The sequence below is a fragment of the Parasteatoda tepidariorum genome, chromosome 1, assembly GCF_982258835.1.
Source record: "Parasteatoda tepidariorum strain Cologne lab strain chromosome 1, Ptep-v5.0, whole genome shotgun sequence".
In the NCBI taxonomy this organism is placed as follows: domain Eukaryota; kingdom Metazoa; phylum Arthropoda; class Arachnida; order Araneae; family Theridiidae; genus Parasteatoda; species Parasteatoda tepidariorum.
The window spans coordinates 67,331,582-67,434,572 of NC_141755.1; the positions used below are offsets into that span (position 1 = coordinate 67,331,582).

The 102,991-nt window shown below is 28.3% G+C and overlaps 1 protein-coding gene across 1 annotated transcript; it reads right to left on the reverse strand.

Annotated features, from left to right (window-relative positions):
- Positions 1 to 2,857: 2,857 nt before the first annotated feature.
- On the reverse strand, positions 2,858 to 79,566 carry LOC107443191 (FRAS1-related extracellular matrix protein 2). Its single transcript, XM_087165637.1, has 25 exons — positions 78,848 to 79,566; positions 67,761 to 72,076; positions 59,111 to 59,200; positions 44,873 to 45,019; positions 40,086 to 40,316; positions 37,034 to 37,159; positions 36,600 to 36,848; positions 35,418 to 35,567; positions 31,754 to 31,963; positions 29,408 to 29,605; positions 27,975 to 28,139; positions 26,932 to 27,114; positions 26,709 to 26,839; positions 25,038 to 25,190; positions 21,556 to 21,763; positions 20,491 to 20,655; positions 19,594 to 19,879; positions 16,812 to 16,920; positions 15,751 to 15,943; positions 14,446 to 14,550; positions 12,596 to 12,723; positions 9,758 to 10,019; positions 9,466 to 9,653; positions 6,841 to 6,993; positions 2,858 to 4,337 (listed from the first exon to the last, which is right to left on the reverse strand). Exons 1-25 carry the CDS (start codon positions 79,477 to 79,479, stop codon positions 3,855 to 3,857), a joined length of 9,261 nt encoding a protein of 3,086 aa, XP_087021763.1. The 5' UTR covers positions 79,480 to 79,566; the 3' UTR covers positions 2,858 to 3,854.
- Between the last annotated feature and the right edge of the window lie 23,425 nt (positions 79,567 to 102,991).

Below are 102,991 nucleotides of genomic sequence, written 5' to 3' on the forward strand. Positions count from 1 at the left end.
AGAAATTTAACAAAAAATCTATATATATTATTTTGTCTGCAACACGAGGTGTCCAGTTCACATACAGATCTAATTTCAAGATAGGCACTGCGAATTATTTATTATATTTTGCTACGAGAGATTCGTTTGAAACAGATGTTGATGTTAAAATAAGACATCATATTTTCCGAAAATAACCAAATGTGTTATACATCTAGAAATTAGAAAAGTTCCTTTAAAAAAAGCTGTTGTTAATTGCTCGACACTTTACTCCATGTATGACGATAACATAAGGGTAGAAATATTTTGCGAAGTCGGAATTTATTTTAAACTAGATTCATTTTAAAACATGGACATTATAATTTCCAAACATTTTAAACTTAAGTCGAAACTTAAGTAAGTAAATAAATAAGACATAAAAAAAACTTATTCAGTCCAAAACATGCAAATTTCAAAGTATGTATAGCAACAAAATGAGGAGAACAATTTGTGAAATGTTAGCAATTTTTTATTCTCAAAGAGCGATTTATTTTAAACTGGTTTCATGATAAAATATGGGTGTTACATTTTTAGAAAATAAACATGTCTAAAAATATTTATAAAAAATTTGGGGTGAGGGCATCTTCGATCAAACCGCAACTCATATTGTCTAGCACATGATTAAAACTATCATTAAGAGAGAAAATTATGTTTGGGTTTTTTTCAAAATTTTTTGCACTGTGGCATTAATTTGAAATTAAAATATAGACGCTTTATTTTCTATATTGTTTTGGACATCATATTGTCCAAAACAAGCAAAGTCCTATACAAAAGCTGTGGTTTCTCAAGGGATAAGAGCGTTCGCCATCCAATAGGGTGAACCGGGATCGAAACCCAGAGATGGCAGGTGGATACGGATTCTGCACCTGTCTCGCCCCACCCATAGTGCTGACCTAAAATATCCTGAATGGTAGGCTGATCATGGGTCAGAGCCCCCTTTGCCGTCAGGCTAACTGTGGGAGGGTTTCGTAGTTTTCCTTTGCCTGATATACAAATACTAATTAGTTCCATCAAAAAGTTCTCCACGAACGTCAATTTGTCGCCAAATACCGATTCCAAAATACCCATTAATATCTGGAAACATTAGGACAACAGCCAATAGTTCATAGTTATTAAAAAATAGTGCGTTGCTCAAAAGTACAACGCGTTTTTATTGTTGAAAATTATTTTGAGAAAGTTGTATCATATCCTGGCTGTGCAATTTCAGTTTTTGGTTCAGCATTCTGTTTTGGTGAACAGAATCTATTTTGATGATCAGAATTAAATTTAACCTTGTTGAAATTATTATTATTTTTTTTTTAATAGTTAAGATTTTATGTGGCAGCAAAGCTTCTCCTCTCATGACTCGATATACTTCATATATAGAAATACATTGCATACTTTATGAATCAATAAAAAATTCACTCTTTTTGGTCATAAACTTGAGTTACCTTTCCAAATTACATCTTGTGTTAATTTTTACATACTCTGTATTTAACCGAATGTTAAAAACAACAAAACAACGTGTTTTAATTGCTGAAAAGTATTTTGGGAAAGTTGTACCCGGCCGTTTAATTTCTGTTTTTTTGTTTTGGTGAACATAATCTGTTTTGGTGATCAGAATTATCCTTAACCTTGTTGGGACTCTTTTCTTTTTTTGATATTTAAGATTTTATGTGGCAGCAAAACTTCCCTTTTAATAACTTGATATACTGTTTCATACATAGAAGTATATAGTATACTTTATGAATCAATAAACAATTCACGCTTTTAGGTTATAAACTTGAGTTATCTTTCAAAATTACTTCCTGTGTTAATTTTTAGACTCTCTATATTTAATCGAATGTTAAAAATATTTTTTTTATTTATTAAATATAGATGTTATTTGCATTAAGTTACATATATTGCTTCATGATGAAAGTTAAGTAATTTATGATTCCTGAACTTCTCAAGTCCGTAATATAGACAGAGACAGAAATTACGTTATAAACCGACCAAACTTTTGACTGCTTACTGAATTATAAGGAAGTCTTTTTCACATTATTGATAATATGAGGATTGAAATACCAAATTCTTAAATGAAAAAAAGTTATATTTAATTTGCCCACATATTAAATTTTACTGGTTTAAATAATCATCAGTATGAAAGGAAATTGGTGATATATTTCTGCAAATTTGTGCAAAAACAACAAGCGTCAGCATTTCAAAACGTTAGAAAATAGGTTTTTAAAAATTCTTTGAAAATGCTTCAACTATTGCAACGTTTTCGACCATTTCTTAGAATTCATGTAGTTGCTCTATGTGCTGATTGAAATTTTAAGCATTTTTAACTAATTTTGTAGCTTATCGCAGAACACTGACTTTACACGAGGAAAAACAATTCCGGTAAAATTACCACACTTGTATGGTAATGACAGGAAAAAAATAATTCTTATAATAAAACCAAAATATACGGTATTTAAACCAATCATTTGGTATTTTTTCTGTTTGTATAGTAACGGTTTTAAGAAATTTCGATTTTTAAAATTATATTTCTTATTAGAGCACATTTTGAAGAAATACTGGAAAGTGAATTCAGCCGAATAAATGTTTTTTATGCTATGCTCCAAGGTATCATGATGACACATTTACTGATGAACAAATGGTAATAAAACCATACTTTCCTATCAATTTTACCAAATGTCATTACCAAAGCGCTTCGATAAAAATTACAGTGCTTTTGGTGTTCTCATAGAGCCAGAAATACTGTAAATTTTACCATATTCCAGTAATGTTTAAGACACTTTTTTTTCTCTGTGTATGTACAATCTTATTTCTCAAATTAAGTTGATTTCTGTCCATATAAGTGAAGAAATAATTAAAACAAAATAAACACAGTTTTAATTTTATCATAAAAATAATAAAACATAAACACACAACAATATGAATCTTGACCACTTATAACACTAAAAAGGCAGCACCAACTTAAACAGAGTGTCTTGAATAAAAATGAATAAATATACGAAATTAAATTTCACACATCATAATTCAAAAATCATAAAATGATACGAATATGAATTATATATACATGAAGTTCAAGCTTTCTTCAATCAATTTTACTTTTGCTGTTTTGTTATTATTCTCAACTTTATGAAACACATTATTTCCTTGAATTTACATATTCAGCAAACTAATAGAGCTCAGTAATATGAACCAATTTTTTTTGCTCATTTCAAGGCACCTATTTTTATGTTTTCAAAAAATTAAATTCATGCGATTAAGATATATCTTAAACTCTACCAATTAATAGCAAATTTATTTTAGTGTTAAATTTTAGTGTTTATCTAATAGATTACAACACATATCCATCTAATAAATTTTTAAAAAAACAGTAAAAAGTCTTATGAAAGCTATAAATGGAGTGATTTTAACAGTTGTTCTATTGCATATTATTTTAAAACACAATATTCATATTAAAATCTGAAACACATAATTAGTAAATTTCTACAGTTTGCTAAAAATTCTTAAAAACATAATATTGAGCAAAATCAATAAACAAAACTACGGTTTATAATTCGACAAACTAAAACGTTTCAAAACCCAACAAAGCTCTTAAACCATAGAAATTAAAAAAAAGTATCACTCCCATAATAACCAGAAAGGGTGCTTAAGATTTTTACTCAGAACATAAAATTTAACAATAAATGGAACATTGAATTTAACATTCATAGCTTGATTTATTTACTTTAAAGAAAATATATAATTTTTTGTGTACCACATTTATTCGGACACATGAACAAAATACCTATTTTTCCTAATATCTCACAATCGTCATTAAATTGACATTAATCCTGTCGAATACTAAAAAGCTCAATTCGTTACACTTCCGTATGTTCGTCGGAGAGATTATAATTTTTAGCACAAATAGTTCTATTTTTTCCAGATGCTGAATGACGTACAATAGTTGGTGTATGACATGGCGAAGACATTTCGTCTTGTTGTTCTCTCTTAGACAAAATTAGGACAGTCACCGCAATGACAAACAACGATCCTACAACAGCAATAGATACGACAAGGAATGGCGCATTCTTATTTGTTTCTAGAACATCTGGTCGTCGTTCCAGTACTGCAGATTTTTTAATTACTTTTGTCTTTATTCCATAGTCTAAGACAAGTCTGTTCATGTTTGTTCCTTTGCCATTGACACCGATATCCAGATCTTTTGATATTACTGATGAACGCTTGCTTCTTGTTGACAATTCCTGATCAGATACACTGCGTTTCCCGATTCCCCTGGCAGCATTTTCCTTAGACCGCACAGTGTATATGCAGTGGACGAACCATTGTCTACCGTAAGATACCTAAAATCAAATTGAAATATTATTTGATATCTACACTGTAATAAATTCCGAAACAAAATTAATAATTCATTCATTTTAGATTAATCCGGATCATATAAATCAATTCCGGATCAAATTCCGGGAAAAAGTACCGGGACTTGGGGTGCCGTTAATTTTAATCGTAAAATCCATTTTTCACTGAAAACTGTTCCAGAACAAAAAATTTGACTTACCGGAAATTTGATTTTTTACTGTGATAACTTCCTTGAAATCACTGAATCATTCTTATCAAAAAATATTACTGGAAAAATTACAGTATGGTATTTTAAGATAAAAATGGATTTTAAGTGCCGGTACTTCTTACCGTTATTTTGATTCAGAATTTTCTGAAGTGTACACTGGATTAATAAACTAAAATATGTTTCTTATAATATGAAAGTGAACACTGAGGAAAAAAAGTATGGTCGAATCTGCCGGAATATGGTAATATGCATCGTGTTTTCTGCTGTATAGAAACATCAAAAAGCTCAACAATTTTTACCGAAACGCTTTGGTAAAACTAATAATAACATACAGTTTTGTAATATGTGATAAAATTTTGTAAATGTGGTAAAATGGCATAAAAACCATTTATATGGTTGAATTTACTTTTCTGCTCCGTAATAAGAACTATAATTTTGAAAACCAGAATTTCAAATACATCATTTCAGCATGAACGGAAAAAATACTAAATGAATGGTTTAAATAGCGTGCATTTTGCTTTATTAACCAGAAATATGCTTTTTATTTATTTATTTATTTTACCAGAAATGTTATTACTATACAAGCATCATCACTGCCATGCACCAAATGTCATTACTATTTACCAGAATTTTTTTCTGCCATTTAAGATTCCTCTAAAAAAATTAGAGGAAATATGCATTTATATTTTGCATGGCTTACAAACTATAGCTCTGCGGTAATTGGTCAAAAATATTAATAAGTTCATTCACAGTGGAGAGAAATAGCTTGCTCAAGATGCGAATTTTATACAAGAAATATAAGATTAAAATTCTGTTCGACTTACAAATTGTGAATTAATTGACTTAATACATAAGTAAAGAACACTAAATTAATACGAAATTATTCTAATTTTTTTATAAAAATAAATATAAATATGCTTTCATGTCATTTAAACTTTGGAAACTATCGTTTTGAAATAATTGACCAAAAATGTTGATTATTTATTCTCCAGTAATAAGGAATGATTCGTACTTATTGCTCTAGATTCGCATTTTAAATAAAAAACATAAGATGTTTTAATGTTTTTCTCAACTTACATATTATAGCATTACAATAAATGATCAAAACTATCAACAAATTATTAGAAAATAATAATTCATTTTTTGCTTTTGATTCAGATTTTCTATAATAAATTTATTAAATTATGCTTTCAAGTTTTTCTTAATTTACATACTACTTTTGCGATATAAATGACCAAAAATGCTATTAAATTTTTACACAAGAATATATGGAACAATTTTATCTATATGCAGTTTCCCTATAGCAAATATAACATGCTTTAAAGTTTTATTAACCTTACATAGTTATGAAATAATTAACCAAAGGTATGGGTAAAGTACTTTTTTTCTGTAGATTCATGTTTTAATGAGGATTATATTAAAATTCCCTTTTAAGCTTTACATAACTAGATAACTCTCACTGCGGAATAATTAACTAATAAATATGGCTTAATTAGCACATAGTAATATAGACTAATTTGTTATGGAAACAGAACTTACAAAAATTTAACAAAAATATTTAAATATACTCCGCTTAACATTACTCCGCTTTTCATAAATTATATTTTTCTGCGGTTTTCAAGGGTTCTGAAGACATTTATAAAATATTAGTAATTCAGTTGAAGAGAACACTCTCGGTTAGAAATTACGCTAGTTTGAAAATTTGATTTTAAACGAATCCGCCGATTAACGAATCCGCCTTTTTTTTAAATATATAATGATTAAATTACAGATTAATTTTATTATATGATGGATAAAAGTTACAAGTTCTGTAAATAAAAAAACAAATGCCATAAGAAACTAGTGTTCAACTAAATGATTTGACCAATGATGCATATACGACCACTTTATTTCTGAAACAAAATATTATTCTTTATTCACGAAACTTTTTCTGTGTCTTAATGAAATTCACGCATATTTAAATAAAAATAATACCACATTTCTTAAAATTTCTATACTTGGGTCTTAGATGGGTAAAAAAGTATACTTAAAGGTCATTTAATTATAATTAGAACTTACTAGTTAATTTGATAATATTTTGCTCAGAATTTGAGTTTTTTTGAAGAATTATTATCTTCTCAAAAATAAAATAAGGTATAACAAAGTACCTTCTGTGTAAAAAACAATATTTCAGCAACATTGTGTAAAAGCTTAAAAACTAACTTCAAGTTTCTCAAAGAAAAGAAGAAATGCAGAGTTTTCTTTCATTTTAAAGAAAGCCTTATGCATTCAATTCCCTTTACCTGGAACAAGGGAGCAGAATCAAAACGAAATCCATCAGAATTTGGTTGCTTTAGTAGGCTTTCTACTTCTTTTTCGGTATCATCTCTGGCAAGTAGAGCATTAAATGGAATATTGCGGAACTCTGTGGCCACTGATCTTGGAGCTCCTTTGTCCTATTACAGAAAAAAGAATAATAAGTTTCTTGCTTGCATGTTTTGCAAAGAAAGCTCTATCAAAATCATGATTTAAAAGACAAGTTATGTTGTTGTTTCTAAGCCACTTGTCAAATACCAGCAAGCCTGCTAGGTGAAACCAAGCGAATGTAAGACAGTAGATGCATTTCCTGTTTTTCAGTGACGCTATCTATGGCCAAGAATACGTTTTAAGCCCCACACCCGTTTTAAAAGGCGGACATATTCATTCCTGCGCAGATTGTAATTTTGACCTGAACCAGAGAATGATAAATCTGCAGTACCCCTATAGGTACTGATTTGTTATGGGAACTTGAATGCCTGACAGATACAACGGGCACCAGTCACCATTTACTACAAGGGAAGTCTTCGACAGACGAGAATCGAACTAACGACCTCTTGGTTACTGGCCCAGTGCCCAACAAACAAGGCTATTCCGGTCCAAAAAAAATAAGTAATAAATATCTTAAACTATATCTAAGAGATTAAACATGGTGTTTACTAATGAAAAAAATCCCAAACGAAAATCGCCCTTGGTGGTTCTGTTAAACATCACCTCTTTTCCAAAATTAACTCCTGTTCCACAATTTTGGATGAATTTTAGAATTTGTATCTTAAAAATTAGTTAGGTTAAATATTCTCAAAAATCGATGTATTTGGAACAAAGTTCACGAAAACTTCTGTGACCGGAAACTTTGCAAGACCTAACAGTAACTCAAACTAAAAGTAATTGTCAGTTATCAATTTTTAAATAAATTAATTATTTTTTTTACACTTTGGAAGAAAAATACCCGTACAGATTATCGCACAAATATTAAAAGATTCCTATAATGTTTGAAATATTTCATATATTTTAATCCGGTTTAGTTTAAGCAGCCGTTAAGTAAACTTAACATCTTTGTTAAGTTACTTAAATATCTTAGTGGGAAATCTTAATATCTTAAATATCTTAAGGACCGGGTTTATATCGCCGGTGTTGACTTGAAGCTTACCCGATATCCAATAGATAAGTACCAGCTAGTCTTGGAAGTAAAGACGGCCGGTGTGGGATGCTGACCATATTATCATTGGTTTCTAAATTTTAGAGCTTGAACCTTCATGACCCTACTGGTCCGGTATCGCGAAGATTCTTTATTTTTTTAGCTCAAGTAGGCATTGCTTAAGCAACTCTAAGCTTTTTAAAATTAATTTATCTTTATAAATTTAGAAGAGTAAACTATTACAATCAACGCTGAGTCGTCGATTTACTGATAAACAATAATATCGGTACTTTAAACCATGATACGGTGCATATTTGCTGCAACCCTCATTAGATGTTAAATTGTACCACGTTTCCATTCAAGTTCAACAATAATAACGTACAATCATGCTTAAAAAGTACTATAATATAGTTCCTCTTAGCGCTATGTTAACGTTGCAGCAGCGATATTATGGTGCAGCACACTTCAAACTTTTTAACAAAGTCAAAGAATAATTCTACTTTTATATAATATACATAACAAATAAAATGTAATGAGATTAAACTTCTCAAATTGTAGTATTATTACTCAGCATTGTATTGCACTTACATTTGGAAAAATAAAACGCTTTAATGTGTAACTTTTGATCTCGTAATTTTGGGTTTGACATATAAAGATGTAATCTGAATAGTTCGACGGAATAACCTCAAATATACTAATTAATTTCAACTGTTATCTTTGCCATGAATAAATTTTGTAACTGATGCAAAAATTTTTTTTTTTCCAATTAGTTCAAATAGTTCTTTAGCTATAGCGAAATACGCAACATTAAATGAATCAAGTTTTTGACTGATCTCATAACTAAGCTATAGGAACCATAGCTGCCAGTTTGTATCAACCCCACATATTATGTAAGTTAGCAATTGGTAAAAAAAAACGGCATCTTTATTCAAAGAGAGTGTGTGTTTGTGGTTGATTTCGTAACTTAAAGTAGATCCTGCTCTTATCTATTAGAGTATTTAAGATTAAAGCCATTAAGATTTTACGTTAGTACGTGATTATCCGTTCATTAAATAAAAAGTCATTAAGTTGTTCTGTTTTACCTTTTGTACAACACACAGAGCTACATATCGCTCATAGGCTGTAATAGCGGCTCAACTCAAAAAATCTAGTTTTGAGATAAGTGGGTTAAAAGTTTTCATTGCTAAGCAAATGCATAAGAAATGCTTTCGTTTCCTTAAACGAAAATTACCTTCTACTTGAATTATGAGCTATGCAAGTATTACTGCTGAAAGAATGCCTATTTTCATGTTTACACCTGTTCTTAGTCCAGAACGCGTGTTTTTTGAGTTGTGCCACTATTGTAGCCTATGAGCATCATATCAAATATCAAAACATTTTTTATCTTTTAAAATTCATCAGATCTAACATCTCTTAGTGTTTTGTTTCCTATTCTACTAATAATATTAATTTTTACGAAATTTTTAATACGTACTATGATTTTAAAAGCATAAAGTAGGTTTTCAGAATCTGTAACGCAGCCATATTCATTGTTTTCAGGATCATACTTCGGTATATAACCATCCACGCCAGTACAGATGAAACATTTTTCTACGTTTACAAAAAACGAGCTTCCTAGGTCTTGGGAAGGATCCATCATAACGCGTCCATAAACGGTATCTCCTGAAAAAAGAATAGTAATACACACACAACATAGATAAGATGTAATTGTGACATTGATAATAAGATGATGATAATTGTTTCACATAAAAGCGCAATGAAGATACCTGGTACAAAAGATGCATCGCTGTCCTCTCCAAATCCCATGCTTCCATTGGAAAGCCACAGATCTCGTTTTCGCATGAGGTGAAGATGGGTGTTGAGGCTATATTCTGTCGGAACTGGATCACTAACTTGTTGAAATCTTACGTGCAGATCAAAGTCAACAGGATCTCTTGGATTGCATTGAGGTGGGTAACTGTATTGCATTTCTTCTGTGACAGTACACGGTATAAGCTTCACGTTATATAACCCGGAATAATCTTTAACCTGAATGGATAAGCAGGAAAAAATGTATTGATTTCGTGAACATTACCTTAAAATAGAGGATATCGAGGTGTTTTTTGATTTTATTATTTTGTTTGCAAGCGTTACAGTCTAGTATCTGACCCAAACTATTCAGATTGTTAATATCTCCATATATTGTTAATATATCCATCTATCTCATATTGTTAATATCATGTATAATTTTTTCAAGAAAGTGCGTATTCATTTGTGTAAGTTATAGTTATAAATGTAAAGTGCGCCCAAAAAAGCAGACCACTCTGAATAAATTTTGATCTAATGATTGGATCTTCAAGTTCCAAGGTTCAATCTTAATGGCTCCAAGGGATGACCTCAACTATGCTAATTAATAAGTGCAGAAGATACTTTAAGTTGCAAAATCAGACACAAAAACTTACTTTCTCTGAATAAACATGAAATTCTTTCGACGGATTTGGATTTCTGACCCCCAAAATTATTTTACAAGCAACCTGTAAAATACAGTCCCAATAGTTTGGTTAAGAAGTTTGGACGCCTTAAGAACAATTTTACTTTTTGTGTATTTTACCATATTTCAAAAACTTTTCAAATGAATTGAAAAATGCACACAATTATAAAGTTCGTTAATCCAAAGATAATTCTATGCAAAAAACACAACTTTTTTACTTTATTTAATAATAATCGAAAAACCATTTAAATAAATGCAATTTTAAATGGCAAAATGCAAAATTTAGGCAAAATTGGCGGAATAGTTTCTGAGAAATCGAGTATTAAAGATGCGACTTTTTTAAAATTCCATTTCTTAGTAACTATTGCTCAGATTTCGTTTAAATTTTGAATTTTGTTACTTGAAATTGCATTAATTAAAATGATCTAAAATTTATACAGACATGATGTAAAATGATGTAAAAATTTGTACAATTCAATTTTTTTTACCATTATTCAGTAAGAGTAATAAAAATTAATAAATATTTATTAAAAGTTATATTTTGCTTGGAATTATCCTCAGATAAATGAATTTTTTAATTTTGTGAAATATTTCTGAATTCATTTTAATAAATGGATATAGTGAAGCAAGCAAGATATATGAGAAAATAAGCAAAAAGTAGAATTATTACTGAGGGATTCAAACTTTGGATCGTTCTATTGGCCAAACTGTTAGGACCATATTTCTCAGATTGCGGCTATCACCTTTATTTTGGGGATCGGAAATCCGAATCCGTCGAAACAAAGGTACGTTCGTTTAGAAAAACTGTGGTTTTGTGTCTGATTTCAAAATTTAAAATATAACCTACCCTAATTAATTAGCATATTTGAAGTCACCCCCTTGAACTATTGAAATTGAGTCCTATAACGTAAAGATTAGATCATTAAATGAAATCTTATTTAGGATAGTTCAGTTATTTTTTGCGGGCTGTACATACTTCAAGATAATTTTTGGTGAAGAAATTTGATAGCATTTTAGGCAAAATTTCTCAGGCAATCAAACTGGTTTTGATGATGTTATATTAATTCCGATTTTTTCTCAAGTCATTCTTAAAATTTCGAAAGCGTTATTTTTTTTCTCACTTAAATATTAATTTGCTACTTCCAGTGTGTACAATTTTTACAATTTCATTTCTAAAAAAAAACGATTCTAAAAACATTATGGGCTGCTACTATAGAATACGATTTAAATAAAAATCCGAGAGCATAAATAAAGACCAAACAAATTTTTAAAGATACGCATGTTAGCACAAACAGTACTTCATCAGAGGGCACACTGCCATGCTAACTTGGATTGCCGCCTTTCTGTAGTCAGAGGTTGAACCAAAAAATGACTGTAGCCCGAGACCCCATAATGGAAAGCAAAATAAGAATATAATACTATATTTATTTTGAGGTATTGTATTATATACTTATTTTGTTTCCCATAATGGGTCTCGGGGCACAGTTAGTTTTTGGTTAAACCACTGACTACAGATAGGTTTCAGCACGTTGGAATGACAGTGTGACCTTGATGAAGTACTGTTAATGTTAACATTATCTTTAAAATTTGTTTTTCATTTTATTTAAATTCTCACATTTTTATTTAAATTGTTCATTTGAAGCAATTTTAGTTTTAGCTGGTTTTAGCGTTTTTCCATTTTGACTTATTTTACTTAAATTCTGGTCTTCATTTTTGTTTAATTCAATTTTCATGCATATACTATATTACTGAATACGATTAATACAGAAAAAAGAGGATGACCTAAAATTACTTGGTGTAAAACGATTGCAGACGAATTGATAACAATTGGAAGGACATGAAGAGAGGCAAAATATCTGGTCACAATTACAGTGAGATGGAAAGCTGTGATAGAAGCTTTATACTCCAATTCGGCATGAAAAGGAATACGCGTATGTATGTATTACAGAATACACTATGTTAACAAAAATTAAATTTGCTAAACTTCCTATTTTGTAAGTGCAGATTATGATGTACATATAACCATTGATATAGCAATGATATTACATTATGTATTTCGTAAAAGAATTTTTCGCTACCATATTCGTGGCTTGTATAATATTCAGTTTGACAATTACTATAAATAGGTTCATACCGCATAATCAGAGACAAACTGCCATTCCTGCTGTGGTTGTGAAAATGTTGGCTCAGTTCGAAGAAGTTGGAGAGTAAAAGATAAATCTGGATGAGCAGGTGACATAATCATAGACTGGAATCCTGAATCTAAAAACATTTAAAAACAATAGACAATTAACTTATCATACGAACAATAAATAATAATTCATGAACAATTATCGGAATTTCTATTGGCGTTGAAATAGCGAACACAATTTCTGACACAATTCATTTAGAAAACAATATCAGCTTGTATTCATATCAGACATAGAGCTGCTGTTAAAATCAGAGCATCCTATTGAGCGAAGAAATGGTGATAAAATTTGCTAGTAGCGCTTAAGAAACAAATGCAAGTTGTGTTGTTAAACATAGTCTCTATAAAATATTTAACTTTCCTTTGTCGGAAGATGGTCAGTTAACCAATAAATTTTATTCATCGATAATAAATAATATAGCGATAGCAGTTCTTTACTTTACACTGTTAAAAAAAATTATGATTAATATTTATTTATTATAGGAAATGGATTTTGGCTACTTTTCTTTAAGCGTTTTCGACAAGAACCAAAAGGTGAACAGGAGGCACACATTTCTTTTTCTTCTGGGAAGGGATGAGAAAAAGAAAAGTTCTTAGATTAGATTGGCAAATATTTTTGTACTGAACAATTTTTTTTTCTTCCCTTGAATTTAAGAAATATTTCTTTCTCTCTTTGGTTTGAACAAATATTCATTATATTCATTACTTTCTATTTCACGTTTTATATTTTATGCTTTACTAATAGTTTTCACTTTAAATTTTACTTTTTACTTTATACTTTGCGATTTACTTTGCTTTACGCTTTATTTTCTATACTCCTACTTGCTTTGCTTTAAGCTAAAGTATACACTCTTTTTACTTTACACTTAGCTTAATATTTTACGTTTTACTTTTTGCTATACTTACTTGATTTCTTCCCCTGAATTTAACAAATAGCTCTTTCTCTCTTTGGTTTGAACAAATATTCATTATATTCATTACTTTCTATTTCACGTTTTATATTTTATGATTTACTAATAGTTTTCACTTTAAATTTTACTTTTTACTTTGTGATTTACTTTGCTTTACGCTTTATTTTCTATACGCCTACTTGCTTTGCTTTAAGCTAAAGTATACACTCTTTTTACTTTACAATTAGCTTAATATTTTACGTTTTACTTTTTGCTATACTTACTTGATTTCTTCCCTTGAATTTAACAAATAGCTCTTTCTCTCTTTGGTTTGAACAAATATTTATTATATTCATTACTTTCTATTTCACGTTTTATATTTTATGCTTTACTAATAGTTTTCACTTTAAATTTTACTTTTTACTTTATACTTTGCGATTTACTTTGCTTTACGCTTTATTTTCTATACGCTTATTTGCTTTGCTTTAAGCTACAGTATACACTCTTTTTACTTTACACTTAGTTTAATATTTTACGGTTGAAAAGTAAAGTTTCCATGTATAACAAATTTGATATTTCACTATTTTACATATTTGTGTAATTTATATTCAACCTTTCCATAAATTTTTGAATCTTAAATATATTTTAATATTATTTAATTTAAATTTCGTATTTTTCAAAGTTAAACGCTTTTTTTTTGCCTCATTAAATAGCAGATGAATATGTATTTCGTTTGTAATTGACAGAGTGTAACAAGTGATAAAAAAAAAAACTCCTGGAAGCAATTTGTAGATTGCATATGGAAAAAAATTATTTGAATTCCATAATTATTCACATTGTGTGTATAAATAAGATTGTTTTGTTATTTATTAGGGTCAATAACAATTTAATGAACCAGTAACTTACCAGGATGATTTAGCACGAATTGTCCCCTAAATCTTGGCTCCGTGCGGAAATTTACCAACAATTTCCCATCGTGGCCTATAGTCATTCTTGTTGGATAAAGATAACCTAGAAAGATTGCAAAGATTTCAGAGTTCTCAATTATTTATTTGTTCTATTATTTTAATACTAAAATGCAATTATTCTTTCAGATTATCTAGATAAAGTGCAGATTTAATTAGGTGATCCATTTAAAGTAGCAAAAATTGCTTTATTTCTAAAATTTTGGAGGTAATCTGTGAATTACTTAGATCCTAGATAATCTGCACATTACATAGGCACTTTCTAAAGCAAAAGCATTGTCTCTAACCACTTAAATTAACATAATGCTATTTATTTATATTTCGATGTCTAAAGAATCAAGTTAATACAATCAATCAACATAATAGTTGTTTGAATCAATCATCAATAAAATAAAAAAGCTATAATAGAAAGAATCAAATGGTATAAAGGATTATTACAATTAAAGGAATTAAGAAAATACCTAAATTATTTTTCAATATTCAAAAAATCAAGCACACTCTAACAATCAACAAACTAAGTTATAGAATGAAAGAAACTAATTTTGGAACTTTAACAATATGAAAACCATTAGTGTGCACATAAGATAAAAAGGGGAAAACTCTTGGTTCTACTCTTTAATCTTTACTTTGATTCTACTCTTAATATGCTAATTATCTACGTAATTAGTACATTTACGACTTTCGAGTTATTGTGGTAACACATATATCGTTTAGAACACAATCCAGTTTTGCCAATTTTATTTTATTTCCAACCAGCAATAAAAAAATACATCAATAAAAAATTTAAAATAAATTGTGTTAGGCTTTGAAAAAATTGAAAGTACTTTTGTCTGAAAAAAATAATCATTTTATCAAATTAAACTGCTATATACTAATTTAGGATTTATTGTGTTTTTAATTTAAAATATTTAAAAAATTTTTTTAACTATTTATGAAATGTATCTGACATTTGCTTACAATAATGAAAAACGTTGAATAAATTTAAAATATTTCCAAATAAAGTTAAAATTTAAGAAATAGAACAAACTATGGAAATAGAATAATGGTATGAAATTTTACAGAACAATTTAAATAAATATTCAGAAAGAACTTCATTGATAAAAGATATTTTTCACGAATCATCAATGACATAATCTCCAGTAACAATTCACATCTCTTTATTACCAAAAATAAATAAAATTATGCAAATTATGGAAATATGCACATAATAATAAGTAAATTGCTAATCCAGATAAAATTGTAATACCTTGTAAAACAGATTCTTCGGGGGCTCCAATTCCTTGCTGCCACAGAATAGCAGTATCATAAACAAATGTCAGCCTGAGTTGTGAGCTCAAGTCATTATGTTGCCACCCACCCATGGCAACCGGAGAATGGAATATGTAAGATACATAAAGAGGAACACGTATGGACACGTATGATTGTACCAGGTTCATTACCTAAAGATGAGAGGAAATATAAATCTTAAATTCAATAGATAAAATTGCAAATATAGCTCCAAAATTGAATGCTTAATTGCAAATTTTAATCACACTATTGAAAGATATAAGTACAATTCATAAGTTTTAATAATTTTGATATAATATATTGGTACTTAATGAAATCGAAACATTCCACGCACCCAAATACGACACATCGTAGATTTTAGCATGTAATGTCAGAAGTTTTCCAAACATTTTATAGAACAATAATTTGTGCTTAAATACAATTAAGAATACAAGAAATATTAAAGTAATATTAAGAGCAAGATGCGTATATTAGTAATAAAGACGAAGTAAAGAAGATGAAAAGATAGTTAGAACTGTTGTTTCAATTACCACAAATATACTAATATCAGTATATTCGTAGTTAGAACTTAATCCTATACTCCTATACTGACATTAATTGAAATAATTATGTTATTATCTCCTATTTCTCAAATTATAATATGTTGTGAGATAATTTAAAAATTAAAAAAATAAATTTCTGAAAAACTGCAAAGAATTATATAATGCATTATTTAAAATTCGCAACTAAAATGCTCCCAATTTTAATGCTTTATTTTAAAATAAAATATATATCTGCTGTATGGATACATTTTGCATTGAAAATTTAAGTTCGCCGTAATTTCAATTATCTCGAATAAACTAATATTCGTGTATTTGGCAAGAGAACTCCAACTTTTAATGTCATTATTCGAGAATAATTATATAGTAAGATGACCTGAAAATTAAAAAACTTAAATATTTTAGAAACTTTTTAAGTAATATTAAACAAGACATTAATTATTAAAGAGTGGTATATAATTTTCAAAATGTAGAAATTTACCTGACCATCGGTTGTAATGGTTCCTCCGCATTCACTAACAAGTTCTGATACATCATAATAAGATGTAAATTCCCACATACAAGCATCAAGATCTAAATTTCTATAAAATCTAAAAATAATTATAAATTAGTAATTTCAAATCACCTACTTAATAAGTAATGCAATGCAATCGATACTAATTGTAAATATGATGGTTCCAAGTTCTAAAAGTGTCTTTTTCGGTAAGATCGATTTTTGAAAATAGTAATAATGCACTATCATAGTTCGTCATTTTTAATGGCCATTTATTAGGAAATTTTCATATCCTTTAACAATCAAACTTCGTGTTAACCCATTCTTTGCCAAAATTTCGTAAACGAACCATTTCAATAAATATTTTTTATTAACACTGATCACTAACACTGATCTATTTTTTATTAACACTGACTGTATATTTTTCAGTAATTTTATTTTTCTTCTATTTTTAGATGTTCGGAAGACATCTGTAAAATATTAAAAATTCAATTGTACAATACTTTATGTTGAAAAATTTTCAAAATAAGCCAGTTTTTTTTTTTTAAAAGTTGAAACGGTTATTTCCAAAATCGATTTCTTAAAAATATATAAATTAAAGAAATATATAAATTAAAAAAATATCTAAAGTGTTCCACTTAGGATTAATCATATGTTTCTATGATGGATTCCGCAGATACGATAAAACAAATGTCATAAAAAAAGCTTTCAACTGAATAATTTCTTCATTGATTTGGCCAATGGTATGGTATAAGCACCACTCTATTTCTTAATTAAGCCGGTCAGGTGGCCGAGGGGTTAACGTTCCTGACTGCGAAGCCAATGGCTGCGGGTTCGAATCCCGCTCTTGGCATGGATGTTTCTCTCTCTGAGTTGTCTTCTGATGTATGAATGTGGCCCACCCTATAAACGGGTATTTGTGGCAGTGTGGCGTGGGTGATGTTTCTCGCCTCCGTGGCTTTGGTTCACAGGTGCCTACTGCGTAATGATAAATGAGCAACACTTCCGGCATCTTCTAAGGCGAAGAACGAAAGTTCAGTGCCTGCCGTTATTAAAACAAAATATTTCTTCAATAAAATATTATTTTTTATGCACGAGCCTTTTTTTGGGTCTAAATGAATGTGCTTTAAGCATATTTCAATAAAAATAATGCCACATTTTATAAAATTTCTATGTCATGTCTAATAGGAATTAGTTTAGAGTTAAATCATTATCACTATGGAGAGAGCCTGTTTGCATCGATGTGCACGCCAGATGGATGCCAAGCTCCAGTGCGAACGCATATTAATATCCCCAACTCTGAAACGACGTTGCACAGCCTCCTTTTTGCTTGCTTTCACATTAATAATAACAACAGTTATAAACAGCAATAATCAATTAACAAGAAATAAAAATTAATAACAATAATATCTAAAAATCTTTACAAATATATGTCTGTTCGCGTTTAAAGAAATTGATGAATAAATAACGGCAGGCACTGAACTTTCGTTCTTCGCCTTAGAAGATGTCGGAAGTGTTGCTCATTTATCGTTACCCAGTGGGCACCTGTGAACCAAAGTCACGGAGGTGAGCAACATTACCCACGCCACACTGCCACAAATACCCGTTCATAGGGTGGGCCACATTCATACATTCACAGATCAGAAGACAACAGAGAGAGAGAGAGAAACATCCATGCCCAGAGTGGGATTCGAACCCGCAGCCATTGGCTTCGCAGTCAGGCACGCTAACCACTCATCTACCTGGTTGGCTTGATGAAAGAATAATAAATATTGTTACTTGCAGGCGAGTTACTTCTACAGCGAAACAAAAGTAAAAATTATCTTTCGCGCATTTGATTTGTTAAGAACACGTCAGCATAAGACGTGCCAACTTTAGTGTTCCAATCAATTTCAATGCTCCTGCAACGTCATATAGTTGTTTCTTTTTTAAAAACGAATGTTCTCCTTATTTATCGAAATATGTCACAAATTCTAGAATCCAGTAAGGTTACGAAACTAAATTTTTTTTTTAATAATTCTATAATATACATCGTAAAAGAAACGAATTAAATTTCTGTAAGATGGGTTTAAATTTTAAAAGCTTTCATATTGCTTTGGAGGCATATTTATGTAATTTGATAACGAAATAAAACAGAACTATATGCAGTTGGGGAGGATTACTTAAATCCTATACCGCAACGGTCTTTTCTTAACTTGCAACGGAGTATAGATCTTTTACCTTCCTTCTAAAAAGAAAAAAAATTTCAAAAGCAACGCTGAAAAGGGTTTCTATGCTAGATAAATGTAAAGGGTTTCTATGCTATTTACTCTCAAAATAGTGCTGTAATTTTATTGTTCATTACTATGCTCATTAATATTTAATAAATAACTTTATGTACTAATTAATGTGCTAATATGCAATAATGCGTAATGTACTATATATAATGTACTAATATGTACTTATGTACTAATATGTACTTATGTACTAATATGTACTTATGTACTAATAAATAACTTATAACTGTGATGCCATTATAGTGCAAACTATGATGTCTTTCTAGAACTTGATATTAAAAGTCACTGTATACATTTCTTTACCTTTGTTTCCGTAAAGAAAATATTAGTTATGTCTCATTTAATATTTCAGCTTTTGTTTCAGGTAACTTTAATAGTTTTTCAGAAATGTAAAACAAGTATTACATTTATCCTTTACATAAGCAAAATAATTTCTCCTGCATGACATGAGCTACGCAATCTTTACATGTAAATTATATTTAATAAGTAATTACCTGAGCGTGGGTTCGCTTCTCAAAGCTGCACTATGTTGATAAGGTTCTGCCTCTCCTATTATGTTCGGATTCTTCGTCTCGTTTGTAATAAAACCATACTTGGTCGGAACTTCATAATAATCTAAGAGATTCGAGCACTTATGAGTGCCTTTTCTTAATCCATCTGGACTTAGTGTCAGTTCGAAATTCGTGAGCTTTCTAGTGGATATAACGGGCAGCATACCATCGGAATGAGGAATGGTTATTGTGAGTTTGATAAGATTTGGATGAGTTGGATCGGATTTACCTGAAATTTAATAAATGAAAGTAATATGGAATCAGCAAGGAAAATTAATCAGCATTGAAGATTTCCTTCATGTCTTTCAAAAGACTTTCATTTTAGTTTTTTTTAATGTCTCACATAATTTCAACATTAGTTATTAAGATCGTCAACAGATGGCGCCATTTATTTAATTAAGAAAATTTTTTTTTTAACTGCAAGTCCCTACAATTGCAACAAAAATATTTACACGGGCTATGTTATATTTGTCCTTAGACTATGAAACTTAGTTGCTGCAAATGGCGTTATTCTTTTTCTGTTAATTTCGCCATTTGTTGACGAACATTCTAACTTAATTTGTATTAAAAGTAAATTGCCAACTGAACAAAATTTAACACATCAAATGTTTATTTCCTTCCGTTATTATTTATTAATTTTGGGGACACCCTGCACATGATAATGATTTGCCAGAAAAATGTTAAGTGATTTTATAACAAAAAATTTATTTTAATGAACTGCTTAACATGAATTTCAGTAAAGTTAAAAATTCACAAGACAAAGTTTCTATAATATGGTGTTTGTTGTCTTCAAAACCATATCTAAATGCAAATCGCATTTATGTAGTATGGATATTTTACCTGTGTATCTCAAATTAGCTGTGAAAGGCTCAGCACCAAGTGATCCTTCCAACCTAGGAGCACAAAGCCCTCTTTCTTTAGAAATGACGACAGGAACACTGATTAGTTCTAATCCAGGATCTCCATCTTTACTAACTGCCCTTGCGCTGCACTGGACGCGGCTTCCTAACAAAAAATGAGGAAATGATGAAGAAATTTTGATTTTCATGACGAAATTTCAAATTACGAATTGATGTATTAAGTTTTATTAACTGCACATAAGCTTCAAGCACATAGAGCTCTCAAAATAAGCTAAAAATATAAAAAAAAGGGAATTAAAAAAACGAGAAAAAAATTTAAATGAAAGAAAAATTCAATGTATTAAAAATTTTGAAAATATTTAAAACTTTGGAAGATAAGTTTAAAAAATTAGTTAAAAATTAGAAAAATTAACAACGAAAATATGCAATCTCGCCATCAACTCACATAATTATCTCCGCAAGAATGTATAACCAAAGCAAAATGCATATCAAAGCAAAAATGTACGTCAATGCAATAGTATGAGTAGCGCCAAGAAAATGAGATGGATTAGTTAACATAATGTAATCAAATAAAATTATCCAAAAAATTCAAGAAAAATTTACAATAAAACACAAACGTTGGTAAAATTTACTCGATTTGTAAAATTAATTTAAAACTAGCTCTTTTTTTACAAATAAAGATTTTAAACCTCCTTGATTCGTTAAAAAATAAATTAAAAACCTGTTCGATTGTCAAAGTTATAAAATAAAAAACAATTCAATTCGTAAAATAAGCACTTTCCGCATATTAGAAACCAGTATGTTTTGCAAAATATTAAAGTCAAAACTTGATAGATTCGCAAGAAAAAGGTAGCAAGAATGCAGAACGAAGTACTGCAAATTTTGCTAGTTAATACCGTAGTGATAAAGGTAATTTAACACACGAAAAAGACTATCCTTGTTTCATTTTTAAGTTTAACTCATTTTCAAATTTTTCCAACTGTAGATCGAGATGATTTTGAAGCTAAAAATTTAAATAACTATTTTTATCATGATTCGCACTTACCAGAGGAGAAATAAATACTGTCTAGTGTGATGTTGTGAGTTCCTGAAAAAAACGTTATGGATTCTACATCTCTAAGGTCATTGGTAACTCCATCTTCCCCGCTGGGTGCAGAGACTCTCCAACGGTACTGTGTTAAAACATCATCTATTCCTTCTCTGGAGCATATGTTACCAGTTTTGGAAAAATCAGGATGTTTTGGATTACAAGGCTAAAAGAAAAATCTCATTTGAAGACAATATTGGGGTTAAAAATATTTATCGATACTTTACCTGAATCATCATGGTATGTGACATTTATCATAGTTTAAATTTTATTCTTTACACCGCATTTACACGAGACCTGACATCTGGCGCATAATGTCACAAGACTCAAGCGGAACAAAAACCTGATTTTTTCTTCCTATTTAAGCCTTTTAGCCTACCCTCTGATCTTCCTAGCCTGCTTTCAGACTAGTATTATCATCTGAAGACAGTTCCGAGAGACAGGCTGATTTTCTGGCGTGTTTGTGAGGATAGGCTCTTAACGTCACGTAGTTTTCGCTTATCCTTGCAAAATAGGAATCTTAACTTTAGGAATGGTGTAAATTTGGCAAGCCTTTTTGTAGGCCTGTGACGTCAGAAAACTGATTCCGGACGTCTGCGATCCGTCCTCCATGTGAATTGGGTGTAAGTTTCTGTGGTTCGGAGCAAGAACTCCGAGATTCATAGTAGATAGTAAACTTCATTGTAGACATTCTGGACAATGCTCTGTCTAAAATCTGTGGCAATATTTCGGAAGAGATTGTAGAATAACTGCTCCATTCACACATCGAGGCTTGGCAGCCGTGGATTGTCTAAACTGGATCTTCAGAACGTGGTGTTCAAAAACTGGAGTGGTCTTCTAGTTGATCCAATATAAATATCACAGAACACCATTGAAGAGGATCATATCGCAGTTTGGGTGGCCAATCAAATCAAACATCCTCATTGTCAGGACTTACTTCACCTGTGATGCTTGCCATCTTATGGTAATGCCATCCTATGGCTAATTCCCATGGCCATCCATCAAACATCTATCAAACATTAGTGAAAAATCTCTTCAGACATGTGCAGGCTGTCGTTGATGCAAAAGAGGATCAACATCGTATTAAATGTGTGCTTCAGGACTATGTCTGTGTCGCTGGATATCCGGTTACTTTTGTAAAGATAGTGTACAAATTGCGTTTATTAGATTTTATGAAGAAAAAAAATGGCTCCAGGAAAATTATTTACCATTTCTATATTCCTTTTATCTTTATATTATAACCGCTGATTTGTCCTCAAATCATGGTTTAAAAGTCCGGTTACCTTAATGTAAGCGGCAGATTGTTCAAGTAAGCGGATAAACTCTATGGAGGAGAGTCAGTGATTTCCTAAATCGTCCGTTTTACTGCATTTTTGGAATTAAATTTTCGCATTAAAAAGTTATTTAAATTTTGAGAGACGTCGTAATCAGTGAGTATGGAAGATGATAAAAAAGATTAATTACGATTCCAGTAGTCTTGGTACAGTTATATGTGCAGTGACTGTCCAAACTGGACTATTTTTTTAAAAGTTTTTACATCATTTTGTCTAGTTAGATGTAGTAAATTTCTAATGTGACCGATGAGCCGTTTTTCCTAAAATCTACTAACACTAGAGCCGAATTCACAATTTCTGTTTCATATGGTCTGAGGTGTAGTAGTTCAATGTGAGAACTCATATTTCATAATAGTGCTAATTTCCAACCGTTTCCTTTTCAATTAAATTAATCTTCAAAGAAAACAAATTTTAGTATTTTAAAAGCTAATAAAGATTTCTTTACGCAGGCGAGATATAATACTTTTTAATATAAGAAGAAAAATGCTACATTAAAATAATAAGCAAATGTTAAATAACAGCCTGTTAGTGATGGCTAATTAATACGAATTCCACAACCGGCTTGCACCAACCACAATGCTGACGCAAAATAACCTAATTCGTAGACGGATCATGGGTTAGAGTCCCCTTGCCGTCAGGCTAACCGTGGGTGATTTTCGTGGTTTCCCTCTCCATGAAACGCAAATGCAGGTTAGTTTAATTAAAAGTCTTCCACGAAGGCAAATTTCTTCCAATACTTGATCCGGGAGTTCCTTTGTCTTCTGAATTAGGTTCAAAATTGCAAGGTTACTGAGTGGAACATAAGCAGTCGTAAACCCAAAAATTGGGTAGGCTGTTTATCGACGGTTATTAAATAAAACAAAATATTCAATTTACAAATTTTATTCTTGATGACCTAATAAAAAAATAGAAATTATGTATTCAAAACAAATTGGAAAAGAAAAAAGCGTTTCACTTCATCAAATTTTTATACTTTCTCAGATTTTAATTTGATTAATATAAGTTATTATTTAACACTAAACAAAGTAATAATTAGAAAACAGTCAGTATTGCCTAAAAAAAAGAAAATTTTAACTATAGTTTGAAACAATATTTCATATTTCATGAGCTTTGACATTGTATTTAAAATATTATCATTTATATATATATAAAAAAAACGTCTTAGAAAATATCATTAAAAGGCTTAGATTTAATTCAAACAAAGAAGTGCGTCCTTATTATTTCGATACACTAAGGTATTACTTGATACAGAATTTTACGCAGTTCTGGACATAACGTTTAATTATACAAAGTAACAATAGGTATTAAATTTGAATTACAATTATTAAGTCTGCATTTTCGTCAAACTGCGGAGTTAACTCCTATATGAACTCCAATAAATAAATGAAATTTCTCATTTTAAAGTAATTTTCGCTATTTGGATTTTACTTCTAATACACGAGAAATATTCACCTGTTGTTCATTTCAGTCACGAGGGCAAAGTTTTCGTCATTGAATGCATTGTGAATATTATATGAAACTATTGATGATAATAAATTATTTATGAGCTTTTTACGATTATTAGATAGATTTTCAACATACTATAATCACTCGTCGTTAATGTTTCAAATAATAGTAATAATGTCTATTATTGTGATGGCTTATAGACTTTAATCCTTTTCTACCGTATTACGTTATACATATAGTAGTCTTATCGGGAGGAACTAATATTTTGTTGGACGAACTTAATAGTATGCAGGAAAGTGAAGAAATTAATTATATATAAAATAATTCTTTTTTTCGTTAGAAGGAAATGCTCTATTAAACTTTTTAACACAATTTGTAAAATATAATGGCTAAACGTAAATGAAAGAATATTGCTCAGTACTATAGAATGATTTATTTTCTTTTTTTGCTGTTGTGGTTTTGAAAGCAGGCATGCAACTGAAAGAAAAAAAAACAGAACTTTGGTTAGTTGCGAAAAGTCGTTCGATCGCAAAAAGGGTTAATACTTTTTCAACGATTTTGGTAATAGAGGATTTTAAAAAAAATGTCAGTCAAGAGGGACTTACCGTTATGCAAATGCATAACGGTAAGTCCCTCTTGCATAAAGGTATGCATACTTACCGTTATGCAAATTACAGGATAGCCAGATATAGGCTCTTTATTAGCTTTCTCAGCATCGTCGTACTCACGAAGGGACACAATCATAGGCCTTTTCGGAAAGGTGACATCAGCAACGATATCCATTTCTTGAATGTATACAATGGCTTTTGGATCCTTTTTAACAGAAACGAAATCACAGAAAAAAATTTTATTTTACAAACATAGTCTTAAAAAATATAAGTTTTTACCCAAAATCCTACTCGGAGAAAGAAATTCTGGCAAAATTAACAAATGGTATGGCAATGATATTTTTGGGAGAAGAAAAAAACCATAATTCTGATAAAACCAAAATGTATGGTATTTAAACCATTCATTTAGTGATTATCCCGTTCATATGGTAATGGATTACCAAAAATTCTGGTTTTCAAAATTATAGTTCTTAATAACAAACATTTAGTAAAAAATACAAAACTGAGAAGTAAATTTTACCAAATAAAAGAAAATTATTCCATATGATCAAAGGTATTATTATAGAGTTCCTAAATGATTAATTTTACAATTAATCATTTAGGAATTTTAATTTTTCCATACTTTATGATTAATTTTACAAAAATCCTTAACAAAGTGGTTGGTCAAAATATGGTAAATTTTACCAAATTCTGATTCTAATTTTTTCTGATTGTATTTTCTTAAGATCTATTCCACAAATTATTTATCTCTTAAAACCTATCTTAATGAACCATATTTAATTAAAATAAACAAATAAATACAGTTGATATTGAAAAATCAATTCCGAAAAATACATCCTTTCAAGTTAATTTCTTTTAAAACCATTGACTTTTTCTTATTTAAACATATACATTTTTGACAAAATGAGCTACTTTAAATACATTGCTGCTTTAAGAATGTCTCGATTTCAATGATTCATAGAAATTGAATTATTTGAATGCTTCTTTAAACTTATCTCTTGTGCAAGTGAAAAATTGATAAAACCTGGTCAACAATAAGAGTAACCTGAGACAAAAGTGGAAAGGACATGTGCTGTAACGTTAGTATCACAGCGACTATAGCAGATCTAACATTCGGGATTATAAGGGGATGTGGAAAGAGAGTATGACAAATTTGTCACAAGTTGTCCTTAATTAAAATAGAGGTGCTGTTTAAGACCCTATGCAAAAAAAATCCTGCTAAAACAAACTCAATGAAAATTTCTGTAAATGCTACTTAGACCATAGAAATTTTATTTTTAAAGCAGAAATAATAATTATATTATTTGTAAAATTTCAGTGAAGAAAAGTGCTTCTTATAAGTGGTCATATCGTATTATTTTTTAGATGAAAAAACATACAGTCTGTCTATATAGTAAACTAACGAATCACTACTGGAACTGAAAGCCTCAAAACCTGTTTGATTGTCAGAGAAGATAAAGAGGGATTGAAGGGAGATTCTTCGAAACACTTCCAATTTCCAGCAAGTTATTAAGTTCGTTTTAAAATTTCCATTCCCTTCCTTTCTCATTAGCCATTCGACAGATTTCGAAAGCGTTTTTGTTTCTTCCATGCTTTAAAATTGGTTTGCAATATCTTATGCACAATCTTTTTCATTCCCTTTTTGACAAAGATCCATATATTAAGGATAGTGATTACGGAGCACCTTAGAGTGGATTTTTTTAAACATTTAGTGTGAATTTACTTTTATGTCAGCAACCATATTCTTATCCGGCTTAAGGTGAAGAGTAAAAGCTTCTCTGTGCTCTTTTTCTTCATCGTACAAAATTTCAATTTCAACCATCAGTTGAGATACATTAGGCTTGAACTTCAATTCTGAAAATAAGTAATAAGCAGATAATTGCATGCATCATTTATATAGTTTACAGTTAAATATTAGAATATGAGAACATATTTAAATTCGATACCTTTTGAATAAGGAACATAATCAATTCCAGATTTAGCAGATCCATCTTTAGTATGTGCTCTGATTCGAGAAAGTTTTGATTGATCACCCGTTCTTATTACAGGAATTTGCAATATTGAAGTTTCTTTAGGATCTTGCGGTTCTTTGATTGTGTATCGATTTCTTTCCAGTTGTATAATTGATTCTATAAAAGTACGAGAATCAGAAAGTGTTTAAACTAACAAAATTTCGTATATAGGATATTAGAACGTTAATTTTTACAGTGAACAAGGAAACACTTTAGCACAAAAGGCACAAGAGTCTCATAATTAGTAAAAAAATTATTTTAATCTTTCGTAAAATTATTAGTAATTGTATAATATTACTATATTAACACTGCAAAAAAATTTTTTCCCGGTTGCACGCAACAGACCTTCGATACTTTCGTGTCACTGATTTCAAATCTACTATAGGTTTGTTATTTATTGTTTATTTTTTGTCAATTGTGCAAGCTTAAAAACGTTATAAATAACAGGGAATCCCATAAATGTAGTGACAAACTTCTTGGGAGTTAGACATCATGTAGATTAAATTTGCATAGGAACCCATACCCAGAAAAGTCATCATAAGCTGTTAGGGGTGCTAGCCTAGTATGAACTATTTCTTCGAGTGTTCCTGAACAGTTCAAGAACACTAGCTGCGTATGACGACATTTTCGGGATTTGGGTTCCCATTCAATTTTATTCCTAATGACGTGACCCAACTCCCTTAGATGTTTATTGAAACAACTGGGGAATAAAAAATGTATTCCCCAGTGTAATGTTAGTGAAGCTAAACACTTTTAAGATTTCCAAAAATGTTTCTTGTTAAATTTATTAATATTAAGTTGAATTCATAAAAAAGTTTACAAAAATTGCTCTTTAAACCATTTAAATTTCTTAATGGATTTTTATATCTGGAAAGTAATTTTATGACTTATTAAAATGTGAAAGCATAATAACAACAATAATAATTATCATAGTTTGATTTAGATCTAATTGCTTAATAAAATTTCCGAATACTTACTGTCACTCACGTCTTTAATAGTAACAAATGTAACATTTCTGTGTCCCACAATTGCTCCCTGAGCAGATTTGCTAACAGGTGAACCTAATACTAATCTAAAATTTTCATCTCCTTCAAAAACAGTATCATCTATAAGGTCAACTGAACAAACTTTTTCAATTTCACCTATAACAAATTGTTATAATGAACTTGAATGCAATATTTATATTTAATGAAAGAAATGAAGCATATTTTTATACTTTTACCAAAATATTTAAAAGAGTTAAATAAACGATAATTTAAATTTTTTACAAGTTAAAATAATTATACTTATTGACATATGTATGATAAATCAAGTAGAAATTTCAACTGACTTGTCTGTCGATAAACAAAATTAATTAATAATTTGACTAAGAAATAACCATTTGTAGTTTTTTTCAATATTGATTTTCGACGCTCAATTACCGTGTGCTAAGACATAAGGACATTTCTGGAGAAAAAACCACAATTTTAGTAAATAAAACCAAAATATACTATTTTTAAATCATTCATTTGATAATTTTTCAGATCTTATTGTAACGGTTTACCGGAAATTCTAATTTTCAGAATTAAAACTCTTTTTACCACACATTTAGTAAAAAATGCAAAATTGAAAAGTAAATTTGGTTTTTATGCCATGTTTAAAGTATAATAATAAAATTATTGAATTTTACCACATTTACCGAATTTTATCACATGATACATAAAAATATTTTAGAGTTAATTTTATCAAAATCATTACTAAAGCTCTTCAGTAAAAATTTACGAGCTTCTTGTTGTTCCCGTAAGGTCAGAAACATGGTAAATTTTATTATATTCTTGTAGTTTAGACAATAATTTTTTCTCAGCGAATAGATAGGGCGAGTTTGTCAATTGTAGAAACAAAAAATTGGTGGACTTATTAAGGCAGTTTTTTGAAGGCTTTATCATCACATGAAATAACACTCTTTTGTAAATAATGGGCAATTTTCGTAACTGGTATGAATTTTTAACAGTTATTCATGACTGTTAACTCAATCTAAATCTATCATTAGCCAGCCCTCCCCAGGCAAGTTCTAATACCGTAATCCGTATTCTGTAAAACCGTCTGGTTTTACAGTAATAATTACCGTAAAATCAATCATTATTCAAATAAATAGTATCGTAAAAATTACGGTATAATATATTACAATAAAAATGGATTTAACTGTAAAATGGGTTTTGTGATGAAGTACCAACACCCAAAGAACTGGTACTTTATTCAGTAATTTGATAAGCATTTTTTTTTAACTTTTAAACTCATGATATACATTCTAAACAAAGATATTAAGTAGCGAAATTAATTTAACCTACATGAAAAACAACTTACGTTAATAGGATTTGAGAAAATTATTATTAGTATAAATTAAGTAAATTTAAAATTACCAATTACTAACCAGGTTGAAAAACAATTAGACTGTCATCTGTATTTGGTCTTTCATGGTAATCAATGGCTGCTTTGGCAGTCATTTGGCGAGTGTAACAACGTACAGCAGCAGGATGCTTCAAGTCACCCGTTCTGATGACCATAGTGTTTAATCGGCTATCATTTTCAAATACAACATACTCAGAATCCTTAAACTGAAATTTTGGCACTGAAATAAAAACATATATATATTTATCTTACTATAATAATCATATTTATTTATTAAATTTTTCAGGAAAACGAATTTTAATAAAGATATGCACACTGTAAAAATAATCCGGATCAAATTTCAGTATAAAGAACCGGCACTTTGGATGCATCATTAGCAAAATCCATTCTACCATAAAATCCATTTTTACCGTAAATATTATATCGTAATTTTTGCAGTAATATTTATTTATTGAGAATGATCCAGTGATTTTACGGTAATTATTACTGTAAAAATAACATATAAAATTTTTCGTTTCGTAGCATGTTTCAATAAAAATGGATTTCTCTTTAAAAAGTATCGGACCCCTATGTGCCGGTACTTTTTCTCTAATTTGATTCGGCTTTTTTACAGTGTATGAGGAATTATAGGGATTTCCACCCTCGGGGGTCACTTCGCTCACTAATCTCCATGACTGATTCAAAATTCTTTTTTCTTTTTTTTTTTTAAATCCAAAATTATCAGAAAATATCCAAAATCCTGCTTTTAAAATGCTTATATAATTTTTATTTTTCATAAAGACTCGTTAAATATTTTTCCAGAAAGATTATTTATCAATAGTGGAAAAGGTTAACTTCTGATATTGCCGTAGAATTTTCAATTCGTATTCTGTATTCATTGTTTTAATTGAATACGTTGAGTATAAATAATTTCGTGTAAAATTAATCAAAAAACAAAAAATTATTTATTAAAATATGAATGGGACTTATTCGATGTTTAATGACCATAAAACGTTAAATTATCTCATCATGATAAATTGTTAAATATTTATAATTATTAAATAGCTAATTGTTTTTATTCATCTATTAAACATTGAATGATGTATTTTGCTCTTTTGTTGACAGATAGCATGGAAATGGAATCATCAAAGAGTAATACATTTTAATATATGTAACTGTTTCCGAAACAGAACTTAATGAAAATAATTTCTTGAAATGTCCAAAAATGCATAGTTGTTTAATCTCCATTGTTCTCACTAAATAAGCAAATTTACAAAACTGGAGACTGTCAAATCTTTTTGGTTTTCAATAAAAATAATTCAAACTCACGACTTTTCGGTTTCCTTAAATCGTTTTTTTATTATTTTTATTTCAATATAAACTGCCCTTTGCAAGTCAAAAATTACTGTTAATTGCAAATATTTTGTTGGGACCACGTTGATAAATTTTTGACCATATATACATTAATGCAAGATAAAAAGAAAAACAATTACATGAATTATAAAAATTGTAATATCATTCCATTATATCTTTATTTAATTGATAATCTAATGCTAATAAATCCTTTGAGCATATTTTTGCCATATAAGAGATAATATATTTAGAAGCTGATTTAGAAAAATATATATACATTATAAAGTCAAAGCCATTTATTTATGTCTCTATTCATGGTAAATATTTAAAAAGAATGTGTAATATAAGTGATGTCTGAAATCAAGTAAATAAAAACAAATTTTATTAAAAATTTCCTGCTTGCTATGGATTCATTTACGATTCCATTTGCTACGGATAACGCATACATTTTATTAAAAAAAAGTGTTAGAGACCATTACTATTTTAAATTAAGCGCTTACACCTTTAAGACATCGTATATGATAAATGGCGAATTTTTGAGAAGTTGATAAACAAATAGTAAAGGTTCATGTAGTAGATAACAAATGAAAAGTTGTCTTTTCGTAGCCTAATTATATTTTTCTTTTAGTTGGTAAAATAGCTGAAAAATTCAAATGAGTACATTTTACAGTTTACAATGTACAGCTTCTTACAATTGTGCGCAAATTTGATCCCCAAACCTTAGAATATATATAAATTTTCTTTAAAAAAATTGAAGAATGCGTTAAACACCTTATGCATAGTTAAATATCTCCTAAGTAACATCTGCGTGTATGCATTCAAACATCTTCGAATCTTCTTTGCAACTTATTGTTAAAAAAAAGTTAAAATTTTTTCAATAACACCCATTTTTAAATAAAGCTATGATAAAAAAAAGGTAGAGGACATTAAAATTTGCTTTTCGTTTGTGATGGAAAACCTATTCAGTCATCGATTAATTATAAATAAGCAATAAATAAATTAAATTAAGTAATTATAAATGCACAAAAGTATTTACAGTCTGAAGAAGAGTCGTTAATAAAAACAGTAGCTTTATCAGGAGCTCCTAATACAGCATTCATAGGCATTCGCAAAATCAATTCAAATGATTCTGGACCTTCCAAATGTGGTTGCCCCAAATCATCAAGAATGGTCACGCGAAAGGTCTGCATTGTTGTACCAGGGGCGAATTCGATCGTTTTTCCAATACCAATGTAGTCTTGCCCAGCTGAAAAATTATTAAAAATATATTATACATAGCATATCAACTATTAATATATGCTTTTTCGTAATGACCACCCTAAATTTAAAATCTTTCTCACAAATAAAATAAATTAAAAGCATGCACGTTAGGTGTCGTATGTTCATGTTTAAAGTGAAGAAGAACAAACATGCAATCGAAATCTATCGATTCACAACACTACACAACAAGGCGAAACTAAAAACCTCAAACCTGTTTGATTGACAGATGAAACAGAGAATGGGGAATATTAAAACACACTTCCAAGTTTTATTAGTCAATTAAATAGTTTTTATTTTCACTATCTTTCTTCTCAATTGCTACTCAAAAGATTTCCATAGAATTTTTATTTCTTCCTTGATTTAATATTAATTTGCGACCGTTTTACGCATATTGTTCATATTTTCACTATACTGAAGTGGGAGACAGGATTGAAAACATTAAACCTTTTTGATTGTCTAGTGAAACAGAGAAGACTTGAATGGGGATTGGTAGAAACGGCTTCAAGCTAATTTGCTTTTTTATGGTGTCAAACTGGTTTTGATATTTTCACTTAACTTGATAGCGCTTTGTTTCTTTCTTGTTTAAGAGACCTCTCTCCACCCCACCAAATGAAAAAGAGCAGGTGGAGATAGGGAGAATTTAAACATTTTTTAACAATCATCATTTAAAAAAAAAATTAATGCCGGATATTTACTGCTGGTCAACACGGCAGTATCCCTATAAACCTAGTAAAATACAAAGCCTCATTCAATCAGAATTTATAAACAAGAATGAGTGGTATTTAAGACTCTGTATAGACTTTTATTTTCTGACAAAATTATACCAAAAGAAAATTATATCCAGCTGTCACTCTTTTTTTTCTAAAGAAGTTCAGTATGATATAATTGATTTTTTTTAAATAATTGATAAACATCTTTGTATTTCTATAATTTAGATTATTATAGTTTTATAACATCATCTAAATTGCCTGTTATTAGTTCAAATAATAATAAAATTAAAATTTTAAACTCTAAAATCAGAAAAGGTCTTGTAATATATATTACCTATCTAAAAAGCTTAACCTCATAATTTTTTGCTTAACATTTTTGAGAAAAAGGTACACTCGAATAACTGTCTTTCATCAAAAGTATATCAATAATTAAAAAAAACGCTAGATAAAACTAAAAAGTAAAAACACGAAGGACACGAATTGTTACTTTTTAATCATTTTTTGCACAGTTCCTAATGTACATACTTTGTTTACATTACTTTTTTTCACATCACCTACATCATATTTCATGAAAGTAGTTGATCCAGCTCCCTTAAATAGGATCAAAAAATGGCATGTCTTTAGATCATCCTCAGAGCCCACTAAACAGCTCTAACGCGACGTAAGCTAAGTACTACTACTGCATAACATTTTAATAATAAATTCTAATTTGTTAAGTATCGTTTTATGTAAGGGTAATCTAAAGTTTTTATTTTAAGTTTAAGTTTTAACCCTATCCACCTTCTGCTGTTACTGGATCAGATGGTCGATACTGAACTGTCACTGTAGAAGACATGCTAAATTACTGTACACCAAAACAAGGATTTCTAAAGATATTTTAAGGAATAAGCAATCAAAAACGCGTTTTGACCTTCTGCTGTTACTATATCAGATGGTCGAGTCTAAACTGTCACTCTAGAAGACATACTAAAATAAACAACTGTACGCCAAAAGAAGTTATAAGAATATTAAGGAATGAGTAATCAAAGACGTGTTTTAACCTTCTGCTGTTACTAGATCAGATGGTCGAGTCTAAACTGTCACTGTAGATGACATACTAAAATAAACAACTGTACGCCAAAAGAAGTTATAAGAATATTAAGGAACGAGTAATCAAAAACGTGTTTTAACCTTCTGCTGTTACTAGATCAGATGGTCGAGTCTAAACTGTCACTGTAGATGACATACTAAAATAAACTACTGTACGCCAAAAGAAGTTATAAGAATATTAAGGAATGAGTAATCAAAAACGTGTTTTAACCTTCTGCTGTTACTAGATCAGATGGTCGAGTCTAAACTGTCACTGTAGATGACATACTAAAATAAACAACTGTACGCCAAAAGAAGTTATAAGAATATTAAGGAATGAGTAATCAAAAACGTGATTTAACCTTCTGCTGTTACTAGATCAGATGGTCGAGTCTAAACTGTCACTGTAGATGACATACTAAAATAAACTACTGTACGCCAAAAGAAGTTATAAGAATATTAAGGAATGAGTAATCAAAAACGTGTTTTAACCTTCTGCTGTTACTAGATCAGATGGTCGAGTCTAAGCTGTCACTGTAGATGACATACTAAAATAAACAACTGTACGCCAAAAGAAGTTATAAGAATATTAAGGAATGAGTAATCAAAAACGTGTTTTAACCTTCTGCTGTTACTAGATCAGATGGTCGAGTCTAAACTGTCACTGTAGATGACATACTAAAATAAACTACTGTACGCCAAAAGAAGTTATAAGAATATTAAGGAATGAGTAATCAAAAACGTGTTTTAACCTTCTGCTGTTACTAGATCAGATGGTCGAGTCTAAACTGTCACTGTAGATGACATACTAAAATAAACAACTGTACGCCAAAAGAAGTTATAAGAATATTAAGGAATGAGTAATCAAAAACGTGATTTAACCTTCTGCTGTTACTAGATCAGATGGTCGAGTCTAAACTGTCACTGTAGATGACATACTAAAATAAACTACTGTACGCCAAAAGAAGTTATAAGAATATTAAGGAATGAGTAATCAAAAACGTGTTTTAACCTTCTGCTGTTACTAGATCAGATGGTCGAGTCTAAGCTGTCACTGTAGATGACATACTAAAATAAACAACTGTACGCCAAAAGAAGTTATAAGAATATTAAGGAATGAGTAATCAAAAACGTGTTTTAACCTTCTGCTGTTACTAGATCAGATGGTCGAGTCTAAACTGTCACTGTAGATGACATACTAAAATAAACAACTGTACTCCAAAAGAAGTTATAAGAATATTAAGGAATGAGTAATCAAAAACGTGTTTTAACCTTCTGCTGTTACTCGATCAAATGGTCGAGTCTAAACTGTCACTGTAGATGACATACTAAAATAAACAACTGTACGCCAAAAGAAGTTATAAGAATATGAAGGAATGAGTAATCAAAGACGTGTTTTAACCTTCTGCTGTTACTATATCAGATGGTCGAGTCTAAACTGTCACTGTAGATGACATACTAAAATAAACAACTGTACGCCAAAAGAAGTTATAAGAATATTAAGGAACGAGTAATCAAAAACGTGTTTTAACCTTCTGCTGTTACTAGATCAGATGGTCGAGTCTAAACTGTCACTGTAGATGACATACTAAAATAAACTACTGTACGCCAAAAGAAGTTATAAGAATATTAAGGAATGAGTAATCAAAAACGTGTTTTAACCTTCTGCTGTTACTGGATCAGATGGGCGAGACTGAACTGTCACTGTAGAAGACATACTGAGATCAGGACCAGTGCGCGAAACAATGATTTCTATATAGCCATCACTTTCATCCACAAATAATTCACTTTCAGCTAAATATATTGAAGGCACTGTAGAAAAAAAGAGAATATTAACCTCACTTACTTTTATCGCATTATACATAATAGTAAATACAGAAACAAAGTTAATTCTCGGATCAAATACCAAAAGAATCAGGTATAGGAGCTGTCGGAATGTTGCCATACATGTGAAAGTTTAAAAAAAATTACAATAAAACGTTATGTTATTCCGACGTAATTGATCACTGAAATCGTTTATCACTTTAACAGACAATTTTCGTCTGAAAAAGACCTGTGATATGATATCCAAGAGATACCTTTAGAAAATATTTATAATTATGATAAACGTTATATGTTTACCCTTTCCCTTACCTTATGCATATGTTACAAATTCTCGATATTTTTTTTAATTACGTATGAATGTAAATTCAGTAACAGCTTTTTTCTCTGATCAAATAAAAAGAAATTTCAGTTATAGTTGCTATCAAAATGTTACAATGCAGATAAAATTCCTTAAGAAATTTTGCTAAGTGTTACGCTCTCCGATATGAGCTATCTCAGAAAAATGTGTACATCCGGTAGTCTGGTCTGTTGATGAAATCAGTATCGACTTCTGTGTAGGTCGTAAAACCTTTCATATTATGGTTTAATTCTTGCTACGTGTTACAGTTAACTACTTTAACGCATTTCAAACTCACATGCGTTTGACGTGAATGTAATGGTCATTTGAAATATGCTATGATTAATTAAAGTTTTCTGTCTCAAATTCACGTGTTTTGTTTTTTATAAGACCACTTTCTCACATTTGTTTTTTCACAAGTTTCATCTCAATTGGCAACCACAATGAACTTAATATTGGTCAAAACAGGGTAAATGTAATTACATCTATCTCGAATATTAGTTAAATTTGTTTAATTCGTTTAAAAATTATTTTCAAACTAAAATTATGCTCCTTATCAAAATATTTAATAATATGATAGAATAGAAGTTTATTGTTGTAGTTTAATGCATTTTCGTACTAGAAAAATCAACTAGTTGATATGAAATATACACGCATTTAAATATTCAATGCAAAATTCTTACCGTCTCTTGGATCAGGCAGGATTTTAATCGTAGTATGGTTATTCTTCCCCAGTTTACCACCCATTAGAGAGCTGAGCTTTACGGTAAACTGTTCTTCTTCTTCATATAATGAGTCATCAATAATGGTCAGTTTACAAAATTGAATTTCTTCTCCAATTCGGAACTGAATGATATTTTTATGATCTTCTGGTCTGTTGATGAAATCAGTATAAGAAAGAATTGGTTTGGCAGAAGTACCTTGAGCTGTTCCTATAAATAAGATATAGAAAAATTAGTCCCGTTCACTTTATTAAAATATTCTTATGGAGTTTACTCCTCAATGCTAAACAGCTTATAGTAAGACCTCCATTCCAAAAAAGTAAAAATGGATAACAAAATTAGAATTCTGAAATTTTTTTAAGTCTGTAGGATAATTTGGAAATAAATTTATCTACCTGATTCGGTAGAACAAAGCACCATCATTTCCTGCGAAATGTCCCCTACTCTCTTTATTGGTACCATAAAATTACCGATATTTTCCTTAATTTCATACACTGTTTCTGGTATAAATACAGTTGATTCTGCAAATGAAAATCTAGTATTAAAAGCACATTTAATAATCATTTCATAGCCTAAATAACATGCTTATTTGTAAATAATTAGTGTAATGATGAAAAATAGATAAACATTTCTTTTCGTCATATTATAGTGTACCAATGAAATATAAATATTACAGTTTGCTAAAATTAAATCTTGTCTGAGTATAAAATTGAACTTATAATAACTATTATTAATTGAACTATATATATATATATATATATATATATATATATATATATATATATATATATATATATATATATATATATATATATATATATATATATATATATATATATATATATATATATATATATAATTATAAGTTCATATAACAAAATAAAACAAAGAAGAACAAAAATAATTAAATAAAATGAAATAGAAAAACTTTTAATGGGAAAACTAAAAAGTTTTCATCAGGACTCCTCCATTACGATAAATGCGATATCTTTGAATAAAAAACAATAATGTGTCTATATTGCTAAAAAATAAAAATACAGTTGAAAATGAGTTTGAAATAAAAGAAAGCAGAAAACATCCTTACCAGCGTGTAGCAAAAGTAAAAAATATTCAAAATATTATATATATATTGAACATTTTGGCCATTATATAAGTATATATATATATATATAAACAGTAGAATTTAAGTGTATGGCTATTTGTAAAAATCAAATGTATAGTAACTTTAAGACATAACATTTGTCTCTATCAAAGTTATTTGTGTCAAAGTGAATTTGCTTTAGCGAATAATAATAAATATTTTTATAGGAAGAATGTATGTGAAAATAGAAAATTCACAGATCCAACACATCATTATAATGCAAGGAGTTATAACAGAATTTTCATTCCGCTATTAAACAAATAAAATCAGGTCAAAGAATAAGTAATCGAATCAACTACATATTAGCAATAAACTTTTTCCAGAAAAATAATATTTATAAAGAGCAAGACATTGATTTCAGTTCATTGTTCATGCTGTTCATTGATTTTAGTTTACCCGTTGTTTTTACAGTTTTAAAAAAATACAAAACGCGACAAACATCAGCATTAAGTCAAATTGAATTTTTAATTAAAGCAAAGGAAAAAGAAATTTCAAAAAATTAAGCAATTTGCAGAAAATGTTTTTGTTTGAAATTTTTTATTGATAAAATTTAGTTCCCTTTAAAATGATTACTGCCCCATACAATATCACAATATCATGGCAGTTTTAGAATTTTCCGTAAAATTTAGAGAGGTGACCCTTAACTTATTGGACTGCTTCCTTTATTTGATTTCTTTTAACTCTGCCTTAAGAACTTACTTTTAATTGAGTCATAATGAAAAAAAAATAGGAACAAAGTATAAATTGTTAAAAATAATAAATTTTTTATTCGAATTATTCTAATATATTCATAACCAGATGCTTTTAAATTGATATATTGCCTATTGTAAAACCAAAATATTGTAACCTAAATCTGTTTCATAACAAAGAGAAGGACTTAGAGCTTTTTCAACTTGAAATAAATAACTTTTACTATTAGTTGAGTTTCAAAAAACTCCATTAGGTGGTACCAGTATGCAAACTTTCCTAACTCACTGTGGTCGTGGTGTTGTATACTCTTTCCATCAGTCTTAGAGCATACGACTACAGTTATAAGGTTCCGAGTTCGATTCCAATCATGGACAAACAAAATGACATTTTTCTTGCACATATTCCCTACACTGGAGACAAAGGACAACGAACAGTCTACTTTCTCACTTTTTGACCGGTGGCAACAGTATATCATCTTGCTTTGTTCCATGATTCGCTTTGATTCGACACACTGAGTCTCAAACAATGTCAAAGCTTGAACTGAAGATAACTTTTACGAGCATAATGTTTAATTACTATTAATCGGCAGATATTTTATGAGAAAAATTTAGGAGCAGAATTGTATTTTTAAGGTCAATCTAGCTTTTATAATTATTAATTTTATTTTAACGATCAGTTACTGGAATACCTTTTGTCGGTCACTAACCGTAATCTGACAATGAAATGTTTTAGAGTTTGATCGATAACGTTTGAATCTAACATTATTTTAATTAAATTAAATCTCTTCTCACAGATGATTCGGATATTTTACTATTTATATCTTTAAAGCAATCATTAATATGATTCACTTAAAATAATGCATATTTTGCATAGATGCAGTAATCAAAACTTTTCGAGAGTTTTTGTCTAATTAAAAGGCAGTTTAAAAAGCAATAACATGTTTTGCATGTTTTTGATTAAAAAAAGAATACAAAATAAAATAAGTGACTGTAAAATAACGAAATAAATTAGTTGTATTGTATTAGGGGGACTGGAAAGTAATGTCGTTTCGGTGCATTTGATACTTGTTATGAAGATTTTAATTTTTATCAATAATGTATTAACCCTTGTTAGCAACAACCTTTCAATGCCGGATCGAAAATGAATCAAAGTAGATTGAAAAAAAAAATGAATTGGTTTTTAAGACTAGCTAAAATATCTGGCGAATATTTAATGCGCCGAAACAACATTACTTTCTAGTCCCCATAATATATGAAAGAGTTTCCACCGAAACCAAATTTAGCTATCCCTATCAATAGCAGGATTCTTATAACATTTTCCTGACCAGGATGGTATTAAAGCAGTTGTTTCAGAAAATTGAAAAAATATTTAAAAAAAACTGTAGGTGATTCCATTGATTTGTCCGGAAATGTAAATTGATTTAATAGAAATTAATAAATGAACTTGTCAATGAATTGTTTTGTTAGTATACAATTGTGCCTAAAATATCTTAGTATCAAATAGGAATACTTAATAATAATTTCCTTAATATTCAAAAAATCTAGCTTAAACTGCCTCTCCACCTTAAGAATCGATTGCTTAATGTTTCAGTAAATAAACTTATTAAAAAATTTTACCATCTTCTTTATCTTCGATTATTATCTGTGCCAGTTTTGGGTTCTCTACAGCAGCTGACACGGGCTCTTCAAGTTCAACTTCAAAAACTTCATTCCCTTCAAAACGATTGTCATCAAAAATCTTCAATTTCCATTTGGCCTCCGATTGACCAGGATTGAACTGAACTTGATGGGCATAAAAACTATTGAAGTCCAATCCCATCTTGGCTGACACGTTCTTTAAACGCATGCCTGGAAAATAAAAAATATACAAAATTATATATGACTATACAAATGACTATGCAATTATATATGACTATACAAATGACTATGCTAATATAATAATATATGACTATACAAATGACTATGCTAATATAATAATATATGACTATACAAATGACTATGCAATTATATTTGACTATACAAATACATTTAACCTTTTCTACTATATTGCTTTAAATTTATACAGCTGACTTCGAGCCTTGATATATTGTACTACTAATTTCCCCTATAAACATTGTAAATTGTTAGTTTTGTAAGTAGTTAATTGTTGTTAATAATTCTTTGTGATTTTGTACACTGGTGAATATTGGATTTATCAAATTTTCATCGTTTTTTTTAAATAATTAACAAGAAGTCAACTGTCCCCTGCTCATCTTTCTAATCACTTATCACTTATCCCAAGAACATTTCCTCCCTTTTTCTGGGGTTACGTAAGATCGTTATAGATGTAATTTTTAATCTCAGTCTTACGTTTATCTCTCAACTCTACTGGAATACACATGACTGTGACTTTAAACCACAGGCAATCTATCTTCTTTCTTCGGCCGTTAATTTAGAACTTATCAGAATTGATAAATTGGTAAATGCCATCTTTAGTAACAGAAGACCGAGATGGCATAATGTTAAATCTTACCTCTAGTAATTGCAAATTTAAATATATAATATTAAAATTTCCTTCCCAGTTAACAGTGTAAGGTTTATTTTAGTGACAGCAACAGTCTTTGTCACAAAGCCCAACAAGGTTTATAAATGATTAACAAATAAGCCATGCTAGCATGAAACAATGTTAAATTTAACAGTGCTAGTTTACGACCTACGGAGTTCGGTTTAAATTTGCATAGACAACTCTCTCATATCGAAATTGAATTTGCCATTAAAAAACCAGGCTAGAAAAACCTTATGAAATCAAGGCTAAAGCATCATTCCCAAACCAAGAGAAACATTCTCATACCGAAGATAAATTCACCTTCTCAAGGTTTGTTTTAGATTTTATGATTATTATTTGCGCACGCTTTTATATATTTTTTTCTTCCAAACTGAAGAAGTAAAAGTTTGCCTGATCATTGAGTTTTCAGCACAAACAAAATGTTACATTTGAGAACCTGCACCATGCTAGAATAAAAAGTGGCAAAAAGATGGTTTGCAGTAAAAGAAAGAAAAAAGAAATTCTTTTGTCAAGTTTTTTGCATGCCTTTATTCAATCTTTAAGGAAACAAACCTGGCATACTAATATTTCTACAAAGTTTAAAAAAGGATAAGCTTTCTATGCCAAGCAAATGAAAATGAAAATACAAAGTTTGACGTAAAGTTGCCATCTACTGGGTTATATTTTAGTTAAATAATTAATAACCTATAGGAAAATAATTTTCTGTTTTCTGCATTCAGATTAAATAATTTAAAATTTAATATTATTTAAGGTTTTAAAAATTATTTTAAATTTCAAAAAAGTAAATAAAATTTTCTTTCATAATTTACTTAAATTTGATTATTCAGAAAGATCTCTTATATAGCAGGAGTCATTTTCAGTCCATTCCTGCTAATCGAGAGCATAGGATAAAATTTTTCAAAAAGAATAATATTTATTTTTCCGAAATAAACAATTATAATGGATAAATACTAATTTATAAATCAATATGTTTTGTTTTTCCTTTTTTTTTTGTATTCGGAGTAAAAAACATTTCTGAATTAAGAATCTTGTTCTACCATCACGTTTTTCACCTATATAAAACACGACTTTTTTGATAAGGACTTTAAAAGAACGATTTACCTCCTAAGACGTTCCTGTTAGATACAAGATGCGCGTGTATTAACACAAATCGAATATGTTTGTTAAATCGACACACTATCAGATAGCGATATTTTTAGAGCAGTTTAAAAACATCTTACCGTAAGACGGCAGAGTTTGTTTAAAGACTTAGGTCTAACTTTATTTGAGAGGAAAATGGTTGAAGAAAGGAAGTTATTCAAGGGGGAAACGATTATAAATTGCCTTCTGTAACACAAATTTCGAATTCGCTGATGTATATTTTCTTAGAACAAAGAGAGAATTCTTTATTCTTATTTATTTATGTATTTTTGCAATATTTTAAAAATAATACAATATCTTAATTAATGATGAGAATTAAATTAATAACATGAAAATTAATTTAATAAATTTATGAAAATCAATTTAAAAACACAGGGGTACAATTTTTTTGTTATGGTTAATGCAGATACTTGATCTTGTCTAATTCGAATGTGGGGATTTCAAGTCTGAAATTATTTTTACTCCGAAAGTTACAAATTTTTTAAATAACATTTTTAATCTATTTTTTTTTCTACAAAAGTACCAATTTAGAAGCATTATACATAACAGGGAATTTCGTAAGTGCTGCGGCAGGCTTAATACACATCATCAGGAGTAAAATTGCAAGGGAACTCATGTCCGGAAATATCGCAGTGAGCAGCAAAAGGCGCTTCCCTGTAATACGCGTACAGAAAAACATGAAGCAACAGTTCATAATAGGTAGGGGCCCTTAAAAGCGCATAACGACATTCCCGGGAGTGAGTGTTTATGCATTTTAATCCTAACTATGCGTTCTAACTCCCATAGAAATTTTTCACAACACTTATGCGAACTCCTGTTATAAATAAAATTTTTAAGCTTGTACATTTCGACGAAAAATAGACTAAAATTGTCATCTAAAAACAGTAGCTTGCGAAGAGAAACCGATTTGAAATCAGCGACGTAAAAATATTTGTTAAAAAAATCTCATGCAACAGAAAATAAAATAAAAAATGCTCCCCATTGTAATTTTTCAATCACAAATAAACATTATTTTCATTCCTCCACAGCTTCTACTCGCATTATACTGTCAAGGATCGTAAGGATTCTGTGGTATCTGGTCGCCTTGGCGCCTAAAGAGTCGTAGCTAAAGTTTAATATTTTAGTGTTTTAAAACTGTTTTTTAAAATCAAAATTTCGCATATTTAAAAAAAAAATTGAAAAAGAAATGGTTGTATAAAGATGATTTTTTAAACAACCCTAAATATTTTAAGAATACCCTGTTACTAAAAATTTGGATGATGTCATCGTTGCACTGCATACCATCTTTCGATCTTTGATTACAGATTTCTTAAAAATGAAAAGGGGGAATTCTGCAAATTATATAGCAGTTTCTACAATTTAAAAAAAACATTTACGACTGCCAATTATTTTGCAAGTAATCGTATTTAACAAGCAAGGAATACTTAATGATATAAAATAACATCCGTAAAAGCGAAACCTCCATGAAAAAGGCTTCGGCACAAAAAAACAATGCTGCTTGATTACTAATCCAAATGTCTCTTTCCGGTGACAACAATCGTGGATAAATCTCCTGTAGTTTAGAAACAAATCTGGGATTGAAAAATGCAATAATTTCTTTATTGCTGTAGCTGATTCCAATAATAATTATAATCGTTTGATCAGATCAGTTAAAAAAAAATTAACACTTTAAAGCAAACACATTTTAGATCATTTTATTGATTTATTTTTAGATAATAAAAGTTTAAACATTACAGTTATATTTAAGTAATTTTACAGAAATGAAACGCAGTTATAAAGGTAGAAGTGTATTCTTCGAATAGGTAACTAACGCAGGGAACTCCTCGCTGCGATATGCTATACCAGAAAAACAACTTACAGGGAGAACAACATACTCAGATTTAGTAGAGCATCACATGTACTAAGGTCCTGCTCATGCGCATAAGAAGCAAAGTGACAATAAGGAGGTGTGCCACCTGTGAACTGGTATAACTCTATATATATACGGTTGAGACGCTGCCTCTTGCCAACCAAAATTTTATTCTTTCTTTCTGCGTCAAAATGTGTTAGCAGATTTAATCAACTTGGATGATATAAATGTATTCTCAAAAAAATATTTTAACTAATAGTATGATAATGTTTATCAATGAAGTAAAAATACAGATCAAGCCAACAATAAATAAAAAGAGAAAACTTCTCAACTCGTCAACCAAAGTTGGAAGAAGACGAGGGTGCAAACCCGTTTCAAGAAACTCTGTCGCTGTGCCTCTAAATATTGTTTCTTCCTTTATACACCACCAAACCTCGAAGGCCTGGTTTACATTATATCTATGGAAGCTAGCCTTCTTTTCGCAACCAAAATGCAAAAATTCTGGAACAATTTACGATAAAAAGTACTGGCACCCTAAGTGCATCCTCCGTAAAATCCCATTTTTACCGTAAAATTTCATAACGTAATTTTTACAAAAATATTTATTTAGTTACAGAGATACAGCGAGTTTTCAATAAATATTGCTGTAAAAATTACGATATAGCAGAATTTTTATACAGTCAAATTTTATAATAAAAACGACTTTTCCGGTAAAAAGTAGTACTGGTACCCTGAGTATATCTATATAATTTGTACCGTAATTTGATCCGGAATTTTTCACATATAGTAGAAATTTTGTTTTTTTGTGGACCATAACTACTTTACTTTTAAAATATCACTTAAAGTTATACACTATAAATTTTTACTTACCAACAAAAGATGTTTCTCCAACATATCCTCTTCGTAGCAAATTAATATAAAGAAACTCATCCGTTTCCTTAACAAAATATTTATCTTTTTCAAAGCTTATATAAGCCCAGTTAAGTCTGAAACTTTGATTAGACAGTTCATTATTACCTGCATCAGAGAAAAATAAATAAATATAAAAGTTATTAACTATATCAGATAAAAACATACATTGGAAACAATAAAAAATCAATATGAATTTGTTTGGAACAGTGAATAGCATCACTGATGGAATTCTGGTAAAATTACCACAATTTATGGCAAAAAAAATCACGATGATATTAAAACATAATATACGGTATTTAAACCATTCATTTGCTAGTTTCTTCATTCACATTATAACGGGTATAATGTATAACCGTTATGTCATTAATAATCTAACAGTCATAATAGTTCTTATTACCACATATTTAATAAAAAATACAAAAGTGAAAAGTAAATTTAACAGCACAGATGATTTTTGTGACATGCTCTAAGATATCATAATAAAATTATCAAATTTTATCACATATTATAAAATCATATTATATTGTCAATTCTATCAAAACCATTAACAAAGTGCTTCGGCTTTAAATACCAAGCTTTTTGGTGTTCCCATAGAGCTAGAAACACGGCAAATTATACCATATTCTAGTAGTTTTGCCCATACATTTTTTCTCAGTGTAATTCAAAAATAGCTGTTAATTTCCCTTTAAAAAAATTAAATAGTAACTAAAACAGAAATTTTAATGCTATCACCCTTAACACACATTCTTAGATTTCTAGTTAAAAATTATGTCAAAATGCATAACGTCGAAAGCAAGTTGAAACAATATTATAAGTAGAAACGAATTTCTATTTTTTCGATAAATTAACCGGTTTTCTTGTTTTTCGGTACTGTGCCATCTACTGTACAGTATAACATTTTGATAGTATTTAGTTAAGTTTTTAAATAATTTTCTTTTTTGCTTCGAATTTTAGGTTATGTAGTTAGTTTGCGGATATTTTGCGAAAACTTTAAAAATTAAAGATGCTAATTACGCAATATTCTATAGTTTTTTAATGCTGTATAAAGGCAAAAGAAATACTTGAAATAAAAAATTCATTTTCTCAGTTGAAATAAATGTTCCAAGAAATGCATTAAAGTTAATTTAAAAAATTCTTTTTTCAGAAAAAAATATGTCTGTGGTATTTGCTAAAGCTCACTTTATTCATATCATAAAATGCAAATCATAAATCACAATATCATAAAATTCAAATAAATTCACTTCATTTATATCATAATCTATACATATTTATACAAATTTCAACTTATCATGAACTTTAACAGATACTTTAACTTTAACTTTAACAGATACTTAACATGAACTTTAGATATAAGTTCCTAGACTTTTTTATAATTTGAAGTATCTAATTGTTTCAGCATAATAGATAAGCTTTTCCAAACGTTATTGATATTAACATTTCTTATTTAGATCTATTCAAACAATCATTTAAAAAATAACAAAGCAATTTTTTTTAAAAAACTAATTCAAATTAATTATAGGAGCATAGATAATGGACATACGTTATATTTCGAAATTCTTAAGAAGTTTCGCCATATTTAAAATAATACCTACTTAAAATTAGATATGTTAATAAAAATATTTTTGGTCAATTGCATACGAGTTTTATTCTAGCAAAATGTTTTATAGCTGACTTATAATATTTTCTGGTCACACCCAATCTGACATATAAATGAAAATTCAGCTTAGAAATTTAAAAAAAAAATCAATGAACTTTCTTTACGTGAGGTCAAACAATACCATTCATATTATAACACTTAATCGCTCGTAAAAACGGAAAGAAAAGCTATACCAATTATTATTTTTCTTAACAATAAATCCTTATTGCTACCGCGGGCTCATATGACGACTTAAGGTGGGCCATTGTTAGGCTTAAGAATTCAAATTACAAACATAGTTCAATCTACCTTATCATAATTAAGGTTATTCATTGCAATTCTGCAGAGTATTCTCCTTTTCTTGATGGTGGATATAATTGTTATTGAGCTTTTACTAAGCCCATTAACGGAGCTTAGGATGTTTAGCAACAGAGTAAAATAAATTTAATAACGTTGCTGACGTGTTCTTTTCGAACAAAAAAAGGGCTTGTACTTCCTTTAAGAAAATTATCTGAAGAATATTACTTGCTTCAAAGTACATTGAAATGTGTTTTATTGAATCTAGTTAGAATAAATTCAAATTTGAATCTATTCTTAAGACTTTTCAAAGTTTAAGTTTTAAAACCACTTATAACTTGGATTCTAAAATTTTGTAACTAGGTTGAATAAAAAGCATTTCAGTATGTAACTTGAAACAAAAAATACTCATAGATATTAATTAGTTGTTTAATAAATAAATTAGTTGTGTTAATATAACTTGTAAATTAAAATGGAGAAATAGAATCCGTTTTTGTCTGATAGAGATGCTAATAATAAAATTAGAAGCAGATGCGTTGCTAATTTCTCCAGAAATAACAATTAAAATTAAATGAAATAAAAAGAATATTTAAAGTCGAATATTAAAATTATTACATAATTTGGATTAAAAATTAACTACATTAACATGATCTAAATTTTCCCTTAAAACTGAGAAATATATTTTTATCTGGTAAATTTAATTTCTGAGAACAATAAATTCATTACAATAAAACATAGAACAATAAAACCATAATATTGGTACTTTGAACTATTATACGGCACAAATTTGTTGTAAATTTAATGAAATGCTAAACTGAATCATATTTTCCTTCAAATTGAAACACAATTTTAAAATAATCATGTTTAAAAAACACGATAATGAAGGATAACGATTACAATTTAAGAAACACGATAATATGGTTCAACTTTGCATCATATTGTTGCGGAAAATAATAACGATATTATGACGGTTTAAATTAAACGGTCCGAAAGAAACAACACTGCATTGTTATTGCATTTTGTATTTAAAATCTTTTGTTCTTTACTTTGCAAAAAAATTATGCCTATCTCAATACCATAAATGGAGGCAAGTATTTTTCACCAAAAGTGGTTTAGCGAAACGGCAGTGAAAATTCTTGGTGTAGGCAAACCTCAAGAACAGTTTTTAGTGTCGTGTAGCACCAGAAATGTTCTTTTATAATAAACTTTTAATGGAAATTAGTTGCCACCATTTTTGGTGCTGATTACGTTTGTAGTTACAATACGATATAATACACTTAAAATTGGTAAAGATATTTTCCGGTGCAATTAATAAGTCAGAATAATTAGTTTATAATGCATATACACACTAATTCTTAAAATAAACTTAGTTTGTAAATCGTACACTACGTATAGAAAAGAGAATATTAAAACCAATTCGAATTAGGCTTAACATAACACACGTGGATAGAAATTAAATATTATAAAATCATATAATACAATTGTCCACGGAGAAAAATTATTATTTTAAATTCACTGTACTTGTATTGTAATAACATTTATTAAAAAATTTAAGTAAAAAAAAACACTAGAAAAAACCTAATTTTGGTAAGAAAACCAAAATATACATATTTAAAATATTTAAATAATTTGTTTGGTAATTTCACTCTCTATATATAGAAACGGTTTATCGGAGATTCTAGTATTAATAGCTCTCACAATACATTGAGTAAAAAGCAGAAAATAGTAAATTTAACTGAATAAATGGTCTTTACACCACGCTCTAATTTTGTTTCCACATTTACTATCAAACAACATAGTAATGAAACCGTATTTTATTGTTAGATTTTACCAAAATTTACATAATCTGAGACTTCCCTTAACAACACTACTACCATCTTTGGAAAAAAATTATCATGCCTTTTAATTATCATATTTAATTATCATGCCATAGAGCAAGAAACACGATAAGTTTTACCATGTTTTGGTAATTTTGACAGTATTATTTTTTCTTAGCGATTTATATACAGATTTTAGAAAATTCTCTCCCTATCTCAAGTTAAAATGTAATTATCTTTTTAAAACTACAACAAACATACATACATTTTGCAACGACTAATATTTGTTTCTGTACATGCATAGAGCGTGCAAGATAACAAATTCAACCCATAACAATGAACTTCTCTTACTGCGGAATGCTTAGCAGTGCTCAATACAACACCAAACTTAAACAACAGTAAGCTATATGGTAAACTATCTATCTTTGTCATCTGAAGATTTTCAAATGTAGCTAAAATTAGGATTTTTGGAAGTGAAAATAATTCATGAACGGTTTGAAAGTACACGAGCTTGGTAAAAGCAATCTCTTTTAATCGAGTTTAGATTTAACTACACACTTTTAAGTATATATGAACAATTGCGTTGGTATTAATTTAAAATAAAGTGTTTCTTCACATAGTTTTATAGTTTGTTCCACACCGAATTCGGTAGAATTTGGTAAAATATTACATCACAGTTTTTACAGATTAGAAAAAGGTGTTTGTTTCATTAAATTCTAGATACACCTTAATTCTCTACCTCTATTTAAGACACATACCGTATGCAGTACTGCAAAGTACCTCATAGTTATACAACCATCAATTAAAACCCATCTTTCTTTTTTTTTTCTAATCATTTTCTGTAATTCGACTTAAACACATCTATTTAAGATTACAACAAGCAGTATATTACGTAATTCCAAAAATAATGTTTTTCCTTATGCTAATGTCTGTTACAATAATCATATAAAACAACTTAAACTGTAATAATTATTAAGATTTTATGGATAATTCTGTCATTTTAGATGTTCTTTGATATACCGGATGCTACCGGATAGGCATCTAGGTATATACCTGTTAAAATGCGATAGAAAATTAAATAAATAACCAAGATCATTCTTCATTCAAAAAAGTTCCGACAAGTCGTATATACATACATTCTTCTTATCATTAAAGAAAGCCTGCCGCAAGAAGATAAAATATTCAGTGAAATTCCGATGGCCCATAACATTTAGAGGTTTGAGTTTAGATAAAAGACATGTAATTCGTGAAACGCGAAAAGATGTATTTGCGATACGTAGACTGGAGAATTTTAAAAAATATGCTGGTTTTAGAAACTCAAATAGATTAATATTTTATTAAAAAGAATTTTCATTTTTTAAAATTCTTTTAATTCAAAATTTCATTGAAGGTTTCGTTAAAAGTAACAAAGGGAGACATTAAATGCTTTTCACTTTAATGTTTGAACAAGTCCTTGAAAATTCTTAATTCAAAATTTTATAAAAGAGTTCACAAAAAGTATCACAGTGTAACATAGATATAAAAAAGACATTTTCCTCTTACGTTCGTACAAATTTTTAAAATTTTTTAATCCAAAATTTAATTAGTGTTCGTAAAAAGTATCACTGGGATGCCATCAAAGTGTTTACACTCTAATGTTTGAACAAACGCTTGGTACTTTTTAATTCAAAATTTTATTCAAGAGTTCGTAAAAAGCATCAGAGAGAAGTGTCAAAGAGTTATCATTGTAATGCAAGAACTTAAGAAAAAGGGACTCACTATTTTTTTCAAAGCGTAAGAAAATGACAAGCCTTTTTGTCTTGAAGTCTACTAAGACAAAAACATCAATGGAAAAGAATTTTTTACCGATTTCACGATCACTGGTTTCAAATGCAAGAATAGGAATTGGCATACTAAACATACATATTTCTTTTACCCAAGAAAAGAATTATTTACGATTATGATTGTCGAATAATTTCTAAAATAGCCTCTACGAAACATAAGCTGTCACGATTAGTGTTCTAAGTTAAGAATTATGCAAAATTTTACACGCATTTCCTAATACATAATTAAAAAAAGTCTTTACGACAAAATTATTTTTAAATAGAAATATCCTTATGATACTTGATATCTAATCAAAGAACATTTGGTTTAGGGACCATGAAGAGCTGGTTTTACGGACCTGACGCGGTTCGCCAGAATTGATTCACCAGCTACCGATGATACACATAAGCGTATCAAATGAAGTGTAATCACTAAGGATAACAATACATATGGAATACGATAATATCGCGATCATCATTGACTATAATTATTAAAGAATACGGTTATATCATGATCATAATCGGTAACATATCAAAAATAATATCGTGAACGTTATACATAACGGTAGTTATTGAATACGATTTATTGTTAGTGTTGATAACTATATTTTGGTTAAAGTAAGCTTATATTGGTTTGGCTAAATTTCATTAAATAATAATATTGACCGTTGTAAAAATAATATAAATTAGCAAAATTGGAAAAATATAGCGATAAGCTGTAAAATATTGATAATTTTGGACAGTAAATGGCGATATTAAAATTCATATTCATCAGATATAGAGACCAATGTTCTCATTGGTGCAAACTAGGAAAAAGAATGGCTACAAAAACATAGGCCTATAAATATATGCTATAACATATACCGATAAGTACCCAACATTTTTTAGACATTCCACCTACTAAAAGAAAAAAAAATATATGAACTAAATCACATAAAAACAAAACTATTTAAAATATATATTTCAGAAGCCTGAAATATATACGAGTGACACTCGTATTATGAAATTAAAATTTTCTCCTTATTAGAAATATAATAATATAATAAAAGCCATGTTATCCACTAACGAGACTACGTTTTTTTTCCTTTTCAAATCATTAATCACAGCATCCTAAAAAACAAAAACAAAAAAAAAACAATGAAAAAAAATCTTCACTTTTTTTTTAAGCAACCTTACAACACCCTCCAACAGAGAGGGAACCATATATCTTCCAGCAAGTATCGTCTGCAGTAGCTTACAGGAGGGGTGCTTTACTGCCCCCCTCTCACTCGAAGAGGCTCTGGGGCATCAACTTCCCAATTACAATACAAATGGGATCCGTTTGACCCATTAGATTTTTCTAAGACAGCATCCGGCTAATAGCCAACAACAATGCCTACCTTAGGACCAGCAGGTGTGTTTGATATCTGAATTAGAAAAAAAAAAATTGTTCTTCCCCTTATGGTCTTCCTTCCAATTTTCTTTCTTTTTTACCACCATCAAATCTCGACCACTATCATCTTCAAAGCAGCATGGGATTTATCGAAATTAAACGTCGTCTTTGAGAAAAGAATATTAGATTTTAAATGGATGGTTTTATCACTCTAAAGAACTATGATGCTCAAGCTTTACGGATATGGTAGGATTTATAAAGCTAAATGCATTTGTGTTAAATACGGTATTTTATACAGAAACTTTTAAAATGCCCTTAACCAAATTACACTTTAATAACCATCTATTTATTAACTCCGAGAAAAATTATCGTTCAGTTACTTCAATTTTGTAAACTCTTGAGTTAAATTTACACTCAATATTTTAATTTAAATATTGTCTTAACTTAAGGAATTAGAAAAAAAAATTCGTTTACGGGAAAAAAATTAGGAGATTCATTTTTCGTTTTTTTTCACACAAATTTGATGCTATATATTTATTAAACTAGGAAGCTCCACCCTTGTAATCACCAATACTGTCATGATTTTTTCATGAATCTTTGTTTTTTTTCTTTCTAAAAGTCAATATTTTTCAACAAAAAAAAAATATTATTTTGTTTATAAAATAGAAACTAATATAGTTCTTTTGTACGAACATGCTGTGAAAATATAAACCATAACAAAATAAATGATTACTTGAATGATGTGAAATGATTGTGAAAAATAATGAACTCTACTTGGAAAATAACAATATAACAGACATATTATACAATTAAACAAAATTACCAAAATAGCATAATGGTACAACTTAGTGAGTATATTTACAGATATAGATGAGTTTTCCCATGAATTTCTGCTTCTATATGGCAGTTTTTTATTTAAAAAGAGAAAAAAAAACGATTTTCTGGAAATAACTAAGAAGTATAAAAATACATGTTTGCCATAAATAATAAAAATACTTTAGATTACCACTATAGATATTAACTTTTACACGATGATTTATACTTCAAATAAACCAAAAATTATTACAGCTATTATTACAGCTCAAGTATTATGATACAATTATTACAATACAATTATTATAATACAATTATTATAATACAATTATTATAATACAATTATTATAATACAATTATTACAATACAATTATCATAATACAATTATTATAATACAATTATTACATCTCTTTTATGAAAGTGTGTAGCGATCTGCAAAACTAGGTCCTATGATCAGATCATCCGAAGTGAAACCAAATTTTGATAGCCACGAGCACTAACTCTTTAATTTAATAATACGATAAAAATTTATTTATTAGCATTTATTTTTTAGATGTAATCACGATACATTAATTTAAGAGCATTTTTATTTCTTAGTGAAATGTATACTAATTTTAAAACTATCTGCCCCATTCTGGGGTAAAGTGGGTATATCAAAACATATTCTTTTGAATGCATTACTGTAAGAAATAGATAAGATAAAATAGATAAGTTATGCTTCTGATTTTATCTATATTATTCCAAGGTACATAAAATGCATCAAAATTTTCACCAAAATAAATTTAATGGTTTGATTTTAGAATCTTCTTTAAGAAAAGATTGATTTTAAACCCACTTTAACCCACCTCACCCTAGTAATAAAATTATTTGCTAACTTAATATGAACTTTAAGATTTTTAAAATAAGTTAAAAATATTAGTATTTAATTATATTTTTTTTCGAATGACTTATTTTTAACACTTAATCTGTTCAGAACGGCTGGTACATCAGTTATTTAATTAAACAAGCGAAATGTCTCGGTTCCTATTTTCTTGTTATAAATCAGTTCTATTGATAATTTTACGGGGAAAAAATTAGAGTAATACTGTTGGGTTAAATAGACATAAAAATCCGTTTTCAGGATCCCGTATTTAAGATAAAAATCCCGCTACTTATTTTATGTGAAAATTAAATAAAATTTTAATCATGGTTTGAAAATAGATAGGTCTTTAAATGATCTTTGAAGCCTTATATCTTCTGAATAAAATCTTGTGTTCCTTAATTTATAATTAAGATTAAATATAACATTGAGTAAAACTCTTTTCTTTAAAATTTTACATAGATTGTCTTTCTGTCTAAAATATTTAAATAAAAAGTCGCTTTTTCAAGTTCATAGTAATGTAATTTAATATGAACAAATGTCAAAGACACGACAGACTTTATTTAAGGAATTAACCTTGAATGCTGCTGATATAATCTGTAAAAAAGAAATTCGTTTTCTAATAAATCATATATAATGAGCTGAGTGGGTCAAAGATAACATAATATCTTTCATCTGCCGACCGATTTGTTTTTTAAATAATTCCAAGACAGATGACGCTATTTAATAGAATGCGGAAATTACGTTCTATGAAAGTTATAAAATTTATTTATATTATAAAAAAGGTAAGACATTTATAACAAAATAAGAGTTTGTTTATGAACCAATTTTGAAAAACTACAATTTATTAATTATAAGAGTCTTGAGTTAATCATCGCCAATTTCAGTTGATAGATAATTTGCTTCAAAGTGTTGACACGTATTAATTCTAGCAACAGGAGTTTTATTAATTTCAGAAATCAAATTTCTTAATCTTGATGAGGTCTTTGGACTCATTAGTCACAGGCTTTTGCCAAATTAACAAATTATCTGTTAAATTAGAGACGTCTAGTTGGCAGATTACGTGTGAAAAACGAATGAGGCATAATAATGATTTTTTACTGTTTGCCCACATGAAAGCAATGCGTATAATTTAGGTAAGGGATTTTAACTATTATTTTAGTAATTTTCACTAGAATCCCAAAATTAAATATGAATGAAAGTTAATAGACTATAGAAGTAGTTTTCTGATTCTAAAGATCTTGAAACTTTTTTAATTTTTATCAAAATATCAATCTATTTAAGTTTGCGTTTGTTAGTGACAAACAGAAAAATGTTTCAAAGACTGCTTCTATGTATATTGCTTAGGATAATGGAATAATTTAACCTTTTCTGTTCGTAACAGTTCTGTTCGAACAGTTAAAAAAATTAAAATATTTTCTAATCAGCTTAAAATTTTAGGCTGATTGCTATGCTCTCTTAGGCTAATGAATTCTGGCTTTTTTCAGGCCATTTATAATATACTCCTGAAGAGAGTTTATTGCAGTTATCCTACATAAAGTCATTCTAATTGTGAAATTATTAGCACATTATCTTAACCTAAAGATATATAGGCTGGTTGTAATAAGCTTAAGAAATAGGACAGAATGCAAGATTTTTCTAATTGACCAGGTACATTACAAAATGCAGGTGACATTTGTAAAGAGCCAAATTTTTCAATCAACCTGTGTGAAATAGTGTGCAATTTTTGCATTTAAAGTTTTCCAAATTTCCTTCCAATGAGTTTTGCAAAATGAGACACTGACTGTGATTGTTGAGAGAGTTCAATATTTTCAACATTAAACTTGAATTTCAATATAGAAACCAAAACATTTAAGGACCCTTAACTATATTATCAAGTACATACACATATTCCTTTTCATTCCGAGCATAGGGCTTCTATCACGGCTTTCCATCTCACTCTATTTATAGCCAGATATTTTATCACTCTCCATGTCTTTCCTATTGTTTTCAATTCGCTTACAATAGTCCTGCACTAAATATTTTTAGGTCTTCCTCTTTTTCTATTGCCCTGAGGGTTCCAATCAAAAACTTCCTTTACTTTAAATTTTTAAGGTTTAAGTAGAACATGACCAATCCATTTCCATTTACGTTTTCTAATTTCCAGATCAATTAGTTTCTGTTTTGCTTTTCTGAGGACTTCTGCATTACAAATTTATGGAACCACTTTATACGCAAGATTCTTCTTAAACAGTTGTTAATGAATACTTGAAGTTTGAAGTTACAAGATCCCTTAATTAATAAATCATTTTCATATATTTTTCAAATTCCTTATTTTACTTTAGTATTTTTTTTTCGTCTCATCGTATCCGTTTTTAGTATTTCCAGTCAATAAAATGATATTTTAAGAAATGAATCATTTTTAATAAAATGTTATAGTTATTTACTATAAGAGGCCTAACTATTAGCTTAAAACTTTACGAAAAATGTTTGATTATTTTGGAATTATTGATATTTTTAAAATTAGTTGAAGACATTAGTAAAACGTTTGAAATTAAGATTACCATAATAATTTAGACAAAAACATTTCAAATTTATATTTTAAAAAAATCAATTAATGGTTTATATTACCACCCTTCACCATATTTCACTTGGGAAATTGGAATTTAATTTTAACATTTAAAAAAAAAGAAAGACAAAAATATAGTTTTGGAACGAAATTTTCTACATATTCATTTATTACTTTATATTGCTTTTTAAGAAAATTATTATTTTTTAAAGCTTTAAATATCATACGGTTAAATATATTCTACGGAAATGTTAAGTATATTCTACGGAAATTTAAAAAATGTTATATCTTGTTTAGATGTCATTTTAGTCAAAAGTATTATTTAAAAAAAGGTGTTTTAAACGTTATGAAGATATATTCATCGTTTAAAACATCGAAATTCCATGTTACTTTAATTCGTCATTTGATATAAAAAAAATTATATTCTAAGGATTTTCTCATTGAAACTTTCAAGGAGAAATATTTACTTCAACCAATGCACTTTTAACGGGCTCTGTGGAAATACAATTTTCAGAGATAACGATCGTTTTATACATGGATTTAAAAATTTAGCTATGACGTAGAAAGATCGTAGATGTGTAAAGATCTCGTCAGGAAAAGTAAATTTTCTACAAGAATGGATAAATATTTAATATTTAAAGGCAAAACCTCAAAAAAAAATAAGGAAAAAGTACTTAAATTTTAAATAACTTTCGAGCAAATAAGAATTTTGAGAAAAACTGTCACTAAAATAATAATAGAAATTATGTGGATGCATTTCAGCTTACAGTAGATCCATCTTAGTTTTTTTTAATTACAAGTTCAACAATTAATGATTCTCGAACTAATTGTCGCATCTGATTCTTCTTATTCCATAGTACTTCTTTTACATTTTTCTAAACACCTTCGTAATTTTTGATTTTTAAGCCCATAGATTTTGAACTGTAAAGCAAAATGCAACGTAAAGCAAAAAAATTTTTAATAAGTACTCAAAATTGCAGTAATTTTCGAACAAATTGGAATTTTGAAAAAAGCCTCTGTCGTAAGCTCATTAATAAATGTGATCTTTTTTGCATTACAAATGTGGCCTATTCAGCATTTTCAAACTCTGTGGTTGCACTTATGGACCGTATTATTTTTTTTCCAACAAGTTTGACAGTTAATAATTCTCGAACAAATTAATAACAGTTAAATATTTATAAACCATAGTAATTCGTGTACACTTTTCTACGCGCATTAGTAATTTCAAGTCTCTAAGTCTTAAATTTTTTGCACGGAAATACAAAATGTAACATTAAGTTGAACACAATAAAACAGCAGCGGCGTCAGCGGCCTTCACGATTTTTTAATATAGAGAGAGTCTTACGCGTTCAACGTTTAATTTTTTACGTAATGCTATTCTTTTATCATTTCATATGCTCTATTAACGAAATAGGCTAATTACAATCTAAAACAAGTTCAGTTGCACATAATAAAGAGTTACACCATCTTTTTTTAATTTGCATATTCATTTAATCCTTCTTCATAAAAATGTCCACATACAAATTAAAAGAAAACTATATCCTTTTTAGATGATGGATTGACTTGAGGCTACACTGTGTTTCATACCCTTTTTTTTTTTAATAATTAAGTTGGCATCAATGAAAGTCTTGTTTAAACACAGTTCTGGAGTCTACATACCATAAAGAGCTCTAATATCTTTACCGACCGGATACGAAATCGTGTCAGTATCTTGATCAGTTTCTTTTTATTAAATTTCAATACTAAAATTTCACATTTTCAATGCATATTAAATAAAAACTTTCTTTCTTGTTTTCTAAAATCAATATTTCAATTTTGGTTTTTTTAAAAGAAAAAGAAACAAACAAAATCCCTTTAAACAGGAAAATTAAAAAAAAAAGTATTTCGAAGTTATATTGCCTATCTAAAATAGGTCATGCGTCATATTACACATATATGAAAATAAATAGGTTAATTTTTAAAAAAAATCAATTTTCTACAAGAGTTGAGAAAGAAAATTCAATGGGTTATAATGTCTGAAAAATACGAAAAAGTGAACATAAGAGCAGGTTTAACAAATATTTTATAATTTGAAAGCACTAGTTTAACAAAGGTGATTATTCAGTATTCGAAAAAAAAATATCTTTAACAAATAATTTTATATTCGAGTATTTTTATAGTATGAAAACATGATATCGAACAAGAAAATTAAAGTTAAGGTGAAAATAAAGAACTTTGAAGAAAAAAAATTGAGATTTATAGAATATTTTAGTTTTATTTAACTACTATTTTAGTTTTAGTTATTTAACTAATTCACTCATTCCAAGTGTTTTTATTCCGAAATTCTCAGAGGAAGAACGATCTAAGTGTCTGTCTATGAGATTTTTTGGAGTAGAAGAATGATCGAAGTGCATTGGGCGTTGGAGGGTAACCTTTGAAAATTCCACTCAAAGAATTCGAGTATCGTTACGCAAACATTTTAAATGAATGCTAAGTATTTTTTGATTTCCTCAATTGGAAGCTTACGAACACGGAATAAGGGAAATGCTTATTTTATTATCTATTCTTCAATAACCGAAATCGATCTGAAGGTGATTATCCAAGGATCGATACTTGATGATTATCGAAGTAGAATCAGTACTTCATGATTACCCAATAATCAGAATTTATCCACGGATTAAGATAATGCGAGGAGGGACTTATTTGTTAAAATACTTCTTAAATGATATAGGATGAAAGGAAAAGTCGTTATAAGAGGTGAACAAAATGAGGGAAAATACTTTAGTGATTTCATGATTATTGGTGGATAGAATTAATGAGATCTCTCAGAAGGTGAATAGAATAAGAGAACTTGCTTTTGCAATTGATTTAATAATTGCTTACCAAAAATTTAGATAAGTTCTCCTTGGAGTTGTCCAGAATATCCGAGTTTTAAAAAGTAGATAAATAGATACAATGAGAGCAATATAGAAATAATAGGATATCGTTTCAATTTTTATTATTAATAATTCTTTAATTGTTGGTAAAAATATTTTTTTCATGTCTAATAAAGTTTGGTTTGACATCATCTTACCTTTGTCTTGAACTTTAAAGTGAAATATGTCACTTGTAGCGTTGCTTTTAGGATCCAAAATGTAGAAGATTCGCATTCTGTTGATATCATCTGAAAAGTTAAAGTCACTTTTATATATTTTTTAATTTCAATATACACATCATTGCAATTAAATTTAATAGTTTATAATAATAGCAGTTATAACTTAAATAGCGAATAATTGGAAATATTTCAATATTTGCAATGTGATCATATTCGCTTACAATATTCTCGATATAAAGAAGTGTTTTTTATAAAAATGGTAAAGTTACTATTTTCTAGGAGAAAATATTAAAAACCAATTTAATATTTTTTTTTCTTATTTAATACAAAAATAGGATATCTGATTTTATAAAAGAAAAGACAAAAGACAGTTGAAATAAGAAATCGATTCTAACTTATATTTATATAAAATTTAATTTTATTAATTTAGTGTATTTTTTTAAATCTAAATCTTCAAGAAGCATAAATAATATATTCAATGAAATTCAATGTATTTTTAAAACTTTTTGGACTCCAACGAAACCATCTATAAGTTAGTACATTATCTCTATCAATTTTCTTAATACTTCACAGTCATTAACACAATTTAAAGAAAAACCTTACTAAGACATAAAAAAAAATGATATGTCAAATTCTTTAATATTTTTGTAGGAGCAAAATAAACCCAGATGAACCGTTAGTTTAATTGAAATCTTGCTTTTATTAGTTTTGTAGGTACAGGAAATAAAAAAGTCCAAGTTGCACGCATCCAATTCCTTTGTATTTTTCTTCGAGACAAATACAAGCAGAACTTTTTAAGACAGAGAAAAATTGGCTTTTATTTTCCATTTATCGTGACTAAATGGTATATTTTATTCATTGTTTTATTCTACTTATAACATCAAAAACTCAAGTTTTAAAAAATCTGTAGTTAAACGTCTTTCATATTTCATAAAATGAGAGTGTATTGTCACTGCTTTAACCTTGTTATATCTTTTGAATAACTCAATATGAAGTTCTGCAACGAAGCCTGATAAATTTTCTTCCGAAAACTACGAAAAGTTTTTATGAATCCTTGATTAAAATAATTCATGCAACTCAAAAGAGTTAATTAATGAACTGAATATGAAATTATGAAGAAAATGGAACAACTTCATTAAAACACAATGGAAAATTCAAAGAACTGATTTATGAAGTATATATGAGCTAACTATTCATGTAATTGTTATTAAACTGTTCTTAAAACAACTCTTCAGGATAAAAAAAACGTTGCTGCATATGCTGCTCCTAGTTCAATAATTCTGTATTAAACTCTCGATGTTGCATTCATTTGAGTAAAGCAAAACAAAGTAAACAAAAGATACATAAATGTACAAAAATAGAAAATTGTTTCATTTCCATAAACAAGAATTTTCCTCGGTGTTAAACATTAAATGACAGGAGAAAGTAACAAGACAAACACGTTGCAGTAAGGAAAACAAAAAGGCTTAACCTATAGGAGAAGAGAACCAAGCTTGAACTAGGTAATAAAAAAGGGAATTCGAGAAGCAGGCTTGAAGGAGTTGGATAGGGAACCCAGGGTGCAAGATGCAAAAACCAATTCCCATTAGTTCCTCTACGAATTTTATTGTGTTCGTTGTTGTTTCAACATCAGTTTTTTTTTGGTGCTTCGACACCGAGGAAGGTTATTGCTTACAGAACTGAAACTATAGTATTGTTGTGCTTTTATTTGTGCTTTGTTCCCGTTATATTGATTTATTCTTATGAAGTACAAAGTGTACCCTTTATTCATTATCATTCATTTATTGAGAGAAAATATTAAAAAGATCAATCTCCATTTTTTGCAAACTTACCCGCTTCCTAGTCCAAAAGTTTTCTCATAAAAAAATATTCACTAATTTATGTTGCAAATGTAAAGCTTTACAAGTTCGAATAATTAAATCATCAAATAAAAAGCACATGACTTAAAGGAAACAAATATAATTCTGAAAGGAATAAAAGAATGAATACCGCATTCCTTGAGAACATCATCATAATATCCATACCCATAAAAATGTCACTTGCAAGATATCGTAGAAAGGATAGGTCAATAGCAGCCATTTTTAAAAATGTCTTATCGACCGGAGAACACAATTTTCAACAAATGTAATCTACCCTTTGGTTTCACACACAAAGCATGGTGTCAAAAATAGAGTAAAAGAAGGAAAAAAATGGTGAATAAAAAGCATAGCTGGCTTTTAGTCATCGTCCAACACTTATTCTTAATAGCCAGATACATTTTTTGCTCAGCGTGCGATGACTCCGTTATGAAAATTTTTATGATACATTATCATAATATTGCGTGGGAAAATATGACAATATTTATGTAGCTTACTTTTTTTTTGTATTTTTATCAAGCTTAAAGCGAACTTATCCTTGAAATGTCCATTATTTGAAGTAACTATTTTTCATTTTAATTTCATTTTTCCTCATTTAATTTTTTATTCCCAAACAACATTGTTTTTTACACAAAAATAAAAGTTTTTAAAAAATTTCATTAAAGAAAATTGAAATTTTCCTGCGATGCTATAACAGTTTTATTAAAACTTTTATAATACATAATTTTAATATTGTTTAGGTAAATATGACAACATTTAAGTAAGGTCTTTTTTTTAGTAGTTTACCACAAAAACCAACTCATAAGTACATAAAATGTCCACTAATTGAAGTAACCCATTTTTAACTTGTTTACATTTTTCTCCGTTTTGTTGTAAAAATATTGTTTTTTTTTTTTTAGATTATAACGTCTATAAAATAATATATAAAAATTACAACTGTATAAAAATTTCGTCTTTTAAAAAAAAAAAACTTTCTATTTCTGTTAGAATCTATTTAATGAATAAATAATTCATACTAACACCCACATATATAAATAAAATTAACATTCCATTTCTTTCATCCAAAAATTTCCGAACATTGCATAGGAGATATAAATATTTAAATAAATACCCATAAAAAATTTTTATATAACATTTATATTTTTTCATTTTTTATCTAATAGCTTTATAAAATTATTAAAATATTTAAAAATATTTATATTAAACAGTATTTGAAAGCTGTTTTTTTTAAATTATATTTGTTTCTATATTATTAAGGTAAATACAACTAAACGTAAATACAATTTTTACATTTTAAAAAAAAATCTACATTCCATACTCGATTTTAAATTTCTATCAACTTTCTGTAATCTAGATCATAATAAAAGCGATAGTAATATATGTTGAATATATTCATTTGAGTTTTAACTCTGAGATTTCTCGCTTAAAATAATTGTAGTGACTTTAACATTAATGTATTTTAAATTATTTAAATGCTTAAAATCTGAGTTATAACCAGTTTCAGAAATTCGAAGTTAGTTTGGATTAGAGCTACTGCTTTTTAACTTCTAACTAAAAGTTAGATATCAGGAACTGTAGTTTGGATGGAGGATTCGCCATTATGAATAAGTTATTTCTCAATCGAATTTTTTAATAAATTAAAGATTCATTCATAGTTATTTGGAGTTTCAATCAGTTTACAAAGTTTAAAAATATAAAAATGATTAATAAGCATTTATCAGTCATGTAAATGAATTTGTTCTTTTATTATAGTATACTTAACTTTACTATTCTTTGCTTAAAACTTGGAATTTCAAGCAAAAGGAGAAAAATTACTGTGAGATTCAACTTCAAATAAAAGCTAACTAAAAATTAATAAAGTTCATATAATTTAAACTTCTTCATCGATATCGACTGATGTAATTTAGTTTTATTGTCAGCTGATTGCATAGTGTTAGCGTTTTTTCTTTTCTTCTTTTCTTCTTTTTTGTTTTTAATTAATACGCGGCAGAACTGATGGCAATAGCAACACTGGCCCAAATGGTTTTGGCAACACTGGCCCAAACGGTTTTTTAACACCACGATACGGCAAATAGCTTAACTAATAGATGAGATTATCGTTTTCTTTTAATCGTATCGTTTTATTTGAATTTATGAAGTTCTTCGTAATCGTTTGGTTATTTACTTTATTTTAGTTCTATGAAATTCTGATGTTGATTCTTTAAGGATGTTATGATATAATGAAGACGAAATTATATCATGCAAAGTAAATTATAATTTATTTTAAATGTTTTAAATTTACCATTTTTCTTGTTCATAAATTTGTTTCAATGTTTAATGAAATGCATATTTACATGAATGACATGCATCATTACTCCTCTTAAGCTGTAGAATAAATTCTGATGTGTCTTAATGCAGATTTTTTTTATTTTTTCTGTTTATAGTAGAATTTAATATATGACGGAATAAAATAAACAGGAGTAAATGAAAACTTATCAGAAACACTTTGTACGTACAATAGAAGTTAAATTTACGTATAATAGAAATAACTGATTAGAAAATTTTACGTTTCCACACAAATGCACAGTATAAAACACTAACACGAAACTTCACAACACTAACATAAACTTACGCAATCCTATCTTTATTTTGTAACATTTACCGAAGTGAAGCAAAAGAAGTTTAATTTTGGAACTAATGCTATAAATATAGCCATTCTTTATGTAATCTTACAGAAATAAAAAAAAAACGACAGAGACACTAAATTATAAAAGTTGACTATTCAAATCTTCTGTATCAACTAACCGTTTCCTCTAATCGCTGATGGAGGGCGATGCGGTTAATTAGGCCAGGAGAAACTTTTAGAAAAGCGTCGTGATGACGTCGGAATGGATCGTCCTTAAGTTATATAGTTCGTGATTTGAAGTTAAAAACAACAATATCATTCTAGTTTGAGTTCAAATTCGTCCAAGTTTTACTTTAAGCTAACAATAACCTAATAAAATAAGAAGCATTTAATAAAAATCAAATAATAAAGTATTTTCAGCAGTATGTAAAGTTTATACAAAATTAAGTAAATTTAATTAAAAAAAATTAATGAAAAAAACTTTTTTTAATAAATTATTCTACTTGAAAATTGTGAAATAAATAGTGATAAATAGACTGGTAGGAATGATTAGATATTAAGTCAATGTGTTAGATTAAGTTTGATTGATTGATAAATTTAATATCAATAAATGATTGATGAAACTTGGGAATTAAACGCTTAATTCGTGTAAAGCATATAAAATATTATTAAATGTTTATAAAAAACTTTTTTTTTTACCCTGAAGACAGAAATTGATGGATCGGCCAAATTAACTAGTCACGAATGTACTGTGTGGAAATGAAAATTTAATTTAGAAACATCTTAATCTCAATTAGGAGAAGTGTTTAATTACTCTCATCGTACAAACATGTATTCCCCTATGTATGTTTAAGGGTTTGCTTTTTTTAAGAGAAAATAGGGAAGATAAAAAAAAGAGCCACCAGTAAAACAATTGCAAGTTACGGAAGATAATAATTGATCGTCTTTATCTGGTAGGGTAAACTGGGTACAGAGATGTAGATTTTTTGTTTATTCTGCATTTTCACTTGAAAAATTTCCAAAATTATTTTCTCTTTATTCAGATAAACAATGCGTTTTTAGCTACTTTGTTTCTGGAATTTCTTAAAGTTTTCCAGGTTTGTAATAACTTTAATGAAACACATTTTAACCGATATTTGTATTAAACATAATCGGTAAAGTTATTAAAAAACATGACAAAAAGATAGAAATTTAAGGTATCGGAAATTTTTGAGATCTCTCTATAATATTAAAATAAAACAGACTTAGCTGGTCAACTTTCTAAGTGATGTAAGAGATTTTATTATTATGTTTTTAAATTTTTATTAAACTGAATTTTTATTCAACTGAAAGATTTTCAATCGAGGAAGACGATATGGATAAATTTAGCTATGAACAGCGACAAAATTTACAATAGCTATCAAATATTTACCTGAAAATCAATTATTTATTTTACCTCTTTAGCATTATCCCTATTGATACTGATGCTGTTAAAAACTCTGAAAAAGTTATTGCATCACAGATTAGAAGTTCACTAATTTCTTTTTATTGTATGATTGATGGTTTTAATGTAAGTTTATGGTTTTAATGTATGGTTTTTTTCTTGGCTTTTTTTTTCAATGTCAACCAAAATATTTACCATTTAAAAGCTAAACGGAGGAGAGTTAAAGCAAGGAAAACCACAGTGTAAAAACGTTCGCGTTAAAAAAAAATTTTGTCTACTCATAAATACTTTAATAAATAATTTTAACAAGGTTAAAAAAAATGCAAAAGTTTTGGGAGAAATGGCCAATTTTAGGAGCCAGTGTGACGGAGTTGAAAATAATGAATTAATGCAGCAGTTAAATCTTTTAAACTAGCTACAATATTTTAGGGCAGCGGCAACTGACATTTGTAAATCTATGCATTTAACTTGCAGCAAATACTGTATCCCTGATCAAGAATAATAGTTTTTCAAAATTTAGATCTTCAAAATTAGAGAAAAATAATTCATCTGGTAGATAATGTAGAGTACATTTCACAACTTTTTTAATTATCATTTAATTACTCGTTTAAAATACGTGTAAGTAACTAGATTACTAAGTCTAGGTCAATGCTTAGACGAAAGATAGTACTGCTAATTATTAAGACAAAAAAAGAGAATCTTCTAATCTACTAATGCGACAAATTAAATTTTACTTTTGATGCTTAAAATAGATTAAAAGTGGAATCAAGATGAACTTAGTAGCTCCTCATTTATGTTTTAACTACCCACAGATTCTAAGAGAAAAAAAAGCTTTTAATCTTCTGATGTAACTAATTAAATTTTTTATTCGATGTTTAAAATAGATTAAAAGTGGAATCAAGATGAATTCAGTAGCTTCTCATTTATGTTTCAACTGCACATAGATTCAAAGAAAAAAAAAATGAACAGCTTATAATTTCCTCATTAGTGTCGAAAGTAGATCATTGCCCGTCCTGATGGCGTAAATTTACGCTTATTTTTTTTCTTCCCTTTCATTTACGTTTATGCCATCCGCAGAAAGATGAATGAAACCGAGATATGTAACTATGATCATCACGTGATAGTATGCTCCAGGGAATTTCGTTACTTTTCCGAAGAAATGACTCGTTTCTGGAAGTGTCTTGGCGCCCAGGATAAGGTGTCAGCTAAGAAAATTGTTAAGGGCGTAATTTCAGATGTGAGATGTAAGAATTTGTATTTAATTCTATGTATCTTTAAATCTTTGGTCAAGGTTACTTCTGAAAATCTTTGGCTCTAGAACTGTTTCACTTTCATGGTAACTTAATACTGTTTAGATTATTATCAGTCCGAAAATTAGCTTCTGGTCATTTGTTTATTTCTCTGAAAAATAAAGGTTTCTTTGAGCCTGCAAATAATGCTAAGCTTTAGGTCATTAATTTAATAGCAAATTTTATAAACAGCAATGTAATACTATTTTCGGGAACCTTACTGCATTTCATAATCATGCTTTTAGTAAGGGTATTTGTTTTTTATCTTAAAACTAAGAGAAGGAATCAAGTGTCGAGAAATTGATTTTAAAAATAATCTTTCTTCTTATGTTTTTTATTCCTTTAATAGTTCAGATATTAATATTTAAATATCTGAACTTTTGTTTCTACTTATCTTTGTTTTAAATTAGAGTTTTCTTTATAAGAATTAGTCCTGACTGGTTTAAACGTTAAAAAAACATTGACATTCAGTTCTGAAAATGACATTTAGCTATTTTTGCTTTTAATAATAAAAAAATTTAACTCCAGATCCTACTTCAAATACATTGAGTTAATATACAATGTTCATTAACCCTGGGCCTCAATGTATATAGGTATGTAAAATCATTCTGAACAATAAAGTTTAAAAATACTACGTGTATAAAAATAGCACATTAATATTATGAAGAGGAAAAAACAAAATTGCTTTCATTATTTGACAAATCATGATTGAGGAATAACAGAAATAAAATATCAAAGCCAGTGCGATTTCTTGAAGAAACTGACAAGGGAGACTAGGGAAGTGTGACTCGCCAATTTTGAAATTAACTAGTGGGATGTATGCCTTAAGAGGAATAATTTTAGGGGGCAACATTCGTTTCGGCCCATAGTTCGGCTCCTTGTGAAAAGGGTTTCTTATAAACACCTTCAAATTACTTTCGCAATTCAAATGACATTTAATCTGTTGATCCATTTAAGCCATCTGCTTCAAAAGGTATTCACCATATTTCATTAGATTTCTTGTTTTTTCTTTGTCTCAATATTAATTAACGAACCCTAAAACGTATATTTCTTTTAATTCGTTTTTGACAAGGATTCTAAAAACATTAAGGATAGTGCTTACTGAACATCCTTTATTATATAACCTTATAGTACCACTTATCACTAAGTTACTACTTTTTACTACAGTACTTTGTCCCTAGTTTAAATAATATTAACAGTTTTAAATATCCGTTAAACTAGCTTGTTTCTTACTTATTTTCAATAATGAAATCATAAATTCTTAATTTAAATTTGTATCTCAATTAAAATAGAATATAAAAAAATTTAAAAAATGAAATAATTCCTAACATTAACCACCGTATTTAGTATCAAAAATACGCACTACTTCATGTTTAAAAACAATGCTCATAATGTTAAAAATCAAAAAAATTATTCATGCAAAGATTAACAGTAAAATTATTAATCATAAGCATACCTTGAGTAAAATTTGAGATACTTCCATTACCCAAATAATCATTGATAAGAATTCCGTGTTTTGGTTGTGATGTTATTACATAAGTCAACTCTGTCACAAGACTATCTCTATCTTCAGTTCTCAGTATTTTACTGGAGAAACGGAATCCAATATCTCCATTTTCTAATGAACCAACAGATGTCGCTCCTCTATTCATAACTATATTTGGAACTACATCATCTACAGGTACAACTGCGATTTGAAAAGTCACGGGAATTCTGAGAGGTGTTAGAGTATTTGGATGTAAATAAAATTCCATGTGCTTTCCATCAGAAACGACAAATGAAAAAGAATCTTCTAGAGTTTCAGATCCATCATGATAATAGGTAATCAAATTGGAAGTAATATCTGACATAGTAAAGGTTGTAACAACACCTGATCCATCACGCACTAATTTACCATTTATTGGTGGTTGGGTTATTGTGAATTTTATCTTGTCTTTGCTTGTATCTGAATCTTCAGCTTTCAGCTCAAACGGTGTAATTAATCTTCTACCTCCTTCTTTAACCCTAATAGCTGTCATGTAAACGACTGGTTTCTTATTGTCTATTTCACTTATTGAAATTCTGAAAGTTCTGTATACAGAATTGTAACCGTCACTTACTTCGAACTCAAAGCTATCTAGCTTAATTTCATCATCACTTGTGTGAACATAGTATATTTTGCTGCCTGCTAAATCGAGTTGTGTGAAAGAAGTAATAGGAATTCCTGGAAAGTCAGTATTTTCTAAGTGACCTTTTGTGGGAGCTCGAGTGACAGTAAACATCAGAAGCTCATCAGCACTATTAAGATCAGTTGTGCTTAAAATATCCGTATCAAGAAGAACTTTTCCACCTTCTGGTAGTTCAACTCCTTTATTAATGACATTGGGAAAAATTGTATCAATTCCTTCAATTGTTATCCAAAAATATCGATCCACATAAGGATTATAACCGTCAGTAACATCAAACTTTATTAAATCTCTTGCACCCTCTTGTCCATTGTGCGTATATAAAATTAATTCATTGTCAACATCACTTTGGGTAAAGTTCATTCCATGAGTTATATTATAAAGGGGTTCTCCAGAAAAGTCCAAGTAGGTAATGTACCCGAGTTTCGGAACTTGTCTCACAACGTATGTTATGGTTGAATCATCTGAATCTAGATCTTCAGCTTTTAATTCACGATTAGTTATTAATTTCAATTCTCCAAGTTTAATTTCTAAGCCATCATTAATAGCTAATCGAGGTGTTTCATCATCAACTGGTATCACCATAACTAGGATAGTTTTAGTAGAATTATGTACTCCGTCAGTAACTGTCAGCTCAAAATTATCTTTGGTTGTTTCACTATCATCGTGTTGGTATACTATTGTAGATCCTCTTGTAATTCTTTCAAGTGTAAAATTATTAACTTTAACTGTTCCAGTTGGCATATGGGAAGCAATCACCCCATGCTCTGGTTCTTGAGTAATTAAAAATATAAGCTTATCTTTAGGAATATCAAGGTCCAAAGCATTTAAAATGGGGAGATCAATAATCAAATCAGTGCCTTCCATAACAATGAATTCTCGCATGTATATTTCAGGAACTTCATCATTTGAGGGTTCAATAATAATTTGAATTCCATTTAAAGGAGAGGAATTTAATCCATCAGAACAAACTAAGGAAAATTTATCTTCGGTTGGTTCTGTACCCTTATGTATACTTTGAACGTAGCTTATATAGTCATGAATTATATCTGACACAGAAAATGCAGTGACTGGAATTCCTGTTCTGTGTCTTTCAGATCCTGGAGATGGAGAAAAGTTCTCGATGTAACCATGGCTTGGTTGATCCTGCACAGCACAAATTATATCCTCATCTAATGTGTCGGAGTCAGTGACATTTATATGATCAATTGTAATTAGGCTTTTTTGCCCCTCTAAAACTTTCAATGGCTCCCCGATTTCTACCATTGGGGAAGAATTATCAACTGGGGTAATGGTAGCTACAACATTAACTTTGTCAATGATATTTCCATCAACCATCCAATTATTAGATTTGTGGGAAACGGACAAATTAAAGGAATCTATAATCGTAATGAATCCAATTTCTTCCCCATTATGGCGATAAAAAACTCTTTCCCTCTGTAGATCCTCTAGTTTAAAGCTTTCAACAATGGAGCCATTTACTTGTATAGAACCAAATTGTGGTAACTCATTCAAATTAAAAGTGATCATTTTACTATCTGTGTCTGATTCAGAAACTTTAATTAAGTCATTTGTTAGAGCTTTGCTGCTGCCTTCTTCAAGAAATATTTGAATATTAAGAGCAGAAGGTGTAGAGTCTAATTTTGGAGCTTGACCTTCAACCCTTTTGATTGAAACATGCATAGCAATAGGTAAATTATGAACTCCATCGGTCACTTCTAAATTAAATTCATCTTCATTTGTTTCAAATCCATTGTGTACGTAACTCACAATCCCATTGTTAATGTCATGTTTAGTAAAAGAATCACCATTCGCCATTTCTAAGGAACCTATTTGTATACTTCCATATTCTGGAGTTCGTACAACTATAAAAGTTAGCAAACTAGGATCAGTATCAGCATCTGTAACGTCTAAGATATCTGGTGTTAGTATTGCAAAGCCATTTTCTTCTATTTCAATTCCTTTATTATGAATTATTGGTGGTTTATTATCGACTGGCTGTAGTAAAATAAGAAATTCTTGATTGGGGAGAATATTTCCTGCTTTATCCTTCACATCAAATCGAAACTGAATTAACCTCGGTACCATACCTAATTCCACAGATGGGGGCTTGTAAGCAATTTTGTGATGGTTTACTTGAGCTTGGTTGAACTCGCTTACTTCAACATCCGGATTTTCCGATAGTACTAATTTGCCTGATTCCATTGGATTATTTACATCAGTATCAAAAGGTTTCACAGTAACGGTAATAGTCAAATCACGGTCTTTGGTATCAGAATCTAAATATCTGAGATATTTCTGTGTAATATCTGTTAGCTGAAATTCTTGTACTGTCATTTGAAGTGGCGTGCCAGGATAGAGTTCGGGAGGAGTGTTGTCAAGTGGCATGATCCTTATTACGAATTCTTGAACATTAGACTCATTTGGTGGAATGTTATCATCACTAAGTTTGAATCTAAGGCGTTCTACAACTGGAGAGGGGATATAGTTACCAGAATGACGATAAAATATGTTTCCTTCAATAAGATCCTGTTGTGTCCAAAATGAAACTAGTTTTTCATATATACCATCTTCGTAGACCCAATTCTCTGGATCATCCGGTATTTCAGCTTGTTTTAATAAAATTTGCCCATTTACTGGAAAGGGATCCACAAGATCATACCTGATGGAAGAATCATCACTGTCGATATCAGTAGCACTTAACACAAATGGAGTGATTTCTATTTCCTCTCCACGCGTGATAGATAATCCCGTGTTTACATTCAATATAGGAGCATCATCGTCTTCTGGGTACACAGTCACTGGAAACAGAAATTCAACTTGGTGTTGACCATCATTTAAGCGGAAGATGATGTTGTCACTGTAGGTGTCGCTACCATCATGATCATACACGATAGATCCTGAATCTAAATCCCCTGGAGAAAAATGTTTAACTGGATTTCCATTTAACAGTAACCTCCCGTGTTTTAAACCACCTGCGACACTCACTACAACATCATCGATATTATCCTCGTCAGAGATTTCTAAATTCTTCTCGCTGCTCAAGCGGCGTGATTGACCTTCGAATAAAACAAGACCAGCGTTTCTCGTTGCTAGAGGCGCCAAAGTGTTCATAGGATTGACAACAATAGTTAATGTGAAAGGATCTGATGCCAAACCATCTGTGTCAATAACTTCCATTTCCACCAGATAAAATCTTCGAACATCAGAATCAGATGCGGGTGGTTTGTAAGCGATTTTCAAATCATTCAAGTCCTTTTGATAGAATGATGTGATTGGAAGATTCTGATCATCCGTAGATACAATAGAACCTTCTCCATAGTTCAATGGGTTTGTTATATTGAAAATTAATTTTTCTGAAGAAGATTCCAAGTCTTCAGCAATTAGTATGTTGGGTGTAATTGCCGTCATGACAAATTGATTAACATCCATCAACAACAGAGCACTAAAACTGAGTTGAGGAGGGGTATTATCTTCAGCCTCTCTTATCCTGACCATAATTTGAAAATATTCTTGCGTTATCATATTCCCGTCCAAATCAGTGAGCTCTACAACCATGGGAATAAAATCTTTGTTGGGAGTTTCATTTGGGGATGTATGTTGATACCTAAACAAAAAATAAAAATGGTTAATATATATTCAAATATTAAGAAATATTCTATGTGTTTCGAGATCACTGCCCTTAATATATAATTTTAGAGTTCTTGTCAAGAATGAAGTGAAAAAGGATTAATATTTAAGCAAAGAGAAACAAAATATCCCTATTGAAAACTGTCGAATCATTAGTGAAAGGAAAAATAGCAAAACCAGCTTGATTTTATTTTATTTTATAAACGTCGTTGAACTGCCAACCCAATTTTCGGACTTATGACTACTAATGTTCAACTACGTAGCCTTGTAATTTTGAACTCAATTCAGAAGACAGCGGAACTCTTGGATCAAGTATTGAAAGGAATTTACCTTCGTGGAGGACTTTTTGATTGGAGATGTTTCTAATATACTCTTTTAACTTCTCTCCGTTTATCATGGCAATTAAACAGTTTTTGTCCCGCCCTCTTGAATTAAGATTCGGTATGTTACGCTAGTATTTTGATTCTTCCTTGCTTAAATATTAGGGTTCCAAAATTTGATAAGTGTGGTAAAATTTGGTAATTTCATCATGATACCTTAGTGTAACGGGTCTTAGTTTTTTATTTTTACTAAATATGTGGTAATAAGAACTTTAAATATAAAAAATTAAATTCCTAATAAACCAATAGCATATGAAAGGAATACCAATGAAATAGTTTAAATATCGTATATTTAAATTTAATTAAGCAAAATTATGTTTTTTTTTAAACTGGAAATGTTATTATCAAGCAGTACGATAATTTTATCCGATTTTTTCTCTTTTTTTTGTCATATAGTTATAGTTTTTATTTCCTTTTCGAAAAATGTATATTTTAGGTGGTGATTATAAAACACTCTGAGAATACTTTTATCTTCTAAAGTTATTTTATATTGAAAACAAAAATATTTCTCGAGCACTTAGAAATAATTTGAAGAATTATTTATCGCGAAAACTTTTGATTTGAAAATTTTAACTAATGTGATAGTTAATTATTTAAGGGGAATTAATTACTCCATTTGGATACATAAATCTAAAAATTCAAGGAGAATTCATATAAATATCTGATGTATTTCTAAGAAATTTTGATTTTTCATACAATAATTAATAAAATCATTAAGTCTTCTAAAATGTTATTAATTAAAGTTCAAATAAAACAGAACCAATTCCTTAATTTTAAGACATGTTCAGAACTTTATTTTCTAGTTTCTTTAAATTTCTAGTATAAATAGCATAAAAAAATTAATAAAACTTTTAAACTTAAAATAATATTATAATAAAAAATAATAACTTAATATAATAATACAAATAAAAATTACTTATTAGAATAATAATAAACATTACAAATAATTAAAAACAATGAATGGGTTAGTTTTAGTGCAACGAAAAGCTTCTTCTTCCAGCACCAAACATGCTTTAATGCTATAAAAAGGTATTTTTAGTAGCATCAAAGCGGGTACACTTGTATAAAATTATTTGGGATTATAAATCGTCGCTATATTATAAAAGTTTTCAATTTTATTTTATTGTACAACATAATTTTTTTATGTATTAACAAATCATTCATCATTTTTATTAGCTTGAAATTTAAATAAAAAAATTTACTAGTTTTATCGCATTTGAAATATAAATAATAAAATAACTTAAACTGGAATAAGTCTAAAACTTATTTCATTTCAAATTTTCGCGACTTAGTTTAAAAAATTGCAACATTTCATCTTATATTTAATATGAATTCACTTTAAAAAGCAAATTAAGCATTTTATTTATTTTCTACTGTCATAAATTTCAAACTTCTACAATGAAGAAACTTATAAAATGTTCTGAATATAAAAGTGATAATTATAATAAATACGTATCAATATAAAGACTGAAATAAAGTCATTCTAGTCTAGCCACTGTAGATTAGATAACCTGCTGTCTAATGGCATTATTTTTTACGAATTTTCATGAATATTAAGGATTAGAATTTAAATGGTCACATTGAGTTTGCATACAAAGGTAAAAGAGTTATAGTTCAGTAATCTGCAATTCATTTAAGGGGGTCTAAAAACTGACATTTACGAATCAACAAGAAAAAATTGCAGTATTCTTTTTAGAACACCAAATTTAATTTTTAATTTTTGCAATGAGAAACAACTCATTATTGTTTTTTTCTGTATTTTTCTTAAAACTATTATCGTCACTTTCATTTGAATGTGTGAGGAATGACACTAAAATGGAATTACATTGGATTGTTTTGTTCCATTTTTTATTGTAATTTATTTAGAGAATTAATTAAGTTATTGAGTTATGCATTCATGACTTTGCAAAGAATCTTCTCCTTTGAACTTGATGAAAATCATTTATTTTTTTCTGTTGAGAATTCTTCATAATTTTTCGCATACTGAACAGTTCATAAATTTGAATTCCATTTAGTTGGCATGTAAATATTTCCAGTATTGCTAAATGCAACCAAATAAGCAAAATTCCAAAATTTAACTCGTAACTAACAAGCTGACAATGAGATATGATACTTTTTTCTTTTGAAAAAGTTTTTAAACATTTTATTTCATGTAAACGGTAAGAATTAGTCGAATAAGTATTTCAACCTACTTTGTGACAATAATCTGTAGTAAAATTTTACTATTTTATCAACATGTAATACCATAACATTAACACTTTTTATATCACTTCTAACACATTTTATACTTTTAATACACGCACCATTTATAAAATTTTATTTGGAAAAAAATTATTTTACAACAATAACGTGTTTGAAAAATGTTAAACAAAAGTATTAACATTCTGCAATAATTGTTAAAACGAAATTTTTTATCTTAATAAAAAATTTATTAAAACTTTAAAAAATTCCGGAATAAACTACAATATAAAGTACAAGCACTTTAGTTGCATCATCCATAAAATTCATTTTCACAGTAAAATAGTATACTATAACTTTTACAGTAATATTCATTTAATTACAGTGATTCAGTGATTTTACGGTAATTGTTACTGTAAAAATTACGGTATATCAGATTCATTTATTCCGTAACAGGAAAAAATCATCCAATATACCGTAAAATACCGGCACTCAGGGTGCCGGTACTTATCACCATAATTTGATCAGAAATTTTTTACAGTGTAGTAAATTTTAACAAAAAGATTTTTGTTTAAAAAGCAAACGATGGACCTTAATAAATTACTTTAACTCTCAGGAATTAGTTTTTTTTTCTTGTTAATCAGTGAATAAGAAATATTCCAAATAAGTTAAAGTTGCAAGACTAAATTAATTAGACATTTTAATTATATAATACATACTTTTGTTTTTGTTCATAGAAATGTTTGGGAAACTACATTCGTAATATTCGTAAATACTACTTGGAGAATAAAACTTTCAATAAATATTTTCTTTCAAATCATTCAAAAAATACTATATAGCATACGTATAGCACATATTAGACTTCATTTTAGTTTACATATTATTCATATATGGGTCATTCTCACGAAAACTGTCATTTTTCAGTTCATGAAATCCCAAAAAAGTAAAGTGAATAAAAAGCTCTGAAACTTTTTATATTAATAGAAATATGTAATGGCATTATAGAGAAAGTATATATCCTATAAATTATACTTAATATTTAAATTAATTAATTTTTTAAATAATTAATTTATAATTAATTAATTTATAATAATTAATAATTAATTAATTTAATAAATAAATTAATTAATTTAATAAATAAATTTACTAATTTTTTAATTTATTTTTCAAATTAATTAATAAGTAAATTAATTATTTTCACTATTTAAAAAGTGAGGAAATGACACTAATAGTGAGGGAATGATATTTTATTTTAATACATGTTTTTATCTAAGTTACATCTACCTAAAGTTTGAAAATGATAACATACTAAGTATATCTAATATTCATTATAATTTAGTCTTATATATTTAATAGTTTTTACAGGTTTGGGAAAGAAAATTGGCTGGTACGATAGAACAAAAAAATTTTTTATAATATACTCATCTTGAATCATTCCCTCACTTCAGCGTCATTCCCTCACTTTATACACTAGTGAGGGAATGACGAATTCAATAAAATTTTAAAATAATAGTTAGGCCTAATTAATTTCTGAAGTCAATCACATATAATTATATTCATACAAGAAAGCAACATATAATTATCCACTTTCTCGATGAAGTTGTATTTTATTTCACTCTAAAAAATGAAATGAGGGAATGACAAATGTAAAAAATTTTACCTGGTTTGATTCATTCAAATTTATTCCACAGCAAAGATTCTTTAAGTTGAAGATGGAAACATACTGCAATTTTGCTCTATGATGCCAGTTGTTAACTTCTGAAGTTTTTATTAAAATATTTTTATTCTAAGAAGATTGCAGGTGATAAGAACATTGTTGTGAGGGAATGACGCGAAACACGGGGGACAAAGTTTAAAATAGTGCTGTGTTAATATTTTTATCAGAAATTAAATTTAAAATTGATTTTCTGAATTCTATATTTCAGTATTTTGAAATAAAAAACACGAATTTGTAAAAAAAAAAATTTATTTCAGAAACAATTTTTTTCTTTTTTTAAATCAGCAGTGGGGACAAGTGAGGGAATGACATATTGGTATATTTTAATTACCTAAAATAAATAAAAAATAAAAATTGATAATTTTATTTTTATTCTTTTGTTAGCTTGCATTCTGAAGGACACTTTCCCTGAATTTTTTTTTTTCGTAAGCTGTAAAACAAACATAAAATATACTGGGGACATCAAAATGACTGTTTTTGTGAGAATGACCCATATATATTTCCTTTTAATTTAAATTATCGGAAGTTATCAATCTTTATTTATACAAAATTAATTAAATAAAATTTTTCTTTTTCTGCTTGATGATTGTATGTTATTGGCGAAACCCTAATGAAAACTGATAATCATTCAGATAAAAAATTTTCCTTTATTAATAAATTTCATTCAAAGTTACAAATTAATAAAATGTCTTATAAAATATCTCACTTAAGGAAACATTCAATATTACAAATTAAGGTTTATTTAGTTAAATATAATTGGTTACATTGAATCTTAATATAGTAAATTAAAATTTCATCGTTGATTTATTATTGGTATTATTAATTAATGTTTATATGGGGGGGGGGGGGCATAACTCTTTAAATGCGATCAATGAGTTTCATACATGTAAAAAAAAATTTCTTTAAAAAATTAGAAGCTAATAAAAATATTTTTGGTTTAAGAAACATACTTATCCTTTTCGAAAAAAAATTTCTGAAAATATTTCGCCTTTAAATGTATATATTCACAGTAGTTGTGATAGAAAAAATAGCTTTTTTTGTTAGCAAGCATTTTAATTTAAAAAATACATAAAAATTTTTTTTAATTTATATATGTCCAGAAATTGTAAGACAATCAATCTACTGTTATATATGGGCATTAAAAAAGTGTCATAATCTTATAATATGTATATCAAGCAACTGAATAGATTTATTACAAAAATTACCTTTTTTCAAAAATTTCATTACGTAAGTTAATGATAAAATCTGACGAACATAATGTAAAAATGTAACTTGCTTAAATTAATTCAATTATACTGCTTCACATTAAAATTTTTGCCAATAATTTTCAGATTAAATCAGATTATGATATTTAGTGTCATGCAGTTTAGTTTTTAAAACTTTTCTTTGAAACATAGGAAAGCCTAGCACACTTAAAGTAATAGCTTAACATACTTAATATAAAGGTATGACGTCAAAAACCCAACCAAAAGTGGTTGAGGTATCTGGCAGTAAACCATTGGAAACTACTGACGTCGAACAGATCGATATAAAATAAGCTGCTACACTAACAAAGACTGGCTACCGGCTGTGGTGCTGATGGAAGAAGAAGAATTTCTTCTTTATAATTTTATTTGAATTAGAGTAACTTTGTATGTAATCACAAAATCACATGCTACATCTAAAAGAGAGTTGAAAATAATTTGATATAAATATTTTCATTATTTACAGTTTTTACAATAATTATTAAATTCCGGGTAAATTTTATAATATTAAATTTGAAATTAAGATTTATGAAATTGTTTCATTTTGTTTGTGCAGCATATGAGACGGTAAATGTTTCATTCAATTCATTATGTTTTGATTTATTTATTAAAGCCTAGATCCTGTGCTAAGAAATGAATTATTGTTTGTAAGCCTTTTGATATCATTCTTAAATAATAATTAATCACATTTAACGCTGTTCTGGCTGTTGAAAGTGGTAACCTTAAAGGTTAAAATTGTAAGATTTTAGATTTTTACATAAAACTAAAGACTATAAATATAACTTTATGAAAATTGAACTTCATTTTCAAAAAATTTAAACTATCCTTTTAGTGAAATGCTATTTAATTTCAGAAAGCTTAAATTCATAATTATTTAAGAGCTAGTAAATTGCAGTTCAGTTTCAGAAATCTTGATTTCATAAAAATTTTATTGCTAGTGAAATCCAATTCAATTTTAGAAATCCTAACTTTATAATAATTTTGTAACTAAAGAAATGAAATTTAATTTTGGAAATCTTAATTTTATAATAATTTTGTAACTAGTGAAATGCAATTTAATTTTAGAAATCTTAATTTCATAATAAATATATAATTCGTGAAATGCAATTTATTTTAACAAATCTTGATTTCGTAATAATCCTACATAACTATCCATACATAATTAGTTTTAAATCTATTTTATTTTTAATTTTATTTTAAAAAAAGAGAGAGAGAAATATGAAATATACCTTATGTCTGACTTCAATAAAGCATCACAATCCAGCATCAAATCTTCATAAGGATTATTTATAAGCTCTCCATAAGATGGTAATCCACTGGCAGCAGTTAAAATCATCACTTTGCATATCTGACCAGTCCTGTCGTATGTAAACTGTAACACCTTATTATCTATGGGATTGCTCATACCCCCAAGTTTATCAACACTCAAAGGTATATTCTTCGTTACGATCTCCAACTGATCAAACATGACTTGAACGTTAACAACCACTGGAATTATCAATGTATCATCTGATGAATCATAACGAACCATCAATTTCACTTTGTCCTGAGGTGGACTACGAGCACCATAGTGAGAGTACTGGACGTCATCTCTTCCAAACTGGCACGGAAAGTTTGTTGGGGTCAGTTTTCCAGGTCTCTGGGATAAAGGATCGTTTTGTATAACCCTCACTGTACAACGATCCCCTGGCAGGACACGAATGTTCAGATCCAACTCTGGATCGACAAACACAGATCGCCCGAAAGGGACAGCGATCCCAGAATTTATGTGAACTATATTGCTTTCGTTAACGGGAAATTCTTCGGCAAAAAAATTGAAGAAAACCATAAGCCAGATATAAATGAAAATATAAAGATTCATTGTTTTGTATGAGCTGATTTAGTTTGATGGGGGTTGAAGAGGGAGCTGCATGCGGTGGTTGCTTGGGGATGGAGGGATAAGAAACCGTCTGCTCTGAGTAGAAGATGGAATGGAATTAGTGCGAGAGGCTTTCCCAAACACGTGGTCTTTCGAAGGAGGGATGCGCTAATCGTGGATGAGGGGGAGAGGGGCTTCAACCACTGGAGCGTAGTAGAACTATGACACAGTTTTATTATTTTTTTTCTTCGAAAAGCTATAGGGGTTTTTGTATTTTTAACATGATTGTATTTTTTCGCAGATTAATATGATTAATTTTTTTTTTTATCTTGAAAGCTAATTTTATGTTACTTGTGCTTTTAATATAAAACAAATAAATTTTTATTTAATTAACTAATGTGTTTCATGAAAGCTATTAAGTTTTAAACATTAGTTACAAATGGGATTGTAAAAATAATGATAAATAAAATAAATTCTATTAAAAGTCATCTAAATAATAATGCCCAAATTTTAATTTCTTTGATGCTTAAAAATTAAATACATAAATTTCCGTTATTGCATTCTTTATCAACTGAAATACTTTACTTTGCATTCATATACGGTATTTACCTCTTTTTATTGTTCGACATAATTAGTATAAGTGTTTCGTAAGAATTATGAGCTTATCTACTTATCTTAATTCTCAATTTTACATATGCTTCATAATTCTATTTCAGGTACAGTGGTCAAATATCATGGTAAAATAAAATTTGGCAAAATAATACTAAAAGCCTTATTTTTAATTAAAAGTAAGTAAAATAAACGGTTATAATTGTGCATTCAAAGCTGTTTTAGTTTAAAATTTTAAACACTGAAGTAATTTGCAACATTTATTCTAATATTTGTGTTTCCATTTTCTACTAAAATTAAATGCGTTTGAAAATGCCTAAGAGATGATTTAGGTTTCACATCAATGACTTACTTTGCTTTGCAAATTCCCTAACAGAGGCTATTAGTGTGTAATGCGCAAAATTAAAAACATTACATCTTAAGTAATTTTTGAACTAGTAATCTTAATATTTGTCTAAAAATGCAGTCTTCATGCTGTGAACAGTGCCTAAAATGCACTAATTAATAAACACAGGTGATCATATAAATTTTGAAGTCAGACACAAAAACGTACTTTCTCAAAGTAAATACGCCAATTTTCCGAAGAATTTACAATTTTGGTATCCTTACTTTTTTGTATACTTCCCCATATTTTGAAACTATTTGAACAAATAAAAATATCTTCGTTTCCCTAAATAAATCCGGTTATCGAACGATACTTTTCTCCAAAAAATTACCTACAAGAATTTATTGTTTAATTTTTCCAAAAAATATAAATTATAAGGTATGCTATCATTTGCATCATCTTAAGCAATGTTATTATAACTGCTAAAAATTTGAGCGAAATTGGTAAAATAGTTCATGAGAAATTAAAAAAAAATTTATAATAACGTGAATTCCTAAGAAACTAATAAACTTATCAAGTATTTCATAATCGGCAATTAGTGTAAAATAAACATTAGTACTATTTCAAGTCATTATTAAAATAAATATTAAAAGTTAATAAATGATTAACAAAGGGGATTTTCGAATTAAGATATCTTTGGGTAAACAAGTTTTATAAATTACGTGAAAAATTTTAATTCATCCATTTATGTCTAGAAGATAGCAACCGATTTTAATTTATTTATTTATTAAACAGCACTAATTAAATAGTTTAATTTAAGTAAGCTTTTCGAACCATGGAGATTACAACTAAGATAAAGATTCTTTTTATTAGAGATTACAACTAGGATATTTAAGATAAATATTTAATAAAAAGAAAAACATGATAAATGATCGCTTTTGAGATTTTATAAATTAAAAAAGACCACCGTCATAACTTTTGCTTTAGTGATCAGATTTTCACATACTAAGATTATGATTCGAAGGTTTAACCTTAATATGCTAATTAATTTATTCAGACGAAATTTGAAGTTATGAAATTAGACATAAAAACGTATGTAGATCTGAATAAGCTTTTCTTCTTTTGAACGAAATGAATTTTTTTAATCTTAAAAAAGGGAACATGGAGAAAAAAATTCTGGTAAAATTACTGAACTGTATAATTAGAAAATTTCTGCTAAAAAATAAACACATTTATGAATTATAAAACAAAAATATACAGTATTTAAACCATTCACTTGGAAAAATTTCCGCTCATGTATAGTTTAACGGATATTCTGGTTTTCAAAATTATAGTTCGTATTACCACACGTTTAATAAAATATGCTAAACTGAAAAGTGAATTTAATCGAATAAGTTATTTTTATGCCATGCTCTATGGTATCATGATAAAATTACTAAATTTTACCACATTTACCAAATTTTATCACTTATTATAAAACTATCTTTTATTGTTGATTTCACCAAAAGTCGAAGCACTTAGGAAAAAATTACCATACATTTTAGTATTTCCATACAGCTAGAAAAACGGCAAATTTGACCATATTCTGGTAGTTTGAGATCATACTTTTTTCTCAGTGGAAGGAGCTGAAATTTTGGAAATTATGGCTACGATAGTTTAGTTAGGAGGTTTACTGAAAGCTTGAACCATTTATGTCTATTTGATTTTTTACGTATTTTGTAATTTTCTTTTTGCTTACTTTTGCACACAATTGTGAAGCTAATTTATTCAACTAAAGCTTAATATAATTAAAAAATTATAATATTTTTTTTATTTGTTGTTTGAATTAATAATAGACGAGAAAGCTTCAAATTGTAAGTCAAACATATTTTCAAATTATTTTAAACTATGTCAATTTTAATAACAAAACTAAAACTTTTAACAAAATCAGTCGAGTTGTTGAGATATGAAAATTCAAAAATACGAATTTTTTGAAATTTTATTACTAAGAAACTGTTGGGTCGGTTTTGTTCAAATTTTGCAGTTTAGAATTTAAAATTACTTTTTTAAAATGAAATAAAAATTAGTTTACATTATGGTACAAAAACATTTTAAGCAATTGCCGAAAAATAATGAATAGTTATTAAATATTATCTTTTTATATGTTTTCCAGGTGCAAAATTTTTTATGCTAGAAAAGTTTTTAGGGTAGATGTTAAGACCCTATTAAAATCTAAAATAGTTGAATAAAATTTAAAAGATTTTAATTAGTACCATAATTATTGCCAAGGAAATTAAACTTTTATTGCAAATAATATGCAACTTAAACACGCAAATGCAAGACAGTCTTGATTCATTTCATATCATAATCTAGTTCATCTGCAAGAATTTATATCACCTTCTGTACTAGGCACTTATAGGTTAACTAAGGTTATTTCAGTACAGCTCGTTATGAGCCAGGGCCAGGGGATTCAGACTTTACAATTTCGTGACCAATGGTATGATTGTAGAGATGTGGTCAGCTCTGAGCACAAGCTGCCTTTACTTCCTAAACAAGTGGACACCCATTGATCTGAAGCTACGTGGTGTACAATCTGTTATTGAAGATCGAACCCCAATCCCTTACAATAAAAGTTTTAGCCATTACGATCCATCGTAGATCATATGAGCTTAATACATAACTGTTTTTAATAAATGACTTAACAGCTTCCTGATTTATTTGGTTAAGTTTTTGTGAAACACAAGTTTAAATTTTTATAGCCTATAGCCTTTATTAGTTTAAAATTTTGTTTTCGGTTAGAAAAATAATTAACTCGAAAAAATCTTATTATATTTTTGTAAAAAAAAAAAGAGAAAGAAGAAGAAGGCATATGCTTATATCAAATTCGTATCATATTTCAGTTGTTGTTATACATGATCTTAACCGAATAGGTCGGCAAAAAAATATATAATCTATTTTAAACAACCTTCTGTATTACACGCTTATTAAAGAATTTTATTTTAAATAAATGATTTTATTTCAATAGGCTTATTTCCGATTTACTCAGTTAAAATTTTGTTTTTTACAAGCTTAAATTTTTTTAATGCTGCATTAGTTAAAAATCTCGTTTTTTCTAGCAAATAAATTCCCTCGAAAAATATCTGTAATATTTTATAGCTGTGGAAAAAAACATAAAAAGCATAGGCTCATTTCAAATGCTTATCACATTTCAAGCTGTCCATTTGTATTACACATGATCTTAACCGAGAACGTCGGCAAGATGTTATATCATCTATTTAAAATAACCTTCTGTAAAAAGCATGTAATCAGTCAAAGACAGTGAAAGCACTTTCTGAATTAGACTCAAAAATATATCGAAATCGAATGGCTGTCAACTCCAATAAAGCGTTTGAATCCTGAAAGCAGAACGTCTTGCCTTGCACACATTATCACTTTTCAAAAGAAATGAAAATAGCATTAGCAAGACACAGAAGTTGTTAGGGAACTTGGTTTTCCCACCCATATTGCCACCAATTTATTCTTTTTTTCTCATTTTTTCCCCGCTTAAATTCAGCAGAAAGAGCGAAACTCAAGATGGAAAGAAAAAGTTATCTATCTCATAAAACATTACTCGTTTGTAAAAGGCAGGAAAATCAAAGTAGTCTTCCCGCCGCTTAAAGAATTTTTTTTATTTTTTTTTATCCTTATCGCTATAAAATGAAAAATAGTTCCTACCAAGCTTTTTTGGAAAAGAAAAAAAAAATCATGAAACTATTTGAAAGAATTCTTATGTGTTTTTTAGCGAAGATTGCTGATCATTCTTCATGCTTTATACAGTAGCGAGCATTTATTGAATAAAGTTCACATATTAAAATTAAAAGCGACACTTAGAATATTAATACATTTTGCAGTTACTAAATTTTAAACACCTGATAGGATCAATTTTTTAAAATTAATGTTAAAATATTTTTGAGATTAAAATTGATCTATAAAAGGAAATTCATTTAGTTCATTACCTAAAATTAATTTGACTTCATAGGGCAATTTTTTTAATTAATTTTAAAATATTTTTGAGATTAAAATTGATCTATAAAAGGAAATTCATTTAGTTCATTACCTAAAATTAATTTGACTTCTTAAAGTCATTTTTTTTCAATTAATGTTAAAATATTTTTGGGATTCAGATTGATCTGTAAAAAGAAATTCATCTAGTTCATTGCCTAAAATCAATTTGACTTCATAGGGCAATTTTTCTAATAAATTTTGAAATATTTTTTGAGATTAAAATTGATCTGTGAAAAGGAATTTATTTAACTCAATACCTAAAATTAATTTGACTTTATAGGCCCATTTATTAAAATTAATATTAAAATGTTTCTGAGATTAAAATTAATCTATTAAAAGAAATTCATTTAGCGTATTACCTAAAATTAATTTGATTTTTACTTAAGACTATATGTTTTCTAAGAAGGTAGAATTTTTAAAATTTTACTTACTTTAAAGAATTTGCCATAAACTTGAACTTCTAGGATAATGAGTTAGGTAATTTATAAATTCTATGTTTATAACTGCTAATGAACTCGGTGAGAAATTATCAAATAGGGCACAAGAGAAAATAACTCTTCAGCATCGGCCCCTCTGTTCAACCCTACGCCAAACGTAACTGTTACACATTTTTTTGTCAAGCTAAGCACTTCATTGTTTTTATTAATTTATTTTTATATTTTCATTTATTTTTCATTTATTTTCTGCTGATCTCTGCACAAATCATATTTAGGAAAATAGCTTTTAAAAATTTATGAATTTGATAGGAAGTAAGCTTCCTACGCGCACATCAACTTTAGAACCAACTTTAATATCTTTTTAATATATATTCTACCAAACTTCAACAACTTCCTCATCTCTACACATTGCTGGAACCAATGAATGATTGTGACTATTTTTTTTCTTTTCTTTATATTCCTGCTTGCACATCATCATTCATTCTCAATGGTATTAAGATGGTACTTATCGGCTACTCTACATCACCCTTTTTGTGATTGACAAATTAATTCCATCATTTTCTTAAATTCAATTTTCATGAAAAATTGCATCGTTGGACCATCTTTTGGTCCATTCTGAAATCAGAGTTCCCGTCATTATGTTTTGGCTATCATCATTCCTTTAACTGATATGAGTGGTCACGAATCTTGTACCTTCCTAACAATCGAAAAACATCTTCAAAAGCTTCTCTCCCCCCACCCTTAAGTTAGAAAGTTCTAAAAATTTGCACTTGATCTAGATCCCATTAATGCGTTCACTTCAGCAATTAAAAATTGCAAGCAAAGTTATAAGATATAATTAGATTTCGTGTATTAGTGGAAAAATATATTCAAAAGTTCCAGAATTTATTTTCAAAAAATCTATAATTAATATCCGAAAAAAAAAAAAAGAAAAGTAAGAAATTATTATTTTGCTTTACATATTCTACTACATTTTTTTTAAAATTAATTTCGAGATAACAATAGACACTCAAAATAAAATGCACAATAACATAAAATATTCAGTCTGTTTAATAAAGAGTTGGTGGAGATTTTGACATTAAAATATCGAAGTTTACTTAAATACGATATATGAAGTTTACTCGGATAAGTATTTAGAACTAATCTAATTGAATCTAGAGCTAATTCAATACTGATTAAAAACGAAATTCTATATTAGTCTTTTTGAAAAATAATTCAGTTTTATTTGACTTGTTAATCATCTTTTTCTTTAACTCGAACTAGAGTTACGAACTAATTATCATAAGATATGTTACATTTTATAAAAATTAGTCAACTTTTTTCTTAGTGAAAAATCATTACAGAGGCATCATTATATCAGTTTTTATCTGCGAATGTTTTCTTTTAACTCGATTGGGGCACGACGTACTCCAATAGTGTGATAAAATGTGATAGTGATATTATTTTGTTTTCTCTTTTTGAAATTACAAATACTATATTTTCATTGATTTTTTAGTCTTTCCTTTCTGAGTCTATCTCTATTTCACTAAATTTCGATTGTTTTAAGGGGTTTTATCTTAAATTAAGATGAAGTGACTTCTATTCCTTTATTTTATGTATTTTGTACCATTTTATTACCAGCATTGAACAGCCTCCCCAATTCTGAGTTTACGACAATCAATGTTCAGCTCCCTACCCTTGTAATTCAGAACCCAACCCAGAAAACAAAGGAACTCCTGAATCAAGTATTTTGACAAACTAGCCTTCGTGGAGGGCTTCTTGAGGGAAATAACCCACATTTGCGTTACACGGAGAGGAAAACCCCAACAACCTCCCACGTTCGACCCTACGCTGTAAGAGGATTCTCTCCCATTATCCGTATATTACTGAGGATATTTTACTTCAGTTCTTCTGGTGGTGGGAGCCGGGAGGAGAGTTCGTATCAACCAGTCACTGCTGAGATTCGAACCTGAGTAGAGGTTCATTGGGAGGCGAATGCTTAATCTCCTTGAAGAATACGACTTCTTTAAAATTCGATTTCTCAGGAACTCTCCAACCGATTTCGCTCAAATTTTGTATTTTTACAGGTAAAATTACCTACTTTAAAATAATGTAACAATTGCATACCTTTCAATTTTAAATTTTTTTGACTAATATTTAATAAAATAATAAAAAATAATAAATATTAACTAAAAAATATTTTTTGCAGGGAATTATCTTAGGATAAACGAATTTTATAATTTAGTGCAAAAATTTTTCAATTCGCTTTAAAAGTTCTCGAGATATGGCAAAAATACGCAAAAAGTAAAAGTTAAGGGATCCAAACTTTGGATCGTTCTCCTGACCAAACTATGGTTACCATATTTCCCAGATTGCGGCTGTACCTTATATTTCGGGGGACAGAAATCCAAATCCGTTGAAAAAAACGTACCTTTATTCAGAGAATGTACGTTTTTTGGGTCTGACTTCGTATCTTAAAATATCATTTGCAGTAATTAATGCTGATATTTGAGATCATCTCCTCGAACCATTAAGAATGAGTCATGTAACGTAAGGATCCGATCATTAGATCAAAAGTTATTCACAATGGTCCATTTTTCTTTCTTTCGGCATTGTACATCGTATCACACCATAAAGGTGCATACTAGCTAGAATTGTACCATTGGCGTATCTTGCTATATTTCGTGTTACACTATTACCAAGTCTTTCTCTACTTCGTACAATTACCGTGTCCGATAGTACTTCGTATTACACCATTACCATAATTTACACTATTTTAGTATTCCTTTAGAAGGTATTCCTTTTTCTCATTAACTGAACGAAGCAGCTGCTCAGTTCACAACCCACACAAGTCATTTAATGAAATCTTTCAGTTATAAACAGTGAAGTATGCTGTATTCTAAAATTCTTCAGTATCTAAGGCGAGTGTGATGTTTAAATATTTTTAATACTTTTTTGTATAAGTTAATTTCCCTTTTTTAGTGCAAAAATCTTACCGACAATTTGTAACTTTCAAATAAAACTTATACAGCCACAGGTCTTTATCATATTTTCTGACGAACCAAATAGCTTCACTTCTGGACTAATATCCTCATTGATAGATTTGACTTGACAGTTGTCCGAGAAAACCATCCCAGCTATGCCTCTCTGCATTAAGGTCAAGAAAAAGATGAACGTGGAAATCGATCCTGGCCAAATGCGACTTCTAATGGTCGTCTTTCCGGCAAAAACTTTTTGTTCTAGACGTTACTTTTCTTACTTTTTATTGGAAGTAAGGATTTCTACATTATATCTAACAGAACCTTTACATATATATATGTATATATATATATATATATATATATATATATATATATATATATATATATATATATATATATATATATATATATATATATATATATATATATATATATATATATATATATATATATATATATATATATATACATACATATATATATACATATATATATACATACATATATATATACATACATATATATATATATATATATATATATATATATATATATATATATATATATACATACATATATATATATATATATATATATATATATATATATATATATATATATATATATATATATATATATATATATATATATATATATATATATATATATATACATACATATATATATATCTATATAATATATATATATATATATATAATATATATATATATAGTATATATATATATAGTCACCACTACTACTACACCACCGCCCCCACTACCCCATCCCGCCCCATCCACCCTAACAAAACTCAAAGGTTAGAGCAACACGAATGGTAAAAGCAAATAGTCGTTGTCAAGACACATCTATTGCTATAAATGCGATATTTCTGAATAAAGAATAATTATCCTAAGATAAAAATTATTCTTTATATGTGTCGATATCGCAAAAAACCTTATGTTGTAAAAAATCATGAAATAAAAGAAAAATGTAAAAGGAAATCAAACTTACCGGCGTGAATTAAAACGCGGTTTAGGTTTAAAAGTACAATAATAAAACAGTTTATATATATATATATATATATATATATATATATATATATATATATATATATATATATATATATATATATATATATATATATATATATATATATATATATATATATATATATATATATATATATATATATATATATATATATATATATATATATATATATATATATATATATATATATATATATATATATATATATATATATATATATAAAGGTTCTGTTAGATATAATGTAGGATTTTTCCTTTTAAAAATTTAACATGCCTTTCTCGATCTGGAACTATACCAATCAATCACATTAGGTTATGAAACTTTAAAGCTTGCGCAATTTCAAAGTAAAGAGTATTTCGCTCAATCGCTTTTTTTTTCCTTGCACACCAATTGCAAGCCTTTTAAAAGTAATTAAGATTGATATTTTGAAAAGGAAGATCATTGAAAAAGTTTATTCATGAATCGACTGAGAGATATATAAGGGGGCAAACAACTTTATAGACATTTTTACATTCAAAACAAGGAAAAAAATAAAATAAATAAATCAAAAAAATAACGTAGAGTGTGAAAATAAATTTTAAATGAAACATCAAAATACGAAACACATCCTGTTATTTTCCATATCAATTCATGATCAACACTACCACAAAACCCTTCAGTATTCCGATAGAAACGTATTAAAATTGGGAAATAAAGAAATAGGTAGAAACGATGTAAATTTTGTTCCTCTATCAACTGTTCCAATATATCGCGAAATAATCTTACTACGTGAAGCGAAAGTGTTCCAGGGGTGTTGTTTTTCACCTTTTATATTTCAAACGTTTGTTTGATATGAAACTCTGTATGGTTCTTCTTAAGTTCATAAGGTTACGCATATCTATGACTATGATCTCTACAGCAAATCTAGTTGTTGATGTCATTTAATGTTTTTCTTCTAAACAGTAAATAGCACGTCTTCTCCAGCCCTAGAGGCTTTAGAAAAATTTTGTTGCATCCAAAATGTAATTTAAAAATGGAGATTGCAATTCTTTTATTTGTTACAATAACTTTCTCTCCTAAGGTGTTATTTTTTTTGATGTTGTGCAATTATAAGATTTCAAAGAATAAAGAAAAGAAAAGAAAAGCACCGTCAAGCATTTGTTTATATATATATATATATGTATATATATATAAGTTCAAAATGAAGATAAAACAAAGAAAAATTATAGACAAATGAAAAAAGAAGGGGAGGGGAAATAATAAGTAAAAAAATAACAAACAGCAGTTTAAAATATATATATATATATATATATATATATATATATATATATATATATATATATATATATATATATATATATATATATATATATATATATATATATATATATATATATATATATATATATATATATATATATATATATATATATATATATATATATATATATATATATACACAAATTATTATTGTAAGTTTAGATTCAAATATTACTGATTAATGCTAGTTAAAAAGCGGCTCTCAAAACTTTGAATTTTAAAAACACAAGAGCACTTAGATATTAAAATTCTAATTTACATGTAGATTCTTTAATAACTATAGAATGTAATGGATAATAAATAAATTCATGAAACCTAAAACATATTAAATTTAATTCGCCCTTAAACATAGGCAACATTTTTTTTCAACATTTTAAACAGAATAAGATAATTTATTTGTTTTTAATAAGTGTTTCTTTCACTTAGAATCAAAGAAATATAACATTTTAGTTAGAAAAATAAATGTTTTTAGTAATGTTTAAGAAATTTTTACATGTTTCTGAATCGGGAATTAAAGATTTTAATAGATTTGACTAAAAACAAATACTCACTGGCTTCAGAGAATAGGAATTTGAAATTGACATCCATTTGTTCTTAAAAATAATGAGTATTTAAATATGTTTGTACTTTTTACAAGTTACTATAATTTTGTCTTTAAATAATTAATAACAACAATGATATTATTGGTATTTCAGCATATAGTATCAATTAATAACGTATGAGAGTGCTTAGAAATTATCGAAAATTTAGCACACATAAATTATCATGAAAGAACGTAATCAGGAGAATGTCACACGTGTCACGAATGTCACATAACAAACAGAAAGTCACTATGGTGGATATGTCCCAAATATTTGTGATGTCCGATTTGGTAATACTGATATTTTAATTTTTATCTGACATTTTAATATCCGCTTAAGAAAAACATCTGTGATCGGAATACCGGGCAGTGGCACTTGACCTTAAGAAAGATCAATGTAGGAAATATCGGGCAAGATTAATTATCAAATTAATATAAAATCAGATTTAGCATATATTTCGAGCATTAATCAAAGCTGATTGTGATTGCTTACATTTAAGTGGTGAAATTCAAAAACCACCAATTTCGATCTTTCACAGTCACATAATACACAGCTTCAATTCCGCGTTTTGTCGTCTAAATAAAAGTGTATTCCTTTAGAAGCTTTTTAAATGCACGAGAACTTACAGAAGAAAGATTTTGGTTAAATTTTTACAAACATTGGAGCGGTGTGGTTATGAAATAGTTTTTAGATATGTATATTTAGTATGAGAACTAAATAAACTGGTGTTTCAAGATGTATAAAAAATCGTATTTAGTGACGTAAACTAAGGTTTCGAGTAACAGTTTGCTCTTTGTCTATGACGCATGTCTCTTACTCAAAAAAAGAAAGTTAAGTAAAAGAAATTTCTGGCGTTTTTTTATTTTTATTTTTTTTAGTTAAATCTTACGTAGTATTAAGAAAACATTGTATACTAATTAAAAAAACGACAAATGAATATTATATATATATATAATTATTAAGGTTGAATTTTAATATATTTTTGCAAGCTTATTACTTGCTCTTTGAAAATCTTGACGAAATATCTTTTGAAATGACAAACTAGGTTTACTAAATATTGCTCCCTATATGAAAAAAAATATTTGATTGCAATATCATTTCCAAATTATGTGCATAATTACTTCATTATGCACTGTAAAAAAATTCAACTGATACTATGGATGCACCATCCGTAAAATCCTTTTTACCGTAAAATATTCTATCGTAATTTTTACAGTAATATTTACTTAATTAAAGTGATTCAGTGATTTTACTGTAATTACAAAAAATTGAGGTATATTAGTTTTTTTTTTTAATGTTCTGATAAAAATGGGTTTCACGGTAAAAAGTACCGACATCCTAAATGCCGGTACTTTTAGCCGTTAATGGATCCGGATATTTTACAGAGTAGTTACATATCTCACTTTATAGCATGTTCCTTATAATGATTCATTTTTTAAATTATCATTATTTTATCAACAAAAAAAGTCTATAAGTAATTCAATGTGTATATAATTAATCTTCCAAGGTGTATATTTAAACAATGATAACCAACTTACAAAACCATATTTAAATGAAAGTTTTGACATGCAATATACTCAGATAGCTGAAGTAGATAATTTTGAACTTGACTGGCGTATATCACTGTTTCTAAAGTATTTTATATAAAGAAATAGATATTTCTTATATATATTTCAGACAGAAAATCTTAATATTTCTAAACATTGACAGCCAATATAATTTAAACTGCAAAACTATTCGTTAAACGTGGATTGTGTATTGTTGATTCATATAAATGGCATGAAGTATCTTTTATGCCATTTGTATGCCTAGACTTAGGAACATGCTACATGCCTAGATTTAGGAACATGCTAGTAAGTGTATGCCTAGACTTAGGCTCTGAAAAGATAGGTATTATCCCTAGTATTAATAAAATATAAATTTAATAAAATAAATTAATAAGATATATTAATAAATATCTGAACCCATATTTAGATTTATACTTTTTATTCAAATTCAAGTGAAAGTTATATTTTGATAAAAAAAAAATTTCAAATTTTTACTTTATTTTCCAGTATTTAATGCCCTAAGACTTATTTATAAAATTTGTTTTAAAATCCTATTGTGTTCTTTATAAAATATTTTCGTTGATCCGAATATTCGTCGGTTAAAAAGTTTAATGTTTTATATAAAAAATAATAGCAATAAATTTAAAAGTTTTGGTGAATAAATTATAAATTTAATACTGAGAGTGTACACTACCGGTCAAAAGTTTGCGAAAATTTTGAAATCTACAAATAAAAGTTCTAAATTCAAATGTTCATAGAACTGAGAAAAATCATTCGAATTGCATAAAAATTTGATATGTTCTAAGGTGAACCCTCTACAGTTAATTACATATGATCAAATTGCAATACTTTGTTTTTTGCGAACTGAATCCAGCTTTTCATCATGAGTTGTTTCTATGGTGAAAAAAATTATTAAGTTTGAACGCTTGCCAAACTTGCAAAAAAATTTTTTTGTACTTTCTGCTAATAGAAAATAGTTATTTGAACAGTTCTATGTAAGCCCTCAAAATTTCAAATTGATTCGATTTTTTTTGATGAAGTTATAGAATTTTGAAAAACATGTGTACTTCTCTCGATTTTTGAGTTTCGAACATATGCAGTCTTCTGGTCTATACATCTTCTATCAAAGAACTTTTTAATTTTAATGTTTTCTATATTTTCAAATAATTAATATTGATTATAAAACAAATATTCTTATTTATTATTGTAATTATTGTTACTACAAAGAATTTATTATGAATATAATTAAAACAATATCTAATAGATCAGTGGTGCGCAAACTAGGGGTCGCGACCCCTGTGGGGGTCGCCAGAAGTTTCTTGGGGGTCGCCAAATTTTTATGAAATGCATTACCCTGCATGCTGCATACCATACAGTGTACATATAAAGAGTGAAGCGCCGTCACTCCCTGTTTAATTGCAATTTCATGCTGTCCACTCTTTCTGATGGTACTGCAGCATTAACAGGTTCGAATAAAGGGCTCAGAGGCTTAATTCAGAAGGTGGCGCCTCATATGGTATTTAATCACTGTATGATTCATCGGCAAGCTCTTGTTGCAAAAGATATGGATGAAGAGTTGCACAACGTATTACAAGACGCTGTTAGTTCAATTAACTACATTAAATGCAACAGCCGTCTCTTTTCAATACTCTGAAATAAGATGGGCTCAACGTATGAGAGATTTACTGTTACACACCGAAGTCAGATGGCTTTCACGTGGGAAAATATTACGACGGATATTTGATTTAAGAAATGAAGTGTACACGTTTTTAATCGAAAAGAAACATAGATTGGCAAGTTATTATATCAATGAAGTTTGGCTAGGGAAGCTGAGCTATTTAGTTGATATTTTCGAAAAACTTAACGACATAACTGCAGCCAGAAAAAATTCAAGCTTTTAAGAATAAGCTTAGTCTCTGGCTAACTGAACTGAATAAAAACAACACCATGTTCCCTTGCTTTAACGATTTTATCAAGGAAAATAATATAGATATATTTACATTTAAAAACATCATTTCCAATCACATTGAAAAGTTAAAGAAGAAATTTTCGAGAAGATTCGAGGATTTTCCTGAAAATCTTGGTTGGATTCGTGATCCATTTTCCTTTGACATATGCAGTTCAACTCTTCAAATTAGTGTGAACTACTGAGTCGAAATCAATTTAAGACTCAGCCTTGACAAAAATTTTGGCTATCCGTGGAAAAACAATATCCCATTTTATACAAGTATGCCATCAGAGTGTTAATACAATTTGCATCAACGTATTTATGTGAAACTGGATTTAGTAAACTAGTTTCAATAAAAACTAAATACCGCTCGTGTTTAAACCCTGAAGATGATATGCGAATTGCAATTAGCAACATACATCCAAACATCGATGAGATAATTAGAAACTTGCAGCCACATACATCTCATTAAAGGGCAATTTACTGATTTTTGTGTTATACAAAAAGTATTTTCTTAAAATTATAAATAAAATTAATATGAGTCAAATATGATGATGTTTTTATTCGATTAAACGAAAGAAATGCGCGAAATATACATCTTATTTGTGAACATTTATCTCTAGGGGTCGCCAAAAATTTTCTCTCTACTAAAGGGGTCGCAGTCGAAAAAAGTTTGCGCACCACTGTAATAGATGTCACATTTCATCGAAAATTTGTTTGTTCTTGCAAACGATGCTCTGATATTTGAATCGAAGTCAGTTATGGGACATTTTACAACAGGACTTGAAGTGATTAATGGTTTATTAGAACGAATACTATGCATATGTAAGGCTATAATAAAAGTAAAATGTGGATGGTTCGAGGAATCTAAGATTTAAATGTTAATTTATTTAATTACAAAATACGAATAAGAATATTTTAAATATTTGACCTGTTGTAAATAAAATAGTTTAATAAAAATGCAAATTTTTTATACTATTGTTATTATTTTTTAGAATTATTTATGTAATTATTGTTATAACTTTTTATTTTAATTTAATATAAAGTAAAAATATCACAACAAAACTAATACATGTAAGCAATAAATATAAACAATAAATATAAACAATAATGAATAAGAGTATTTGTTTTATAATAAATATTAATTATTTGAAAATATAGAAAACATAAAAATCAAAAAGTTCTTTGATAGAAGATGTATAGACCAGAAGACTGCATATGTGGAATGCTCAAAAATCGAGAGAAGTACACATGTTTTTCAAAGTTCTATAACTTCATCAAAAAAAATCGAATCGATTTGAAATTTTGAGGGCTTACATAGAACTGTTCAAATAACTATTTTCTATTAACAGAAAGTACAAAAAATATGTTTTGCAAGTTTGGCAAGTGTTCAAACTTAACAACTTTTTTCACCATAAAAACAATCCGTGATGAAAAGCTGGATTCAGTTCGCAAAAAACAAAGTATTGCAATTTGATCATATGTAACTAACAGTAGGGGGTTCATTTTAGAACATATCAAATTTTTATGCCATTTGAATGATTTTTCGCAGTTCTATGAACATTTGAATTTAGACCTTTTCTTTGCAGATTTCAAAATTTTCGCAAACTTTTGACCGGTAGTGTATATTGCTTGCGGAATAAGACATTTTTATTATTATAATTTTTTCCCCAGTTATACTAGATAAAGGTATCCTCTCTCTTTAAAGCTATTGGAAATGGAAGGGAAAATGAGATGGTTTAAGAAACGATCTGATTTCATTTATTGTTGAACAATTAATTTATAATGAATCATAAAATGAACATTTCATACTTTTGATATGATTGATACAGATTTTAAATTATTTTTGTTAACATCTTTATTTAAAGGGGAAAAATAGTTTTTGCAAAAAAAACTTAAAATTAAAAAAAGATAAAAATTTTTAATACAATTAAATTTTTAATAGTTTATGAAATGCACTTTTATCTTAGTCGTTGATTGGATTCTCACTTAGACAGGATGCAATCGCTAGTTCCTCCTTAACCCACTTTCCCTTATGCATGAAACAGATTCAAAGCTAAGCAGCAAATTTCAAATAGTGAACGTAAAAACATGCTTTTATTGAAAACTTAAACATAACTTATACATATAAAACATAACTTAAAACTTTTTCTTTCAACTAACTGAATCAAATGACTGTCATGCTATTTGATTTAAAGAACCCTGATTTCTTAAAACAATAATTCAAATCTTACGTTATAGTATTTGTCGAATTTTCAGCGTTTTAAATTCTTTGTTAAAATTTTTTATCTTAAACGCTTTTGCAATTTTATTTAAATCTGTTTCAATAATATTTAATTTCAACTGGAATTGTTGCAACATGCGTGTGCTGCAATCATTCAAAAAGATTATTTAAACAACTGAATTTCGAACTAATAATATGGATTAGCGAGCACAACACCTGCATCAGATAAATATTTAGTGACACAAAACAGTGTATATAATTTTACAAAGGTATTTAGATTACAGAATCTCTTTTTTTTTTTTATATAAGAATTCTTTATGAACTCAGAGTGTTACTTCAAGGCCCACATAAAAAAAAAATTGAAAGAGAAAAGAAGAGTTTATCGCTTTCTAGAATCAAAATCGTGGCATTTATATCTTCAGTCATTCCGACCGATGAAAAATTTGCTGTTTAAAGTCATGCTTTTGGTTGAAATGTTTTAATGGCACAATTCCATCCCTTGCATCGGCCCCACTGTAACAAAGGTTAAATTACTGTTTTCTTATCTGTTCTTACAACGCTTTTGTGATAATGTCGATATTTTAAAAGGTTCAGGATTTATGATTTTAAATTCAGTTCTTATGTCATGACGGGAAAAAGGAAACTAGATAGAGAAAATTCAATTTTCTTGCTAGATTTATGTGGCTTTAAAATTGCTGAAAAATGCTAGATTCCGGAAATTATTGCTAGCTACCACGTTCTATTTTGTAAAGTCCTTTATAGGAAAACAAATAAGCATACCGTCTCTCTATATATTTAAATATAGAAAAACTCCATTTTACATTATTTAATAAAAAAAAAATGAAATGAGTTTTCGAATTTCAGACAACTGATGTAAAATAATTTTTTTACATCAATAATCCCTATTTTAAATAAATAATCCCAAGAAACTGATTAAAAACTTTATTCCCTTCAAAAATATATAAATAGGAATGGCAATCGACATATTTCAAATGTTTAAAAACTATGTGCAGCAATTGATACTAGCTCGTATTCATCAATTGCTGTACATTGTTGGGATCTTGGGCATAAATTCAATTTCGACAAATCCAAAATTACTTCCACCCCAATCGCATCAGCTCATCTTGATGCCCTGGAATTTGTTTTATTCAAATAAATGCTAATTTCCTTGTTAAGAACATTAGTTCCTCACTACCTCTACATAGCACTCGGAAATGTAATTGTAACCCTGATTTGCCCTTCCTTCAGTGGTTTTCATTTCCATATAACGCAAATACGAGTAGTTCCCTTATAAAGTTCTACACGAAGGCTAGTCTGTTATAATACTTGATCCAAGAGTTTTCTAGTCTTTTGAATTTGGTTCAAAATAACAAGGCTACGAAGTTAACATTGGAAGTTGTAACCTCAAAATTGAGTCGGCTGTTTAACGACAGTTATAAAATAAAATACATTAAGGTTGCTCGCAATGCTTGGAAACGATCAAATATCTCAAAGAGGATATATCGGATTGGTGACTCCTAAATATAGGTGGTAGTTGCAATACGGGAAAAATGGTCCCAATAGTTTGGTAAGTTGAGTAGTCCAAATTTTGGGTTAGGGTCCCTTTTCAGCACTCTCTTTTAGAATAACTAGAACTAGATAGTTATTGTTTTTTTGAAAAGAGTGCAATTCCGAAATAGTTAATAAGACAACTAAGCAATTGCATGCTTGTTACAAGCGCAGATTTAATTCTGATCAGCAAGTACATTTTGCAGATTTCTCAGAGCACAGAATTATAAGCATATTTCTAAGTAATATTAGACTAATGAATATTTTATTCATGAACAATGCTACTCCTTTTGGTGACTGCTTAATTGTTAAAGTTATTTCATTCCACCAACTAAATAATTTTTTAACACATTGTTGACTGACCGATGACAATTTAACTCGTCTTTTTATGCCCAAACGTCACTGATCAATGACGCGTTAACTCGTCAACGATCAAAAACATTTGGGCATGTAATCATTATTTATAATGTTTTACTTTATTTTCATATTCAATTACAAAAAATAGCTACCGGTGACACGACATAGTTTCTGTAAAAAATTGCAGGCCAACAAAGTGTTAAATAAGATGTCTAAATAGATTTAAAACAAAAATACACAATATCTAGAAAGAAAATTTTATTTTTTTAATATAAAGGCAATTTTTCTCTTCTCGGTCCAAATTTACAAATAACTATTATACAATATGGCCATTATATATAAATTTCTTTATACACTTTAAAGGCAGTGAGTGCATATGTTGAGTCTGTAAAATGGGTGAGAATGAACCAAGTGGAGAAATTAATCTTAGGATTCTTATAACTCTTATTCCTATACTTATTATATAAGTCTCAAATCCTCATTCCTCTACTTATCTACAAACACGATAACAAAAATGAAAATATGATAGTAAATAAGAATTAAGACATTTTAAACTTTAGATAAATAACAATAGAAAAAAATTAAAAATGGGAAATATTTTTTAAGAAACTTATATTTTTATATAATCAAATTAACATATATGTATATACATACATATATAGAATTCAACTTCTTCAAAACATTAAAGTTTTAACTAAAACTTCTAATTCCAGGTGTAAGAAATCATTTGACAAACCTTAAGAAGTATATAAGTGAATTATAAGTTAACAGTGTTTCACTAATTTGAAGGGGATATACTGGAACATAAAATTATGCAATAACAGCCTAGGAATATGAAGCGGTAGGCTTAAACGGCGGTATTGATTGTTCAGAGCTGACCAACACAACTTAAAACCTGATAAGGGCCATATTATGAAAAATATTTTTTTTTTTTAAATTACAAAAAATAAGTGTATAAAAAAAAACTAATTTTCTTCAAGAATTTATTAAGATACATAAACTAAAAATCATTGCATTCAAAAAATAAGAAAAAAGAATTTATTCAAAAACAAAATAACACAATTCAAGAACTTTTGAGAACGTTTTTTATTTGTGAGTAGTATTCTGGAAACCTCCAGACATTAGCTATATAAAGTAGATTGGATAAGGTGTGGACAAATTTGTACTTTAGAAATTAATTTAATAATGCATTGACATAATGAAATTCTACTAAACAAAAGCATATTCAGTCAAGGAAATTATAAATTTAATTTCCAAATTTACATGAAGAATTTGGAGGTCATACTGAGTGCTAGGGAGGAGGGGGGGGGTCATATGTTGTGAAGGTCTGGTTTATGGTAATTTTAGATTCGAATGAGGCTCTTTTTTCCTTCTGGAGTCGCAATATAATTTTTAATGACTATTACATAAAAGAGCTGCTAATTTTTTACTACCTAAGAACTGCTAATTTTTTTCTCTTTCTTTAAAATATAAATTCAATAATTTTTGAGCTAGGTCTCATAGAAGGTCATCCTGTAGGTTTTGGGCAGATTTAGATTAAAAGTAAAACAAATACTAATGTAAGAACAAACTTGGTATCACTGAACCAATGTATAATTGGTATAACTGCTTCACTTCACTTTTACGGTAAAAATATTATTATAGTGAATATTTAGTATTGAAAGTAGAAATAAACAATAAAAATTAATGACACAACAGCCAGTTAACATCTATAAACTTAGTATCTTATATGTTCAACAACGATTTGTGACAGTTATTATTGAGACCCTGTCTTAATGTAACAGTGTACTTCAAGTCTATTAAAAAGAATCAAAATAATTATTGGTCACAAAATAGTGGTTCTTTGTACAGTGGCAATGATACATATCTGCTATGTCATAATTTTGGTATATATTCCTAACCTTTTCAAATTGCTGAAACACTGGTTCAAAGAAGAAATAATTCAATGAATTTCCCACAGACGCAGAATTAAAAAACAAGATATTTAAAAACCAAGTGCACTTTATCGGATCCTACATTATAGATATAAGAAATTTCTAACAAAATCAAATTATGCATTTTGATTCAAAGCAAACACAAAGTATTTAACAATAAGTATGGGGAGCAAGAATGACATTGCCATAGTCAAGACATTTTCACAGTAAAGAAATGCAATATATTGTTGTTTTATCCCGCAATTATAAGCTTTTATCTTAGAAATTCTCACCTATCTACGATAATGAATTTTATAATTATTTATTGCAATTTTCTATTTCCATTAATTTATCAAATAAAAATTTAGAAATAAACACATCTTAATATTTTGACAATTTAATGAGTTTAAGATGGCGAAACTAATAAACCTTCTGCTTCACGTATCCTATTGCAAGAAAAAAAAAGGAAATTAATTAATTTATAAGTGTTTGATAATTATAAAGAAACAATTATGTCAGAATTTTAAAAGAAATTAAAACCTGAAATATAAATATCTTAACAAATTTTTTTAAAAAAAAAAACTCTTCACTTAAGGTTTTAGAAAGCATCTCATATATTACGATCTAATAACAAAAGACCCATTTTATATGGTTAAATGATATTCCTAAAAAATTCAGAGATTCAACATTTAAAAAATTTTTTAAAAATATAGGAAAAGAATTTAAGATAAAATATGATAAAATAGAAAAATAACATTTGAGGTAATATTGCTATAATGAAATATAATGAGCATGATATTAAACAATACAGACATCAAGTAAAAGCTACCCTAATGGGATCTTGTGGATGAATTGATATAGAAATAATCTCTGTATTTGCTAATTAAGTTTAAGTGTGAAAAATAAAAGTAAGCAAAAACTGATATTTTTTAACATCCATAGAGCATTAGCAGTCAATTTAATCCCTCAACTAAATTACATTTTAAAGTGTTCTTTGTTAGTACAATTTATCAGTATGAAATAAATATTTTAGAATTTTAATAGTTTATTTACATTTTTAGGTAGCCAAAATTACCTTTTTGAGAGCATTTCATTATTAGTTTTAACTTAATATTGTGAAGACAAAGTATTTAATGAAAATAAAAATATTTACTTCCAGTAAAAAAATACCAGTATTATTTTAACAGTTCTCCCTTCATTCGTTTTCTGGCTTGAAGTGTCATTTAAACATGATGTATGCACTTTTAGATAATTTTAGAAATTAATGTATATTTTTTCAAAAGCATAATTTCCCCCCCTCAAATATTTTTTAGCAATTTTCGACTAAGAATTAAAGTGTCTAACATTAGCATTGCTTGTTTCTTTTTCCATATTCTAATAAGTAAATTGCTAACTCTTCTTAATTGCTTTACATAATATTTAAATGACCCTTAATCATCAAATACACCCTATCTACTGTAGGCATTTAAGTAATACTTTGATCTTAATACCACAAGGATTAATTTACTTATGAATGATACCCAACAATCAAGTCTATATAATAGTATGTATGTAGTTTGGAACAAAAAGAGTGACATCAATTAAAGGGAAGGAAATTGGGGCAAAAATAAAAGTAATTTATGCTAGAATTTTGATGGTTCGGAAAAATTAATTAAAAAAATGTAATAAATAGATGTGACTTAATATGTGTACTCATATTTTAAGAACAGTGAATCATTTTCAATTTAATTGCTTTATTATTAGACAAAATAAATAGAATTTACTTTTTATTAGTGCATAAAGAAAATGATATTTAGCAAAAGGTGAAAAATAAAATTTTAACAAAGGCAAGAAACTGATACTGAATTTTCTGAAAGAGCTATTTGGGAATCAGAATTAAAGTAAAAATTTTTTTAATCAAAAAAGAAAGAACCCAAGAGCAGAGAATAATTTTGAAAGAATAAGGCAGTGAGTTTTTAATTAATACTTCATATTGAGCTTCTTTCTTAAATGAAGTATAAATTATAAATAAATACACATTATAATTTTACAGTATTTAGTCTAACATATGAGGTAATTCCCTCCTTAAAACTTTCACATCACATTAAATAAAACTCTAAGAGCACATATAACCAAACAATGCTCGATCACAATTAATATGATAAAACGAGTACTATTACAAGGTTTTAAACCTCGTTAGTCTATTTACACACACTCTGGAATGAGATGTACTTGTATTTAGGAGGGATACATTAAAAAGTAAAAAATGTCTATTTACATTGTATGCACATTCTATACAACTGTACAGTTCATGAATAATTTACAATGAAATAATCATGGTTTTCATACAAATAAACCAACACCTATGCAAAATATAACGATTTATATACACAAAAATGTATCTATGACATATATTTTATATTACCAATAAACAACAAAGATTGCATAGATATTTTTATATATTATTTTTCTATATCTTTGAACTTTGGCATTTAAGAGACCACGGACTAAGACTTATAACAGAATTAGAAACATAGACCAGTAATAATACATTTAAATGTCAGATTCTGTTTGTACTTAACAAATAAATAGACAAGCAGAACAAATCTAAGATGAAGAAGAAAAAAAATCACTATGTTAAACACTATTTCAAAACACAGAAAATATTAACTAAAAATATATTAACTTCCTGATTTCTACTACTTAACATACTTA

What these genes read in the sequence shown, in the direction of transcription:
- LOC107443191 (XM_087165637.1), bottom strand. Translation starts at nt 79,479, where the DNA reads ATGAATCTTTATATTTTCATTTATATCTGGCTTATGGTTTTCTTCAAT. An exon ending in ATATGGTTGCTGACATAAAA is followed by an intron (nt 25,191 to 26,708) that starts GTAAATTCACAC and finishes TCTGTTAAAAAG; the next exon opens with GATCCAAAAGCCATTGTATA. An exon ending in CCATTACAACCGATGGTCAG is followed by an intron (nt 15,944 to 16,811) that starts GTAAATTTCTAC and finishes TCTCATCTTTAG; the next exon opens with GTAATGAACCTGGTACAATC.